The sequence below is a fragment of the Platichthys flesus genome, chromosome 2 (assembly GCF_949316205.1).
Source record: "Platichthys flesus chromosome 2, fPlaFle2.1, whole genome shotgun sequence".
Lineage (NCBI taxonomy): Eukaryota > Metazoa > Chordata > Actinopteri > Pleuronectiformes > Pleuronectidae > Platichthys > Platichthys flesus.
In genome coordinates this window covers 11,986,285-12,103,920 of record NC_084946.1, presented here as the reverse complement: position 1 = coordinate 12,103,920, position 117,636 = coordinate 11,986,285, and the positions used below count along the sequence as shown (strand labels likewise).

The following is a 117,636-nucleotide window of genomic DNA, read 5'->3' as shown; positions in this document are numbered from 1 at the left end:
AGCAGCAGTTGACTGCACAGACAGGAACGTATCTGCAGATACAGTATTTCGGGTAAGTGAAAATCTCCCCGGAAACGTGAGCGGAAAAGACGATTTGCTACGTGTGGTTTTCTCACAGATTTGGCACCAATCAGAACTGTCTGGAGATTCATTCATGTAAAACAACAACATCCAAGAGCACAAACAGGCGGAAACTGTGTTTAAATAGTCACGCAAAGAAATGCTTAGGATGAAAATGGAGAGCATTTTTCCAAACTCGAGGATGAAAATAAACTTTTTATACTAATCTGATTTTAAAGAAAGATTCAGAAAGGTAGGGTTGCAACTGATCGGAGACAGTTCATAAAGATGGACAACACGTCGCCATTTCCTCTTCATATCCAACTCCATGTGGAGCCTCAGTAGCGAGTGACACCAGCTCGGCCAATCGTGAGTCAGTCTCAGCTGTCCATCATGATGTTTTAATGCTTTTTATAGCATTAAACAAATAATTAAAACCAAACTTATCAGCAAAATGTATTATGTTTCCGAACGACCAAATGCTCATTGAACTATAACATGCACTTATTAAACACTTACTCGCTTATCCATGTAGTTATCCAATCAACCAATGATGTAGCAGCAGTTAAAGTTGATATCAGACATCATAACGGTAGAAAAATGTCACCGCGTAGTTGTCGGTTGTAGACATTGTTTATTTGAGATTTTCGTGCCAAAAGGTATGGAAAAACAAAACAAAACAAAAACATCCAGTGAGCGACACCTCTGCAGAAAAGCTTTGTTGGTGAGCGAGGTCAGGGGAGAACGACCGGACTGGTTGCAGCTGACAGACTATGATATCTCAGATAACCACACTCTACAACTGTGGTGGGCAGAAAAGCAGAGGAGTGTCTCAAAATGAACAACGTGTCCAACCCTGAGAACCAGAGGAACAACATGTCCTTCCCTGCAGTCGGCACAGACTCACCAACACGAGACGGCTGAAGACTCGAAACACGTTGCCTGGTCTGAAACATCTTGTGTGTCAACAGCATGAATCCATGTGCCTAACCAGAATCCCATTCTACAACCCCCATAAAGGTCAGGATGGATTAGAAAAGGTGATTCGCACCACGAATGTAACACGGACCAATCTGCGTCACGTCAACATGAAGCAAAATCTCCAAAACAAAATATTTGTAAAAAATCTAGCCAGTATTAGCATGACGTAACTGTGAGTTCAAGACAAAGAGAAGCAGCAAATATTCATATATAAGCATCTGAAAACTCTAATTAGTTGCAGATAAAGTTTCAGTCAACAGAGATGCACTGCAGGGTACGACTAAGAACTCAACATCCATCGTGTTCCAGGGCAGGTATGAAAATGCTGAGCAAACACTGTTGATTTAGATTTTGTATGAAGATGATGACTTTTGCTTTTTCACTCACTAATTCACAATGCAGTGACTTCTATAGAGAGGACTATTTAGTGAGCACTTTCAGACACTATTTGGTAATTGTGTTATTGTCTCAAATGTTTATTTTAAACTTAGTGTCAATTTTTTTTTGGTAAAAAGAAACGATTGATCATGTTAACATTGAGAAAATAAAATTTGTTTCTGCTGCCCTCTCTCCTCGTGTATATCCCCCGCAAGCGCAATGCATGATGGTATATAAGGCTGGGGTCAGTGACCATCGGTTTTACACTGCTTTTCTAGATGCACTGTTGGAAACAATGAGTGCACTATGTAGGGTCAAATAAATACACTAAAGATCGGACATCACTAATGCCAATCTCACTCTATAGTGCTTAGTGGTGATTTTGGACACAGCATCTGTGACTCTAAAGGAAGTTTGATTGTTTGAGCACAGATGGCAGGAGCTGTAGACACAATGATGATCAACTGGCTGCATTTAGATTTATGGGGAAGACTTCAGTAAACCAGTTCAGACACTATGGCCATCGGCGCACATTTGATGACCCTGATTCTCGAGCATTGGTGCGATATGTGAGGTTCTCAGGTGACAGAGAATGCAAGACACGATGAGACCCTGTCAGCAAGAACAGTCTGTTGATATCACACATAGAGTGATATTAGAGGAGAGAGGGAGTGCACACACCCCTCATCATAAAGATTTGTGTACATTTCAGAGGTCAGTGGGGCAAAAACCAGTTTGAGAGAGTAAGGAGATCCGGTGGCTCTGTTATCTAGTGGGGATCATTTTGTTGCTATGGGGATGGATCTCTATCAGGATGACGAGCTCTATCCACATCATAGTTAAGTTACCTTTGCAAAGAAGGTTGTGTTTTTGACTCTCGCCTAAAGCCACCAAAACAGCTTGGGTGGTACATAGGTCAATAAGGAACACATTGAATTTTGGGGTGGATACAGGTTTATTTATTTGTTTATCTCTCTTAACATTGTGTACAATTTGGAACGGCTTGATAAAAAAGTTAAAGGGATTGTTGGTCTGTAGGCATGGGCTCTACTGAGTGCAAGTGTAGTTATAGTATATAGTATATTCTCTTAAAAGATCACAATTTGATAGATCTAAGAACATTATTATGAATCTTTTGAACCCTCATTTGACTCAGTGAATGTGTTTTAAATTCATTTTTAAGATGTTGAGATATCTTCATGTATGAATCCTGAAATGTCTAATAATCAATTTCATCAGTTTGATTCATTCTACCAGCTAACAGATCTTTCATCTGATGTGCCCTCAGCAGACACAACAATCCCGTGCACAGACACGACAAGTCTCAGACACACAGTGCTGCAGCTGTACGCCAGCACACACTAGCTCAGTTAGCTGTTGAACTCACCTCTGCTTATTTCAGGGAGTGTGGCCTTTGTGATTGTCTCCTTCTGTGGAGGAGAATTGCAGCTAAATGGGTCGACAACCCTACTGACCTCATCTGCTGTGTGGTCTGGCTCCCTCCACCACCGAGCTAGCAACTATGGATTAGCTTTCTGCCTCAGATGTAACCCCATCCTTTGGGAAAACACACTGACCAAAGGAAACTCATGTTTGGGGGTCACGACCCATTGTCCTCATGGCAAGTGAGAGGGACTGTGCCGTCAGGCCAGCCCCGGTGTCAGTTTCTCCCCAAACAAACTCAACGAGGAAAAGGAGACCGTGATGTGAAAACACAGAATCGATGCATAAAAAGCAACACATTGACGGATGCTCTTGTAAAACTACAACAGAAGAATGTTTTGACACAACGGAAAAAAATTATATTTCATGAATTTAAAGAATCGGTTTTGCCTCAGTGTCAACATTTCTGATCCAACCTCAAGCGATTTCCGAGAACTTCCACCCCGCCACTATATGACAGCGTGTGGGTTCTGATATACATAAAAGAAACAGTCTGGATTGGATGAGTCCACTTTTCAAGCCCAGCGAATACAAATTCCTCACAATTGGCTGTAATCGATGGGAGTTGGGCACCAAGAGGCTGCGGTGGAGTTGTAACAAACAGCTAAACTGTTCCTTTTTGGAGCGCTGAGAGGAAAAGGAGAGAAAAAGAAGCTGATAAGAAGCAGGTTAGGAGTCCTTGAGGAATACAATGGGATTTGCATCATGTGGAAACACAGAGCGCACAGAGGCTGCTAACAGACCCTAAAGATCAGCGTGAGGAGGAGCAGTAGGAAAGGGGGGGTGCCTTTATCTGCCAGAGCAGTTGAGACAGATCCCAAGGAGAGGAAAATACTGGAAATGTCTTATCAGCCCTGCAAGTGACCACATCGTTTTCCCATTATCTGTTTCAGCAGCTCATTTTTAAGATTGCCCCTCGAAATGTCTGTCATGTGAACGGTGTTTAAAAATCGTCCCTCGAAACGTTTCAATAGTGGAGCTGATATGATACATGAGCCTTTCAGGACCAATGCCAACAGTTTGGTGAACAAAGGTTCCTAAATCTGAAATGTTGTCAACAAATGAGAAGAGAATTTTGCCTGAAAATGTCAACACATTTTACATTTTCTGAGAATACCTAACAAAACAATACATTAAACTAGAACAGTACTCCACCTCAACCAAGGCCCAACAGTCCCCTCATGAATTCACATTTAAATTCACCAGAAATTACACAAACTAAATATCAAACATAACCAATTATTTTCATCAGGATTAATGCCAAGGAATATGTCGCCCACTGTCTCTTATAGGTTTTGGACAACAGTGTGGATGCCTGATGCCAAGGGGTATAGATTAGAATAACTATAACTAAACATATTTTTGTTTTTTCATGTGATTTCTTTAGACGAAGAAAGTAAATCTGAGCATCAAATTTCTATGAATCTCAAGGTGTAAATACTTCATAGTCTAAAACCAAAACATGGAACAAAATATTTCACCTTCACCTTTGCTGTTGAGATCACTGTGGCTGACGTCTTATAGACCATGTGGGTTGGGATGACCTCTTGGAGGAAATTCACTCCAACATGTCAGACGTGATCACACACTCCCAAGAATCCTGGTTGTTGTGTTTCAACCGGGCCGAGTGGCAGGCAGGCCCCGTCTCTCACAGGATGGGGGAGTTTCCTGAAAGGTCACGGTTGTTCCAGCCAGACCAAACACGGACTAATTGCTTTGTTGTTTGTCGGGTCGCTGCCTGTTTTTGTGTTGCACTTTTCCTTTGTTTAGCATTCCCAAGTATATTACCTGAGCCCTTGGCCAAAAGATGGAGGAGAACAGGGGGAGGGAAGTTTGACGAGTGAGAGACAAAGGAGGCTGGGGGGGGGGGGGGGGGGGGGCTGGGCAGTGAAAATATGAAGGCAGCGGGTGCATGGTGGATGCCGTGATTAGGCCGTGAAGGGGCCCCCCGTCTCTCTGCTAAAAATAGCTGGAATAGAAAGGTTCTTGTGGGACGGAGGGAGGACGAGAGGGGACAGGACGAACAGAGGCTGCAGTAATTGGCGAGAGACAAACAGCTGGGGGAGTGTGTGTGTGTGTGTGTGTGTGTGTGTGTGTGTGGGAGGGGGCTCTCCTCCATGCAGCTGTACTCTGTCTTTCAGACTCTAGATCCCTCTCAAATTGTTGCATTGATTTCTGTCTCTCTCTCACACACACACACACATACACACGCACACACACACACACACGCACACACACACGCACACACTCACACTGCAGCAGCAGCAGCAGCAGCAGGAGACTGTAATGGGTCCCCGACAGCCAGAGGCCCGATGAATGAAAGAATGCGCAACATGAGGAAAAGCAACAGCTGTATAGAGGGGAGGGGGTGTACAGGAGGGTGGTGGTGGGGCCGGTGGATTCACAGAAGAGGGACGAGGTACGTCCAGAGGAGACGGTGAAGAAAGAGGAGAGGGGGGGGGGGCGACTTCCTGAGAAGTAAGAGTAAGAGCATGTAGGGAGGGTGGACTGTTCTCTGGAAGTGGAATCGACAAATTTATCGGTTTATGTCAAATGTTGGTCTTACCCCAGAGCGTCCAGGCTGGGACCAGGGGAGGCCCGGCAGATGTTTTGCACAGCTGTTGCAGAACCAATCCGCTGTTGGGTGGATGTGCCTCCGATTAAGTGGTCTCTCTCGCTCTGTAATGAATCAGCCTTGGGAACTTGAATGACCAATGCGAGGATGACAAACTGCAGATCCCTCGTGTGTGTGTCTGTGTGTGTGTGTGTGTGTGCGTGTGGGAGGAGGTGGGAGGTAGTGGAAATAACATGAACTCACCCTGGCTAAGAAGACGCTGGCTGTTTTGGTTTTGGCTCGGCACCACTCTGCGTCGTCATATGTTAAAGCCAGACTATGGAAAAAAAGGTGCCTGACATTGGTGTGTTCCCTCACTACTTATCCCCACACATTTACACTTCATCACTTCAATGAGCTGCTCACCACTTACTCTGAGGCCAACACACACATCTGTACGCTACGTTTCTCCGACTTTGTGTGTGAATGTCTGTATTTGTACATGAGAAAATATCAGAATGCGGTTTATTCTGCCACGCCCATTTTTCGCGAGAACTGCTGCATTTTTGTTTGGCGTACACACTGTGTGTAGCAAGAGACGACACATACAGCCAGGAAACCACAGCACCACATGTGTGACATTAACACAACAATGCGTGCAAACAGAGACACATGCAAACACCCAAAACACTTATGTTTAGATATATCTGTGGAAGTTAGAGGCAATTTAACATTATTTTGTGTGATTCTTTGTGTGGTGTTTGCAGAAATGTTAACACCTGCCACAAGCACACACCTGGATCATGTTTTGAGGCTCCGCTGCTTGTGAAATCCCCTGCTCCTCCTATCTCAAGTGGCGCCGTGGTTTGAGCTCACACTTATCGCAGCATCTACGGTGTGTGTGTGTGTGTGTGTGTGTGTGTGTGTGTGTGTGTGTGTGTGTGTGTGTGTGTGTGTGTGTGTGTGTGTGTGTGTGTGTGTGTGTGTGTGTGTGTGTGTGTGTGTGTGTGTGTGTGTGTGTGTGTGTGTGTGTGTGTGTGTGTGTGTGTGTGTGTGTGTGTGTGTGTGTGTGATCAAAGTTGTGCACGGGCGACATGTCTCTATGCACCTGTTCTCTGGCGGAAATGCCCCCCCCCACACACACACACACTGACATGCACACACAAATCCACATTGGTCACATTTATGTTCTCCTGTCTGTTGAGCACATTCTTACCGTAACTGTGACACTTTCATGTTGGTTTTCTCGTGAAGTCATAAAAAAATGAATACGCTCTTGCCACAAACTAATAGAAGAGGGGCGACTGTGTGGAGGTTTTGTTAAAAACTAAAACAGATCATGCTGAGCAGCACATGTGATGCGCGGTCAGTGCAGAAGCAAAAGAAGAGGATGCAAAGGTGATATCAACAAATTTATGGCACTGCAAACTTTCAAAGGGGTAATCTCTGAGAGAATTTTAGGCCTTAAGTTGCTTTTATTCAAACGTACATTATGTAACCTCTGCGACTTTGGAGGTCTCCCAATGAAAACGATATAAGACCTAGTTTGATGACTTTGTGAGGCAGTGAGGGATCATGGGAATCACCACCTCTGCAGATGAAAATGGACCTGACAGAAGTCAGGCGCAGGTCATGTTTTACGGCTGAGGTCATTAAAGCTATGTTCACCTTACACAGTAAACAGCAATGAAAAATCATGATGCATTATGGGTGAGTGGAAGGAAAAAACAGCGTTTTTCCTTTGTCACACATCACAGTTATAGCAGAGACAGAGAAAGCCCCTGGTAAAGTGGACATGATGCATTTGAACATTTTTGGAAACATTTTGGATTATGTAAGTGGACAAACGGACCACATATATAACAGCGGTCTAGTTGTTTTTGACATGTTATTTAAAAATTGTTACATAATAAATATTTAAAGAATCTGCTCAATAGCTTCTGTGTCATTTTGGTCAAAAATATCAGACGTATGTGGCGCCGCCGGCGACCTAGTTCTGGCAGGCAACTCGAGCTGCGCTGTGCCAATCATGTGACATACATCATGTGACATACATCATGTGGTATTTCCTCACTCTCCACAACCATCTATAATACACACCCACCTCATCAGGTGTTCTAGAGAGACATGTCCCATCGACCCCTCTTGTTTACACTGTTGCTGAAGTATTGCCACCAGTTGCTTCAGGCCCTCCACCCCCCAGCATCCACCTGTAGGCTCCAACGGGGGGGGGTTACAAGTATATGCTCATCACTCCCATCATTCCTTTGTAATCATATGGGGGAGTGATTAAGTCGGAGCCTAGACGCCAAACACTAAACCTGTTGTTGCAAAAAATGTTCGAACGTGAGTTGTCTGACTGAAATATGATCATGTCCTGGTGGAACTGGTGTAAAGAGAGAATATTACTGCAGAGCTTTACATTGATACTAGAATCACTTCAACACTGAATGTTCGGAACGTGTAACATGAGGCTGGCATGTGAGAGTATTTCAGTTTGTGATGACAATTATCAGCTAACTTTGCTTTTCCCCTGCTGGGCACTAAAATGCAGTGAATATTGGACTTAATCAAATCTGATGCTCCAAATGAGTGTTGCTCTGTACCTGCTGTGTGTGTACATTGGCAGCTCTTTGTAAACAAGTCCATTATATCAACTTCACGCGATGACACTGTGTCAGTGTTGTGTTTACAGCTCGTTTCCTTCGCCTGCAATGTGTGTATCTGCTGGTTTGGAGGCTGATCCAGTATCAGCTTCTATCTGGGCAGTTAATGCCAATTTAAGAATTTAAGAGAATCCCTTATTTAAAGTTAAACTGTTCACTTGAACTTCACAAAACACACAGAGAGAGGTGGCGAGAGAAAGAGACAGAGATGGAGAACAGTGGGAGAACGTCCATTCATTGCAGAGCGGAAACCGGAGAGCCCACACTGAGGAGCTTTCCAACTCCATACAGAAAGACCCTCGCTGAACCGGGATCCGAACCAAGACCCATCTCGCAGTGTGGACAGCGCTACCCACTGAACCACCATGCCGCCCAAACAGCATTACAGTCCAAACTGTATAAACTGAATTAAATATTCCCTCAGACAAAGAGGATGAAACCCCATGACAGGCAAATGGTATCGTCAGTAAAAGGACATGATTGTTATTTTCAGCTGTGTTGCATTCCTTCTCCAGTATTTTACTGACAATGTTTTCTTCTATCGTCTTCTGATCGATGTTCTCTCTCTCTCTCTCTCTCGGGGTTGTAAGTAGGGCAGGATGACCGCAGGGCCGAGGAGGAGGTTGACAGGTGTCCCCCTGCCTCCAGCTGTGATCAGACACACTGTGGTCTTTACTGAGAAAATGCCCCCGCAGCAGAAGTGTGAATACATGTCTCCAAGCCAGAGAGCTTCTCGGTTTACACACACACACACACACACACACACACACACACACGCACACACGCACACGCACACACACACACACACACACACACACACACACATACACATACACACACGCACACACTATCTGACTGACAATGAGCAGATGTTTTACGCAATGTATATTTCAGGCATGTAAATACACATCAGCATCACATTGTACACACTCACATGACGCACAAACAATACAAACTGACAGAAACAACCAGAAGCACAAACAGACTTTTAACATGAACCATGTTCTCTATGGTTTATCTGCAGTTCAGGTGACGTGTGGTTCATCAGCAAGCCATAGATGTTGAATACCCAGGAAACCACAGTGCGCTAGACACAATGACATTTAAAAGAAAAAACTCACAGTCGCACACACACACACACAAGCGGCGTATATACGATGCGGGGTGATAACCGTTCTCCCCATATAAGAGGTGATGATCATGGATGTGTGTGTGATGTATATACACTTCTTATACTGGAATCTGAAAACATTCTGATTCATGTCTCAGTTTCGTCACACACTGAACACTTTCTCTCCCTCTCTGTTCAACACAGGGTGCAAGACTGGCTCTGGTTCTGTTATTACAGCGACTATTCCAAACCTGTAGTTATATGAACTGACACCAAACAACAAACAGCAGAAGACACTGATGGGGATAGCATCAAAATGAATGTGATTCTGTCCCCATTAAGTTCTATACTTCCTCCTATACTTAGAAAACCTGTGAGTGTGTCATCATTTTTCCAAAAGGCTTTGCTGTGCATGAAGGGCGTTTTTTTTTATTTAAAAACATCCTACTTCTATTTCTCACAGATGCACACATCTGTGTCTGGTACAACTTGTTCCAATGCGGCAGCTCAGGGTTTCAATTCTTTGCTCAAGGGCACAAGAACTATGGCAGTTTGTTATTTTTTACTGTCAGCTTTCACAGAGGATTGAAAGCAACAGACTTTCATTCACTATTTGCACATTTTACTGCTGTTCGGATGGGAACCTGCAAAACATATGAAAATCACAAAACAGCAATAGGGTTAAGACAAACAGCTACTGTATAAGACACATATTGTCTTGGACAGAGCTCATCATTAATTATGACTTATAAACCTTATAAATACTTGTGTGAACAGAAACTGTTTAATAGACACACATTAGTGACCCTAAAAGGTGAATAACCACAGTTGCCTGCTGTCTGTGTGTGTGTGTGCGTGCGGGGGCAAGGGGGGGTGGGGGGGTGGGGGTCAGGGGTGCCGAATATAAATATAGGGCACGGGAAAACACGGAGGAAATGTCTGGCTGTGAATGTGACTTTGCAGCCATTATTTCCCAAGGAGAACACTTCCTTAAACACACACTCATGCACACACTGCCCTCTTCCTTTTGCCTGGAAAGTACGGAGGGCACAAGAACAACAAGGGAAATTGGAAGAAAAGAAAGCTGAGATGTTTTTCTTTCACCTCATGGAACAATGTTCAGCTCAGGAGAAAGAGGACTAAGAAAAATAACGTCATCCCTGCCGTTTTTTCCTCTTTTCTTTGTCTCGTTCTTATCTAATCTGTAAGGTGTGATCACACTTGATCATGCACTAAATCCCAGCCTGCTCTGCTTCTATTCACAGTGAAGGAGGGGCTTGTGACTCATGAGCATAATCTGTCATAAAACGCCGGCTTGTTGATTTTCTGTAATTGTGTATTTTCATTCCGTCTCCAGCAGCTCTGGGAGTGGAGCCTGAGGGCGAGCAGAGAAACATCCACGGGCCGTGCAGGCGTTCCTCACATTCTGAAGCAGAACCGCACAGTGGGTTCGGCCTTAATGATATTTGGATGACTTGCATAAAGGGCATCCAACATCCAATCTAGTTAAGTGGGCACAGAATCACTAGAAACGAGGAAGAAAAGGTTCCTCTCTCTTTCGCCCATGTGGACTCAATGCATAGCAGGAGCTTCACATTACTGATCCCACTGCGTCCTTCTCTGCTTTGTCGTCTCGTTGCGACTGGCTGTTAAGTTTCAAATAAAACTCTCTGTCTCTGTCTCACACACACACACACTTGTACAAGAGATATGCACACAGAAAACAACACGCCCTTGTTATTACTGGAAAGTCACAACTGGCGTCCCCCTGCAGGCGGCCCTGTGCCAGCTGAACAGTCATATCCCGAGCTGGAGCGCAAAAATAAAACAGTCCGTATAATAATGGCGGGGGCATTCTTAGAAAAACATACAGTTACATTTCGTACAGAGGCGGCGGTCTATCAGCGAGCATGTGCTGCTCAGAGCTGCAGAATCAGTCTCTGATAACGCGAGGGCTCTACCCATACATATTAATACCCTCCATGGACAGAAATATGCCTGTGAGGGCCATCCCATTGTAAATGTACACAAATGTGTGCGTCTATGTGTGTGTGTGTGTGTTTGTGTGTTTGTGTGACTGTATCTGGTACCCATGACCAGCCTCACACAAAAAAAAAAAACACAGTCACACAGTGTCATCAGGAGAAACTGTTCCTGCATGACTCTGGTCACTGAGCACAAAGCTGTGTACCACCAGAGGAACCACAAACAACCAGAGGTGGAATTATGTGCTAAAATTATCTTTGACTATTTTTCTAATCCCGATTAACCATTACTTTCACAATCACAATATTCTGTTTTATTCTATTTTATACTATTTCTATTTTATTTTATAGGTTGTAATTACTTGAGCATTATTAGAAGAGATCCTGTGACTCAAGCATTTCACTGCCAGTGACTGCTTAATGTTATTGTTGTGTATTTGATAATAAAAATCTTGAATCTTGAATCAAACAAAAATGTTAAATCTGACTGATTTTTGGGCTACTTGATTGGGACAAAACAAGCTGTAAGCACAATACTGACATATGCCTTATAAAGTTGTAGCACTGATGTTAACAAACGATTGTCTATTTAACCCGAGTTACATTATCATTCATTTGGAGTCACGTCTCTCTCCCCTGGCATTGACATGGCTACTCCTTTTAGCTCCGTTTTAGCCTCCACCATTTGCAATTGGAAACATCTGTCTCTTTAGCATCTAAATGCTCCGTTGTGTTGTTTGTTATTCAATGTTGATCAGATAGAGTACAGTGTGTTCTTGGAGCTTTTTTCTGTGGCTAACTGCTGTGGCGTTAAATAATGATAACAGTTAAGTTGGAGCTAGAGCAGAAAACACAACTTAGAACTGAAGGAAACCAAAGCCCTGATCCGAAATTGTTGAATATTACTACTAACTAATAAATTAAACCTAAACAACCTAATTTCTAAAATCAAATCTTTTTTTCTTTATATTCTTACATAGCAGTCATTAATATGATACATTGATTTAACAGAAAAACACATATTAGATTTCCTCAGCAGTGATGCTGCACCTGCAGAAAAAAGCTTTTGTCCCCAGATTTAAAATAAAATAGGTTATTGTATGTCAAGCTGAATAAGTGAACTAAATAGCTTGGGCTCAAATCAGTGCCATTTGATTAAAGTAAAGAATAATAGGAGTGGAACGTGGCCTGTTTCTTATTGGGACTGCTCCACATGTGGACGTCCCCAGTTAGGGACAGTTGTTTCATCCTTGAACACCTGAAGGATGCATGAAACTGCCTTTTTGGCACTAACTCTTATTATCTGCAGGAATGTGGGGCCACAGATACTAGGCTGTGGAAAACTACCGGGTGTACGGTTTCTTCTTGCTCTGCTGGGAGATAATGCAGCCAGAGAGCCCTCACCTAAGGGATGTTGCTGCAACCAGAGTCTCTCTTCCCTGCATCTAACCTCTTGCACAAACGGTTCAGCAGACTGCTCGAGCGCAAGCTTATCAGCAGGCAAAAGAAGGTCCTCCGCTTCATCCTTCATACACAGGGCTGACAATTAACTGTCGCACGATGACTGGATTTTTCTGATAACCTTTTATATGTCCCCACCGCACACCGCCACCCGTGCAATCTTGTCCCATGCATGACCAACCGGAGAGATGTGAGCTGAGGTGAGCTCAAATCTCTTCCGACATATTGTACCCATGCCAGATACGTCCTGATATGAGACCGTTGTGTTTCTGTACACACACCACAACGCTGTGGTGAGGGGCCGTGCAGTGCAATCCAGATAAACTGTACATGGCTGACCTCAGTGTTGAATCAGAGAGGTCATCAGGACAATGAGGGTGTACTAGCACATATAATGCGAGACAGCGCCCTCTAGTGGCTCGATGATTTTAAAGGTATAATAATAAAATAAGATGGAGCGTGTGACAGAATATATATAAGTCGTACGTCCCAAAACACAATATGGAAGCCTAGTCCAGAAATAAAGTAATTTGATATGTCAATTCTATTCTCTGAATATCTGTGATTTACACTGTGATGTTAAAATACAGAGTTCATCTCTGCTTATGCTGCTAAGGAGACAAAAACCAAAAACATACCATTACATGGTGATACAGTGAACTGAGAACATCTCAACCTTAGAACCAACAGTGTTTGTTTTCCCTCTTTGCTTCACAATCAATTCCCAATCAGAGGCAAAAACATAATTTTAGAAATGTATTCGCAAATTTATCAAATAAGAAAACTGAAATATATCACATTGATCTAAATACTCTGACTCTTGATATTTGAAATGTAGCTCAGGTTGGTCTGATCATATTTTCTGGATGCACATTGTAATATAATAGTATATCTTATATTGTGTTTTCTGTAATTGTAGTTTCTGCTTTTGTTGTAATTTGGAGCAATGCTACTAAATATTGTGCTTTTAGTAACTTGTTGCACCCTGTATTTTGAACATATAAATCGACTCCCTTGGTCTGAATGAGGTTCTGTCTCATCTTAGGCCATGTTGCACTGAAAACATTGTGATAAGTGTAGTTTGGTTGATCTTTATACTTTCTACCATTTTTTCATGATCAGATAAATCATTTTCAAGCGTTACAGTACCTCTGTGCATTCCGCTACAAATTATATGAAGACTGCAGTCAGCACATTTCATCACTGATGCCCAGCTGTTAGGGTGGATACACGTGGAAAGGATGTAATGCAAATAGTAAATGTTTATTTCTAAAGTATAGGATTTACCTTTAAACATTTGATCATCACGTCTACAAAATAAATCATACTGACTTGAAGATAAAAAGAAAACACACAGAAGCTCACTGCTATATACAACTGTTTATTTTTGATTTGCAAAACATCTGACAAAAATAACATTACATAAACACCAATTTATAATAGAAAAAAGAAGATCTTTGAAGGAAAAAAATGAGACAAAAGATAAATTGCAATTACAATAGAATTTAGGTGACTTTATTTATGATAATTGCAGCCATATCATGCTGACCTATACACAGGCAGTGTATGGCTAGTCGATTCATCAGTATGCATGTGTTACAAACATTACATTAAGTGCTTTTTGTTGGTTCAGGCATTTATTTTAATTGAATGTGGCATGATTTGGATTCACAATGCAGGGTTAGAATTCAATGCCTAATTCAAATGTTACTCTCGTTATTTAAAAAATAAAATCAATACACGTCTGACAGATTACTAAGTTTGAAGCCGACCTCCCACTCAGACAAGCCTCCCATTCAAATTGAGCTTGGGATCATTTGAAGCCAGCTTCATTAAACATCCTCCCCTGCACTAAAAGAGTCATTTTATGGCACACAGCTCTGGGTCGATGTGACCATGGCCACATTGTTTCCGTAGTATTCACTGATTCATAAAACTCTAATTTCATTCAGTGTTTACCTGAAGCAGTTTGACATTAATAGAAAAAAAATAAAGGTTTTATATCAACCAAAGTGAGTAGTTGCTCTGTTAAAACGAAACACGGATCTGAATGGAATTAGTTTTTCACCCTAATAAGCATCACTAAGTTACGTTTTGTAAGTGCGTGTTCTCCAAAAGACACAATCTTCCAATGAGGTTGGTCGCGCCGCTGTCACTGGTGGGAGGGGCGGTAGACCTTTGGATGATTCCCACATCATGTAGTGTCAGATAACACACAACTAGGTGATGCTTGTGATAATAAAAGCAGCATTGCATGGATACTGAGGAGTTCACCTGTCTCCTGATTCCCCCTCGTTTGACCAAACATTGGCAGGGAATGATGAAGGCGTGGGAGCAGACTTTAGGACAGGAGGAGAGGTGAAGAGACAGAGCGGGCCCAGAGGATATAAGAGGCGAGAGGAAGGATCTACAGAGAAGAAGACCACGCTAACAGTACCGAGTGAAGCGCAAACACACCCCTCGTTTCTCCTGCTGCCACTAAGTCTTTCAGGTTGTTCCCTCCACGCAGCCGCATCCTAGTAACTATACGGACATCTAACTTGTCTTTATAGTTCTTAAGGGCAAACAGGAGAGCTTTGCGGAGCAAGTCAACTGCGTAGAGGGGCACAGCAACGAGATCAATGACATCTGTTGCTGAACACTACATAGATATCCCAAAGACGGAGCAGAGGGACAAACATGCAGAGAAGGACGTCACTTCTGGAGCTAATGCAGCCTCATCCTAGCCAGTCTGAGCCCTGTTGGTCAGAGTGCAGGCACTATATTAAAAAAAAAACACTCCTGGTATTTTGTGCGTAAAAAAAAAAGGCAATGTTAAGTCTGAGAAGAAAAAAAATATACAAAAAAAAACAAAAAACAGAATGACTTCATTAGCTGGACTCTCCCAAAATCTGAGATATCTCTGAGGTAATCATTGAAGTATGACTCATTAGACAGCAATAAATACCAACATGAATACAAATATTACAAAAAGTAAAAACAGAGGCAAATGCTTAATACTGAAAAAAATCTGAGCTAAGAGAGGTAGGTATTTTAGGTAGATTATGGTGTACATCCATTGTGGACACTCCTTTTTTGTAAGAACTATATTAACTTGATTCCATTACAATCCCTGTCCTAATGGGAGGAACAAAATAATAAAAAGGAAAAGCTGGGAGATAGCCGAATGATGTCTCTGAACGATATACACGTTTCTAAAGACAGGATTTGTAATGGCAACGGTTCTACAAAAAACATGTCTACTAGCATGATAAACTGTAAAGCTTGCTGGTGATAATGTACCATGAGTTGCTGCAGGCATTGTTACTGTTGTTAAGTTGCCGATTTTGAGGAAATCTCCTCACGGATAGATCCTTCTCATTTGTAGTGTAAATTTCCACTGACATATGGTTTTCCAGGTCCAGTATTTTCACAAACACGATGCAGCGATTCAATTCATGGAGGCTTAGTAGGCGACCAGGGGGAAAAAACAAACAAAGAGGAAAGATGCAGGAATGTACCATATTTAGATTTAACCATGTTTTGGGGGAATTTAATGAGAAAAATGTCAAGTTACATTTTCAGTCTAAAAGGAAACAGGGAATTCCCTTCGTATGACGACGCCTAGAGTCAGAATTCCCCCAGAGCATCACAAATGTACTTTTTACAATCAGCAGCTTTATGATGCATCCTCAACACTCTTTCCTGTTTGGTTTTCACCCCCCCGCCCCCCCCCCCAAAAGAGCAACTCCTCTTTTTTTTTATCCTATCATTATATGGCGGGAACTCTGATCCCACTGTATTAATACACAAATCAACACTGCATCACTATCTCAAAAAAAGAAAGAAAAGGAAGTAGAACATAATCAAACCGATGTCTACATACAAGAAGTATGTACTCAGAGAAAAATCAACATGGAGACTCTTCAAATCTTCAAAAGTCAGTGTTCAGTAACCAAGCACATCATACCCCTCATCAGACTAACATACTAACATACTATACATATGAGTGGTACTGCCTACAGACGCTCGAGACTCGACTCCGCAAAGTTCAATCGCAGCAGGGACATTGTGGGACATGTGTATATACACAAACACACACAATATAGTCCCAGTGATTTTCAGGAAGAAAATCAAACTTATAATGATTTCATCAACATAGAAACCTCCCCCCAAAAAAGCTATCCATGCTATGCAGAGGATCTGTGTAGAACCCAGACTGTCAGTGAATCACAGTGATAGAAGATGATTACTGACAGCCAAGAGTTGGAATAAAGCCCCAGTGACAGAGACTGGACTTAAAAAAAAAACAGAACAGATAAAAGCAACAACTGTCATCTTCTCACAAAGCAGTTGTGAGAACACGTCACGTTGAGCTCGACAACAAAAATACACTGCCACTGTCTGTCTTCCTCTAAGATCACAGAGTTACCCTGGGCTGTGGAGATGTAGGAAGCTCTAGCTCTGACACAGGAAGCCCGCGGGGCCAATCAGAGGAACCGTTTTAACACACGTCTTCTGACACGCAGTAAATACAAGACAAAGAATCCGTTAAGACTTTTGTGTCGTGAGAATTTTTTCTTTTAAACCAGGTTGCTTCACGTAAAAAAAGCAAAAAACCATCTCAACGCTTCTTTGGGGGGAGTTGTCTTCATACGTATATAAAAAAAAAGTAATATCGTCTCATTTTACTTTAGCAGAATCCCATGTGTACGAAGCCGAACATTACTGGCCTCTAAACCTAAAAGAATGGAAATTCTCTCGGCAGTTTGGTTTACAAGCCATTAGATGCTGTCTGATGAAGCATAAGCCAAAGATGACTGACAGCGGAGAGTATAGGCATATGAGTTCATATCATACACAAGCTTATCTTCGGAAAGCCATAGACAAATAGCATGAGTTTTGTAGATTATACAATGAGATTACCCAAGGCTGTGGAGTCATCGGTTGGATGTACTGTAATGCATCAGGTGTATAACTAGCTCAGTGGTCTATATGGCTTATATTAGAGAGCAGCACGGTATGTTTAGCTTGTCCTCTTTCTGAAAAATTAAAATTAGTCATAAACGTCAAAACCCACCACAACACAAATAATAATCTGACTGTGTCAAATACACAAGCAATCCCAGCTGAAGCAATTTGTAGGTCACTCTCACCAAACGACATTATCAAAGTCAAAACAAAGAGCATAGTGTTTAGAACATCAGGATAATGAATCCAAAAAGGGTCAATATTGTATTTGCATATATATTTTAGAAAAAAATTTGCCTTGAGAAATATATGTGTAGCCCTATGTACAGCGACGGACATATTACATACTGTATACATATATGTTGTGATATGTATATCTATATATATATATATATAGATACACATATACTTGGTATTTACACAATGCAACCACTAGAGGGCTGCGCAGCATACATCATCAAACAGGAGGGCCTGGGTGTGAAGGTGCACGCACGCCTCCACCACAGCCAGGCCCCCAGACATTCTAGAAAATCCACTTCCCAGTCAGAAAAGAAAGGGGTGTGATATCTGTGGAGGTCTGAAGCAGCTTCCCAAGCCCTCCGCCCGCCGAGCTCAATGCTTACGGAGGAGGAACAATTCATGGAATTGTTTCTTTTTTAAGGTGAAGTAATTTAGAAAACACAAAGAAAAGCAAACAACTGCCATTACATCTGTAGCTATGCCAAATCAGAGTAAGGTAATGCAGATATATACTGTTTCAACTAAGACAGGCCCTGCATCCCCCCCCCCTCCCCCCGCTTTGGCCTCCGTTTACTATTCCAGTTAGATTTGGCATTTTAGCCCTTTAAAAATCTGTGATAATATAGATGCTGTATATCAATACATATGCTTGAGTAGAAGGTGGTATAACAGTGCTTAGGATACATGTGGCAGCAATTAACTATATACAGGGAAATACACAATTTGAGCCAAAAGGAGAGAGAAGAAGAATGAAAATCAGTTTCAAAAGAGAGAAACAAGCCATTATGTAGGCTTAGTTTGATTGACAGTTAGCAGTGAAAAAGTAACTAACACACTTAGTGGCTAATTCTCACCTCAAAAACCTGGCACCCCAAATTCCTATCAAAACCTGACTAAAATTTCAGTCTACGCTCTGACGGCGGTATAAACCTGTGTAATGACATTTTCCTTCATAGGCTGTGAGGCTAGTCAGACAACCTGCTCTCGCGTCGAGAGGCTGCACGTGTGAAACGACGCGCGGTGCGACACTTTTTTTTTTGTTTTAGGTACTGGAAGCTTTTTTTGAGAAAGTAGTTGACCATACCTTTGGTGAAAGGTGAAAGGCTTGTGTTTGATTTGTATACAGAGTCATTTACATAGGCTGCCTTTTGAGAGAAGCAAATGAAAAACAAAATACAGATATATATTTATACATATATACTTTTTTTTCTTTTGAAAACATCCAAAAATGTCAAAGTAATGTGCAGGCACTGCTTTTGCACCGATAAACTGAAATGTCATCTGTACTGTATCTAAATTGATCCATGTAAAGGTTACTGTTTCACATAGGTGATGTAAATATAAAACAACCCCAGTAAAACCAAGAGGTAGCTCAAATGAATGGCTAGATGAATAACTGAGTTATGTATGTTGTGTTGGTGTGTGCACGGCATGTACACACTAAATGTCCTGGTTTTTTAAGCAGCTGTTTGTTGATTTTTATATACAGAAACAAATACTGTATATAGGCAGAAGTTGTATGTATAGGTTCATTTGTATTATATGAAGGTCCCTTGTTTACGGAGTCTCTTAACACCTGCTCGTTCTCCACACAACCTTGGCCTTTACACCAAGAGAGACTTCTTTAGACATGACACACACACATGAAACCACACACCCCACATGCACACACATACGCACACACTCACACTCCCCCTCCACACCTCCATTTAGTCCACTCAGCACATTCTCAGCTCCCTCCCTCCATTTTTACCCCCAGGGGTCTCGTCTCCAGCTTCCCCTCGGAGGTTTGATCGAGGCGGGCATCTAGGAGACTTCGCTGCCGAACACTTCCAGCACCAGCGGGGTGAGCTGCATGCTGTGCTCAGGCCGGAAGGAGAGCGAGCGGTACTGCTTGGAGTGCTCCTCGTTGAGACTGCGCAGGTCGGCCAGCTTCTGGATCATCTTGGCGTAGAGCAGCCGCCCCGCCGGATGGTGAAGCTGGATGTAGGCCTGCAGGGTTTCTGACAGGCTGTCTTGGAGGGCTTCGATCCGTGCATGATCCTGCACACCTGGGCGGTCTGCAGCAGAGGAAGAGAAAGTCTTGTGAAATTTTATGGTTCAAATAAAATGTTAAATATAACTACCACTCAGTAAAAGAAAAACAGACCCTTAAATTCAATAAAGTTGCACCAAATTTCACAAACTCGTTAATATCATTCCCCTAAGTGTTTTTTTCATCCAGATCAATAAATCATTCTCTGATAAACTGTAGCAAATGTAGAAAAACGTTCTATATCACAATGTTAAAAAAGAAAACAGTTCCTGGAGCCACCCCCTAATGTGGATCCTTCATGGATAGGGTTCTTCACTGATCCTGCAAACAAGTTTCATGGAAATCCATTCAGCTGTTTTTGTGAAATCTTTCTTAAAAACATAAAAACCAACCCAACAACAAACAAGTGGACAGGGGTAGAATTGAAACGCTGAAGTAAAACCAAGGATTTCAATATCCGTGTTGACTGTGCAATAATAATATTAATCCTGGAGTCCAGTAGCAACTTAGATAAAGCTGTATGATCTTTGTGTTTGTATTTCTACCATGCTGGTAAGGTAGCGTGCTATTTTTAGATCAGGCCAAGCACATCTATGTATTGTTAATGACCTGCCTGATATACAGAGAGGGATGCAGATATACACTTGGTTACACATGCTTGCTTGCAGCTTGCATAACAATACATGTTTAATATATACCCTGTGTTTCCTGCAAATGGATACCATACACACAACTATGTGTTCACATAGAAGCTAATACAACGAAACATGAAACCCCTCTCGCAGCTTATGCCCACGTCACTGTGACAGATGGTAAAACTGCTTCATATATTATCGAACCAAAAGGTTTCAGTTGATCTTTAGCAATAAAAAACCCATAATGAACATATTATTCTTCCCTTGGAAAAAAAAAGGAAAGGCACATGTGTTCACTCATGCACAATTCATGACGGCCGTTCCCTCCTCCACACAGTCGGATGCACAGTACCTGGAGAAAGCAAACAGATGGCCATCAGCATCACATGTTCCTCCTCCTGCAGGTTGAGCTTCTTCAGGCCCACCTGGAACTTCACAAGTGGCTCCAGCAGCTCCACAGTGTGGCCCGCTGTGGAGGAAACAACACATCGTTAGTGCCTGCGCAGCGCGTACAACTGGCTCCGCACTGTAACGCAAGAGAAAGGCCCTCCAGGGAATCTTACCCTCCCACTTACTCATTAATATTTCATTAAGCCTCATGGAATCATCTCTGGTGAGGATTTTCCTTTGAACGTGTTCTCAGGTCTCAGGTTTGATGGAAAAATTTGAATAATGATCGATTTATATTAAATTTCTGATGTAGGGTTGCTTTAATGTAAATGAGAGCCACATGAATACTGATCAGAAGTTTTCTTTGATGTTTATCATTAATGTGCCTCCATTTTGTTATGTTATGGCCGGTTATGAAGTGAACCATGAGGCGTTACGAGAACTGACAAGTTTTATTAATTCATATTGAATAATTGGCAGTGGTCATGTACAGTTATAAAATACAAGACAGTGATGCAGTTTAATTTGAAAAAGTTGGGGTTAACTGCACAGATTTTCTAGAAAAATATGTTTAGAGTATTTCACAGAAAAACTTTGATCAGTAGAGGGATGTTCTACATGAAAACACAGTTTTAAAATTAAAACTGCACTTGCACAAGCACTTCCTTATGAAAGTTTGAGGGAAAGGATTCCCATGTGAAAGAGCATAAAATATGTCGTCGTAAAACTTTTTTATTACCGCCCAAGAAACCTCTGTATTAGGATCATGCCTGATGTCATCGACATGTATTTTAGGACAGAGCGTGACAGAGCTGCCTCTCCTTGTCCAGACAGTGGTTGTTTTGTGTCGCAAGCTGTTCAGGAGTGACATTCTTTGGTTAATCCCAGGGTTTCTTGTTCTTCTTGAAAGGCATACAAAAGCCACAACCACTAAGACTTCTGCGGATATGTTTTTTGCAGAAATACTTGCATTAGCATTCTTTGCCTACGGGTGTTTACACAGGCCCACAGGCAGTAACATTATCTGTCCTCTCACGCTAATGATCCTGTCACCTCCTTAACGCCTGGCCGCTTCCTTCGAGCTGTGATCAGAAGCGTTAATGTGTAACATGAGCGTCTTTTCTACAATTATCAGCTGAGCAGAATGAGTGGCCAGGCATGAATGTGCACGGCAATAAACACTGGCATGTCGTCACAACAGCTAAACTGTACACGTGACAGCGTTTCGCACTGACCTTTGGTGACATCACTGATCTGGTATTTAAAGTCAGGTGCACCGCAGCTCCATGACATGTCTTCCAGGCTGAAACTCTGATTTGAGCGCAGCATGATCACCTCGATGGCGCTGGACTTGAGCAGGGCAATCTGGTCTTCTGCAGTCAAGTCCCTGCAGGGAAAGAATTCATCTTTAATGTTGGTGTATCATAAACAAACAGCTCTTAAAACAAACACAATAATCTTGTTTTCATCGTCCGACATGGCAGGAAACTGATACAGCAGCAGGTAAACAACAGCTAGAAAATTCTAACCTGGAACCTGCTCACTCTGCATAAATGTGTCAGTTTATCAGTTGTAGAATTCATTTCAAAGGATTGTGCTCATCAATGTTTTACCCACTACAGGTTCAAGGCCAGTCGCAGACATTGTCAGCTATACGGCGGGCAGAAAGAAAAAAAATCAAAAATCTTTTTTCTGTTTGCTTCCCCCGGTCGTGATGGGCTGGCGTGTACAGATCTCTCATTTGATCAACATCAGTGAAACCGTTGCCGCTTCAAGCATCTTCACTGGCACAGTTAGAATCCAGCGATGTTATGAAATGTCTCTAAATGTTCAGGACGTGAAACTAGTGGATTAGCAGGAGCCATGAGCTGGAACCTGCAGATCTCCAGGGGAGGTCTGTGGTGTTTTTCAGGGCTTTGGGAGCAGATCTTAAGTGGAAGAACATTCCAATGGTAATCCGACCACGTCCATCACTCGCTGCGACTGGGAATGACAACTTTCAGGATATACAGGCCCCGACTCGTTTTACTCTTGACTTTGAGGTGACCCCTGAGACACGGAGCTTTTGTTTCTGTCGACACGCTGAGAGACAGTCATGTTGAAGGGCAACGGTTGCCATGTGTCAGGGAGGAAGGTGGGGAGGCAACAATGAAAAAAAACCTTGGGGCACCTATTGCAATTTTAAGTTAGTAGTCACAAATAACATGTTTGCTTTTTAAGGTATTGCATTATCCTACATATCTCAGACTTTTAAGCAAAGATCACATGCTATCACATGGTCTTAAAAAGTAGGTGATCACCAGATACCAACTTGGCAGTGTACGTGCAAAGCAGGTTACTGTTCAGTACGAGAGAAGGTCAGGCAATCACCTACTAACATACTTTATGGGCCAAATTTCAAGTAAACAACATGACCAGGGCATATTTATAAGCTCGTCCAGTGAAGGAACAAGATGAAAGAACAAATAATGTTATGTCGCATGACACAATGTGTCAGCTATCTGCAATAATAAGTCTATCAGTGATCCATGGCCTTTAGACCACAGCCATCACTGGGACACAATATCGACTAATCAGGCAGAAAAACAAGTCTGTGTACAAAGTCTTCAGCAGACATTTAGGTAAAGAGTAACTCTGAGACATGCAAATAATTAGTGGTCTGAAAGTTCATCACATACATTTGGGCAAAAAAAATTTTTTCACACAACAACAGTTTGTTGCAGGAGCAGCAGTTTTCTGAATACAGCCAAAAAATACCTGATCGAAAGAAAGTTCTCTGCTCAAACAGAAATGCGGAGAATCAAATGTGCAGCCTCTCAGTTTTATGTTGGCTATGAGCAGCAGTAGACTGCTAAATGAAACTGAAAGTCAGGAAATTAGCTTTTAATGCAAACCAGTCAAGAGTAAGACTGAAAACAGAGCTGACAACTCCCATTGATCTATAGTAATACAGAGTAAGTATGTTACCTAACCAACATGTTTTTCTTGCCGACCTATTTTGGGTATGTTGCTGGCCTGTGTGCCTACAAGCAAAACGTCCAGACAAGACATGCTGTTTCTGGGTGACATCAGTTATAAACAACACACATGCATGCAGACACACCTGAACCCAGGGATCATCTTGGCAAATCCTATGACCTTTTGGATGCTGTAGGAGACCAGGTCAGCCAGGTGAGGCAGCATGGAGAAGCTGGAGCCCTCCTCCTCGCTGGAGTCAGGGCTGCTGCCCTGCTCCTGGTACATCATGAGCAGGTTGTTTAAGTTCACTTTGGTGTCTACTGACTCTGCAGCGAGCAGAGTGGAGACCAGGGAGGGAAAATATGAGACAAGAGGAGAGAAGAGAATGTTCACACACCAAGCCCAACAAAGTCATGCTATATTCCTCCAGGAAAACACACAACCACACATGGAGTGCAGAAAGAACAGACGGAAATCATGAATGTAGAGAGGGGCCCTGTTGGCAGACAGGATGATCTGAAAATACGTGAGTGTCAGGTCAGTAGAAGTAGAGATGAAAGCTCAGATTACAGCTCTGGCATCATGTGAAGCAGGCAGAGCGAGATTGGGTTGTTTTGAGTCAATTGTGTGTGCTGAGTGTTGGAAGGAGGCCACGTGACCGTGTCCCTCGCTGTGTTCGCTCCATTAGTGACGGATGCATTAATGAACTGATATTTACTAGTGGTGGGGTCTAGTCAGGTGTCTGCAGGGTACAGGTTATTCACAGGATTTCCACAGGATTCTCAGTAAAGCAACATAACAGATTATAAAAGCCAATATGCAAAGAGCTGAACTGGAACAAAATAGCCGTCATAAGTCGAGTTTTAACCCTTGATTCACTGGAGGAAAACAGTTTTATTATGAGAGTGATCAATCTGTGTTTACTCTTGAGTTTAAAGTGAAGCGCTCACACCGTGTGTCTCTTACCTGGAGAGTGACTGAAGGAGTCAGAGGAGGCATCAGACAGAGAGTGGAGGGACGCGGCTCTGCTGGCGCTACGCGTCACTGGACCCTCACGCACAGGAGGCTAGTCAGACAAGAAATACAGTCACTAAAGCTCTATCTGTATACATATAAACTATATATAATCTAATTGCAGTTTCGTGCAATTTCAAAAAATATGTGCAATATTTGTCATGTCTGTTTACATATCTTATTTATTTATTCGTTCATTATCTGTAATTTCATCCAGGTGCAAACATATCCCAAGGTCCGTTACACCCATATTTATCAATTTATTATTAAACCTATATTATTACTAGTTTTTACTTTACATCTTAGCTTTAATACCCACTCAGGAAACCATAGCATTATAAATAACGTTCCTGAGCAGGATGCTATTAAATTTTCGTTCTACTGTGCACTTGTCTTATGTGTGGTACGATTGACAATAAAGCTATATATTTTGATCTTGAAATAATGGAAAATATTAAGGTGAGGGTGATATTTGAACATTTACATAGTAAAAAAAAGTATCTTCACAATGTCTATTAACACTCAAAGTTGACTGTTCATTGTTGTGATTGTAATTTGAAAGCAGAACCTGCATCTTTTACGAATATCTGCTAGAGAAATGGGATTGAACTGCCCAATTTAAGTGTGGCCGTGTGTGAAATTTGTGCAGATGGAAACTAGAAAATGAATTTCATAACAGAAATGGATTGAGGGACGGCTGGATGGGAGATTTGTGGAAGAGGAGTAAAGGTGATACAGAAATAAATTCTTATTTGAGGAATCATAACATTGAAATGCTGCGAGTATCCCAGACAGGGCACCTCATGATAATGTAAAAATTCAAATAATATCCATAGTGTTATTTTATGGGACATCAGCAGCAATACATTTGTCAATATTTGTCAAATAAAAGTTGCACTGCTGAATCTTACATTAGTGCTTGCCTGAAATCACATGTTTAAGCTTGTGTTTTTGTGTTGATTTATGGCAACAAATGGCAGAAACGCACCCTGAAGCGGCAGAAGTCAGAGTAGGAGTCGTCATATGTTTTGTGGTGTGCCTCCACCAGTGTGGCGATGACCTGACTTTGCTCATCAGTGAGCCGGGGCCGCCGTGCCTCCTTCTCCGCCTCGCGCTGGGCCTCATCATCCTTCCTCCGCTGAATAAGGTCCTTCTTCCTCTGCACTTCCTCATCTGTCAGAATGACTGTGGGGGGGGAATTAGACAGGAAAAATAAACTTTCAGGGAACAAAACGGGATGAAGGAAACTGTTTTGTGTAAGAAGTACAATAATAAAGAAATAGGCACAGGAAAACCAGCAGAATATATAAAAAGAGCGATGATGACAGAATACTGGTGTAGCGTGGATACTGGTTAGACTTTAAAGCTTCTCGGCACATACTTGTCTTTAACATTGTGATGACAGCTATGTCGATGTGGTGCTGGGTGGAGGGGGGTTGTTATTCTCTGGAGGAAGAGAATGGGAGGGGACAGGTCCATATGGAGACCCCGCTGCATCGAACAAATGAACGCATTGTTTTTGTTCTGCCCGCTCCTTGTTGTTCTAGCCACTGAATTAGCTCATAGAGTCGGAGATAGGGAGAGAAGGAGAGAACTGGGTCTCAACAACATGCTCCTGTTTTTGCAACAGCGAGCGCGGATTCTGAACAGTAAGTCGCAGCGTCTGTGCCACTGATCTTGCGATTTTCCCAGAAACACCCAGGGGAAAAAACAGTCGCCTGGAAGCGAGAGGCCGTTGCTTAGAAGTGGCCGGCGGACAATATCCGGATATCAGGAGAAAACAAGAAAGATGGACCTGCTATTTACAGACCATGAAAACAAACAAGGCAGTGTGGAAAGACAGGGCCTCACTGGATTGTACATAACAGCAGGTGTTTAAACTTCAGATGGAGTATACTTACTGTATACAATGTGGGGAGGCTCCGGTAGTTCAAACAGAATGTGTAAACACTCTAATGTGTGCAAAGACCAAGAGACACTGACCCCAGTCCAAAAATTACATAATATTTACAAGCGGGACAATAGGCCCCAAGAAACTGCAAAAAAACTGTTGTGTAAATCGTACTTTTAATCCTAGAGAAGGAAACTAGATTGTAGGTTTAACAAGAAACACAGATGCAAATTAACATAATAAACATACAGAAGGTAAAATAAACATGTAAACTGACTAAGTGGGAGGCAGATCCTGGGTCAGTTCAGGATATAACGTTAGCTCATATTCCGAACCTCCAGTTCACAAGAAAACTACAGGTCCAATTATTCAATCAGAGCAAAGTTTGCAAATGAATCGTGGGATGTATGATAAGAGCCATTAACTGAACCCAACGGGCCAAACAAGGACAGAGGGCATCAATAACTTCACTAATTGAATACATGCAGTAAATCACACGGTGTAAGGTTAAATTGTTCCCCTGAGGAGATGTGGGTCACCTGTCATACTTACACTCTTTCATCATGCCAATGTCCACACAGCGCTTGAGTCGGCATGCCTGGCAGTGGCGCCTGTTGTCCTTGGTGATGGTGCAACTGCCGTTGAATGGACACGTGAATGAGGCCTTGCGCTTCATACTGCGCCTGAGAAAATCATGTAGAGTTTTGAAAAGACACAGAATTGAAGAAAAATAAAACTCTCCTTGAAACAGTGTTGAAAACAGTTCTGTGCATATAATTTGATTTTCACAAAAATCACAACGTCACAGCTTTGACACTGTTTTGCACAAACATAATAGTCACGGTAGAACTGGGTAAATATTTTTAAGCCTGGAAGTGAGAGAAGCAGTGAACATATGGATGAGCGCCAAGGAAACGGTAAATGATGAATCTCGCCAAACAGTGATGCAAAGCACAATGATTTAGTCATTGATGGAAATGTATGTTTGAACATTAGTACACGGATGTGAGCAAGCAAACACACACACACACGCTTGGTGAGAGTTCAAATAAGGGCCAGCTGTGAGACGAGGAAGGAGATTACTAAACATCCGTCTTTTTTATCCTCTCACTTTAAATATCAACTTTTCTGAGAGGAGCAGAAACAAATGGATGAATACATCAGCCGCACACAAGCCGTCAGCATCACGACTTGCTCCAGCTTTGTTTTGGTCTGAATTGGAAACGTGTGTTTCTCAATGAGCAGGTAGAGGCCAAGGCATTAACTTCAGGGCTGAGCTCATTTGTATTCTCTACCTGGTGCCTGAGCGTCAGCATGGACAGCAATGTTGCCAGGTTGTCTGTGTGTGTGTGTGTGTGTGTGTAAAATACATAACCGTGGGTGGCAATCACATTTAATGGCGGTGCGAGTGTGGGGGTGGCCATTATATATGCAAGTTCCAATCACTGTGTTTGTATGCTAACGTGTACATGTGTCAATAAGTCGGTCAATATACACCTTTTTTCATCTGGGTTGTATGAGCTATTGTGCTTTACAGAGTCTACTTAGGGCTTTGCATTGCATCTGGGACTTCACTTTAGCATTTCTTACCTGAAAAAACCCTTGCATCCCTCACAGGTCATGGCGTTAAAGTGGAAGCCGCTGGCTTTGTCCCCGCACACGCCGCAGATACGAGGCATGTTCCTGTCAAACTCCTCGGTGGCCAGAGAGGATGTACTCACAACCGTGGTTTCCATCACTGAACAGATAAGAAAGGGAGAAAGAGGAAAAACATTATTAAATCAGCTCCAGGTTGAAGACATTTTCAGTTACTTTGCCAGCAATAATCACAAAAAAATCATGCTGCCAACCTCTAAGATCTGAAGTAAAATTTGAGGGCAATTTTATTAAGTCATATCCGTTCCATGCTGCATAATGGATTTTAACTATTATGATTGTCAATGTGAAAAACCTTCGCAGAAGTGAGACGCATATCTTTTCATCTGTCTCCATGCCAACCAAACACTGCCCCTTCCTGCAGAACAGATTCCGTCCCGCTCTACCATTTGGAGGTGAACTCTACTCCAGTGTTTTTGTCCAGGAGCAAGGAACCGGAGCCTTATGAATCGAGTGGAAAAACTCTTGTTCCACTCCAAAAAGCTGGATCTGGGTTACAATTGATTACATAGCGCTCCAAGTATCTATTTCACTTAACAGCCTCATGAGAGGGAGGGAAAGAAATGCATGTCACCGCACGGCTAGCATCCTCATAAACAAACAATCACTGTCCTTTTCACAAAGCTCCTTTCTTATTCCTGTCTTTGCTTCCACTGTACAGTCAAAGCAAAGCAAATGATGGAGGCAGGCAGAGAAAGGGGAAGCGAGGACAACTAAACCGATAAAAAAAAACAAAAAAAACTCACAAATCAACAGCCAATACGGTGAGGGCCCATGCAGTTGAATAATTTAAACGAATTTGACAGAGCTTTCTATAATTCATGTGTAATTAATGAAACTCTGTTCTACCTAGAAATCGTGTACACACTCTTGTAAATTCAACAGAATAGATTTGTTCTCTTGTTGCTGTTTTTCTACAGCAGTGACCATCATCAGGACCAGTATGCCTTGAAAACAAAATCTGTTCCTGGCCAAGTCTATTAACGGGATATGTAGTCCTTAATAAAACAAAAGGTCAAAAGAAGAAAGGAAACAAGAGGCTCCAGTCATTGCCTCAGCGCTGCAGGCATCATGGACAGAGGTGGCTCAAGCATCTGCAGCATGTGGACGTCTTGTATAGCAGCACCACATGCTTCAATGCAGAACATCTGATACAACCACCGCTGTGGTACTCTCAAACAGTATGTATGCACGCAACTGGAAGTAGCACCAAGTTGCAGCAAATACTTATGAAGGGAACGGAGCAGATGTGTCCGCCAGACTTCTGATAAACAACAGAGACCTTAAAAGGTCGATGGGAAAACTCTTAAGATCGTTTCGCTTTTACTTTGGGTTCTGGATGCAGTGAGTTATACCATGTGGATTAAAAGCAAAGCAGAGGAGTTAATTTGTCAATATATATAGAAAAAAAACAGATTTAGTTGGTTAAATCGACAGTGTTAAGTGTTTGCACCGCTTGGCAAGCCACAATAAATAAAGGAGATGCACTTCAAACTCAAATAGCACTCAGAAGAATACATTCCTCTGCCAAGTCTGTGCAACTGTCCCCTTAAATTCATTAAAGCAGCATCATATTTCACACAGAAGTATCAGTCCTCTAAACGTGCCTGATTTTCTTTAATCCAGATCCATGAATCATTTTTGAAAAATCAAGAAAATTGGTGAAAAACATCCAATCTCTCAATGTTACAGAAGGTTAAAAAAAAAGAAACTCCTGGGTCCGTTCAGTAGTTTTTGTTTTATCATTACCACAAACAAACGTGCGAACAACCCCCAAGAAACTCTCTTTCGATAAAGAAATATGGAGTCTGTGATGAAGCATGTGTGAGTAGTATGTTGTAAGTGCAAAACCAAACCAAAAGATGACACAAACAAATTATAACACAACCACAAGATAACGTAACGAGAACACAATGCTGGGCAGGTGCTTAAATAATCTTGCGGAACATTGGCAAAGTATTTTATTAAACAATCATTCCTCCTCAGCACCAGCCAATAGAAACACAGCAACAAAACAACATAGCGGAACAGGGACAAGAGCCTGTGGCCTCTATAAATACATTTTAACTGAACTTAACAGAACATGTAAAGCAGCTGCTGCTGCTCTGCACAGCGAATATGCACAAATTGGTAGAAGCCATGTTCTGTTTTACTGTACAAACTGCCTCTAGTGACAGATTAGGTGATGGTATGTCCTGAACTGTCCCATTTTGACCCCAACCGCCCTAGTCTACTATTCTCCTTTCACACATCCCTGGTTTTGAGAGCAGAGGTAAAGTGCATTTGTCGGGTCAAAGGTCTTTAAAAATGGCATACCAGTGGATAATTGCTTTAAGTAATTCCTTGTCCTTATGACAGTGTCACAATAGAGTTTATCCAAAGACAAATCAAGATATGGCCTCAAAGGCTACTTAATATATGATAACCAACTTGCCAGGTTTTAGATTTCAAACACTCGGACCTATATAAAGCTTAGCACCAAAGGGAACAGAGTTGAATTGAACATTTCTAAAACAAACCAATTAATCCCATGAAAATATTGTCCTCTGTGATTTGGGTGTTTACCAAACTTCATCAGTTGCAACTTCTTGAGTATCACGGTTGTTCCAAAAACCTGCTATTGTGGGAAAAACCACTCCCTTGTGCTGTTTCAACATGTGCTCCTAACCTTATCTGCCTTCTGTCTTCCAAGAAAATTATTATTTTGGTGGTTAAGTGGTGAGTGTGGGTGTGAGGGGCTGGCCCACGAACACGGAAATCATGGATCAGGTAATGTGAGATATCCTGAGGAAAATAAAAAGGTCTGGAGGTTGGTTCCATTCTCATGTGCAATGTTAAAACAAGGAGTACTTCAGTGCTGCTGGACATTTTGACTGGTGCCAGACTACCAACCACTAGAGAGCTGTGATCCTACCGAAGCACTTAAAAGTAAAAGTATTTGGGAATTTAACCATTAAATCCTTTAGGCAGGTCTGACACATTAGCCACAAAATACCTAATGCTACCATGTAGTGAAGTGTTACACAATATAATTAGGGACGGCCTTTTAGAAAGCATAACATCTGCTCTCCAACGTGCAGGCGGACTAATCCCAGCAGGCGACCACGCTCATCACTCACTAGGGAGGAGAAAAAACAATCACCTTACTATATCATCAACTGATCAGTGAGGTCGCTCCTCTGTGATTGCATTCAGCCTTGACAGGCCATTACAGTAAATGCAGTCGTATTGAGAGAGCTGTAAATAATGCATCAGGTTATTAGACCAGATCTGTGCTCATTCCGGCCTTGGGCACGCAGAGCCAGGGAGATGGTTTTGAGCTTTTGGGCAGAAAGCCTAAGGACAAAGCAGGGGACTCTGATTTCTAATTTGCTTACCAGGGACAGGCAAACAGAGTATGTTTTTTTTTTACCTTACGACCAGCTAATAGAAGTTGCAATTTATTATTTCAACCTCTTATAAGAAGCATCTATCACAACATGCTTGTATATTATAACTTAACTCATGTAGCAATCACTGCCATGTGTTTTGACTGAGCCATTGTAGCAGGAGGGACGTTATCAACTGCCTTATACTGTATTTGCTTAATAACTTTGATTTTAACAACTTCTGGAGCAACGACTGTCAGATTCCACCGTGTTTGGACTGAAACCCTCAGGTGGTAAACAGGATTTTCCATTGGCTGCAAACATAAGCAGCATCTTACAAACATGATGTTAAGAAGACACTGAGCTCACAGAGATACAGCAAGAAATTAGCTCACTGGATTTTTCGGAGGAAGTATTATTGGAGCATATCATAAGATTGACCTTTTCCACATTTACTTCTCTGGACCAGATTTGTCAAACAACTGCCGACACTTTCAGCATTAATTAGGATTTTTCTTGAATTGAATTAATACTAATCAAAAAAAAAAAAATATATATATATAGCAATCTGATTAATGTTTAATATATCTGAATAATGTTGACGACAAATGACAGATGGCTGCGGATCTATTTTCCAAGAGGGTGTATTTGGTCAATTGGAAAAGAAAGAACCATAATACTTAGTTGTTAATGAGTAAGTTCATAAGATAAGGTTTATCAATGGCACTAAAATAATACAACGTTTAAGTCATATCTCCAAAGTAAAATGCAGGTAGCCGCTATAAAAAATGCTTTTAATAAATTAGTATTAACTTTTATTGTATGACTTTATTTTCTATTAAGATCCCTGATCCTTTATTGAAAAATGTCTTACAGCACAGGAACTACTGGGGTGTAGTTTAAACTACAGGAGAACATGAGGAGCTTTAGGGGAGCAATGATCTTTTTAAAGAACCAATTTTTCCTTAATAAGGGCAATGAAATTTACAAAGTCTGATTATTTGAATACAAAATGTGCACCATTTTTATTATTGCAGCTTTACATGTGTTTAATACCTTAAACCATGTTATTAACACTGTAAATACCTCAATAAAAAAGTCATTATTAATTCTCAATGCAAAAAAAAGCTCTGCACAAGCTATTTTAGCAAAGAAGGACCCAGCATATGATGCTGCTAAAATCCAAAGATGCTCGTCACTGTTGTCATGTCAACTGCCTAATTATGTAACTTTTATTCGCACACATGGTCTATACATTGTTAATCCAGATGCATTTTAAACACTCACCATCGAGACATGTACAGCCTTTATTCACAATGCAAACAAGCCCGGAGTTTTATTTACAGGTAACAATATCAAGGACAATAAGGATGGGAATTTCTTACAGAGTGGTTAATGTTTGAACTTCACAGCTAACTTTCCAATGATACTAAAATCATAATAGTGAGATAAAGAGGAGTAAATGGTAAATGGTTTTGTATTTATATAGCGCTTTGGTAGTCTTGATGACCACTCACTGCGCTTTACAGTACAGTTTTACATTCACCCATTCATTCATACTGTGCATCTTTTCGCAGCACTTTGTTATTCTATGGGGGCCACTCGGGGTTTAGTATCTTGCCCAAGGAAACTTGGGCATGCAGATGGGTCAGACTGGGGATCGAACCGCCTACCTTCAGGTTGGAGGATGACCACTCTACCCCACAGCCACAGCCGCCAAAGTGTGATTATAAACCAGAAACAGAAACATTACCAGAAAATTGAAAGCTGAATGTTTCTACGTAAGATTTGACAATGGTTATGATGTGCATCAACACATTAAAGAATCTGATATTGGGCGTTGAGATTGACTGTAACATTAAGTGTGTTTTAGTCACAATAGATGATCACAGTCAGTGACTGATTCAGGGTTGTATGTACGTTAAAGCAGAGTTACTGGGGGTATTTAAAGTAGTTCATCTCAGCCACATAAATTCTTTGAGTAGGAATAAGTTTCCACAAGCTTAAGGAGACAAACCGCTTGAACATGAACAATTTTTACGAGATCATTAGGGCTGTCAGGTTTGGATTATGTAATATATTATGAAATTCTTGACCTCAGACTTGCAAAATCAATAATTTTTTAAGTCTTCAAGAATGCCTTCAACCACAATAAGAAAATGTGTGTATTTATTTGTGTGTAGGTTGGTTTATGCATGAAGTTCATTTTTAACATGTATTATGTTTTCATTCCACCCTGATTAACACTGTCTATCAGTTTGTGCTAGATAAATTAACTTTATTACTGAAATAAATAAAATAAACTACATTTGTGTTATCATTGCTGATGTAACCATTTTGCAGAAGCACATATTCTCTTGCTTCTGTTATCTTCTCACCACTTTGCTATTGAGAAGGTCATACATGCTTTCAATTACAACTCACTACGCAGCGAGTTTGGATATATTTTCATCCATCGCTCTGTGAATGGCCCGCTTGCTGTTTATAGTCACAGCGAGAAAGGAAATGCCAGCCAACAGGAGTGTGAGTGAGAGGGATGCAGGACAGACTGCAGCCATGGAGGAGTGGGAAGGAGGGAACGCTGGCTGGAGAGATGGAGTAAAACCGATAGGAATATATACATAGATACAGCGAGTAGGGGAGGGGTGACCTCTTTCACAGTGACTTCCTTTGTCACAAAGATACGACAGAATTTTTTTGTGAGTAGAGGTTGCACACAGCAGTGGGCCCGAGTGAGGCCGTCCACACAAACAGTCTGTTTTTGTTATTTTAAAAGCATGGCTAAAAATATGCAACTTCAATACATGTCTCATCTCTGACAGGCCCTCATATTGAAAAGCGTCAGTGGAAAAAGCAATTAGCTTTTCATGTAGTTGTGATTTATTTCTGGCGTCGTTGCCTCACTCCCATTTTTAAATCAAGGAGGCGATTTTGGCATGATACGTTGTTTGTGACCACGTTTTATTGTCACAGTGAAAATTGTAATATATTTGATATTTGTACATTTAATCTTAACGTACGTTTTTATTTGTCAGAAACCTTCAGATTCAAGGCTCATCTGTGCCACTTCCAACAAGTGGGGGTGGCACAAATGGGCGGGCCACGTGAAACAACACCGCACCCCCCTGATCACCCAATAAATAAGTACAGGACAGTTAATCATTGTTTTTTATGGTTTGTTGTGGAGGATAAACAAAATCTAACTATTTGATGACTAGCAAATGTTCTCCTTTCTGTAATCTAATGATTGTCCGCATTCAGCAATAACATTTCGGTTGTAGGGAAAAACACCCAATGTGATTTCGAAAAGCACAAGCTGACATCTTTAAATGTCATGTATTGTTCAACCCCGTCAAATATTAAAAGATATTCAATTACAGTAACATTAGGCAGAAAAACCTCATAAGAAAAAAAAATTAACTAGGAAATGTTTCGCATTTTTGACTTAACTATTGATTCTGACTCATTTTCAATTGATTGAGTCATTCATTCGAGGCTAATCATTTCAATAGCAATAAAAGAGACAATTATTTACTGAATGAAAATAAGAATTAATCACTTAGTGTAAAATAATCCCTTTCGGAATCAGTCAGTTACAAAAGAAATAACCATTGGACGATAAAGAGATGAAAAGGAGAAGCAGATGAGACGACTGGCATTTGGCAAAGCGAGACACACGGCAGCGGTGGTTGATGAGCAAGAGATGAGGCCTGCTGTAATTATGTGTACCACCACAAACTGACTGCAGCTTGTCATTTTAACTGGGTGGTGAAAGCTGCAAAATAAAGACATTACCCAAATTTCAGTGGCAGAGTTTGGCAAAGAGGTTAGGGAGTTTCCCCTTCTTTTACCTCAACACATGAGCTGAGAAAGAACACATGCTACTTAGCATGCAGCGGAGCAGTGACTCATCTTTTCCTCTTTGATTTATTCACATCATGACATGCACGTGTCTCATAATCCCAGGACTGACGTTATAGTCGGTCCCCGGTTGGATTTAAAGACGTAACATTGTTGTCAAAAGTGTCAAAGCTTAAGAGTTGATAGGTCATCAAGTCTGAAGATAAATGGTGTGTTGGTGCTGTTGGTGGTCTTGACATAATTAATAATAATGTCTGAAAAACCACTTAGCTTGTCATATGAAAGAATGTCTTAAAAAAACAGAATATAACCTACAATATACAAAACAGGAGATGTTCCAATACCAATCCTCCCATTTTGATACCTGAAAGATTTGAAATTAATGCATTAGAAAAAATAACTAATTTAATGTTTCATTCAGCTGTATGCTACTAACCCTAAAGTGTGGGTTGCTATCATTGTTGTATAGCATGTATAGGCTCAGGTTTAACACTTTGAAAAACAAATGCATATAGAGAATGAAGACCAGTGATTTATGGGAAAAGAAAATGTGCAGTTTTATCTGGGAGAAACTAATATACATTATAGACATGGAATCGGATAAGTCGCCCTACCCAGCATTTTCTGCAGTATTGGAGGCATTTCCGAGCATCTAATAAAAAGTCTGGTGATTAACACGTGTCCACAATGGATGCCTCTAACTGGCCCCTTCTAATTAACCAATATTGTATATAAATTGAATGAAGTCTTGACTATAGATGATGTGAACCTGACAAACTGAGTTAAGTGCTTATGTGAGAATTAGTTGAGATGTTGCATGAATAAATCTGTGTTTCTGCAGCATTGACAGTATCAACAGGTCATTTGTGCTTCTCTAAGATATTCATAAAGACAGACCGTGGCAGAAGTCCAGTGCCACTCATAAGGTCACTTATTACCCTCTGTTCTACTCTCATTTTCATTTCCAGCTGCAACCAAGTATGTTCTTATCCAACAGGATAGTGGCCATTGTATTTTTTTTTTGCCATCAGGTGCCCTATTACCTCTAAAGGAGACATAAATGAGACCTCAGCCGTGAAAAGATTTGGAAGGCGGCCCAGATGTTAGATTAACTTTCATCAAAGTCAATATCAAGCGATTATAAAAACCCACCCTCCACTGAGGCCCACCATCCAACAAACCTAATTAAGTGGTGCCATTAGTGCTCGGGCGCTGAAATGAAATGTGATTGAGGACAGGGCAAGATAAAACAAAGTGGGTAAAGAGGTGGATCTAGACAGCGCTTCAAGTAGTGATCATTTTAACTGCACACAGACGTGCAGAAGAGAGAAGGGAAAGCGTGAAATAAAAAACCTCTGGCATCACGTCCCAAGAATGTCAGCAATGGGCTTACAGACCACATCCCAACACATAAGAGTCAGAGTCTGAATCACATCCAGACCTATAACAACACTGGAAGAAAGAGAGGGATCGCTGTGGAACGCCTAAGTGAGAGAAGGAGGCCCTCTCTGACAGTCCAATGAGCACCCTCCATCAATATCACATGACGCAATCCCACAAATGGTTCTGAAATTGTTCCATGCTGCCAAAGGTTTCTCTTAAAGGAAAAAAAAAAAGAGAGAAGGAGAGCGAGAGGGAGAGCGAGAGAGAGAGAGGGACGGGGAGACGTTTTGGAGAGAGTTGGGAGGGAAAAGGGGAGAAAACATAAGACGATGTGTTTTACTGCATACCTCGGCCCGGGTCACTACGAGTACAGAAGAGACATAAAACAAATCAGATCTGGAATGACCCGGGCTGCACAGAGAACTGGGCTACAATAGAAATACATGCTTCTATACATTCACACATATAGAAGCACATCTTAGCCCGAAACAGAGGCAGAGGTGGGGGTAAAAGGGAAACCTTTTAAAAGTAGAAGGAAGATGTGGTTGAGGAAGAAAAAGGACGATCAAAGCAAACAAGATCTGAGATGAGTGAGAGGAGAAGTTTAATTAAAATCTGCTTTGTGTTAAACACAAAACAGACAATACATGCGAAAAACAGATAGAGGGGATGGAACAATGGACAAAAAGAGACAATGTGGGCCCAACAACAACAAAGACAACAAACTGAGTCTGTAATGCAGCTAAACAAGTGGCTGAGCAGACTAGTCCAGTCCTGTCCCTTCGCTTCCCTCTCTCTCTCTCATTCACCCTCCTGCAGCCTCCACGGGTCTATTGCATGCTCTTTCCCTATGATCACAGGGAGCATATTACAGAAGCAGTAATAGCACATGACAAGGTGACCTGTGCCCCACACAGGATGGGCTAAACTGGGGTGGGGGGGGGTCCCATGTCCCGTGTCCAACCCTATGGTCTCGGCCCCGCTCTCCCCCCCTGCCCAGGCCCCAGCGCTGGCCTGCAAGGGGAGCGAGAGAGGCAGTGACGGCAACCTGCCCCCTTATGCTGGGCCCCTTGCTGGACTCTGGAGAGGGGAAAGAGACGAGGCAGGGAGAGGCCCACTCAAACACACACTCACCAAAAGTCCTGTTGATATCTATGCTGAATTTGACGGAGAAAGTACATTCTCAAGCAACACAGAGCGGTGCACACTGAAAGCCCAGTGTGGACAGTCCCCGGACACACGACAGACATGTGGGTGAGGTGGATGCAAATGCACCTAACCCAAAAACCAAAGTTATATAATCTCCAATAATTGCTAGAGCCATTCCAGGATATACAGGACAATAGTGACGTTTGCATTTCTAAGAAATACCAAACTTTTTAAGGCAGAAAATATGCACTTGTGCTTTCAAGTTCACACATAATCAATTTTTTACACAGATATCATTACTGCATAAAAGGGAAGAAAAAAACACAAACACACCCACTGTCCTGGGTATCAAACAGTGACATACATTTTGCTTTCCCAGATGAATTTTTCTGCATTAGTCGCGCTCCATATACAAACAAACATTACCTGTGTGATGTGTTTGGCTTCGATACCATCAACCACAGGAGGTAAATGAGGACCAAAAAACATTAGGGGGAACTTAACACTTCATTAGTCTAAAAAAGCAGCTGAACATATGTGGTAAAACAGCATGCCTGCACAAACGTACATACAAGTGGGTCTTTACAGTAAAGTACAGCAGCCTCTTTCTTTCTATAGGGTTGCATGTGAGAGGAAGCAACCAATTACTGCAGTCACGAAAGGGGGTAGGGGGCCGGGTACTTCACTGTATAGGAGACATAATGGACTGTACCATCACCACAGCACACAGCTCCATAAACAAGTTGCCATGGTTATAGTCAATAAAGACCAACCAAGCTCATTTCGTATAGTTTCCCCATCGCATGTTCATAAACAAATTACCTGGAAAATTAGTCAAACGCATGCCTGGCCTTCATGTGAACATAGTCTCTGGCCCCTTCTCAAATAATGCAGGTTCTAGGAATTTGTTTATATATTTATACTACTTGCTGTCAACTGTATTCCGATAATTTAAGGGATAAGCAGCAGAGAGGGAAAAGCTGGAGCCTGTTTAAATTTCAGCCATGAGAGAGACAGGGCCCTTGTAGTAATTAATGATGTCATCATCAGCCCATGGCTCCGGTCAACGTGACTAGGAAGTGCGTGGTTAAGGTGTATAAATAAAAATACTTTTAACTATCTCTACCATCAAATAATCTAGTATTTGTATATAGAAAAATATAACTATTCGACTAACACATTTCACTGTATATGCATATACTTATATAAAACTAATTCTCCAAGCCATGCAACTGTGTGAGTAAGTGAAAGTGACTCCATACATGCTCAGATAACTGTAATTGCAGGAAATCAGTGAGTTACAGTCTGTTGTAAAAAAAAAAACAAAAAAAAACAGGTGAGGTTGTAGTACTACGCATGAATTAGGGGGATGGCTTTTTTTAAAGCTATATTATACTTGATTAAGTTGGGCTAAAAACACAATATACTTAAATCAATTGCATTCAATATATGTATACACATTTTTCAGCTCTGCAGACAAAAACTTTAACAAACGTATTCTCGTGCGTGTCGCAGTAACCTGTAAGTGCGTCACCAACCCTTTTTTTTTTTAATGGAGTATTTACAGTTGCTCGTACATGTACTCCTCGTGTTTCTTTTCTCGTGCGTGAAGGCAGAGACTGGATGCAACACAACCTGAGTGACACACACGTGAATTCCGCCATCCTACACATCCCGTGCGTGATAGTGTCTGACCTGAAAACAACAGGTTGTGGCCGCACAAACACTGGTTATCCTCGCACACGAGAGCAACACAACAAAGTGCACATTGGCAGATGTTGGGGGGGGAGAAGAAGAAAAACATCTCACCTGCGGTTCTCGCATGCCCTCGTACAACAGGTGAGACTCGAAAACCTCTGTTCACTTTAGCCCAAGTTGTTAGTCCTGTTCAGCACAACAGAGAGAACAGGCATGTCGCAAGTCAGTGAGTGAGCGAGTGGGCCTTTACCCTAGTACCTGACCTGCTGCAGCTCTGTTTACGTAACTCTCAACTATTTTCACAGCGACACACACAAACACACTCAGTGCTAATCACCACGCTGCAGTCAGACAAGGATCTGGAGATTTAAATTACAGTTTGGTTCTCCTAAACCTCCCTCTTCACAGCGACCATTGCAATAACTCCAGATTGGACTTTCGCATTTGTCCCGTGCTCGCGAGTTCCATACCTCAGCTCAACTTTTCCCCATCAACACCGAGTTGCATGTAATCCTCTTTAGTCGTCGTCCGCCGTCGTCTTCATTCTCTGGCAAAGTGTGTCCGCTCCATGTTGTCGTCTGGGCCAGCTCTGGGACCTCAGCTTTTCAGCTTTTCTTTTCTTGTGGGGCCAGTGAGAGGACGCTGTTGTACCCGGAAAGAAAAAAAAAACTCAAGAAATGTGACTTGTGGCGGAGAAAGCGTCAGAGTCGTCCGCCCTTTCCAGACGCTGGCTCCCGCAGCAGCAGCAGCAGCAACAGCGGCAGCGCTGGTAGTAGCTAACGTTAGCGTGGCTGCTTTAACCCTAAAACGCGGCCCCAAGTTCAAGCAGCTCTGCTCACCGCCCTGCGGAACCGCGGGCTACGCACGTCCGACCGAGGCGCTGTTGGACGCGGCCGTCTGTCAGCGGCGGGCGAACGCCAACATGGAGGAACACTCAATCACACCTACGGTTTGTCCGACGAGCAATATCCCTCCTTCTTCAGGACCCAAATAGATGGCCATTACTTTCTTTGTTATGCACCGCCCCTTTCTGAGGACCTCTACGGGAAAAGAGGGATTTCCCCCCCAGCCCCTTCGCTGGCCAATCGCGGGCGAGCTCGGCCTGTCCCCCGCGTCACAATTGGTGACATTTCCGCCCAGCGCGGCCCCGATTGGCCGGCCTGCGTGCTCGTAAGGCAAGGCGACGCCCCTCTCGTACAGGGGTGTGTCGTGACGTCAGAGGTAACGAAGAGGTAAACAACTTTGACCGCGTGAGGTTTAAAGCAACACCCGTTTATCCCCCGGATCTCTGAAGCAACGGGAGGCGGTTTGTGTTGGGGGGGGGGGGGGGGGGGGTCACCCTGCGAACACCATCCGCACGATGTGGCGGCTCATTGCGGGGGGAGACTGTGCCAGTGACCCGCTGTTCTCTCACGCACCAGAGCGTCTTTGTTCCGCAGACACTGGGAGCAGAATTTACAAAAAACAAGAATAAACCACAACATCATCGATGGTGCGCAGTGGCAGCAGCAGTGGGAGCTGAGCGGTGGCCTAGATTGCTAATTCAATGCATTTGCCTCCATTATTCCTTTGACGCTCCGCTGATGTGTGCAGTGAGGCGGGTGTATCAGAGGGGTGTGTCCGCTCTGCAGTACAGTGGTAGGCTGAGAGGCGATGCCGCTGCATGGCGATGTTGCCATACATTTGCAATGCATGAGGAAACATGGCGTGTGTGTGAGCTATAAATAGTTGATTAAACAGTTCCACCACTACAGCATAATACTGACACGACGCACCATCCTCCTTGATGAAAATATGCATATTTCCTTGCATCCACCCATTTAAGGCGATTACTTATAGCACTTTGTAGTTTTGCTTTATTTTTTAAGAAATTGTTTTTTCTTAATTCTTGTTATTCTGGGTTTGTACCTTCGGGGTTGAATGCACTTATTGTAAGAGCTTTGGATAACAGCGTCAGCTAAATGAAAAATATGAATGAAAAGTATTCAAGTGCTGCTTCCGGTTATACATGTGCTCTTATAGGAGCTCTGCCATGTGCTGGAAATGGTGATGTGAGTTGTGCTGGGGCCGTCGGAGGGAGAGAAGTGGGGTGAAGGTCAGGGGTGTGTCTATAATGTAAACACAGTAAAAGGCTACAGATATGAAGGGGAGAGAGGAAAGAGAGAGCAGGGCCCCATCCGGTCCCATGTATCCTCTTCCAACTAATAGGTATCCAGGCCTGCTGTAGGCTGAAAACATGAGGTACAACTGAACACATTGTACAGAGAAAACAAGGTCTGCAAATTCTTTAGAATTTGCTGTAGTATAACGTAACTGGTGTTCTAACACTACACATTTATTCCTCGCGTTAACCTGGCCTATTCACATGTTTTTAGATAGCTTTCATAAATACATTTTGCAGTACGAATGAATTCCCCCATTTTATCTAAAAAACACATATTTAAAATGTCCTCACAACATTACAGAATACATGGTCAAGCTATAGTCACTTGTTTCTGGTCAAATGTGGAACCGGAGCTGTGCTTTCTCACATGTTATTCATCTTCTGCATGGATCTAAACAGTCATCACAAGGAGCTGCAGAGAGTACTAATAGTATATCTGAGCTTGGAAAGTATTTTGAATGTCTTGTGCTATAACATAAAATGTAATTTCTGACGTTTACATGGCCTATTTACATCTTTCTTTCTTTCTTGCATATAAAAGGATTGCTTTTGTTCACAGTTTTACTATTGTACTTTTTCTATCTTATCTGTTTATTCTGTCTTGATATAATCTTAACCCCTAGTATGTTCTTATAGTCATTACAGTGCTGGGGCTGCTGTAAGTTCTACACTGCTTCTGCTTTTACAATCCCTGCCAGCGCTCCCTTAGCTCCTTCAAAACTTTGCACAACATACATTCCCCAAATATTCCAGCTCATTCCACATTAGACAATTATACAATTTGTACCCACGCTGTGGCTAAACGTTACAAACCGCTCAACAATTAAGGTCACACCATAAAAACCCAGCCTGCACGTACAAATTTCTCTGTCTGCTACAAAAGTTAAGTCTATGTCCCGGTTTAAATTCTGTCTCAAGCTCAGAATCAACGTATCCCGAGCCCTTAAGCACCTTAGACATGTGTCATAATCTTATTAACTGTTGATTCATGTACAGTAACTGGTAGTAAAGTGTGTGGGTGTTAGGTGCATGCTCATGGAGAGTTGATCCTTGTCCTGTGGCTTGGGCGCTCTCCAAGTCTGGCACTTGTGCTGGATCAAGCTGTTCTGCAAACAGGGATTTATTTGGCTCCACAACACCCATGTCAGACATGTATCCGGGCCCAGCCATTTTGTGTCCTCAGACGCTCCGGCCCTTCCCACCTGAGCTGGCTTGCTGTTGGGAAACAGGAAGGAGAGTGGAAATATTTGACCTACTTAAACTGCACAAACTAGTATTCATGGCGCTGGTGCAGAAATGTAAATACCTTGAATGAAAGATCTCATGCTGACACATGTCTTAAGGACAGCTTGATTTGTCTTAAGTCTATTTCACAGTGTGAATGGTCCAAACGGGACAGGTGAACCTCACATATTAACATGCACATCCAAGCAGTAATTTGGATGCAGATTTAAAAGACATCCATTTAAAGTGGAGCACTGGGCACAATAATCCATCTAAATTAATTATTGTTACTTAAAATAATGAGTAAAAAGCATTTGTTGATGCAATGTTCTGTGAAGAGTGAGATTACACATGCGAGTATTGTGAAAAATACTGTATCAAATACTGTTGTAGGATGTAGGATGTATGCCTGAATATGACGACATGAAGTAAATTAACAGAGGGACAGTCTTGGCAGTGTGTGAGCCACAGAGGGACGTCATATGTATCCATGTGCCGCCACGATGAACCAAACATGTCCTTCACGTGTTACAGAAATCAGCCAGTAGTACTCACTGTGTCCAGCGCTCTAGTGACCAGAGCCCTCAGGTGCACCTCCACCCCCCCCCCCCATCTCTTACCATATCCTGAGAGCATGAGGGCTGATCAGCGGGCAGATGTCCTGATGTGTACACTCAAACCTCGCCTGCTCCACTTTGTAATGTTTCACTGCAATACCACACGCATTCCTGCTGCTCTGAAGAAACCAAGGATATCCTGCTGAAGGGACGACTGGTCGGTTCCACTCACATCTGTCATCATGAGCTCAGCCTTCAGGCTGCTGGTCAAAACCTACACAGACTCACTTCCTCCAGGCCAAACCACATTGTCTGTAGATTGAATGGAGCAATTTGATCAGCTGTGGATGCCATCTTCTAAACCCCAACAATCCTGTTGATTACTGAGTTGATCTTAAATCCATCATGCTCAGGGACCATGTCTGAACATGTGCAACTGAACCCTGCGCTCGCTGACAGGCAGACTGCTGGTGGTGAAGACAGGCATTTCTGTCACTCTTTTTCTCAGCACTGCGGACACCCAGGCCCACGCCAGTACCCCCCCCCCCCCCCCACCACCCTGCTCACACTTAGCAGTGAACCATCACATTCTCACTGTCATCAGTTTGACAACGACAATACACCACAGACACTGAATCTTCATAGAAATCATAGGCAAAAATGATTCCTGAAACATCATCCGCAGAAGATTTATCTATCAGTATTTCTTTATTTCAATAATTCAGACATAAGCACAGGATAGCAAGTATTGTTATGTCACATTGAATATACCAGTTTCTGTTAAAAAATAACAAGTTTTCTGTTGAAAAAATATCATATTAATCATAAATAGTAGTTTTAATCATGCAAACATGTAACCTGGTCTCACGTGGAGCTGGAGCCCTTTAACATGTCGCCAGGAGGTGAACGAGATGATTGTAGACTTAGGGAAGCAGGCGACGAGGTGGAAGTGCCCTGAAACTCATCAATATACCTTAAGTGGATCCTGTCAGCAGTTTCCAGTTCCTCTGGGTCAGCGATAGGGGGTAATGTTAATACAGAAATCCAGCACGGCTCCACAGATCCTCAGCAGCATCCACATGTGCTGCATCGAGATTATCAGTAGCAGCTGCATCACCGTGTGGCGTCCGGGCTGCACCGCCCTGGACCGTAAAGCTGTGCAGCAGGTGATCCAGACAGCATAGGTTCTCACAGGCAATAAACGGGATGTTTACCACAGGAGACACTCGAGAGAGGCCCACAAAATCATGCAGGACCCACTCGTCCTGCCACGTCAAACCCTGTAGTCTTATAACATCTGGGTAAACATGAACATCATACTGTTTCCAGCTGTCGGCAGGTTCAGGACCGTGTCGTCTCAAAGCCATCAGCATATGTCCCTCACTCACTCGTATCCTTTGTTTACTGTCTCCTACTGTCCTGAACTGTCCTTTTGGTTTATTTTTTCCCCTTTCAACAATGATTACAATTTTTAAAGCTTGTTAGCTTGTTTAATTTTTAATTATGTTGCTGGTACAGACATAACTGCAGCAATTTAAGTATTGAACAGAACTGTAATCTTCATCAAAATGAAATATCCATGTAAAATTGAAGAACCTCCAAAAGGTTATTAAGCAATTCTGTAAATGTTCTCGAGTTTAACCCTGGTCCTAAGGTCTAAGTTATGAAGTGTCATTTGATAAAATAAATTATTCTCAAATAAAGCAGAACAAAATTGTTATGCAGTAGGTATGTTAGGGGTATGTTTTAAATTAAATGGTTCAAATAAACACAACATATTTGGTTTTAAATACTTATGGTAGTGATACGATTAATACTGTGGGAGTTGTTGCTCAAATAAACAGTTTTCTCTTCTTGTCTTCAAAGTTTTATGTTGCAGAAAATATAGAGCATTGTTGAAATTCCTTTGACTTCTTTAAATATTGACTCCAGAGACCAGTGGTTATTTTTATTTTTTGTTCATAATTCCTCAGCAGATAGCCAAGACGGAGTGGACGCTGTTCCTGGACTCCTACTGTTTTTAAACTCTGTACAGCACAACAATAACACAACTTATTGAAACCAGATATCGGATGTGCAACAGGATCAGCTGTCAGATTTAATGATGCATAGAGACCGACAGTGATATTTCATTCACACACACAGAAATATTAAACCGTCACACCAGTCTCCGCTGGGAGCTGCAACGTGGAGACCTGACTCACTGTACTAGGACCAGCGTGGGCCATCGGAGTTCCTCTAGTTCCCCCTTCTGGGAGGATGAGGGACACCAATCATGCCTTAAGTGGAGCACACCAGCTTTAACAACACCACACAGATAAATATTGCAGTGTGATACAGTTTTCAAAATGGCACAGAGGAAGTCAGCCATGAATCACTGAGGGCCTGCCAATGAATGCAATGCAACCGGAGGAGCCAGTCCCAAGCGATTACATATTTGTGCAAACTTGCAAGAATGGTAATGTGGCCTTTGATTAAAAATTTCAAAATAGATTTTATACTAAATGGAGGAAACATCATTCCAAACCCCAAGGAGGTTATTTCCACTTGTTTCCATCTGTTTGTTTGTATATTTGTTTGTTTGTTAGCCAGATTACGCAAAGGATGAGCCAAGAGAGATCACATTATATTTTGGCATTAATCCAGACAAAGAGGCTTATAACTTTTTTTAACATGACGAGATATAGCTTTTTAATGTTTTTATTCACACTGCCTTACCCAGGGAATAATACATACAAAAGGGTTAGGATTGGTTGCAAGATAAATAGGTCTGATTTGTAAAATGTTTTTAACCTTAGTTGATTGCTCCATACATTTGTGATTGTAGACATTAATTGTGTGTGCAGTATATGTGTGTTTCCCCAGTCCTCTCCGGCAGTGAGTTCAAAATCTCCTCAAGCAGAGTCGTTCTAGAGGTGAACCCAACATCACTGGGGTTTAAGTTATCTCACAAAGCACAGTATCACTTCAGACGTCTAAGGTTTTTATAATAGATCAAACACAAAAGAGATCATGGGTTTGCAGGTAGTTCCATATGTTCAACCAAATATAGTGATTTTCTCATTTACTAAAAGTAAATGTTCAACTGAATACTGTTCTGGTCAGAATGATGCATTGTTTCTTTTTCATTTAAGCCCTGGATTTGGATGAACTGCATCATGTAAACACAAAAGACAAAAATAATTTAACTATAATAGAGTTAATAAAGTAAAAAATCTCAAAGACCTCAGTGAGGTCAGGGGCGAGCATTTATTCTTGGTCTTGAGGTCCCTGTACGCACAGTACCATTTTCCACCCATCTGTATCCTCACTTCTTGTGTGGGAGTCGGCATTGTGCATTAACTCCTGCACACAGAAGAATTTCTGATTTCTCTACAGCAGACCAGGTGAACGACTACATGACCACGCCTGTGACCTGGCATGCAGCGCTTTTAAAGGAGTGTCAGAAGGAATCAGGTTGACATGGTGGCTTTTTTCTCTGCCGATAATATACAGGGTGAGACTATTAAAAAAACTTAGATCTGCCCCATGCAGGGGCAGCGGTTGGAGTGATGCCACGTGAATCCACAAAGGCAGCATCTCTCTGGATGCTTGCCTGTAACGCCTGGGTGTGCCACAGGGGGGCGCTGCACGAGTTTTGGCCGTGTACAGGCTCGTCACTGGCAGGAAGAAGAAGAAGGAAAGGATGAACGCTGGATGATGTTTGGGAAAGTTCAGTCACTACGAGTCTTTTCTGCGATGGCAGGAGTCTCGGCTGAGACTTCGACTTGTGTGTTTGACTACAGAAGTCTCCTGTCTTCCCACAGGTGGTCGACTTTCTGTACAAGTAGGTGGATGTGTGCGTTAAAAACGAGCCGAGTCTGGTTCCGCGCTGTGACGCCGCTTCTGTCGCGCTACGTTTCGTTATCTGGGTCGGCTTTAGTTAGTTAGCTGACTAATATTGCCGAAACACGGTTAGGTAAAGCTTCATAATCCTGAATTCCACCAAACATGTTGTAATAGAGCGAATGCGTAACACACATCTTCAGGGTGTTGAAAGTACATATTTCTTGAAGTTGAGGATGCACTACACGTGGTCCCATGGTGTAATGGTTAGCACTCTGGACTTTGAATCCAGCGATCCGAGTTCAAATCTCGGTGGGACCTCACCCTTTTGATCTTCTCGATCTGTGCATTTTCAGACATTGGTTTAAATGCACGATACTCTGGTCTCCTCCATTTCTTCAAAGCTGGTGTGAAAGCTGACACTGCAGTTTTTTTTGTTATTCTGAATTTATTTAGGTTTCAGTCGCTTACAGCTCCTGCAAACATGCGTCAACCGATTTTAAACATTGAGGCCTCAAAATGTTCTGCTCGTTTGGTACATTTCTGTTGTAATTTTTCTTCTATCAATTCCTCAGACTTTTTGAAATGCCCAGTCCTATTTGGTCACAACATGTCATTTCAATGTGATTTAACAAACCATTTCAGAACTCCGCATGACAGCTGATTTTCTTTTTACATATTTGATATTGTAAGAATGGGGGGAAATGTCATGATCGACAGCTGAGACTGACTCAGACCTGGTTAACATGGCTTCACCCCCTGATCCCTATTGCGCAGATTCTGGCTCCAAAGTAACATACTCAACTCAAAATGGCAGCATGGGTATCTGAGGTATTTAGGCTTCGTTTCTGGATATTGGGAGAAAGTGGAGAAACGTCCTCCATCTTTATTTAGTCAATAAGGTCAAAACAAAAAGGAAATGGTTACCAACCAGTTGCAAATAAGCACTGAAATATTTGACACAAAGCTATTAAATGATGAAGCACACATTTGTAACTGATGTCCTTTTATTGCTTTAATTTTCTTTTCAAATATGACAGCCTACACCATCCCCCCCCCCACCCACCCCTGAGGCCATAAATATATTACTTCTATTACATAAAAATCCATTATGAAAACATTGTGCTGAAGTCATTTATATAGTGTGTCAGTTTATAGAAAATGCAATAACTCATCAACAAAAAGACATTGATAAAAAACATCCCCTGCTTCCATGGCATTTTTAGTGTTACAAAGTAAAGGGGTTTTGTAGAAAATATTCAATATAAATATTAAAGTCCTGTCCATGACTTTTTTTAATTAACTAATTCTGTGTTCAGGCTAACCTCCCTTTTACTTTCTCATGTGGTTGGTAACCACACTGCATTTAGTTATATCATCTACCTGTCTGGTTTAAATTGTAGGTAGGTTCAGCTTAATAAACGGTCTGATGGTATAAAAGTGTACCGTTATTATTTTCAGTTTTTTTACACAAAATCTTTCATTTAATCACTTTCTTAACCTGTCTCACCCTGCATGAGGAGCAGAATTGCTATTGCCCCACTTTTCATTTAAAACATGACCCTCACATTCTAATCATCTCTCAAGCTTTGAATGTTTATTTAGAGAAACTTAAACACTAAGGACATTGTGGCAAATGGATTGTTGTGCAGTTTGTTGTACATCATATAAACAGTTTGTAACATGAAAAAAAAGGTCAGGTGTTTGAATCTCATTTGGCAAATATTACAAAAATGTTGGCTTTGGCTTATCAAACGATTCCTCTGTAGACTGGCATATAATCTCTTTAGTATGTCTCCCACATCCCCACTAGTCCAGCTTGTCAGATTCCTCTACTCTCTCATCTCCGCAGCTGAGGTCCCAGCATGACTTTGTTGATAAAGTTGACGATGGCGACAGCTGGCTGCTCGGGGTCCATCTCTGCAAACAGGTGACAGACGTTTTCTGTGGAACTGCCCGTCCGCCTGGCCACAAAGCCGAACATCCTGCAGAGAACAAGCAGACGAGTTGGAGAGTAAAGAGATGTTGGAGAGTAAAAGGTATTTGACACTGAAAAAAACCCCAGAGTAGAATATCAGATTGTTGTGAGTAATCGCCATGCAAAGTAGCACAATTTATAGCTGATATCACACAACCAAGAAGAACACACAGAGACACAAGCACTTACTTGCTTGATGTGCTATCAGAATTAGTCCACCTGAAGCACGGGCACCCAACAAGACATAGAGACAAAATGCAGGAAGACATGAATAACAAGGACAAGGAGACTCTTTTATCAAACTAAGCAACAACTGGCACTTCTCATACTCATTCCCTTCTCAGAGTAAACGAAAACAGACGAGCAGATAACAGACGGAGCTTATATTTATAAAATATAAGTCAATACAAGATGAATGCTGCAGCAGCAGAAACCAAACGTTTATTACAAAGATAATCAGCAGCAACATGTTCAAGCACAGGTTTGTTTTTTATTCGACTCAAAAGGGTTAGTTTTTTACCTCTTGTCTTGGGGGTCAAGGCTGCTGAAAGTGACAGTGTTGATTGGGTAGTGTCTCCTGAAGAACAGTCTGCCAACAACGATAACAAACATTATAGCTCATCTGTGTGTGGGTTTAGTTTTATGAACACTATCTGATAGGTTTTCTGTCAAACTGTGTCCTGCACCAGAAACTTGATGCAATGACAAAAAAACCTGTTTAAATGTCAGGTAGATACTGGCTCACAAGTAGGATGGGGTAACAAAAAACAATATCAATATAATTTTCACTGATTGCAATATGAAAAAAGTATAATATATATAGGATATTATGCGTATAAGATAAGATAAGCCACGATAATATGAGCTTTATTGATCCTATGATGGGGAAATTCACTCGTTACAGCTACAGCCACATTTATCCTGACATTTATCGATATCGACTGATATGAACATTTTTATCTTGATATCATTTTTAACCAGCACCACTACCAAGCAAGGCTGTTGTGTCTGAGATGCACCTTCTTTTGCTGTCTGTCAGAGTGATCCCCTGAGAGGACACTTTAAAGTGGACCACCGTCGCCACTGGACGCAGGCTCAGAGCCAAAGTGCACTTGGTTGCCTTGGAAACTGCCTCCGGCCCAGTCAGTGATTCGGTTTCCACTGAGTTCAGGTAAAGCACGTTGCAGCCTGGGTTAACAAGCAGATTTGAAAACTTATATAAGTCACATAAACATACAGTACAGTGTGTTTGTTATACTGGTCAGTGCTACATAAATATGAGGCCTCAGCGGTCTCTGTTGGTCAAATGAAAGAACTGCAACCACCACTCAACATGTGATTCAGCATCTGTCGAAGTTCATCCAACAACAGAATCACCAAAACCTAAACAAGCTCATGTAATACCTGCTCCTTGTTTGAGGAGGTCGGCTGCTGTCCTGGTGTTTGTGGCACTCTGCGTCTCTTGAAGTTCCCCGACCAGATCTGAAACATCAGAGTCTGTTAGATAACAGCACTGTCTCAATTATTGAGGATCCAGACTGTAGATAATGTAACAACCTACTAGGCTTTGAAAGGAAGTCATTTATATGTTCTCTTGTAGTAAATGTATCTGAAAAGATCTGAAATTTGATTTTGATTGTAAAAGCAATGTATAGATGAGACTGATTGGACCTCTTTCTGGGATGCGGAGGGCACAGGGTAGAGAGATGGGTGTAATTGAATGCTGGTACACCATGGCAGATAAACTTCCTGCAAAAGAAAAAGTCAAAGACAGAAAATACGTCACAAAATATATATTTTGTATGCATGTATATAGTACTGAGTAGAAATAGGTAAAGAATAGAAAATAAGGGTCTGGGAAGGAAGTAACGTTTTTCTAGTTCTTACTGGTGAAGACTCTCGGTGTCAGTATCTCATACAGAACTAAATATGTGAAACGCATTATGGCAGTAAGCGTCTACCACATAACTGACCGAAGTAAGACTCGTTCTGACAGCCCTTGATCTTCACTCCTCGTGGCCCAGTCTCGATGAGGAAATGTCTCACCAGCTGTTCCAGAGGATCCCCTGGGTGAGAGGAGAGAGGCAGAGATGATGAAAAGATAAGGCTAACGTGTCTTTAGGATGCATGATTCTGTTTGCAATAGAAGCCAGTGACAACATAAACCATATTGCCACTGCTTTTGTTTTTCATTTCATGCAGGAACAGATAAAGAGACGTACATGAAATGGTTTGATCCATCAGTAACATTTGCTGTTTGATTGCATGAGAATAATGAATATATTTTGGTAACTATGTCTTACATAGGAGGCAAATAAACAAGGTAACATTAATTTGTCCCCCATTTGTTATGATTCATGTGAAAATGTTGTTGGGAAAACCATAGGCACTTAGAGAACTGAATGTGTGAATGTGATTTGTTGCCGCTTGATTGAATTTCAGGAAACCTATTAGGCCTCGGTGGAGGTATGAGCCTTTTACCGAGTGCCTTCCTAGTACTAACAATACATTCTTACCTTTGCTGCCATTGATGTTGGCATTAGGCGGGGGGGTGGCCACTTTGAGGGCCAGACCATAAGCCCCCTGGAAGGAGTTACTGTCTCTGATAAGAAAGGTTCCTGGTTCCTTGTCCTTCAACACAGCTATAGCTATGGTAGAGAGCACAGGTTAGAAGGAGGGGTGGTGTAAAATAACTCTCCAGTAATTACAGAAGACTGGATTACATGGTAATGATAAATACAACCATTCATTTTCTCAACAATCCTCACCTTGGTCTCTGGAGATGCCTGGTTTGTACCAGTACTTGGAACTATCCTGGACAAACTTAGCATTAACCCTGATGTCTGCCTCGTCCTTGTAACTACACTGTGCAGACCCTCGTCTCTGCTGTCCCTCAGCGGAGGAGAAACTCACATGGTGTGTTGGGGAAGGAGCTGAGGAGAGTCTCAGAAGAGAGTTGTGTGTGTTCAGGGACCCTGCAGAGGAGGAGAGGCGTTTCTTCTCCGGGAGTGGTGGCTGGATGGCGGGGATAGTGACTGCAGTGTACCCCGTGTACGGGACATGGGGGACATTCAGTATTGGATAGTAATAGGACGCTAAGGGAAATGTGGGTGTGTTATAACCGTCAGGCACAGGTGATGGAGGTTTGTTGTCAGCTGAGCTGTCTCTGTCTGGAGTAAGTCTATGGCCCATGTCTGTCGCAATTGGGGAGTGCTGGGGAGAAGACTGCAGCTCTGGTGAGCCAATAAGAGAATTTGGGGAAGTGGTGGAGGGGCTAGAACTGAGACTGGCAGACGGGTTCACAGCTACACTATCGGATGGAGTATCGCTGGGAAGAGCAGCACCATTGAGTTGCATTTGGACTGGAGTGATGATGACAGCAGTGTAACTTGAAGTATTTGACTTGGTAGATCCCTGGGTGCTTCCTGTGATCTTGGCTGCACCATCAGAACTTGCTATCGGCTCAATTGACGACTCTGATGAGAGTATAGATATGCTAGAAGTTTGTGTTTCTGTTGGTGTTGTGCTTGTTTTGTTAATATTTGTGTTGGGTTCTTGCTCTGCGGGGGTTTCTTGGCTTTGAGGAGGGCTGTCAGCTGTTACACTGGGGACAAACCATGAGAAAATTAGATAATTAACCGCATATATGGATAAATGTCATTTTAAGTATGAGTAGGAATCCAAAAAGGAGGTATAACCCACCTGTCTTCAGTGTGTGTGGGGCTGCTGCTACCAATTATTGTGTAGTCATGATCAGAGTCCTGTCCAGGGGTGCTTGATGGGCCAGTAGAGTCTGATTTACCCTCTGAATCCTGGGAGACGTCATCCTCTGCATCTGTTTTTGCCTTTTCCACTTTGAGAAGCGAGATGAAGTAAGATGATTTTATCAGTAATAACAAAACAATCAGCAAAACGTGTGAAATAAGAATTTAAATAAAGCAATTCTCACTGTATCCCTCATTCACCTTCAGCACGCTGCTGTTCTCTGGACTTGGACTGCATCTCAGGCAGCCTGCCTCTCCCAGGAGACGGGCTTTTAGCAGGTAGAGGCGAGGCCGATCCAGAGTGGTATCCCGAGACGTAACCCCGGCTCTCGTGGCTCTCAGCTGGGGATGACTGATGAGAGCAGGGGCAGGAGTGGCGGGGTGGAGGAGGGGTGTGGTACCCACTGCTGGCTCCATCCCGCACGTCCACCAGAGACTGGGGACCGTGGTAGGTCTGGTGTGGTGCGTGGCCAAATCTCGGCTGCTCCTGGTTTGGACCCTGATCCAAAGTGGAGTGGCAGACCCGGAACACAGGGGTGGGTGATTTGCTCTGCCAAAACTCTGAATCTCTCACCACCTCCCATGGATTTTCGTTTTCCCACAGCGTAGGCACCTCTCTTGTTTGTTGTACCCCTGCTCCTTGGGACCAGTGCGGGCTCTGTATTTGGTTTAGGTGAAACGGGTGGAATGTTCTGACTGAGTCGGACTGGTGCTCTCGCCTGCTGGAGCACTCTCGACAGAGGCAACCAGAGGACGGTGTTTGAGAGCTGAAGAACATTTCCCTGTAAGGGCTGGAGGGCAGTGACTGATGGGACAGATGAGTAGACGGGCTGTGGTTGGAATAATGGAAGAAGTGACACTCCTCCGCATGGCAGAGTCTGTTGCTGGGAGGGAGGGAGTTGCTGTGTGGGTGTGTGTGGTCAGGGGGAGAATAAGGGTAGTAGGGCCTGTGGAGACAGGGCAGGGGTGGGGGCGGAGGTGGTGGTGGATGTTCCCATGGTAAGTCTGGTAACAGATGGGCACTGTGGCGATGGCAGAGTTCCATATGAGCTAAATTTGTGGGAGGGGACACAGATTTGGTTGGTAAAGCAGGCAGCGTTTGACTCTTTGGATGAGTCTTAATGCTGTTGCAATGTCCGAGGCAATGACCATTAGAAAGGCAGGGCCCTCTCTCCCTCTCCCACCCCAAATCGCCACACTTTGGTTTTCCACGACCATAACAAGAGTGCTCTCGCCTCAAACCTCCTGAACTTACAGGCTCTCCGTCATCTAAAATAGCCGTCTCCCTGTCCTTTTCTTTCCCTCGCGTCTTCTCTCTTGCTCTGTCTTCCCCATGTCCACTCCTCGATGCACATTCAGTGTTTTCTCTTTCAGGGCTGTTTGTGGATGGAGAGGCATCTTGCAGATGATCAGTGGGTGGTGAAGAGCGACTGGAGTTACTGGTGTAGCTGGGAGGCGGGGGCTGGCTGGGAGTTTGGGGCTTCACTGTTGGGCTACTGCTGAGGCATCCGTTGGTAGACGCTGGTGAAGCAGGGCCGGGCCCACGTCTCTTCCTCACCTGTGCGTACAGACTGCCGTCCAGAGGACCCTTTGTATGACAGATATCTGGGTGAAAGGAGAAGGGAGTGTGAGAAAATGCATAAACCTGTGGGTTGGGTTAAGAGTCAGGCAAGCTGTTACTATGGTTAAGGTTAGAGGTCATAGTGTGTGTGTGTGTGTGTGTATATGTGTGTGTGTGAGTATGTGTGTGTTTCTTACTCTCCATGCTGTCCTGGTGATGCAGGTTGAAGTTCTCATAAGAATCCCATCTGACCACAGGGTCTGAGGTCTTATAGTCCACTTTGATAGAGGCATCATTCTGACGGCATTCTCGACCTTGAAAAACAAACGTAATGATGTGACGCACATGAAGATCAAATAAAGAAAGCAATCAGGAGCTTAAAATGCAACACAAGATGCAGTGTGAGAGAAGCAAAATTATAATATTCACCTTTCATTTTTTCTGGCCCATTAGAGAAGATGAAGTCGACTGTGGCATCGGGAGGGAACCTGTCATCTATAAACAGACGAATATACAGGCAGACTAAAATACCCAGAACAGAGAGAGTGCTACAATGATAAGACAGGACATGAGTCAAGTAAACAGAGCACGGCGCTTCAAAGAAACGCACCAGCCCAGATTTATTTTTACTTTCATGCGTGAGTGTGGGTAATATCATTTATACATTGACAGCACAGATCCCTTTGAGCAACTGTCAGGAGGCTGCTGCTTACTGAGCCGGGTTCAAGAATTTGTCTCATGTGATGTTACAGTCATTTGCTGTTTGTTTCAAAATGCCCCACAGTGGATTTAAGTGGCTCTTGAATTGTATTGATATCTTAACAGCAGAAATGTACATATTTCCAATTGTTCATTACTATGTTTAGATTCCATATCAATAGTACACTGTAGTATAATGTATTCTACTTCAATGATATAATGCTACAGTTAACTATAGAGGCCATATTTTCATAGCTACTCAACCCATTTCCACAAAACTTGCAGGAAGAAGGGTTAATGGGCCAAGGAAGAACTTATTCACTGATTTCCCAGAGAATATTTCATTGATCATGATGGGAAATTGGATATAGTTAGGGGACTGATGTCTATGAGTTTGTGGAATTCTGTGCCTATCTAAATAAACTTCTGGATCTAGCAGATAGGGTTTGGTAGGGCGATATGCTTTCTCAGGATCTTAATGTTGATAATCCTTGGTGCCGATCTGGACAAAGGTGAAGAATCAGGAATTGTGCCATTCTAGTTGATGACTAAACTTTTCTCTCTAATCTCTCCTGTGATTCCTTCACGTCTGTCCAAACCGAAACTGACTTCTCAGTCCCTGCATTTCCAAATCATCCTCTATTTTATACCTGTGCAGGCCACGTCCAGTTCAGTCTTGCCAAACCACAGCTGGGCTCCGTGCACGGTGCAGGTGTGAAACTGGACTCTGAAGAGCACCTCCCTCTCTGCTGCTTGACTCCGCCGGTGATAGCACTTCACCTGCAGAGAAGGAGGCATGTGTGAGTAACAGAGCTATAAGTGTGATATTACCTCATCATCTTTGAAAATAATCAAGCATGTTATAAAGTTCTAAAAGTGTATTACAGACCGGACAAAGAAATGTATGTAAAACTGAATGCAATAAGCAGGTATTGGGTAATAGCAGTAGATGTACTGCAGTTTATAGGATGTGCGTATATACCTAAGATTAGAATCAAAGTAAGATTTCTAATTAGAGACAAACAGTTCACAAGAGGCTTTTTTCTCACCATAATGTCTCCCTTTAATAACAGTGCAGGCTCCATAGTCACACACAGCTTCCTCGCCCTGGAGCTCTGAGGATCACTGCACACACACACACAGTGTTAAAAAACACAGCCACAGAACCATATATAAATCCAGTCAAAAACATGTCTCAGTCGAGTAAAACACTGGCAAACAACATTCACTTTAACATAAGCACAGACCAGCCTACACCTAAACACAGACACCGGCCTGTATAGACAGCATCTGTCAAAGGGACAGAGGGAGGGAAAGACGTCTGCCCACAGAACATGAACCTAAAACCCAGGGGTACAACCCGCAACTGACCATGTACTTACTAGACGCCTGAGGTGTAGACCAGCTGTAGAGACTGATAGATCTTCAGGAATGGAAAGAACCCTACAGAGAAAATTAAGATGAGATTCTTTTGCCTTTGACATTGTTAAACACCTTCTGTTCACACAAGCCTTAGTTCGTATAACACCGACCTCCTCTGGTCTGGAAGTTTGGTAACGAGGGAATGATGATCTGGTGGAGGAACAGAGCACTGCTGTTCATTTTGATGGTGCCTGACAGCAGGCCGCTAAAGTAGTAGATGTACCTGAAAATACATGAGGTGAAGAAACAAATGTGATGACAGCAGCTTCGCAAGAAGTGGTGTATGGAGGAGAAGGAGGAGGAAATATGTCCGACCTGTTCTGAGAGGGCTGTAGCGAGGAGGACACTTTGTCTTCGCAGAACTTCCTCATGGCCAGTGTGGTGAGAGCCTGGTCCGCTCTGTGGATCCCAAACACACACGTATTAATGAATCTTATACAGATTTGTGTTAGAAAAAAGATACAATGTACAAGGTTGGGATTGATCGGATGGTGGATAATTGATTTTTACACGTGTCTTATCACATTAGTAATAATAGAGATTACCCAGCGGATATCTTGCTGTAGTGCATGTAGGCCGACACAATCACCCCCGTCTTCCCTTTGTTTCCCTGTCAGAACACAGATCAGGATAACTATGATGTTGTTTTTTTTCCTCCACTTTAACAGCAAACTAAGTTGATGAGGATTCAGGCTGTATAAACCTTGCAGTGGAGGACCACTACATTACTGGGGTCAGAGGTCAGCCAAGTCTCCATTGCCTTACAGACGGCACAGATCCTGTCCAAGGGTGGGGCGTGAAGATCAGGCCAGCCGTAGTCCTGCACCTATGAAGAAGCAGAGGAAAATACAGTGAGTTTGTTAAACTCGTCAATACGAAGTGATCTCATAGTTTATGCATCTCATTAGTGTCTCAGTAACATGTTATCTTTTCATACAGATTTCTAAATATGTACCTTTTGGTTTAGTTTGGTGATGTCATGTCTCTTTTCTGAAAAATTCAGTAGCTGAAAAAGGCAGATATATGTTAGATTTCAGAAGATATCACACATAAAACTTCTCAAATGTAACAATCTGAATTTTTACCCTTAAAAACTCTTAAAAACATTACAATATTAAGTGTTTGAATATGTTTACATAGGTCTTGTTTCCGTTGCAGCCATTATTACATTTAATCCTTAAACGATGCAAACCACTTCAGTTTGATTACTGACCAGAAACTTGTCTTGGTGCTTGGATTTCAGCATAGAGGCCACTTCCTGGAGGTTCCTGCGGTAGCGCTGTTCCTCCAGGTCTGGCAGGAAGAAGACGGAGATGATCCTCTCTGTGATGTAGGTGAGGTCAAAGTCGTAGTGGCGCTCCATCACATGCTCCATCACTTGCTCCACACTTTTACTCCTGGACATTGAGAGAAGTTGTGCTTTCAGTGCAGCCAAAACATCCATTAGGAGATAAGATTGTTAAGCTCTGGGTCCATAATGTTGATTTTACTTCTATTTTTCACATATCAAATATAATTTACTTTCGTTTTGTTGATTTGTCTTACCTCGGTAAGGAGCCTCTTTTCTTCTGGGATGTAGATTTAGTGGAACCTCTCTGAGAAACAAATGTTAAAGAGTAACTATGCTGCAGTTATTGATCACTGTATTGATCACTTTATAAATTACCATTGATTTAAACTACTTTCTAACAAGTGCATGTACACATTTACCAGATCTGATGTTGCGGTGCAGGTGGGAGACACCTGAAAGGAAGACAGGAGAATATGATTAGTTTTTCCAGCAGCCACACAAACCTATGCACACACATACAGACACACAAACACACACTGGGACTGAACCAACACACGCCAGGTCATGTGTTTGGTTTAATGCTCTTGGTCCATCTCCAGCAGCCCAAATTAAGAAATGGAGGGACAGAGGGAGGGATGAAGAGCTGATGGAGAGGATGGTGAGATCCGTTCCTACTCTCCTCCTGCAGCTGGAGCTGTCAGCACTGATTCTCATTCCACATGTCACATTATTTCAGACACAGACACACACAAAATTCTCCCTTCACACACTGTGGAACAACCAGCTGGTTTGAAATGTGTTGACCAGACATTAGAAAAGCCGAAGTCCTCAGAATAAAGTGAGATACTCAATAAAAATGATTGATTGTGTTTTTTTCTTTCTTTGTCTCGTAAAGAAGATTGAGTTGGGAGAGATTGATCGAGTTTACTGGAGGACGACTCGACATGTGGCGTGCAGTTCTTCTTCTCTGCTGGTGAGCCAACAGCCAAAACCACAGACACACGTAAACAGAGAGAGAGAGAGAGGTCATGCAAACAGACTACAGCCAATATGCTACAAATAGACCTGATCAGGTTTCTGTGGCTTCCTCTGCTCTTGATTGTTTGTCATGAGGATAATTGAGCTATAGTGATGTGTGGGGAGAAAGTGATATGTCAGTCGGGGCATGTGTTACTTTTTCGTGCTCATTTGTTGGTGTCACAAGGTAAAGTCAGTAATTTCTGATGAAAACATCAAGCTTACCAGTACAACAAAAAAAATTAAGGAAATGAGCCAAGAAATGGTTTCAAACATTCCGTATTACGGCACAGTTACATGTATATGTGCGCTGGCTGTAAACCTTGGCAGGTGACATCTTGTTAACCTTTGACCTTTGAACCATCCCACAAGGATGACTGACAGCTGAGCTGCCCTCCTTGGCTGAGTGCTGGCCCGTGCTGACAGGTGTCAGACAACAGGTTAACAAGTCAAATGCCTGACAATCACAATGATCTATGACTGAAAAGCCCCCAGGACAACAACAGCAGTCAGGTAGTTATGTACTGTGGTAAAGAAAAGACAAATTTTATACCTTCTTCCATTCAGATCTTCTATTAGATTAAATCACTACTTTGTAAACTGTCCCAGCTCTGACACTCAGAATAACTATCAAAATAGAATGTAATAAACTTAAATGCAGCTCAAAGTGATTCCCAAGTTTTTCGGTTCCATCTCCAGCAGAATTTAATTTTGGGGTTGTTTTATTTCCTCTGACAGTTGAGGTTGATTTTTTTTTTTTGGACTGTGTTCAGTGGGTACAGAACGTCATCATGCCAACATCAGGACAAAACTGAGTCAACCAATAATTCATTAATTTTAAAACCATGCTGTTTAACACATACCATTTCTTTCTGTAAAGATACAGAATAGGACATATGCATCTTCAATTTACTGTAAGCAAGATCACACAAAAACATCTCGACAGATTATCCTGAAGCTCTGGAAAGGTGTTATGAGTTAGCAAAGAATCCATTAAGTATTGGTGTGGATCAAGAATTTTGTATCACTCTCTTTAACACTGCGAGATTTCCCAGGAATTAATTAACTGATCTAGATCAATACAGTCAGGCACATTTAAGGAAGTTGTATTTATATTTATAAACGTGTGTGCAGCTTGATTAAAGGCGACTTTTGGGCCTTGTGAGAGATATTCTAGTTTAGCACTTGTTTTAGTGCTGTGTATTCCCAAAAACTAGACACAATGAAGCTGTCTTTGTTATAGAACACACAGAGTTGGTGATACATGAAATGGAGAGAGGGGGCCACAGTAAAGGGACATTAACAGACACGTGATCTACATAGGAATGAGTTAAAGGAGGAGTGCAGAGAAAAGGACAAGCTGTAATTGGTTACAACACAGCAACATATGCTGCAGATGGAAGTGGACTGGATGCCTGGTGTGTTCAGTGATTGGGCTCGCCTTGTTCCTCAAGTGCACTTGTCATTCCTCCTTTTCGTTCCTTGTCTGTGGAATAAATGTGAAACTGCAGAAGCAGCCACTGGACTTTGCTCTGCAAGAAGACAGCTGTTGCTTGCTACATGATAACCTGGTTCAAGAAGAACAAGGGAAAGCAACTAAACAGCCCAGACAACTTGTCTTCAGTCAGTCCCTGAAGCAGGAATATGAAGCCACTGTCACCAGACAGTTAGCTTAGCTTAGCATAAAGTGTGTGTGTGTGTGTGTGTGTGCGTGTGTGTGTGTGTGTCTGTGCGCGCGCCAAACTGGGATACAAACAGGGAATCTTCTTATCTGATCGGGCCAAGCTAATTTGACACGAATCTGCTCTCAGCCTTTAGACTTCTTCCTTGAGAGGTTCCTAGCTGTCAGTCCCTTCCACAACACATCGACTGTGACACAGGTCTCAAACGTTCTCTGTGCTTCATCTTGAATCCTTGAATCACTCCTTTCCCAGGGAGAGGAAATCCAACACGGAGCTTTGCCGGAGTAAGTTACGAGGAAGCAGAATATAAATGTGAGAATTAGAGACACAGGCGTAGTCGGTGTGCCATCATAGAAGAACTGACTTTCATTCTGACACTATGTCACGCAGTGGAGAGGGAGAAGTGAGTAAGCTTTTCCATTTCAACCTGGAAAGTACAAAATTAACTATGGCTTGTTCGAAGTTCCATAGTCTCATAAAAAGACACTGATCCACTGAAGTCCACTGAAAGCTAAATAAAACTCTTCACTTATTTTTGCGTAGGCTTTTTATTTTAACCAGGGCAGCAGAGGACAAATTTAGAAGTTTTTTTTTATTTTGGAAAGAGTGAAGGTCCCTCCATTTCTTGTTCCATTATCGCTCTACCTCACAACCTTCTCTCCTCATCTCTGAAGCCTTGTTTCACCATCTTCTACCCCCTACTGCTGCCACTCCCCTCCACTTCCTCCTCTCCTACTACTTGACACCCTCTCCCTCACTTGACTCTCAGCGCCTGTGGACAGGGTAAAGATTTCCTGCCCTGAGATACAAGTATTTGCTCCCCTTGGATAAACAACATCTGATGACAAACAAGCCCTTGATAAGCACCACCCAGAGCTGGGGCAAGTTGCTGTGTAACTGGCCTGGAGAGAAGGAGAGAAGGGGAACAAGAGGAAGCACAGACAAAGGTCTAAAAGCAACAGACAAATTGTCTGGGGAGCCGAGACAGACAGAGCTTAGAAGTAAAAGGGAAGACAGGAAGAGGAAAGAGGAGAGGCAAGCAGAGAGAAAGTGAGAGCGGACGCTGGATGGGAGAGAGATGTCAACAGCTGAACATGCCTGCTGACCACTGACACAGAGCAGAGAGATTTCACTGAGCTATTTTGATAAAGCTCCTTATTTTAGACCAAACGTCTCTCGGAACACTCAAGGGCTCATTTTGTATAATTGTCCATCAGTCATCTCACAAATCCACTTTCTGCCTTTACTGCAGCAGCAGCAGCTCGACAACAGCAGGACAATATGTGTGTGTGTGTGTGTGTTTGTGTGAGTGTGTGTATGTGTGTGTGCATAGTCGTTGTAATACTTCATTACCAAAAAAAAGGACAATAAAGCAGTTAAATTAAATCAACCATGATAGTTATCTGCATCATGCCAGCAGTGGTTATAAAAGGAAACAACAATGTGACACTAATAAGTCACCACCTTAATCAGGTTAAACAGATGTTCAGCTGACGGGATTGTCTGTCCACATCTACCTCAAACGCAGTCCTAGTGTGTTGTTTTGTATTAATCTCTCTATTGACTCTGTTTTTACCTTCCTATTGATCTGCAAGGAGCTAGGACAACACGTTCCCCGTGGAGCAACACAAACAACAGAGAAGGTTGCAAAACATGACTCGCTCAGGGCACCTGATAAAGGAGGAGAAACCTCACAACTTCTGGATAGGAATTGGTGAATTTTTATTAGCAAAAAGTGTCTTGCAACTTTGCAGTAAAGTTCGTTTATCTGCCTTTCCAGCTTCAGTAGCACTTCAGGACAACCTGACAACATTAATATATAAATATGTAGTATACGCATTAACGTGCGCATACAAGCACATGCTCCTTATAGCATCATAATCAATTCATAGATCAGCATGAAACATTAGCAGAACAGCTGGTGTATATGAGCAGGGAACTGTTACCATCTGTTCTTCAGTACACAACATCAACATCCATCAGATGATGATGATAGGAGAGCTCAGCTGAGTGTGTCGGCAGTGCAGCCATTTGTCTCTGTCAGGTGCCCTTTTGGACAGAGATGATATGCACTACATACAACACAGATGGTGTATACACAGCGTTGGAATAGACCCAGTGAATAGATGCTGCAGGAAATTGCATTGTGACATCACATCATTCAATCTAACCTCAAAATATATCATATTACCAGGGATGTACAGCATATAGTATGGTATAGAGCTGGGTTGTTGGTTGGCTACCGTTTCTATAATCTGCTGACCTGGACCTAGAGACGAATATCTCATTAAAAAGTAAATCTTCCGAATTCACTCTGTCTCATGAAAAATTAAAATCTGTTTTTTTTTTTGTAGGTCACAGCAGGAGTCTGCACTTCATTTTCTGCACTTGCCTTAATCACATCACACTCAATGAAATCCTTTTTCTTGGCAAATCAAGAGCACCCTGGCCACAGCTTTAATGGAATCATTTGCACAATCACATGCTGCGTTATCGAATCAAACACTGTGGAAAGGGGTTTAAGGACGTTAGATTGCAAGTCAGAAGAAAATTAAAAGTCACAACTGACATGCTGAGTACATAGGAATGAAGTAAACCAAATAAATAGAGCACAGAGCGTGTGTTTACCTCTGAACAAGCAGCTTCAGTCTGTCCCTCTGCCTCTGAGTAGTCCTGTTCACTGACTATCACACACCACCTCCCTCTCTCTCTCTCTCGCTTTCTTACAAACTCTGCTCGATCCCTCTCACGACTCACTTTACCACCCTCCCTCTCTCATGATAACACACACACATAAACACACACACAAACACTGAGCCGGCAGCGCATGCAGCGCATAACTTTCCCCTCTCGCTCTGCCCGTGTCATACGCACAGAGACGTTAAAGCCAGAGTACTTTGCCTCGCACATGTGCAGCACAGCACAGACGTCAATACCCCGCATGCAGACACCGGGCAGCCCTGCACAGTCACAGGGCGCTGATGTCCACTGACCTTTTCAGTGGCCCGAGGCAGAGCGCGAGATGACAAGAGGCAGAATAAAAGTGGCAGCGGGGTAGCGTTGGATGGAGAGATAGTGTTGAGAGGACAAGAGGAATAGAGAGAGATGATGCACAAGGGATGCAAAAAAGAAATTTGGAACTTTAGTAGTGATTGTTATGGAGATGGCAGACACACTGATGAAAGAAATGTTTGAACAGAAGAAAAAGGTGGGAGAGGGAGGGAGGAATTTTGAGACATTGGAAAACGAATCAATACAGAGATTAAAGACGAAGATGATGACAAGAGGAATAAGAAAGAGAGCAATACGTTGACATTTTATGAAGCACATAGAAAAACTGAAATAGCATGACATGAAGCCTTGCAGCCATTATTATTCATACATACCCCCGAAATGGACTGATTACACACACACACACACACACATAAACACAGAATGCCTTCCCAGCTGCTTCTCACTTATTTGTGTCCTCCGACTGATCACCCACTGGAAGGCATCTATGGCACTCTTGTTATTTTCTATATTTACCCGGTCAGACTTCCCCCATGCAGATTGATCATCATCCCGTGTGACAATGTCCACTCGAATCCAAGGCCTCTGCAGCCAGCGAGTTGTTTTGGGCCGTATCGCTGTGGTGACCGGGGGGGACGAGGATGAAAAAAATAATAATCCTCTTTTAATGCATGCTGCTAAGGCACAGCAGCTGGTAGGGCCCAATCATACACCATAACGGTGTGTGCGTGTGTGTTTGTGAGTGGAAGAGGAGGAGGCAGGAACACCAAGCCCCCCCCCCCCTCCTGCTCCTCATAAATCCTGCAGGATTGGATCTGACCTGATGAGCCAAATAATAAAGGCAATGGCCTCTGCGTGACACAGAGCAAGTGTGCAGTGTGTGTGTTTTTTGCTGTTGGACAGTGCATTTACAGCAAGGTCATGACCTCAGTCAGTGTTGTGTGATGCTGAGCTACTCTGAGCAAGGTCACATGAGAGCGGAGGCTGCCAATGCTCTGACATAAGCAGATGTGGACAGAGAGAGAGAGAGAGAGAGAGGGAGAGGGAGAGGGAGGGATCGTCTCTATTGCACAGTGCAATGACAGAGAGTCCCCTCCTGGTGCAAAAACAACAAAGATTAAGCACCTTTAATAAAATCCAATCTTTTGACATGGACACAGTCTGAACTATCAGGGCAACTGTCTGTGGAGAAAACTGTATCTCTGCCTCCTTCACCTCAGGTTTAAACTTATGATATTCTTTCATTTTGCTGCAATATGGTGATGTGAAACAATCGCTCTTGAAATCTTGGAATTTTATCAAATTTTCCTTTAGGGTCATAAAATCATTTTTGCTTATCATTTGCTTTTCAAATGTATTTATATTTCAAATTAACTCATCATCAACTCCCTACTACTTGCTTACTTACAATTGTACTGGATTTGGCTGCAACGCTGTTTACCTCTCAAACTCAAAACATGGACCCCCTGCATCTGCATAGTGAGTGAATGAGTGAATTCTCCTTTTCTGTGAACTATACCTTTAAGGGGGCGGATGCCTTATTTTTTGCCCTTTAGCATTGAGAACAGTTTTAATTTCTTGTGAATTTCTTGAGAAATAATTCATGGATCTTAATGAAAAAGCTAATTTAGGGACTGATGTCTGTGTGTGTGAGATTTGGTGCAGCTCGATTGAATTAAGGTGGCGTGTTGGGTAGCGGCAGTGGCATACGCTCTGCTGAGCGCCATTCTGGTTGATCTCCGATCAGATCACAATGTCCCCAAATTGTTGACCTATTCCTTCCAACCTGCATTTACAAAACATTGTCCTCACTAATCCCTGCCAGCTGTATTCAGGACTGAGAGCTCACCTTAGAATACTCCTCACGCACAATGCTAATGAGAAGTTGTGTGTTATTTAAAATATAGGATATTTTAATAAGAAAAAAACGCATCTAATCCAGCTGCACACTTCATACATCGACTACCTGGGTGCTTGAGGATACTTTGGAGTTGGGGGTGGGGGGGGGGGGTCCTGCTATACCCTGTTAGCACATGACTGAATTAATCATAGTGACCTGGCTGGTTGTTGTTCAGGGGGGAGGCCTTCTCCAACCAGACATCTAGGTCAGTGCACATGGCTTACTGCGCCATGGCTCCCATCACATTAACAACCCAGCCCAACAACCTCGGTCACAGGAGCACAGTCTCCTCAGGTCAGAGGGACATGAATATAACGCTTACCTTTGCTTCACAAGTCTTGTGAACTGCAGCCTTGCAATCTGCAAAGAGAAGGGAGAGAGACGACAAATGTGATTTGACATCAGGAGGACCTGAGGCCTATGACTGTGTGTATGGGTGCTTGCTGTTTCGTGCTCTGGGTCTGCCACCTGACCCAACTGAGTTGTCCCACTCACCCTTGCAGAAAGACCCCGGGTTGTCGATGTTCTGCTTGCACACATCACAGACACGTCTCCTCTTGAAGCTCTTCTCTGTGAAGTCATGGCACCCAGCTTTGGCGAGCTGCAGACACACAGGAGATTGAAATCTGATCATTCACACGCAGCATGAAAACAGGGATTCCAGAGGTGAAGACATTGAATGCTACTGCCAAAGGAAGTCAGAAGAAGGTTTTTAGATGGATCAAAACCCATCAGTCTCTGCATGTCTTTAAAATGTCATGCAATATTTTCTTTGTTTTAGCCATTTTCTTGTCGCTTTCTAAGGCATGTGATCTCAGTGTTGATCCAAACGAAGCACTGGACGCCCACAGTCCCCTGCGTGGCTGCTGCCTGTGTAGATACACTCTGGCTCAGTGACACTGAGGCAGCGTGATCACTGGTGTCCTACGCCTGCTGTTATTTCAGTTAACTCCACTTAAATACCTGGTGGCATGCTACAATATAGTTCATAAATCATACATGAGCTTTTTGTGGGCAAAGCAAGAAAAGAGCCAAAGGTAAATTTGAAACACAAACTTACTCGGTCAACGGTTTCTATGTCTCAAATTGGAAAGTAAGCACACTGACTGTAGACACACACACACACACACATGGATTCGTCTTTTTATAAACCAATACTCAATTCCTCCAGTGAAACCAGAGTAAAGAAATAGGACAATGTTTATATAAAGTTATGCTTATCCCAAAGTGACGCCTTCAGAGCTGCAGTCCACCATTACATCTTTTGCGGCCGAGAGGGCGAGTGGAAACATCAAGTGGGAGGTGGTGTCTGGACTGACTGGTGTGTGTGTGTATGTGTAAGGGGGTGTGTGTGTGTGTGGGGGGTGAGTCAATGGAAGAGAGGTGGAGTGCCACAAACAACATACCTGCTCACGCTGCTGTTTCTTTTTCCTGTTTTCTTTTCGTGACTTAATGCATTTCTCCGGCCTTTAAAAAAACATGTTTTCAGCTCTGGCCCTTTTTTTGCATTTTCCAATCCCTGAGCTTTTCCAAACAGGAGCAGCATTGAATGTTACTCTGAGAGGTGAGGGTGCCTGTTCACCACCTTTTATACACTTTCACAACCAAACACTCACTGACTCTCTGACATCTCTCTCATTTCTCCATCTTGAATGGTGAGTGGAAGAAAACATACACTCAATGTGATGTATTATGAAACAGCCCTGTCTCTCAAGTGGAGCGTATACAGTCTTAATCCTTTATTAATGGGAATGTATAATGTATAATTATGTTTTATGTTGCCCTACCTTGAGTTTATCGTGGTTACATAATATGACCATAATGCGGTGGCTTGGCTCCGACTACAACACACAACAAAACCCAACAGACTTTGTTGACTTGCTTTGTTAAAAACAGTTCATGTTTTTTCCAATAACATTCAATTTATATTTATGTTTGTTTAATCTACTTATAGTTGTACTTTTTTTTTATTTTTTTAACTTTGGGGAGCTATCATATCATCCATCTTTATAAAGCGTACAGTCTATGAGTTTTATGTGCACATTAATGTGTAGGCTGCAGGTGAGGTAGAGAACTTAAGTCTTTTTTATACATGTTGGTGAGCTGTTGGTTTGATAACAGTTAGCAACTAAGCAAGGTAACATATTTTCCAAAATGTCAAACATGTTCTTTAAAATGGAGACAATAGTGACAGTACAAAGGTGGTAGAGTATGATGAGAATAATATCATAAACCATACTTTGATTCTTAAGACGTAAAGAATATTCAAATACTCAATGTTTAAAGTTGAATAAGGGTATGACTTTGTCTATTTGGGTCCGGCAGGGTGTTTCAAATAGTTCAGTTTTTAATGAGTTAAGTTGTGCGTTTATTTTTTGTAATTTTAATGTCGCAATAACCACAAAAACCCCCTCAGTTGTAAAAACTGTGTTTATTTTGGTCACTGACCTGGAGTGACATTCCCATGATGTTGTAGCTATTGATCTTCGAATCAAACCAGCAGAGTAACAAGCCACTGGTCTATTGACAGGTCCTCTGCTGATATGATTGATGGCTGCTGCTATAAACTGAGGCACCCACTTCATTTGATGAATCTGTGATTGTGTTTGTGTTAGAGAGAGAGAGAGTGAAGGGATTTTAAGGAGAGAATTGATGAACCTGACAAAAAGGGGTCAACCAAGGGGAGGAGTGGATCATCAGCCCAACTCACCAGTAAAATTTCAAATGTTATTACATAAGTCATGGAGGGGGAATCGATTCAACTTATGTAATGTTATACAGAGCCGCTGTCCCTTTATAATCCTGACCAGAGTTCAACTGCAGGACAGTCACAACACTGAGAGGTTAGTTAGATCCCACTCATTGTAAAGAATCACTTCTACATCCGGAACAATAAAGCAGCATGAAGTAATGCAATGACTTAGGAGAGAGAGACCAAGGAGAGACAGATGTTGATGTTTAAAATTCCATTTATACAAACCATCCGTGCATCCATCCATCCATCGAATATCTATGCATTAGACTATGAGAGGAAGCCTTACTACGTGGAGCAAATGCACAGACACATGGGAAGAATATCCAGTCCACATGTGAACATTCAAACCATGACAAATGTACATTTGAGTTTTAAAAAAAACCCATAGAACTTAGGTATAGTCACAGTTTTTTGGCATGTCACTATTCAATATTGTGTCGTTTTTCCATGTTCTGGCAGAGTAAAATAAAATCCTCAGTAATATGTCTTTAATAAGTGGCAACTCACTAACACATCCTCTTCATTTACGGCTCATCATTTATGGAGCAGTCCATCTCTATACTCTCTCAAGAGACAAACATCTCAGACAGAAAATGTAACTTTTACTTTTTGGACAAAAAACTTATTTTATGAACTCCACAGTCAGTCCTCAAGATGTTTTATCTTGTAATGCCAGTGTGTTAGTTTGAAGTTGAAATCTTTTGAGAAAGCAGAATGAGTCAAGGGCACCTCTCAGTGGTGAAGCAGTATCAGTGCAGCTCAGGCTCAGGCTCACTAACAGTCAGAACGTATCCGTGCAGATCCTCTTGGTTTCATATTCATTTCTACTGATTCTACTTAAAATATCGTTACTTAAAGAAAACACAAACCTAATTAGATTCTTTGACTTAATTTCCTTAACTTTGAAAACGTAGTTATTAATAGTTGCCTATTATATTCACATTTCACTTTCAACTTGTGTGAGAGCGTTTTCACTTGTATAAACATGGACTCTCTTTCCTATAGTGATTGCTCATAGGTGATAAAAAGAAGGGAATTTCTTGTGTTCTACAAAAAATCAGTACATTAATGACTAACCACAAAATGTGAAGGAGATTTTCGGGTAATTGTCTGTCAAATGAAGAAAAATGAGACGAAAGAGAGTGATTACATTTAAAACCGACACAGATGACATGACTCATGTGTTGTGCGTGTGTTGTTTTTTTTTTTAAGTAGTGGTGTACTGACACTTTTTTTCCAGTGGTTCTTTTCCTCCACTTCTCACTGAGTCGATCCGTGGACAGTGGAGGAGCAGAGGGAGAGAAAACAACAGCAAAACACAAAACATACCACAGGGGAAATAAACAGCTGAATATTCTCAATGAGAAACATTTATGTTGATAATGATAGCATTAGGTTGTCGTTAGATAAACCTGACACTTTGAATCAGTTGTTGAGGATTCTGGACTTTGTAGAAGAAAGTTCAGGGGATCAGGACGTTGTGTCCACCAGCGTTCATGTAGGTTCAGCAGCAGTTTGGTTGAGTGGACGCTCGGTCTCCCGTGACTATCAGCAGGGTTGCAGCATTGCATTGCAGCATTACAGGAACCCCACCCTACCCAGAGTTTTTGCAGCCAAAGTCTGTGTCATTCTCCAAGCATCTCTGACCACTGCAGAGAGCCCGCAGCTCTTCTCACATGGAGACGAGGAGAGGGTCGGACACCAGTGTAGAAGAATAATGGCGTTCTTTATGACTGTGGCTGCACGCGCTGTTTATTAGGTTGAGAGCAGCCGCAGAGGCGGTTTGAGGGTGTTACTCCAAAACAACTCGTATAAACTGATACAGAGCATTTAGAAAAACTATGTGATATAATTACAGTTAGGTGATCCTGATTATTAGTGTTATTACCATGATGATGCACCAAACATACACAAATCATAAATGTAATGGTTCACTGTGCTAATGCCTTGAAATGGTTCAAATATACAGCTGCAACACACATACAGCCACACACACACACACACGCACACACACACACACACACTGTAAATCAACACAGGGTACATGCCTCGTCGGTTTTTTTCAATGACACCTCACAAGTGATGACATGCTGGAGAGCAGGAGTCACAAACTCTAGCTCTTTGTGACACACACACACGTACACACACACAACCTCACACATGATCTGGCTAGGAAGGGACGGGAGCAGGTGGCAGGCCAGGGGTATGTTCCAGTTCTGGCAGGGTATTTATAACCTGCATAAGCAGAGACTGTCACCTCCAAACCCTCGTGAAAATGCTGAGAATAGGTGCGGGAATGACTGTGTGTGTGTGTGTGTGTGTGTGTGTGTGTGTGTGTTTGTGTGTGTGTGTGTGTGTGTGTGTGTGTGTGTGTGAGAGAGAGAGAGAGAGAGAGAGAGAGAGATTATAAACAAGATATAGAAAGAAGAACGCCTGGACAGTTCACATGTATGACACATTTCATTCCTCTTCACTGCAGAGTCCACCCTTTCAGTTGGGACCATTCTGTCATAGTTTGGCAAAGACACACACACACAAACACTAACTTGCATATACACACACACTAACTTGCATATACACACACACAATTAGTACTTCGGGGGATTTGAAGCCACTTGTGATCTGTGTAATGTTTTTGTTCCACCAAGATGGAACATATGACCCTTAGGAGTTCTTTTGCTCTTTGTTTTACAACTTTGACATACAGCATTTCCATGTGTGATTTAGTTTGGCATATGAGAATGCACACATTCTGTTGCGTACCACTTAAACCTCAGCCGCTTTTTATTTTAGACTCTACAAACGTCCTCCAGGGGCTTTACATGTGAAGCAATGCGGCTTGCTCCTAAATCCATGCATGTTCCTAAATAGAGGCAGCAGACTGGGCGACGGCGGGTCGAAACCGGACAGTAACTTAAACCACTTCCTCTTGAACCTTGACTCCTCAGGGACATGATTAACTGCTATCAAGTAGACAGTCGGCCGCTGCGGTGGGAATGTGTTTTTTTCCAACCCCTCTCATTGCTCATCATTCGTTTGTATGACACATTTCTTGCTGAATATTCACACTTGCTCATATCCAAACATTAGCCGCTCATGCAAACCATGTTCGCTGTGCAGGTGTAAAAGGGACCCACAAACACGTTCACACTTCGGTATGCGAGCATGATATGCTTCTGTTCTAAAACACAGAGGACATATTGGAGACAGAACCAATTTGGATCTAATTTGGTAATTTTCTGGATTCTTTTGGTTGACTTCTATGACTCGTACGTGATGAGTGTCGCATCAAATAATTCAACCAAGTCCAGCTCCTCCTCCTGAGTCAAATATGTCCAAACATCCTGGCGCATAGATGTGGTCAAATGGTCCAAGTTTGAAGATTCTTAATTGCCATTGTACAGCTGCAGACAACAGCCCAACAAAAAATGAACTTTACGAGTCAAAGCCAAACTTTTATCTCCAAAATATAAAAGATGATCATGAGCGGCACATGACCTCCAGCAGTGTTAACCAGCATGTTTACATTAAACCAGAGAGCAGGCGTTCACTAACCTCAGCCAGTTGGAGGATTTCAGGATGTACTCCAGGCTCTGCCGTCACAGGGATTCCTCCTGTGTCACCACCAGGCCCATGTGTCTTCATCTGGCCAGTGCCCGGGCTGCTGTGAATGCACCCCATACTTCCAGCGGCCACCTACTTCTCTTCTCAACCTTGTATCCTTGATTTCCTCAGCTCTGATGTGCTTTTGGCCCCAGAAGGTTCGCTCCTCTCCTCCGATCCCACTCCACGTCGTGAAGGGGCCCCTTATGTTGTCAGTGTCTTCTCCAGCATGTTCCCTTCTTCCCCTAGTGACTCCTCGCCACCACCCCCTGCCCTTCTATCTGACAACCCGTCCTGCCTTGAAATCCACTCCAGATAACCCCCCCCCCAGCCCACACGACACCACCAGGACGTGAAACCCAGCACAGACCCTTACCTCCTCACGCACCCTCTCCTCTTACACTCTCCCCCTGTCCCTTTGCTCCCTGGCTTCCCTCACTCTGAAAGCATGCAAGCACACACTCCCCACCTCCCCTCTGTCACCCTCGCCAATACCTCCTTCCCTCCTCTCCAGCCTCTACAGACCCTCAAAAGTCTTGCACGCCGCTCTCTCCTGCTCCGCACTTACAGACCCTCCAGTCTTCCCCTCTCTCTCCTGCTCCATCAGTCTCCCCTTGCTGTCTCTCCATGGGGGAGAAGGGGGCAGCTGTTTTGGCTTGCTGATGTCAGGCCCTTCCCTCTCCCTTGGCTTCACTTCAGCCCCTTCTCACTCTCCTCTTACGCACGGGGGAGTAATCAGATAGAGCCTCTTTCACACACTGAAATTCTCTAGACTCTTGACATGAGAATGACTTGATAGTTTTGATCTCACTTTTCCGGTCTCCTCCCGCCCCTCATCTTGTTTTGTTTTGTTTTTTTATAGTTAACATTCGAGAAAATAGGCCCAAGGTTGAGCCTTTCTTTTGTCAATCAGGATCTCTTATATCACCACATCTGTCCCCGATGTGAAAATCCCAGATGTAATGAACTCCACAGCCGTGACTGATAGGACACATGACACCATCATTAACGTCCTGTCTTTATTCCCTCAGTTGCACGCTGCTGAAATGAAAACAATGATGGGCTCTGTGCTTAAATCTTACATCCTCGCTTCCCTCGTCAAATTCCTTTATACAGTTCTCTCTCTCTCTCTCTCTCTCTCTCTTTCTGTGTGACACATAACTGTATTTCCTCAAACTGGGTTCACCAGACAAAATGCTGCTTTAAGCTGCAGGGTTTTTTAGGGTTGTGAGGGGAAAATCTCCCAACAATAAGCTCTTTCTGAAGCCATGTTTTTGGCCCCCAGTTAGACGATACAAAGCAGCCTTTGGTTTAAATAAAGTGAGACCAATGCTAGCTAAATGAGGTGACAAACCATCGATATGCGGCCGTAACTGAGACTTTTAGCTAAATCAAACCTACCTCTGTGAGAGCGCTCCAGAGTTCTGCAGACGAGTGTAGATGTCCATAATGCACACACACACACACTGATGACATTACAGTGACTTACATTGATTTTATTGGGGCCTAATCTGACCCCAGCAATGAATTTGTGCATTAACCTTAAATTTAACATGAACCTAAATCTAACCTTAAAAACATGTCCTCATCCTTAAAACTAATAATTGACATTATGAGGACTTTCTTCTTGTCCATATGAGGAAGACAAGTCCCCACAATGTTCCTGTGTAAAAAGATTTAGGTCCCTACAACATGAGTAATACCTGGACCACCCCCCCCCCCCCCCCCCCACACACACACACTGGCCTACTGTACTGATTTCACAGGTATATAACCTGTACAGTACTATGACAGATTTTCCTAAGACATCATGTCGGGCTCTAAAGAACAGGCCCTCCCACTCGGGTTGGGAATTGAAGGACCCTCCTGTGTGAATCAGCTGCTCATTCATGTTAACAGGGGTGGGTCAGTGGGGGGTGAAACACACCAAAACTCCAGGATTCCGCCGTTTTATTCACTGAGACAGTTTGTTACCTTGTAGTGACGCAAAAAGACTTTGATCCAAAGATCGGCTCAAATGCAGGACCCTGCTGTGTAGAGACAAAACGTTGGGACAGTTTCCTGTGTGCATGCTCGCTGCTCGACTCCAGGGCGGCCGATGACTGTTGGTCCATCAGCTGCTTTGTTTCAGACTGAAATATCACAACAACTATTCATGGTTTTTCAATGAATTTCTCTGAAGAGCTTCATGGTTCCCAGACGATGAACCCGTCTGACTCTGGTCATCCCAATTGTTCCTTTAGTTTAGTGAGTATGTGCTTTCTTGAATCACATCAGGTTGTTGTCCATGTCATCAGACTTCATGTACAAACACATTGAGCCTTTTTGAACAAGCTAGTAGAAAGAACCTTGAAAACATTAAAACTCGTCCTAACATGAGGACATTAGCTTCTGATTTTTAGTTTTTCTTATTTCCCTTACCCAATATTTTCTCTAAGATTGGGTGAATCAAGGTGGTGGACTTAACATAAAGATGCTCATTCCAGTCACACATGATAAAATTATGCTGAACTATTTGTTTTTAGCTCTGTGATAGTTGTGATTAGGGCTGAGCATTATGACCAATAAATGTCAAAATAAAAAATTTCATATCAGTCAATTTCAGTAATTACCATGGAAAACGTCAAAATATGACTTTCTAAACTTTGAAAGTCTGGTATTTGCTCCTGAGTGAAGGCTGTGGTTTTAATCTCTTTATGAGCAGAGAATGAAAAGTTGACAGACAGCAAAACATTTTACAAAACTGCGGTAGGTCAATGTAGTGTAACATTTTAATGTTGACTCGTATTTAAAAATCCTGTTGTTTTATTGCCCTGCCCTATGTTGATTTAAATCAAAAGTCTTGTAGATGTGAGTGTATAAACTTTATATAACCTTATGAAATTAAGTCCCAGTTCACAAGGGTGGTTGATGCATAAAGCTGATGGTCACTTCTTCTGACTCACACACCTTCTATCTCCTGAAAAGCCCCAAGAGTTAATATATATTTATTGGGTCTAATTGTTCCATGACACATTATATTGATGGTCACTTCTGATACATTGTCCAAAAAAACACACACACCTGCCGCAGCTCAATGTTCCTTTAACTATCAGTCTCTACTTTGCTGATGTCTGCTGTTCAGAGGTCCTCAGGAGTCTTATTCTGCAGTGTGTGTGTGTGTGTGTGTGTGTGTGTGTGTGTGTGTGTGTGTGTGTGTGTGTGTGTGTGTGTGTGTGTGTGTGTGTGTGGTGGAGCTCAGCAGGATCCTGACCAGCTGTCACCAGGAGCCAGGCCCTCAGCAGGAGGCTGCGACTGAAGAAACACTGAGGTAATGTTCTGCCCTGCCAGACCACACCAGGAGAACAATTAGCAGAGGAAGATACTTTGTTTTTCTTTCTGATAAAGCAACTCGCCACACTCTGACTGACTAAATCTAAAATGGCGTACTGTCACAAACAGTGTGTAAGGCCTCAGCAGGTGAGGAGTTCAGTCTGGCCTGTCTGTGAACATTTAACTAGTACAGACAATCACAAAATGTACTTCAAAGTCCTCTAAATTCGTTTTTGGCCTATGGCTAAAAAAAACACGTACTATTTTAATGTGTAATGACTCCCGATTCATTGCAAATTGGAAGAGAAGTTGACATAATCTCATGGGAACCCCCACAGACCAGACTTTCTCCAAATATTTGGTTTTCTTCACTCTAGGAAGAGCGAGAGATTTTGACAGCTGCAGAGAATCTTTAAGGCGGCAGATGAGATGAGATCATGATGAGCATTTAATGAATATGATTATTTCATCAGGAGGTGGAGAGAAATAGACACATCAGAACTGACGGCACTTGAGGATCATGTTGCCGCTGCTTATCTTTCACCGTCGACACGAAGATCAGTCCAGCAGAACTGCCTATAAATTACACTCCTCTCTTCTAATGATCTGTCAATCAGTTCTGCTCGAAAGAAGAAATTCAATCAATGCTTTGCAGAATGGTGGATACATGACTCATGAAAGCCTTTTAATTAGTGATCAGGTCTCACATTCGTGCCTGTTAGTAGTGGAAGACAGGATTCGCTTGATTATTTTCATGAATTAATTTGTTAGATTAAAGGAATGAATAAAAAGGCTTGATGATGAATCGTTAGACATTTAATCTACAGGGAATATGACAGAAAAAAAAAAAAAAAAAGAGGTTCCACTTCATGAAGCTACATCTTTGTCTTGTGCTCCGACCTGTAACCTACAAATGCACAAATTCATTGATTTCTCTCATTTTTTCCATTTATTTATTACAATTAATTCAATGCTATTTATCATTTTCCATGTGTCAGCTATTCCTTTTTTCGATTTTAAAACAAGTCCAGTATGTGACTAATCTTTAGAACCTGAAAAGTCCTGAAGATGGGGCGGGGGGGGGGGGGGGTTCAAAGCAGAGGACAAGTTTGTAGGAGGAGAGGAAGGAAGGGTGGAGGAAGTGAGGTCTTCCCAGGAGATTTATCATCATAAACTATGTGAGATTAATTTTGATCTGCATTCATCTGTTTCTCCTCTTTCTTGCTTTTTCGGGAGGCGTCGTCATTGACGCCCTCTATTCAATGTCCTCGGCGTCGTCTCCGTCCATTAGCAAAGCGGCGTACTTACTGGCTGAGCTGAATTTCTGAAAGAAAAACAGACAAAGAACCTGGATCAGAACAGTATGTTTGTTGAACAGATGTGGCAAATACAGAGCATGTTATGTTCTTGAGGAGCATGAAAAAACGTTATGGTGGCGCCCAACTAAATTGATTGTTGGGGATCGCTGCATATTCCGATTAGGTTGTAAATAAGTTGGAAATTTAGATATTGAAATTTTTTTAGATGTCATTATCAAAGCCTTATGAAAAAAGGGTTGATACTCTACAGTGCAACTATAAACTATTGAAAATCACTAAATAAACCCCAAATATACAGAACTTCAATTAAGAATGTTTGTTAAAGGTCCAGTGTGTATGATTTAAGAGAAAGGGATCTTTTGGCAGAAATTGAATATAAAATAATCTTAGTGATGTTTACACTAGTAATCTAAATTGTACAAATTGTTGTTTCTTTAGCCTATAATGGGCCCTTAATATTTAAATACGGAGCGGGTCCTCTATGGGAGCAATCATGTTTTTTTCTGGAAAAACTTGAAACTAAACACCTTTTGAGTTTGTATGACAAATGAAGGCTACCAAAGGTCTCCCTCATGTTTGGAAGGGGGGATGAGGGGTATTCAGCTGCAACATGAAACTCCACCACTAGATGTCACAACACGCTACACACTGAACCTTTAAATAAGCTGCAAACATAAATGCACATCTTTTCTGCATCGCTTCTAATGTAAAATTAAAGTTTTTATATCAGCAAAAACAAATGCAGATACTGATGTCGGTAAAAGGCTCATCTCGGCGGATTTTTATCCAGAATTGATAAATCAGGTCGGCTCTACATTAGGGTAAATGATTTTATGAGGGTGGGCTTCTTCTCTAGTTCACAAGAGGATCTTTCTTCTAAAATCTACAGTGTAAAAGGGAGAGACTCAAGGCATCGTGGACACTCTACACTGAGGGTGGAAGGTGGGGGGGGAGGAGGGTATTTCAGACAGATTTTTGGTGTCACTCGGTTAAGGACTTACAGGGGTTGGGGTTTCTTCGTATTTCTTTGGCTCTGGAGGTGGTCTGGAGTCTCGGTCTCTTCTGTTATCCTTTCTACAATCAGAACGAACACTAACGTTAAAATTAATTGGATGGGCCAGACACAGGAAAGATTTCCCTTTCTGAGAATCCTCAATCCAGCAGTTAAAAAAAAAGACTACGCTTATTTTCATGATCTTAACATTGTCATGACGAAGGGCAAAATTCTGAAATGTTGACCTTACTGCTGAGGTTTCCTGCACTACACCATGGGGATTGTAACTATTTGGTGTAAAAAGGGAAAACATTAAACATGCTTATGTCCTTGTTTCCCTAATGACCACAATACCAGGAACAATTCATGCATCAGGAGTTACAGAACTGAGCAAAGGCCACTCTTTAACAGATGCCTAGTGAATATCCTCCCTGCCTTCAGTGATCTGAAGTTGCCAAGCTTTGAATGGCTGACCTGTCTGCCTCCTTTCTTCGGTCTCTGTTTGGCCCCTGTCCAAGGCCCCGCCCTGCAGGCCCCCCTTTTGCCAGCGGGGGCCCCCGGTCCCGACGCACACCGCCAGCCTTGTTCTCATCTTAAAGGAGAAGCCAGACATGTAAGTAAAGGGAAGTTGTTGGACTTGATACAGTCGACTACCCTCACAACACACCGCAGTCAAAAGCCACTGGGTTGGATTCAAAAGCTGTTAGTCACTGATGAGAAGTGCACCACTGCTTGAATGCAAGCTGAGTCTCTGCAACAGAGTAAGACTCATAAATTTGAAACTGGCTCACGCTATAACAGAGATTTCCAAACTATTAGTTCAAGTAAGACCAGTTCTGATACAGCAATGCAGAAAATGGATCTCATGCATAATTTTAGACCAGATATTGTTTATTGTAAGTCAGAATTATGGTAGATTTGCATATGCTGCATATTTAGTATCATACTCATCACTTCAGATTTTCCCATGATAACAGACTAATGTTTGGCACATTTTAGCGCTTTACACTGAGGTGGAAGATGATCCTGTGACCTGCTCTTTACTCAATTATGACAGTTGGTTATCAGTGTGAAAGGTAATTATAACAGCTGCTCTTACACCTGATGTAGAGAAGCTTGACTTTGTGAAAAAAAAGACTAAAAATCTCTGACGCAACTTATCACTCGAAATGTATAATAATGATTGAGGCTGTTAAATATTCAACCGTCAGGTTAGATTCCTGTCACCTCCTCTGGACCAGAGGAGTTTTAAACCACCTTCATGTCTGCGTTTCAGGGTGAATGATCATGAAAAGAAGTGAGTGAGAAAGGGTCCTTATGAGATAAAAATTCAATCTGGTGCAGCCACACTCAACTGGAGCAAAGTCCTCAATCATCAAGGAAAAGAAACAAGGACACTGTGTAGATTGTGGACAACAGTCCCAAATGCAATTTTATATATGGGCAATCAGATGTTTAAAAAAAAAAATTACACTTTCAGATACAATCTACACAGGTTGAGTAGAGAACTTTTAGGTTAGCGGTGGAGCTTTAGAAATAGCGGTGCCAGTTTTTGCGCATGCCAAAACATTTGTTTAATATCTCAAAAACGATTGTATGGGCTGCTGTGTCATTTGTCACTGAGCCAAAGGTCAAACATTTCCACTCATCCAACACTTCATGACAGAACGACGCTAAAATCAATGATAGACTTCCCATCAGCTCTAAAATCAGATGTTTAATATGCTCACATTACAATGTCACCATACTACACATTGTTAGCATGAAAACATCAACAGCCGAGGACATGCATGCTGTCATGAGGTTTATATCTCAAAGAACTGCAGAGGCTAATGAGAAGAGTCTGAGATGTCCTAAAAAGGCCACCGTACACAGAATATACTGTTTTGATAAACATAACATGGCTTTTCCACTGGTGTCAAATTGTTTTGCTTAATTGGTGGTAAGAATAAAAAAAACAGCAATGTTGTGTGATGCCCCTTACATTATCGCAGGCTGACATATAGTCTTGTTCAAATTTAAAGTCCCATTATCTCATAGCTTTGCAAATGTATGCAAGTGTTTGTGTTTACAGAAATGTCTTCCCTCCTCAGCTTCCTGTGTTTTTGTTGAGTCCTTTTATAGTTGCACTGTCTCTTGGTTGTTCAATTGCATTCAAGCTTAATGTGGGGTTTGGTTAGGGTGAAATTCCAATGTGCCTAGCACTCATCAGTCGTCCTTACCCTTTCCAGATTCTCTTTCATCCGCAGAACTTGAGGAGCTTTAGAAAGAAAGAAGACAATCAGAAATAGAAATTAGGACACCGATAGCCTGTGACAGAAAATGTGTGAGGGTGGAAATGTTGTGCTTTTTGGATAAAAGTTTCTGTTCCCAACTATATTCTCACCTGAGCTTGGGAGGAGTTGATCCACTTGGGGAGACAGGAGAGACTGGAGGTCGGCCTTCCCCCTCACTAGAGCCTGTGTTGACGACACCTCTCTTGGCCCAGGCGTTCTCCTTGGGAGGAGGTGCAGGCATCACCTTCAGGGGCTCCTTGGAGGAGCTTGTAGAGGGGGGGTGTGAGGGTGGCACGGGGGAGGAGGGTTCACCTTCTCTCCCACTGAAAACTTCATTCTCGCCAGAGCGATCATTATCTCCACACCGAGACCCTGATAAAAGAAAAAAAGGGACACAATTTTAAGTCGGGCAGAGAGAATAACTCTAAAGTTGAAAACAGAACACAATCATGTGCAATTGCAGTCTCTACCTGTTTACAAGTGAAATACAGATATCTAAAAGTAAGCTATATAGAAATTTAAATTTAGAGTAATCTTACCCCTTCCAGAAGTGCTTCCTGGCTGTGAAGACTCACTTGCTGTGCGAGATCGCTCAGTATGAGATTCCTCATTGCGCCAGCTTGGGTCTCTGAAAACAATGACAAAGCAAGTTTAGAAAAAAAGCAGAACGAAAGATATCTCCAATTTCTTTTTTATGCACTTTGATTTTACATCCATCCATGTCAGTCCCTGACCTGTCTCGCATCTTTCTGTCGGGTCCCCGGCCTCTGTCATCCTCCAGCTGCCTCTGCAGACGTTCTTCCTCCTTCTTCAGCCTCTCCTCTACCTCCCTTTCCTTAGCAGCTGTGTCAACAGGCTTGGCAGCACCAAAGATGGATGAGGACCTGCTGCCGGAGCTTGGAGCAGCAGCAGGGGAAGGACCGCCACCTCCACCACCACCAGCAGCAGCAGCAGCAGCCTCCTCGAGCACACTGCGGGGCTTAAGGTTCAGCTTGGGTCTCTGCACAGGAGCTAGAGTGAGCATAGCACAGGATTATTATAGTTTTTATTTTCAAGAATATATTAATTGGATTTGTGGAAACTATAATGCTAATGCAAAGACGAAAACTGAACTCTCACCTCTGTCGTCCTGCCTCTCCTCCCGTTTCTCATACTTGTCATCACGGCTGCCATAACGATCCTTGTCCCCATAACGATCACCGCTACCCCGATTGTCATCATAGTCACGGCGGAAGCCGGTGCCAAAGGCACGACGACTACCTCCACTACCAGAGTCAAAACCTGACAGGATGGAAAGGATACAAGGAACTTGAAAGACGAGAACAGGAAATGCTGCCAAATGCGTGATCAAGATTGCAGCTAAACAATCCGGAGGTCGTGTAAATCAATTATTCCATTAGGGTGGGAATGTATTTTTTTTAACTCTTTTACATAATTCTTTAGATTTAAGAAAAAAACAGCAACCAAAGAAATGCACGACTACTCACCACCTCTGTCGTAGTCTCTGCGGTCCCTGTCGTCATAACGATCCCGGTAGCGGTCTCTTCCTCCTTCGAAACGATCACCGTCACGCCGTGGTCCATCTCTGAAACGATCCGACTCGTAACGGTCCCGTGATCCTGCAAAAGAATAGATAGAAGAAAAAAAATGAATCACATGTCCTTTTCCAGTAAAATGCCAATGACTCATGGCCTGACGTAATATATCTACAATCTGGTTTGACTGGAATTGACAAATAAGTCCTTTCTATCCGAAACTGCATATACATAACAATTATTAGAAATGAAAAAAGCTAAGAAGTTAAAGCACAAACTAAACCATTTCCAACTCACTCTCTCCAAAGGCATCACTCTTTGGAGGTCCAAAGCCATCATCTCTCTTGGGGGGTCCAAAGCCATCGTCCCTCTTGCGGGGTCCAAAGGAATCATCTCTCTTGGGGGGTCCATCATCATCAGAACTTGGCCGAGCTCTCCAGTCACTGTCCGTCTTATCGGGACCCATGTCTTCCATCCGTCCACCCCTGTCTCGGCCTCCCATACCACTGTCTCTCTCTGCAGTACGAAAAGGTGACATCAAGTTTAGTTATAGAATATGTAGGTTGAAGGATGTACTTGATCAATTACACCAAAGAGGAGCCCTGCAGCATCTAAAGGACAGAAGGCCACAAAAATATAAGTTAGCATGTACCTTTATCATTCGACTGGTCTGCAATATCCACACGAATCCTTCGGTTCCCCAAGTTCTGTTGAACAGATAAAGGAAGCAAATAGTTTTTCGATTCTTTGATTACACGTTTATGCAAAAGAAAGACAGACTCATCTTAAAGTTAAATAATAAATGATGAAACTATACAATTGTAATGCGATACAGCAAAAAAATACAATAAGATTTCATTGTGCAATTCAATTATGGGAAACTTGTACAGACATGAAAATAGTAAAATCATTTGAAATAATTTTTTGCTGCATCATCTCACCTCCTCATTTAGACTGAGGGCTCTCAAGAGGGAATCCACATCGTCAAATTCAGCATAACCAAAGCCCTTCAGCCTCTCTGGGTTACTGGGCTCTCGAGGCAGACGCACTGCACTGATCTGAAGATGAAGACAGAATAAGAAAACAGAATGTGCTGATCTGGACTCAGCACTGTACAGTTCACTGCTACATATCCAGGATATCTTAAAAGCACTATGAGGATACAAAATCTGGAAGAAATGGGCTGATTTAGGGATGGAGGACATTCTAGAGTACTGTGTTCACTTTCTGAATTTCCCATAGATAAGTGGTCAGGTCATTTTAGATCAGAGGAGCTTAGTTATTAAGTCACAAAGTTTTAAGCAATATGTCCTACTGAGATTTGATGAGCCATCTGCAGACGAGATAGAAGTAATATAGGTGATATTTTATCTAAAAACTGCATGTTTTATGACTACTCACTGTTTTGCTGTTGCTAAAAAAGGACACTGATCAGCCTTGCCTTTGGAGGCTCTGTTACCTGTGAAACAAATTGTTTTCTTTTACATTACAGGTGCTATGTGGCGCATAAGAGACTAACTGAAAATGTCTCTTGCGTTTTCCTGACTGTGCTGCTTTGCAAAACAAAGAGAAGCAGTAACTGTTTCCAAGTGCTATCTGTTATAGCCTGCACATTGCATGTGCTTGTTACACCTACTGCCAAGCCGCGGAAGAAATCTTTGATCGACTCTTCGGAGACTTCATAGGGCAGGTTGCCCAGGAAGGCTGTGTACGGCGGGCTACGGGGCAGTCGAGACCGGTCGACGTTGGGTTCACGGGCTGAGCGAGGTGCTGTAGGCAGGACGGAGCGGTCAATTGCCGATGCCCGGTATGACTCCTCCTCTGTGTGCCACGAAGTCGAAACTGGAGAGAAAAAACGTCAAAAACATACCAGTGTCACACACGGCATAACAAGCAAATAAATCTCTCCTTAAATATTTGAGAATCACAACAAAAGAAACATGTAGGATGCAAGCAAGTCCCACAAGAAACCCCAGAAAGCAAAAGTGAAAAACTAAAATCACTGAATGTCAAAAAACTAATACGAGATTTATAGTATGGGGTTTTTGGTGATGTAACTTATAGGCAACCCATATATAACATCAAAGTGCCATCCCATATCAGCACTAAAATATTGTTAGACTCAAGTTTAACATTGGAAAAAACAGAGCCGCAGACGGGAAAGTCACTTGAATCAGTCTTCATCAACATGTATATCAGGTAGTGGTGGACATGAAACACAAGTATCACCCTTATATCAGCAGAGACTATGATGTGTTGTCATACCTAAACTGAAATTGTGGAGTTTAGCCATTTGCACTGCATTCCCCTCTAATCCACCTGACATCTTTTTTTACTGCTCTACCCTTAAGGGCAAACAGACACTTGTTTTCTTCTTCCTTCAGTCAAATGTTAAACTATATAGATTGACAGCAAAAACCAGCATGTGTATTTCACTCACCATCTCCTTCCAGGTCGTCAGTCTCATCAGCCCAGCTAGTCGACTTTGCCGGGTAGCTAGGCGGTGCAGGGTTGCTATTGCCTCCGCTGTTGTCCTCTGCCAGGAAGTCAGTCAGAGTGAGGGTCTTCCCCTTCTTATTCTTCTTCTTAGCTAGGGATAATGAACAAATAGATCATGGTCAACCATGATGACCGAAACATGCCAAGTCATGGATTTTTTTATGATCGCTTCACTGTCTTGTATTAGATGCTGTGTCAAGCAACTGTGATTATTTATTTAAAGATGCAATCGGAAAAACAATAAGGCAGTGGAATACAACACAAAAAGTCTTAGTTCAAAAAGACGTGTGTGTGGACTGTTGTTGACAGCTCCAGCTTGACAACAAACAAGATGTAGTCCAGCCAAGCCAGATAAGGAGACTGCAGAGTGTATGCGATGACAAAAACACTTATTCCTCTACTGGAAAGTACAACACACAAGGAGTGGTCTGCACATTCAACTGACAGCGTGCAGGTGTTCCGAGAAGGCTCATCTCTGTTCAGCTTCAGGAGGGAAGTTGTGTTATCTTATAACTACAAGGATGAGTTCTAAAGATTAATCCTGTATAAATTGCACAGCATTCCTCATGGTGTGTATTTGAATGATAAACTTTTGTTAGGTGCCCCCCCACCACACAGCTCATAAACCAGCCCTAGTTTATTTTATTCTGAGGCAGAGAAGGAGGCGAGCTATACAGATGGCTGTGAGCTTTATTCTGAAAATCCAAGCTGTCAGGGCATTTTATACACGTCGTTAAAACCTGCACGCACACAGGGAGCAGCACAAAGTGTTCGTGAGAAAATAATGCTAAGTCATTGCTTACATTAAACACAGGCCTAGCTGCCCGGCCTAGACTGCGAGCTGATGAACGAAAAACAAGCCCGGTTTAGCGTCCTTCTTGGCGATACGCTAACATGCAGCATTAGCGCGCTGTAAGCTGCGTAACGTTAACTTTAGGCAGTTGCAGTTAAAGCAACATTGGATGCTAGCTTAATGTTTGGGCCAACCATACTGGTTGTTTGCTTGCTGTGTACGCAGGTCGCCTTTGTCTGTATGCGGGCTTAGCCAGCAAATGACTGCTGACGGGGGAAGTATCCCTGCTTAGCTAGCTAGGTTTTAGGGCCTAGTAGCGCACGATGCATCGCCAGGCTCCAAGTGCGCCATCAGCGGGGCTACAATGGGCCGACCGGCCGGAAAGGAGGGAGAGCTCGGAGTTGTTGAACTACCATGGGAAGTGTTTAGGAGGCGACCCAAACCGGGCCCAGGTGCCACATTTCAACCGCCACAGACGCAAGGAGAGCCGGGGCTGCACACGTGGGGAGACTCCTCGGGCAGCCCGGAGTGCTCGGCTCGACCCCTCCTCCACAGAACGCGCCTGCGCCCGGTGCCTTTCTGCTGTGAGCGCCACGGCGAGTTCCGCCACAGACACACAATGTGCCAGTTCTGCACGCACTACCAAACATTTCATAACGTGTCACACGCCTTACAATATGCCCTACATTACATGCTAACGTATGCTAACACCGCGGTAACGTTAGCCCCCGGGAAGAACAGCAAATAAGGAGTCGGTTTAAATGTTCGGAATGTGCTAGTCGTTTCGTCCCTTCCTCCGGCAGCCACTATCCTTACCGGGCCCCAAAACAACCAGCAAACCTATTTACACGAGCTGGACACCGACACGGTTCGACAAGGCGATGTCTTAACAACCTCTAAACGTAAAATGTTTTAATACATCGGCGTATAAACCGATGAAATCCCCACCGGCCACCAACATCGTTCACCCACATAAACCTCACCTGACGCCGCCATGTTGGAGAGCGAGTTCGTAGTAATTCCCGGATGAAGGCGTCAGAGGTTTATTATCGGGAGCGCGCATCGTGAACAGCGGGGCCTGTCTGTCTCCTCCCTTGTTTGCTCACTGACCCACATCTGCCCAGTGGCTCTGCTGTTTCATAACTTTACTTCATATCTCTCACTGTTGTTCCTCTTTTCTTCTCTAATGTCTTTTAGAATATTTTCATCGCATCCAAAAAAAGGTTTGGATCGATACATCTAGATTCTCTATTTCTTCCCTGTCCCTGAATTTATCGATGCCTGTGTCTTTTACCACCTCTGGATTATATTTGCATCTCCTTTCTTGTTTCCCTCCTAGCCCTACTCCCTTATTCGATTGAAATTTAGCCACAGTCACACTTATCTAACAGGCACATGTACCATATTTGAAATGCCCCTCCCTCATGTTCTGTGTAGTGATACTCTTCCATGAAACTGATCAAATTAGATCTTCCATCTCAGGTCTTCTTCAACCTGTGTTCTCCTCCCAGTTCACTGACCTTGTCTCTTATATAAATCCCACCTCTTGCTCATCAGATAGTTTACCATCTCAACTCCTTCAGTAGGTAGTAAAATATATGATTATAGCCATGAGTAGCAGCAGTTTATTAAATTATGCTGTCTCTCTTACCTTTGAACATGCAATGGTGCAACCTCTTCCAAGAATACAAGAATAATTATAGGAAAGTGCACCTCAACATCTGTACCCATAAAATGTGGTAGACCTCAAGGCTCCATTTGAGGCCCAGTTTAATGATAATTTGATGGCTCTATTTTTCAGAATCATATAAGCAGAGGACCCATAGGTTTATTAGGGCACTTTAAGCTTACAATTACTTACAATCGGTTAAAAATCTCCTTAACTGATCAGGCATCAATACTCCCCTTAAACCTTTGACCCTAGTCCATGGGTGTGTACAGACAATTTATCAGTCAGCATTAAAAAATACTTTTTATTTCTGATATTACTTCACTGTTACTCAGGAATATCTTTTTCTCTTTCAGTTATACTACTACACATCATCTTCCACTCCATATACTAAGGATTGTTATTTTAGAACGTAATCAATGTCGCGCCTGCATGTGCAGGATCCATTCACACGAGAACAATCAGTAACGGCACAGCAACTGCAACAGCAGATATGCATCCAGGGGAAAGTTAATATTGCCCTCTTTTATGGGACATTTGCAAAAATTATAAGAGACAAATAGAGTTGTAATATTTCAGGACTGTAACTCATTTTTGGAAGTTCCCCATGCTTTCTTGTAGTTGAACAAATTGAGGCAGCTTTAAGCATACTGGAAGTGTACATGAAAGACTACAACAGTCTATCATTTGTAATAACATGTCTTTTTAAAGATGTGGATCTTCTGTCAACATAAATGAATTACCCATCTCGTTCAAACTTTGGTTTTCAAGTATTGGATGCTATGGTAGTGCATTAAGTATGACAAAAACTTATAAAGAAACATAACATGCACATTCTTTCATTATGTACAAATACACAAGAATCATGGCTGTGGGTCAACGAGTGGTTTTATTTTATTTTACTGACTAGTGGCAGGCAGCGGATGCTCATGTAACAGCTCTGCATGTTTCATTGTGGTGTGGAAGAATGCCTTTATTCAGATTTACACAAGTCATTCACGATTTTCCACTGCATGTGATCTTGGTTAAAAAATTGCTTCATTTGATTGGATCAGCAGGTCATTTTTTTTTCTCCATTATTTATAATTGTGGGTCACTTTGATTTCATCGTTGGGGTGGACCCAGATCCTTGGTTCCAAATTAGAATGTGCCCGCCAGCTCGTCCAGTGCATCCTGGAGCCTGTGCCAAACAAAAAGGACAAATTTCACTTTCAAAATGTTCATGTTGAATTTGTCATGTGGCAGTCTGCCTCACTTTATGATGTTGTTATACGTGACCATGCAAACTGATAACAAGTGACTTTAGTATTCACCTCCACCACCATCACCACTTTGCCTCGATCAGTTTTTTTCTTCTGCCCCACTTTTTACTCTTACTTGAAGTCTCCACCATCCAGCAGCGTCTTGTAAGTCTCAATCTCTGCCTCCAGTTTCATCTTCATGTTCAGGAGCGCCTCATAGTCCTGGGTCTGTTGCTGAATGTTTGCACGCAAGTTAGTCAGCTCCTCTTCCAGGCGAATAATAAAGCCATTGTACTTCTCCATTTCCATGTTGTTTCGTTGCTCTGTGTTGCGTAGTGTGTCCTCTAGGGAGGATTTCTGATAAAGGATAAAAGAGAAAGTTTTTGGCAAGCAAGTCTAATGGGGAGAACATGGGAAAGTTGACACAAATTTTTTTTAACAATTGGAAATGGTGATATGTAGACCTGAGTATATTTAAGGGAAGATAGTAATTGAAGCAAGAATTTAGATAAAATTAGAAGATTTGATTATTTGCAAATAAGTAAAGACAGAATATAATCGTAAAAAATGCTTACTAAGCTCTGTTGGGATGCAAGTTCAATTTCAAGGGTCTGTAACTGTCTGGATAAGTCCCCCATCTCCATCTGGGCCCCCTGGAGAGCTTCTGTGTTCTGTGATACCTGCACCTGTACATCTGAAATCTGACAAAGAGACAGGAAAATGAGTTAACCCCCAAAAATGATTTCACGAAATTCGCACAATTGCCCTTTCAACATCACATTACCTGATTTTCATGCCATAGTTTGAGGTCCTCCGCATTCTTCAGAGCAATCTTCTCGTAGTTGGACCTCACGTCCTCCATTAACTGGGACAGGTCTTGACCTTTAGGAGCGTCTACGTCCACTTGCACGCCGGAATGGGAGATCTGACTCCTCATCTCCATCACCTCCTAGACAGGGGAGGGCAGAAAAAGAGAAATGAACAAATTCGTTTTAAGACCTCTGGCTCTATCCAAGTGTGCTAATGATCATATTAACTCACATTGTCATGGTTCTTCTTCAGGAAAAGGAGCTCCTCCTTCACAGCTTCAATCTCACTCTCGATGTTCATCCTGGTCATGTTGGTGTCATCAATGACTTTCTTTAGGCCACCAATGTCAGCCTCCACAGACTGGCGGATTCCCATCTCATTGTCAAACCTATGGGAGTGTGCAGACACAAACTGTATTAGAGACACAACCAGCTTTTGTTCACACTGCACTGTGTGGTGCAATGTTGCATAGAGCCACAGCTGAGTAGATACAGCCCTGCTATTGTAGAAACCTCATTCTACCAGACATTATAGATACTACACCAAATGAACTGTACAAAATCTGCATGGACTTCTAGTGTAACTCTGTTTGTACAGGATGTAGAGATTCAGCTTTCATTTGTAATTCATATAAAACAACATAGACCATATGGAAATTGAATATAAAACAACTTACTTTACTTTGAAGTCGTCGGCAGCAAGACGGGCATTGTCCATCTGGAGCACAAAACGAGCATTCTCCGATATTTTGTCAAAGATCTGCGCAAAAAAAGAAATTTGGACAAAAGGATCTTTATGTGGTACCATTTTTCTAATGTAACTGGTTAGAAAGAATCCCATTTGTAACAAAGAACAACTTTGCTCACTTTATATTATGAAATCTCCCCTTTTTTCACTCAGCTAAAGAATTGAACATATGATTTGAATCAGTATTTCCATTATGTAACAAAAGCAGCCCCCAGATTCAGGTTTCACATCAGGGCCGCAGCCTGATTTAATCCATCGTGTATCATAGAGTGAGAAAAAAAGAGGAACCACAAACTGAAGAACAGGAAAAAGGGGATCTTCTCTTGCCAACCCTGAATCTGGTTTGTTTTAGCATTGTTGGAAAGAAGGGTTTCCTGTCTGACGAGTCATAAAGAGAATTTTTCTTCTCTCAAATTTCCACCCAGCTTCACATTTCTCTTTGTATACATGTGTTTACGTGTGGCAAATTCGTTGTGCATGGGCGTTTTTCTGAGTTTGTGATTTTTTGATGGTATCCTGAATCAGAGGAAATGGGAGATACAAGTCCCTTTATGTATCGAGACAAAGTGCCAACATCAGTGTGTCAGTCTGTAACACTGAAGAAGTGGGGGTCTGGAGAAGAATGTGACATTTGACTCTGCTGACTAGAGCTGATTGTTATACAACCAGTGGACATGCATTCATTTATGTGCACATACACATACACACACACTCCCACTGGTAGTCCCAGAGCCTTTGTGTGCGTGTGCGTTTGTCATTACCACACATCTGTTTCACATTGAGAGCCTCCTACACCAGAGCATGCTTCCAGAATCCCTCTTTACAAGTATGGGACCTTTTTGAAATGCCTTTGTCTGGTGTAGGTAGTTTGGGAGCTTTCCAGTCTGTATGACCCTCGTGCTGGTGATTCATCAGAGGAAGTTCTGGCTGGTTTGTGGCACGAATGAGTTTTTACAGGGGGGGAGGGTGAAAAGCTTGGCAACCACACCCTTCATTCTGTTGCCTGAAATTTGATCATCTACAAAAGAAAACCGTGAGTCTCACTGTAAACGGCCCCCATCTTGGTTTTCCAACTTCAGTCTTCAGATAAATCATTAACACACTGATGTTATTTACTGGCATGAGTGCTGTCACATGCCCTCATTGATTAATCTCAGACACACTAATCTTCACTTATCTAGTTGTCTGTCTGAACTAGCTTTGACAAAGATTTTCACTCAACATTTTTTAGATAAGACCTCCTACTCAACCTCCGCCTGTTCATTTTATTGATCATTCATCATTTCCATGCTCACCTGTTGTCGCAGGTCTTCGATGATGGGTTCATACTTGGAGTAGTCTTTGATTTGGGGTCCTCCCTTCTCCAGGGCGTCCCTGATCTTCATCTCCAGCTCCTGGTTGGCCTGCTCCAGGTTCCTCACCGTCTCCAGGTAATTGGCCAGGCGATCGTTGAGGTTTTGCATGGCCCCCTTCTCGTTGCCCTGTATCCCAGCACCACCTCCACTTGCCATGGATGCACCAGAACCACCAAAACCTGCACCCGAACCTCCACCCATTCTGTTGCTCAGCTTGAAGGCGCTCGAAGAAGAGGTTACTGGTCCAGCAGAACGCAGTGAAGCTGCTGAGCCATAGGAGATGCGGGTGCCTTGTCCACCAGCACCACCATAAAGGCTAGCGCTGCTGTACTGGGGAGAAGAGCGGGTCATGGAGATGTGGGGAGAAGATCTAGTCGTGCGGATTGATTTGAAGCTCATTTTGGAGAAGTTGAGGCGCCTCAGGGAATGAAGTGAAAAATGAGATGTGGAAGCTCGCTGCTGGCCGGCTCAGAAAGTGACGCTGGCAGTGGGAAGTGGGGAACTTTATACTCCTGCTTCTCCCTCAATCACAGCTGGTCTCTCAGACCCTGCCCACTTCAACTTCGGCCCAGTCTTCCTGTCCTGCTCCCCCTCCCTGCTCTCATTCACTCACATGTTCCCCTTTTTTTCTCCAACATACGCAGTGTTTTTCGTCTCCAAGGAGACGTTTGAGGCATTTATCCGTTGTGGAAGCACTTAAAACAATCTCATTCAAACAACCAGAGCAAATCAGTTTAACTGGCTGAACTTTAGCGATCACATAAACAGCAGTTCACAGCAAAGGAAAGAAAGCCATGGCAGACATGTTGTCCAGCATAAAATACACACTTTGTTGAAAAGAGAAGCTCGAAAAAGATTAAAACAAAATGTTAAATGCTAGAAGAGTCTTTGCAAATTGTGGCTTACTTTGCAAGCATGCAACCAAATTCCTTTGGTTTGCCCATAAAAGGCATGATGCCCACCACTTGCTGCATAGTTTTCAAGGTTGTGGTCACATCGTTCCAAAATAGAGATATTTTGCCAGCCTTCGTATCTAGACTAAACTAAAAGCAAGATACAGCAGCTACAGCACAGATTCTTTTAAAACAGAGTGCATGGACTTATTTCTCCTTCTGGTCTATTCTTTTAAAGTGTAAAATCATCAAGGAAACATTATCTTCAGCATTATATTGAACTCTTTGTCAGAATTACAGCAATCAAATTTCAACTCAGTCGACAGGGTGTACCGTATTTAACAATGAAACCTGCAGCCTTCAAAGAAAAACCAGGCTTCAACTTCACCCAAAGGGTAGATTGTTAACTGATACCTGAATCAGAAAACAATCGTTAGGAAAGAAAAGCTGCCCTCATTCACACCACACGACCGAACACGTCACTTCTATTGAGGAGTTTGCACAATTAACTTAAAGCGTTATCTTTGGTGCCCATGAGAACTAGGTTAGATATTTAAGTATGAAAAGATGTTTTCTCTTTTTGTGGATGCTTTGTAAACAACATCACAAAAAAACAGTTAAAGCAGGAGAAATTATTTAATTTCCCATAATTATTTTCAAAGAAAAGATGTAAACAATTGTATTATTGTTAAATGATGAATTTCCCTGTGTAGTGGCTGGTAGAAAAGACAACGGGGGCCCACCTGGTATTAACATATAGCGTTTGTGATCCGATCACAAGTGGAACGCTCTGAGTGTGCGTGTTCACACTTGAAATGTGGCCGCTTGTATCGTTCTCGGATTTCAGAACGGATCCCACCTCTGTTTCGGCTGTATGTGGTCCTGCGCCGTGTCCCTGTTGTCCTCTCGTCTCTCCTCTAGCTCCACCCTGTTCAAACCAGTCATTAATGAGGTGCACCTGGCCATGGAATTGAGGTTCTAAAATAATACTGTCAGGATCGAAAGGGAGGCTTCCAGTATGGGGACTTCTGGTTCTGCTGAGCCTAAATCCCAAGGCTCGGCTGTTTTTAAAGTCCTTCTTTTGTTGATTGGTGTCAGTAGTGGTCACTGATCTTGCAAGTTTGCCCCATAGGGCCACATAATCGTGGGGCTTAACACCTCCTTGCGCCATACAACCAAAACACGTCCATCATTCTTGTTCACGACGACCAAGTTATGTTGTTTTTACCCAGTCGGAGTAAACATCATATCTTTCTGCGCTGTGAAAGGTTTTACCAATTAAAAAAAAAAAAAATATATATATATATATATATATATTGATCATTATGTGGTGAGCAGTGTAATTTTGTTGCAGTGCTCAAAAAACAAATCAATGAGGAGAGAATTTTGGGCTCATAGTGACACTGCAGCGGGACATGGGACGACAACTGAGTAGGTGGTCCTTCCTTCATGCGGCCCAGCACTCATTCACCTTGCTAAATGACCTGGACCACCTTCGAATGTCCTGAGTGCTTACGCTCCTTTAGTTAGAGCTGTCCACTTGAGATTGCATTAGAAAAATCCCAGGGCCAGAGACAGCAACGCTTATAATTGATTATCTATGTTGCATTCTTCACTGTTAGCTAAGGCTGATGCTGGTTGTTTGCATGTGATAGGAACCTGATGAATCATCATTTCCAAACATCTCTGTTTGGGCCACTCCAGACTCAAACACAACACAGATCTTTCAAACTTATAATGGGCCAGTATAAACAGAGGGGGGACGGCTGTAAACAGTACGGAGTCCCATAGTAAAGTTATTTATTCCCTTATGATCCCGCTTATTGACCCTATAGTGGAAACCATAATTTCAAAATAAACTCAGATGGGGCTGTTCAATTGTCGGTATTAGCTGCAAATTTGCATGGCATCTACCCAAATTCCCAACTTGATCCTTTTCAGAGTTGTATTTTGTTTTGTTATATAACCACGTGCATTGGGATATTAAAGGCAAATGAGAAGAAAGGGGAAATAAGTGATTTGCCTCGGTGTGCTGTGTTCTGACCATGGAAAGGTTTATCTGAGGCTGAAGTTGAGGTCAGAGAGGATTTCCATGCTGGCCCCCAGAGAACTGGACAATAAAACCAAATGAACCAGCCCCCAGGAGGGAAACGCTACAAGTCTCCAACACCCTCCTGAACTCCAGTACAATCCGTAGTTCTCTCCTCTCCTGATCTTACCTCATCCTCATGGTTGATCAAGTTTCACTGTTTCTCACCTCACTTTGCATTTATTCACCAATGTCTTTCAGTAATACTCAATGCTCAGCATACGGGAGGTCACAAGAAGCAGAGGGACCGCCAATGAGTCTGTCATGTGATGAGGACAGGCAGAAGAAGAGGAACCATGAATTAAATCAGCGTGAGTCATGCCTCATGACAGTCCTGTTTGTTTGAACGTTGTGTTGGCAACATTTTGGACCTCGCCCACAACGACCTGAAAAAAAGGGAAACATACAAAAAGAAAGAGGTACTTAACTTGAATAATACATATTACATATTTATGACATATGTACTAGCCTTTCAATGTAAGGGATTTTTTTATTCACATCATGTGTGCATATAAAGATTGTAATGATTCCATACTATTTTTTATTTTCCACAAATACAATCTTAACCACAGACATCTTCCCCAGATAAGAGAAGACAAAAGTAGTGGTACAGAGGAGAAGCTTGAGTCTGTGAGTCATAGATACACACAGCAGGAAGCTGCTGGGAACTACCACAGGAGTTTATGTGCCTCACAAATCTTGGACAGCTGTCCGATTATCACTGCTCTCAGCCTGCTGCGACCTTAAATGAACCTCCCTCCCCTTCCTCATTCTCCAGCTTCACTGCAGACTGAGAGCTCTCACACACTTGTATGCAAAGCTACAAATGTCTCTTTGCAAAGATGCATATTCATACTTGTTTGCACCCTGACAGACGCAGGAAGGAATGTGGATGTGAGTGTAAGTGTGATGCATTCATAATCATTTCCTTATGTCCTTCCCTCCTGTCTTCACTCCCTCATTGATTTACCCAACATCACTGAAAGCCAATTTGTTAAACTTTTATATGAATCTATTTATATGAATCTATTTTCAAGTTTAATAGCTTAAAGTGAAAGGGTCACATATCAGAGGTTAGCGAAATGTGTCAACTAAGAGACCTTTTCTCTCTGGGATGTCATGTCCATTTCTAGCACCAAGTTAATTCACATGAAGACTTAATGGTGCAGTGAGTCAGGAACACTGCAGAATAACCTATACTCTAATTTCTTCATGTGGAGACGAGATTCATTTAAATTCAGGAAGTAAATCCTTCAGTGCAGGACACACTTTTTAGGTATCTGGATACACTATGAGTCAAATTCCTCTTTTTTTTTAAATATTAAATGTACATGTGCAAATGTCTCGGGGGAAAAGCAAACAATAGGAAAAGAGAGAGAACATCGCTCAGATGAACAGTTCAGGGATCCCCAGACTTTGTATCCCCTGGGGACCTTGGACTTCTGTGGCAAATATCCAACCAGTCCGTCAAATAGCTTTCAAGAGATTTCTCCCCAAAGCACTATCATTTACTACAGAGGAAAGAAACGGGGGATCCCCACAGTCAGAAGTTGAAAAACTTGCATAAAAACGTTTGAGTCCTGCTGGTCTAATGGATGATTAAGTCACCTGTTTTACCACTAGGTGGCTGTGGTAGGCTGTTTAAAATGTAGCACTTACTTTGCACCTCCATAACAGTAAAGCTGTCTTTTGGTGCATGTATGAAAATTATCCTTTCTTTGTCAGTTTCTGTTTAGAGGGATATATCTTTATAATCTGAATTATCTCAGTTTTCTTAATTCAGTCCGCAGTTTCAAATCTGCTCCCATTTTTTTATCCACAGCCAGATACTTCATCGGGAAATGTCTTTTCACTGTTACACTTTCCATTGTTTTGTAACCTCTCACAGCAGATCAAACCTAAATTACAGTAAAGTAGCAGTAGTGGCGATGAAAGCTAAAAATCTACTTTCAGCAAGAGTATAGAGTTCATCAAACAGGATGAGCCAGGCTGCAATTTTTTATATAATGCATATTTTAGACCACACCTAGTTAAGCCTACAAGAATGCTAGTAGCATGTATAAAATGGAATTGGCACCTTTTTGTGAAAAAAGAGAAGCTGAAGAGCTGCATGTGGAGCAGTGACTTCCTGAACCCTGCCCTCAGATTCTCATGTGGACCATGATTGTCTATACAATACTTCAAGATACTTCAGTCCAGACCAAAGTGGTGGACCGACAGACTGAGCAAGCTTGTCACATTTCCAAAAAGACTCAAGTTTAATGAAGTCGATTAGCTGATGTTCTGTTAGACACTTTATTTCTATGTGTGTACTATATGTGATACCACTCCTGTGCAGTTTCTAGGGCTGCTCAACAATCACTTCCATCTTCCAGTCAGTAGAGGGTGTGAATCTCAAAGCAAACAAACGTGCCCTGTGAGATGCATGTTGCAGTCGGCTCACAGCTGCAGTTTCTAACCACGCCTTGCACTCTTTTCTCAGAGTTAACTGCTTTTATTTTGTGTAACACAGTGCTCTAAGTGTAGACTTCATTCATGTGTTGTGGAGGTTATCAGTTTGCACAAGCATCACTTAGTGCACCAGGAGGTCATTTATATAGCTGATATATCTGATAGCTTTAAAGGTAGGTAGGTAGATAGACAGGTTTGTTGGTAGGTAGGTCATAAAGTAGGCAGGTAGGAAGGAAAGTAGGCAGGTAGGCAGGTGGATGGGTCAGAAGGTGGGTAGGCAAGTAGGTTTGTAGCACTCTTTTCCCAAATTTGTTAACTTTACCTATACCTGTGGAAAACTGTTGCCCTAAACCATTTAAGTTTTTACTCCAAGTATAACTAAACAGGTTAAGTTGTATTAACATTAAACGTTAATTAATGCAGAGCATATATTAAATTTTACATTAAACATCTTCACTCAAAATCATTAGTGAATATAAATTATTTCTTAGTTGAATTAAATTATCATTTTAAATTTAAGCGAGATTTTGAAATGCATATAAGTCTTGAAAGTTGCCCATCAAAACTTTGCCCTCAATGATCTTTATTGAGGCTGAACTGAGATGCAGGGAAGATCCCAGCACAGCACCCTCATGCTCAACAAGGAGCATCCTAATGTCAATATGGTTGGATGAGTCATCATTTTCAGAGTCCTTAGATAAGAAGATAATCCCAAGAGCACAGTGGCATCTCCCATTAAATTAATATCACAAATGTTAGCAATATAGCCCAAAAAGTAGTTGTACTTGTGTAAATATCGAACAGTTTGAGCTCAACAATAGAAGACCTATCCAGCCTCAGTGGACTGGGTTACTAAGAGAAGGGGAATATTTTGGCCACGATCTTTGCATGAAAAGTGGCACAATATCTTATTCTCTTAATTGTATAGTTTAAACTATGCCCATATGGTTCATCATTATGCCTTTATAATAATTTTAGATACGCTTGGATCAATTCAGTTACTTACGAGAAGTAGAAGTGAAGAAGTCTGTCGGGGTTGTCACCAATAATGGATATCCGCTCATCTTTTACAGAGTAAAATGACACAAGTTAGATAGCTGTAATGACAAAGAAAATGAATTGTTTCAATTTGGATTCGATTGCACAATTACGAAAGTAGAACTTTTCGGTAAACTTTGTCATGACACTGTGATGGTCCCTGCGCCCCCTTGAGGTACGATCTGGGAGTGAACTGCCTGTCTGTTCTGCAGGTGGCTGATTGATATGATCTGGAGCACCTGTGGCCCTTTGTGTGAAGGTTACATAAGCTCCGCCTGCCGACTCAGCTCCTCTCAGCTCCTCTCCCCGGGCACTTCATGCTCTATTTGGGATCTGTTCTTTTAGGTTGTCTTCACGTTTTCGTTACAGCCGCAGAACATTTGCAGCCACACCCTTCACTCACGCCCTACCTGCACCTCTGACATTACTGCCTTCCACATTTCATATGTTAACTCTTGACTTGGCATGTTAAATTGGGTTGATATGGTTGATAAATAAAATATACTGTACTTTAACTAGTATACTGATGTGTCTACCTTGTTGAGGCGGCCACTTGAGCCGGGTAATGTTAGGCTGTGAAACAATGCGAGTGCATGATGGGTATGCACCAACCTTGTTCTCTTGTGAGAAATGTGAATAGCTTGCCCAACGTTCCCTCATTTGGATCAATATATTGTGTTATTTTAACTGTCGGCAGCCATCTCCGAGCCCACAGAAAATGTATTGTTTGAGTCAGCTTTACACAGGCTCCATTTTGTGTTGATGCTTGCGAACTCACACAGATCCGATGCAGTCAAGTACCCCTGTCGGACACAACAGCCACGGGCACCTCAAATGGGATGTGCCCTAACTTGTTACCAGGCAGACATCAAATAATCCCCTCCCCTCCCTTACATAAAAGCAACATGTTAGGTAACCTCTGCCTAACATGCTCATTAATTAGTAAGTATGTTACAGCTGAATAATGCAAAAAAAAACAATTTTTTCAGTAATGACATAATGTTTTGTATTGCAGAATAATTAATTAAAAGTTTATTTAAAATGAATCCGGGTTCAGGAGGTAGGTGGGTACATACGTAGGTAGATAGGTGGTAGGTGGGCACATGAGTAGGTGGATGGGTGGCTAGGTAGGTAGGTATATTGGTTGAGAGGTAAGGCAGAAGGTAGGTCTTTGCTAATTGTCCCATCTCATATCCTCTAACAACTAATCTTGCCTCCACCCCTCTTCTCCAGCTTGTAGCATGTATGTGTGTCTCTCAGCACATTCCAAACGTGATGTGTCATATAGCAGCTTCATACAAACCAAAACATCCCCGGCCTCTTAAGAGACTGAAGGCTGGTGGGTGATGTTTTTGCAAATGACCCCCCTCACACTCCTCATGCACAAATAATGATGAGTTGCCTCATGTGGAGTAAAAGCGCCTTTAACCATGTTTCAACCATCAAAGAAGAATGAATGCAGCTCTGTTCAAAAGTAAGTCTGAGAGAGTGAGTTACTGAGACTACAAATCTGGCCAACCTGGACTTATATGGTTGCTTCCAAGTTTAGCACAGCAGCATCATTGTGAAGAGTCACGTCACTGCTTGAGGCAAATCAAGAAAATATGCATTTTTGGATTGGTATAAACAGTGCATGTACCTGTCAGGTTTTTTAAATCAAATTTAGTTGCCATGCAGCAGGGAACCCCTGGGATTTGGGTCATTTCATTAGCTGGTAGTTTTTTCCCCAAAACCATTTAGAACTTGGAAAAGAAAAGACTAGAGGTGTTGTGTGAAAACGTTGGAGCCTGAGGAGCCAAGTGGGTGGGTCTCTGGTACAATCCAACCAATAGCCATGACACTGCTCAGAAAAGATCATTAGTCATGAATCTGTCAATTGTGTCAAGCCAAGGCCGAATCATGATTTCCACAATTTGAGATGATTGTTGAGGTACATGTTTCTTTCACAAATTATCTATCTATCTATCTATCTATCTATCTATCTATCTATCTATCTATCTATCTATCTATCTATCTATCTATCTATCTATCTATCTATCTATCTATCTATCTATCTATCTATCTATCTATCTATCTATCTATCTATCTATCTATCTATGCAGCAATGCAGCTATCTATCTTATCTTGTGCAGTCTGAGTATTTTGCTTCATGGGTACGTATCAGTACTTTTATGGCTGTGTAAAACTACTCTTAGCGTCCAATGGAAAATATAAAAGACAAACCCTGTTTGCTCTTTACTCGGCTGATACCGCAGGAATGTTCATCAATAATCTGTGTGTGTGTGTTTGTGTGTTAGCAGGGTTTGGTCTGCTGATCATAGATCTGGCAAACTGCAAAAGGCAGTATTTTTTTTCTTCCCTTGAAGTCAAAGCTGTAAAGGTCCAATTTACCAGTTTTTGCTTTTTTTAAAAGCTTGTAAAGATAAATAGATAGTGAAATGTATTCAGTGAGTAAAATTGGTTCTCCTATATTTATGAGACTGACAGTCCCTGCCCACAAACACGTTAAGACCGTCCCACAGGGGAACTGCAATTTACTTTGCAATATATCACATCTGTGAGAACTGTAGCAAAGGAGAGGAGAAGGTCATAAAATCATCTGCTTGTTCATTATACCTCAGGTTTGACTTGCTGTGTGTGCATGTGCCGAGTCTATGTTTTTGTACAACGTGGAGGTACTTTGTTTGTCTCCCTGTTTAAAGTAGAGTGTGTGTCATTATGATATAAAGCATGGAAAATAAAGTTTGCCAAACAGGGTTAATGTGGACAAAACTCAGAGCTTTCCAGTATTTCTGCAGGGGTTTTATAGAAACTGGCACGGTGACTATTATGTAATCCCTTTTTTTTCTTCCACCATGGTTTGTGCACTGTAAATGTGTAACGTGATGCAATTTTCTTCCCTGACAATCCCTCACCCCCCCATCCTTCACTCCCCTGCCGAGAAAGGCAGCCAATGGCACCTCAGCAGGGTCCCTCCCCTGCTCTGATATATAGCACATTGAGTACCAGGGAGGTTCTATCTGCCTGGCTGTCCTTTTCTCAGCAGAGTCTCTCACCAACCCAGTGCTACAGACTCCCTCTTTAACAATGTCCGTCAGAGCCATGAAGACCACTACTTACTCTACTGCGTCTTCTCACAGGGGCCCATCTCAAGGCTTCAGCAGCCGGTCCTACTCTGGCTATGGTGGTGCCAGGCAGAGCAATGCTGTCCGCAGCTCCTACGGGGGAGTGGGCAGCTGTGGTGCCAGTGTGGGTGCCGGGGGGTTTAAGATGGCCGGTGGGTATGTTGCTGGAGGTGCTTCTCAAAGAGGTGGTGGGGTAGAGTTTGGTTACATGGGGTTTGGTGGAGGTATGGGAGGTGGCATGGCCAATGAGCTGATGGCCCCCATCACATCAGTGACTGTGAACAAGAGCCTGCTGGCGCCCCTGAACCTGGAGATTGACCCCAACATCCAGGCTGTCCGCACCCAGGAGAAGGAGCAGATCAAGGGCCTCAACAACCGCTTCGCCTCCTTCATTGACAAGGTCAGTCCATATTATAGATCAGTGCCACTCTACCAGAAGTCTTTTATATCAATGCCACATAAGGGAAACTGCAACAACCAGCACATATGCCTGATGCTTTGTTCTCTACTCACAAACAACTATCAAGCTCAGAGTAAAAAATAACTCAGGAAATGAATGCACTGCAAGCCAAAATAGCTCAAGGTAAAAGATGGACAAAATTCACAATGAGGATCTTGTTGAGACAATCCCTAATAAAAACCGTACATTCAGTCCACTAGCTGCACTGAGATTTCATGTAGGAGCGTGACTACTGAAATGTATTATCCTCCTAATATGTTAAGATCGTTGGACCCAGATAAGCGGATCAACCTGTCTACACAGTACATGCACGGCTGATTTGAGGAGCAGAAGGATTTTTGCCCTGAAGGAAAACTGTGCAGCCACATGTGAGCAATAATCTGCAAAAGAGAGGTTCAGAAAGTAGACAAAGGACAGATGTATTCTTGAACTTTATGTCATGAATCCACTCTTACACTCTGGAATTGTATTTTTGTAATATGTTTTGGGAGTTTTTGAAGTGGATGGTCACAAACTGTACAAACCGTTACAGAAGAAGAGAGGGAGTGGCAGGATGCAGGTTTACATAAGACAAGCGTGGTACATTCACAGAAGAGTACATCAGTGCAGCAAAATAATAATCTGCCAAAAAAAAAATGTTTTCAATCCGAATAAGACCTGCTTCATTGGGCTGTCACAGCCAAGAAATTAATTTTCAAGAAATCCATTTTCTTGACTGAAGCATAAATCCTTTTTATACACCCACCATCAGACAGAGATTGCAGAGTTGTCAGAAACATCTTATTCAAGGAGAGACAGCAGCTAGCCTGTTCTCTCATTGAGATTAATCCGATTCTTCTGTTATCTGTCATGGTTACTCATAAACCATTTCTATTGTTTAGGGGGCTACCAGCAGTGATGCAAGTTAACCTGCAAATCAATCACAGCGAGGGGAACTTCTCATTCTTAAAACAAAGTTCTCTGCCACTCCTCAACACACATGTCTTATTGGTATGACACATGCACACACAGAACTGCATGTCTCTCGTCATGTTTGCCGAGTGGAAGCGGAACCCAACCCAGGGTCAGGGTGCTGAAAAGGAAATGCGTAAAGGGGCGGGCCGTGTCACAATTGGGAAACAGTGCCACATTGTGTTGAAACACAGAAGTATGGGTCAGAATTCGGTGAGCAATTATTGATGTGACATCCAGAGGTTGCTGTAGGTCGGAGAAGTTCAGTCAGCTTTCTTCTAGTTTTCTTGTTTCTTTGTCCATGTCTCTAGGCAAACAAAATGAGGCTATTAGTATTTTCTGAGTCACTCCTGCCCTCTTTGCACTCAGTGACACCCTCCAACCTATTTAAAGTACACGGTGTTGAAGTCTTTATGTGAAAATAAGAAATATTTATTCAGTATCTGTATCCATTCTTTATTGATGAGACTGCTGAGGTCCATGTCGTCAAACAAATATGAAACTTTGAGAATGTCAACGAAGCAAAGTTACAGAGGTGCTCATTTGCCTTTTTCTATCCTCTTCACACACCTCTCTCTTTGCAGGTGCGTTTCTTGGAGCAGCAGAACAAAATGCTGGAGACCAAGTGGAAACTTCTGCAGGAACAGACCACGTCTCGCTCCAACATCGACACCATGTTCGAAGCTTACATCGCCAACCTGCGCAAGCAGCTCGACAACATGGGTCATGAAAAAGTCAAGCTGGAATCTGACCTGCATCACATGAAGGACCTAGTCGAGGACTTCAAAACCAAGTGAGTGGAGATGAATCTGAACCAAACATCTAATTTGAAGTAAATGGAAATAACCTGTCTATAGCCTGACCGACAGATTTAGACTAATACAACTTAAATATTCAGCCGTTATAAATTTGAAAGGATATTTTGATCTTCAGTAGGTTCTTTTACACAAACATGAACTAAAAAACACCTACCCCACTGATACAAACTTGACAATGTAAAATTGAACTTTTCTGTGCTCTCTGGTGGAAAAAACTATGTAATGAAGATACAGTTTCTAAGTTTCTCAAACCTAATTTCCCATTTGTCTGCTGGAATTTAATCTTAATTACTGGTTTGCTTATAGACAGATACTGATATATTTGCAATAAAAAGGTAATGCCAGTCTAACACTAAAGCATTGTTTGGTTTGAATATTTGAGTCAGTGTAGATGCCCCATTCATGCATTCTACTGTCTTGATATCTATGTTAACCAAGGGTTATATTCAAATTCAAGAAAAGGTACTTTCTGATGCCTTGACTTTTGTAATAATAAAAAAGACAGACATTAATGAAAAAAAAAAAATCTGTTTTCCAGGTATGAAGATGAGATTAACAAGCGCAATGAATGTGAGAACAACTTTGTCCTCATGAAAAAGGTCTGTTCTGATTCTTGATCTTGAAATAATATTATTCTTCTTTGAGCACGATGAGCCCACACAATGGCAACTTTCCTCTCAGTGTCGTGTTTCTTTCCTCGGCAGGAAACAGATGCAGCCTACGTGATTAAGACGGACCTGGAAGCCCAACTGGACGGGCTCTCTGATAAGATTGACTTCTTGAGGCAGATCTACAACGCAGTAATAACTTACACTTACTTTGATTCTTAAAATCCTCCAAAATATGTCTTTGCATGTCTGTTCATCTTCGGTACATGTTTTCCTATATTAGGAAATCAGTGAGCTCCAGGGCCAGATCAAGGACACATCCGTTGTGGTCGAGATGGACAACAGCCGTTACCTTGACATGGACGCCATTGTCGCTGAGGTGCGCGCCCAGTATGAGGATATCGCAAACCGCAGCAGAGCAGAAGCTGAGTCGTGGTACCAGACCAAGGTAAGACCTGATCCCCACTACCACAGCATGCTGTTGATCAATCTGGCTGCTGTAGACAGCCCTCTTGTCTCTTCTTCTTCAGCCCCCTTGGCAAAAACTTACTGCAACTTTTTTTCTCATTTCTCGAAAGTCTCATGTGAACAGAAACTAAACTAAAAGATACCCAAGTTATAATGATGCCTTTTCATGTGTTAGCCTGACTTGTTCCTTTCTGTACCAGTACACAGAGATGCAGCACTCAGCCAGCAAACATGGTGACGACGTGAAGTCAACAAAGGCGGAGATCGCTGAAATTAACCGCAGGATAATGAGGCTCCAGTCTGAAATTGAAATGGTTAAAGCACAAGTGAGGAACGCAGATTTCAGTTTCATATATTTCTACATGTTTCACAGTAAAGGGGCTTTGTTAGATAACTTTTGTCATTTCTGAATATGTTAGAAAAACCTCTCCTAATATAGACATTACATCCAACTTCAATTTTTCCATCTCTTAGAGAATCAATTTGGAAGCTCAGATCACAGAGGCCGAGGAGCGTGGTGAGCTGGCAGTGAAGGATGCTAAACTCCGCATGAGAGAGCTGGAGGAGGCTCTGCAGAGAGCCAAGCAGGACATGACCAATCAGGTCCGCCAGTACCAGGAACTGATGAATGTGAAGCTGGCCCTGGACATTGAGATCGCCACCTACAGGAAGCTGCTGGAAGGAGAGGAGGACAGGTAAGACGTCTCGGTCAGAGAAAGTCATGAAAACGGCATCTTTTAGTTTTCACTTTGTCTCATGGTATTTTGCTTCTTCTTGCTCTATTTGTCTCCACAGGTTAGCAACAGGAATCAAGATCAATGTAGCAAAACAGACATGTAAGTTGTGTTTCACAGATGTTTTTGCCATTTTATAGAATAAAAACTTATGAAAAACGGAGAAAAGAAGACTGTGATGTGACATCCAAGTGTAAAGAGGAGTGTGTTAGAAGGAAATCAAAAAGAGCTATGGTGCATTCGAAGGGCAAGTCCAGTTTATGGGAGTAAACATAATGTACATGTAATGTGTCAGTAACATTAGAAAAACTTTGCCTTTGCTGATACAAACATATATAAAATTAGTTCTAATGTGCAGACAATTACATTTAAATATCAACTCTATTGGCACCTTTTTTTAATGTCCATGCTAATCTTGACCTTTTGCAGCTGTGAACTACAGTGCCTACGGCCAAGAGAGCTACCGCACCCCAGTCTACACCAGCAGCTCCTTTGGAGGAGTCAAAGCCAGCAGCTCCTTTGGAGGAGTCAATGCCAGCAGCTCCTTTGGAGGAGTCAATGCCAGCAGCTCCTTTGGAGGAGTCAATGCCAGCAGCTCCTTTGGAGGAGTCAAAGCCAGCAGCGGTTCCATCACTTCCCTGGAGGGAGGAGCGGTGAAGAGCACCACGATCACCAAGACAGAAACCGTGGTGATCAAGACAGAGGTGGAGGAGAAGAAGACAGAGGTGGAGGAGAAGAAGACAGAGGTGGAGGAGAAGAAGGAGGAGCAGGCGGTGATCGAGGAGCCGGCTACAGTGGAGCAGGAGGAGCAGGAACATGTGGAGGACGAGCCCGAGGCTGAGCCTGAAGCTGTAGCTGAGGCTGAGGCTGTGGCTGTGGCTGAGGCTGTGGCTGTAGCTGAGGCTGTGGCTGTAGCTGAGGCTGTGGCTGAGGCTGAGGCTGATGAGTGATGAGCTCTGGTTTACAGTTTTTGTCCTTGGTTGTTATGAATAAACACTGCTTTTTCTTCCAGTTTTTTAATTGTAGATTCACCAAAGTGCCTTCACTCAATACACAGACACAACTTTCTGTCAGATGATGAAGGGATGATAACTGATGATATTTTATTCTGGTCTCTGGAAACTTGTGAAGGCTGAGAAATTCTGTATGTGTGCGTTTTATTATTGTAACTGTGGTCTTGCTGCACCATACATGTTTAGCCAACAGGTGGCAGTGCTGTATGTGTTTTCCTCTGCTGTTTCCTTTAATGTTTGATGAACAGGTAGCACTGTAAAAACTGTTATTCAAATTAAATTAAATTTAATTTGAGCACTTTGGAGTAAAATAAAACATTACCATGCTAAACTCCTAAAATTTCTGTATCCAAACAGTAACATTCAAATCAAATTCTCTTCATGACTTTTTTACTTAGAAATACTTTAGTAGTTTTTCAGTGTGCTGCTGCTGCAACACCTGGGGTCCTGTTTGGTCAACAATAAATCTTCTTAAAAAAGTATTTTACATTGTGGTCTTCTGTATTTTGAAGTTAAATTTCCACGAACATTGAAATATTTCAAGTACTTAAACACTTAATGAGGAAATGTGCATCAGCCCATTTGCAGAAAAATATTAAAAGGATACATTCAAAGATCATTATCAGCCTGAGATAATTTTTCATGTGGGTTTTCTACTAGGTCAACACACATATCCGCATGAAAATAGATTTTACTTTTAAAATAGTTGTAAAAAGAAAGTGAACTTAATGGAAAGATGATTTTCCACTCATCAATGTTTGCTCTGGATCACCCGACAAGTCTCATGCTTCCTCAATCTATAGGTACATGCTCCAGGATTTTCTCTTGAACAGCCTGACATAATTCAAAGGTCATGCATTCTTACAAAATGTCAGGACATTTTGTTTTCTTAAGCACACACAAAACAAACCAATCCAACTTTTAGTTAAATCCAACAAGGCTAAGAACTGTATGGAGGAGTTTGTGTAAGAAACCAATGAGGAATATGTGATTTATAGAGTTATTTCATGTTAAGCTTTCTTTAGGGGCCCTTTCTGCCCTGGAGGAACAGGTTTGAACATGTATAATGGGCGGTGGTGCCGCACCCATGGTCGTGCAAGGGCTTGTAAAGTCATAGACAGAAACCTGCAGAAATTCTGCCCAACGTTCGTTGCTTTCAACAGATGTCTGGCGGCTGACGTTCACCTGAGCTTGACTCGGTGATGATCACCTATATGACATATATATATGATTAACATATTCTGTTAATAACCATAGAAGTGTTCTTGACAATAGGTGATCTGTGGTGACAGTGAAGCTGAAAACCTTGCCTATGCTATCAGCTTGCACAACATTTCTGTACAGGTTGAGCAGTAAAAGCTGTGGTGACCTACTCTGCTTTGACGGAATTACAAATATTACTGCATAAAAAAAAACACACATATGATCATTTGTCCTTTTGAGAACGTTAGCTTAGCGAAGCACAAAGACTGGAGAGGGAGCAACAGCTAGCATGGCCCTGTCCGAAAGTTAACATCTCTCAAGCTCAGTAATTGACACGTTCAACATCTAGTTCTATCCACACATTAACTAAATTTAAGAAAAGAAATTCACCAGCGTTATCAGAGTAACTTTAACTTGGCTTGGATTAGTAACATTTAAAGGAAAAATCCATCAAAAATGTTAATGGTTAAAATGTTTTATTTTGTATTATTGTGTTAGCATGTCAATGTTGCAGCAGCTGTGTCAATTTATAGGTCATCATATTGTTTAGGTTCTTCTGCAAAACCATTACAGCCATCAGATATATCCATTATCCATTATTTCAGCCCAGTCCAAAATCCTCTCCCTTGGCCCGACCCCTAGTTATGAAGTCCCCTTCGCTGTAGTGTCACCCTCTAAACGGAGCCACAACAGACAGGGCTAGAAAATCTTCACCTAGGAACTGGGACACCGCTCGTTACATCATCAGCAGCCAACGTTATTTAATACAGTGACAAACAATATCATACAATAGAACATTATTATATCAACAACAGTTATCAACCAACATTATAATAGTGACACGCTTGACAACTGCAGGGCAGACAGGACGGATGGATCAGTACACAGACAGTGTGTTATTTTATTATTTATTATTTTATTTCAAAGTAACTTTATTTCTGTGCTAGAAGCTCCTTCCCCTGAAAACTTCATAGTCGTTAATCTCACTCAGATTGCTTATGTTTACATGCTTGTTTTGACATTTGATTGTTTGTGTTGCTGTGGACCGTGCTCAGCTGCTGGTACTGTAACGCAGACATTTCCTTGCTGCCAGTAGGTCAGCTGTTTATAATAGTTGCACATTCACTCATCATAACAGTGCAGGTGTTCATTCACTGACAGTCTTCCAGTCTGCACAGAGGAGGCTCTGCAGCTGACACCGAACCAGGATCTCTTTGGCTCTGCTGAATGAATGAGAACCATTGAGCCCTGATCTTGCTTTAACATGAAGCACTGATAATGCTGCAGGCCTTTATGTTGAAAAACTTAAAAAGGCAAAAAATACGTCATATTATGTTGTGCTATTTCTACTATAAATTGTATTGATTATATAAAGACACTTGCCTTACCTAACAAATAAATGCTGTAGGGGAAAAGCTTACATATATTTGAGTGCACGGAGTGAGGACATGTTGAAAAGAGTAGAACAAATTAATGTACTTGGCTGCATTCCTGTTTGATTGATTGATTGATGGGAGGCCACATGAACCCTTAGTCAACATTTGAAATCCCAGGGTCCACAATGTATCTTGCCGTGAGTTTCAACTTAAAGTTATGTAATATACACAATAAGCCTCTGTCTAATATAGTATGGTTGACTTCCCATTGGCGTTCTGCAGAGTAAAGATGTTCACACTTCAATGAGAAAAAGAAAATCTAGCAATGCTCTTGCCTCAGTCTTCTGCCTGCAGGCGAATGCGGTAACACTGCACCTGTCCTTGTGTGAACGTGCGTCTGTGTGTGTGTGTGTGTGCGCGTGGGTGAATGCGTGTGTGTATGTCTCTGTGTATGTGCGAGTGTAGATGTGTGTGTGTGCATGCGTGTGTGCATGTCTGTCAGTGTGCACGTGCACGTGTGCGCAGGCCACAGGTTATGATCATAGTTACTTGGAAGACTCTTCAGCACTAATAAATTACATGTCAAACAATGCTTTTGGTTTGTTGGTGCAGCCTTGTGTGTGTGTGGCCACATTGAACACTGAGCTGGAAGTGAGCCAGATCAGGAGCTCATGGGATAGAAACTTTTGTTTCAACTGCGTACAGTAACAAATGTCAATCCTATCCTCAAGTTATTCTTCATTCAACTTCACTGCCAATAAAGAGACACATTCACTTGCATAAACTATTAGTGTTTGTTGTCCCACCAGGTATTCAGGCAATCATGTAAACTGTCTGATTTAATAGCCTCTGAACACTAAATCTACACCAGCGGCAACACGTTTATTCACTGCATCAATTTGTCTAATCCAGGATTTGTCTATACAGGGCTTGATATATAAACTGTAAAAGACTGACAAGTGTTTTCACACCATGAAAAAGAAAAATACTTTTCTCTCTCAACTTGATAAACTGGTCTGAATTCCTCTGCTGGGTTAGAGCGAAGGTGACCGATTGCTGGAGGATTAAAATCAGTGGAGTATTTTTCATTGTGATTCCTGCTAAAGGTGTGCCCATTTTTCTGTAGTAAAACCAACAAAAACAACAGATGTTGCTTTCTGGAAATGTCATTCTCTTCAGATTGTGCTGCACGACAATCATATCTCATTTGAAAATAAAGAAAGAAATAGAAAAAAACATATAAATGATTAGAATTCTTTAAATGAATAGTATATTAACATTTGAGGGTTATAGCTAATATAAAACCATCTTGAAATGCTTAAAAGCTTTGAGGAAAATATGCTTTATAAAAGTAAAGTTCATGGCAAAATTGTTATGTTAGATGACATTGATTGTACAGATGTACCCGATAAAAAGTGCAGATCCAAAGCTGTCACCGAGTTCACAGTTTGCAGAAAACTTTAAATTGCGAGTACAATTTAAATTTTTTTTTAAATTGTACTCGCAACACCCTGAGAGGTACAGCCTCTTTCAGAATAAAGGCCACATGATGAGTACTGTCCCACTAGGGTGGTGTAGAACCGTTCTGAAAAATTATTTTAGTAGAGACAAAATCCAAAATGTTGGTGTCCTGGTGACTGTCCATGGTCACTATAAAAGGAAATCTGTAATTCAGAAAAAGGATCCATCTGTTGAAGCAACTCTAGGTAATTTTTAGCAAGCAGCAGCGCCCTCTACCGCCACATGTGGTGATTCATTCTGTTGGCCTGTGAGTGATTTAGTGGCTTTCATGTTTATCAGGAGCTCTGATGCTGAGGATAGTACACATGAGCTTACACTGCAACTAATAAACCAAACTCTATTTAGAGGTCTACATATACTTGAAGTTTGCTTGCTGAGTATTGGAGATAAATCTAGATTTTAATGACTGTTCGATCTTGTTAACTGATCTACACTGTATCATTTCTCTTAAACTTGCTGAGCCTGATTCTGCTGTGTCTAACAGTCTGTTACAAACCTCTCACAGGAGATCCTCTCTGCTCACTAAAGTTAAATCGAGCAACACAAGATTTTCAGGGTGAGGAGTGAGAATCATAGCAGCACCATTCTCCTAAATCCAAAAATGTATCTTAAGGAAGTTATTTTAAGGTTAACAAATACAGTGTTGCTTTAATCCCTATCTCGTACAGTTTTGTCTAAACTGAGTATGTTTACGCGATCAAAAGCAAAAGCAAAATTAAAATCTAAAATCAAATTCAATCATTGGACTAAGAAAGTTAGAGATCTGTCTTGACTGGACCACCCCTTCTCAAATATGTCATATACATCATGTTTTGTGATCTTATTCTATCTGTAAGATGACTTCTAAAGTACTTTCAAGAGCATCTTCCATCCTCAATTATTCATAAAACACATAAAACATTAAAGAGCATGTGATGTAATAGTCAGCATAGGAAGACTCCATCACACAATAGTATCTGTTCTTCTTTGTTTTTGCATTGGTCAAATCAGAAACAAAACCCTACCTGGAAGGGAACGTATCAATGTGTTTTATTAGTGAGGCTTAGGAGCCATTCAAATACAAAACACTGGAATATGTAGTGCAGCTGATAAAGTAGCAAAAGGAATGTCAAAGTCAATAGATGCTCTATGGCAACAAGAGCAATACAATAGGCAATAGATGTGAAAAGTAAAAACAGGTCAGAAAGACATCCAGTATCACTTGAAAATGTGCAACTATCGGGTCATTCATCGGCCCCACCGAAGTACCACATCAAGTAAGGCAGGTCCTACAGGTCCCCCTGTTTCTACGACCTGTCAGTGGGGTTACCTGGTTTAGTAAGGCTATCTGTCTGTCTCCTCTCAAACTGACTTCAGCCCCTACAGGGTATCTCCTGAGGGAAGGTGTGGAAAGACGTTTTGTTGAATATACTGCATATCTCGGGGGCAGCCAGCAGCTTGGGTAAGCTGTCAGCTGGTCCTGTTTGGTTCCAGTTTTGCATCTAAGCTATGATCTGACAGGGCGGAGCTGCCCTGAGCACTGGGTGTGTAGCTTGAGGTGGTAGATCGTATCGAACCTCATGGAAGTTACTTGGAATCACAAGAAATTACTATGTTGATTAAATGGATTGATCAACTGTCATTCCTCCGGTATGATAATGCCACAGTGGACAAGTCATATCATATCTTTGCTCTTCATATTTTTTTCCTTTTTAGTCCCTTGTGTCTTAGAAATTAGATGTTTGTTGTATTGCAGCATACATGTTTCCTTGGTGTCTTTTGTCACGGTGTCTTTGCAATGTCAAATATTTTCTCTGTTCAATTTTATGGCAACAGAAAACGCTCTCTCAACAAAAGCTGTTGTGTTAAAATGACAGCAGGTGACATTAATAATACACTGAGAGTGACACTGCAGGGTGCAGCCCAGTCATTGCTGCAGGTAACACGGCCACTGATGTTTACTGGCCTGAACATGCTATGAAAGCTATGCACAGAACTAAACAACTCAGGGTTGTCCATTTTCTGATCTATATATATTTATATCTAAATCACTCAAACACAGAAAATCTTTTACTAGCACCTATTTTTTACACATAATGTCAACCTGTGTCAACCTGAAGGTTTTCATGTAAAAACTGACAGATTTATCTTTACACAATTCCATGATTCTTTTAGACTTATACCAAGTTGTAATTAAGAAATTGTTTTAAAAATGTACCAAGAAATTACACCCAGTATTTTGTGTATTCACTTTCCCTCCACTAAGCACAACGTACTTGATTTTGAACCAACAATATGCTCAACAGCTTTCAAAAATTAGGTTTCTGTAGATAGAAGGATGATTATTTTGTTACCTCCACCTAGGCCCATATCTTTACATCCTTTTAGTTTTTCAACCATTTGTCTGTTTGTCTGATTGTCAGCAGGGTTATCTTGGAATTAATAAAGGTATTTCCACAGAATTTGGTGGCAAACTTGAAGGCACGGTTCAGTGGGCTTTTAGATAAGGCGTCATGATTCAACATGACTCATGTCTTTTACACCTCTCTGCTTGCTGTTATTCTACAGTATGAGTTTCTACACGTTTGACGATCTGCTCTTTCATACCTTCTTTGGGTAAAGTGTCACACTGTGGAGACTGGAGTGCTGATAAGTTGGACTGTCCTGGCCTCCTGTAGGTAGAATGTGGTTTACAAGCATAAATCAATCATTTTCTACAATCAAATGTGGAACTGTGGATGTGTGCAAGGTGTAAAAGGGTGGAGTGACATGTACTCACTTTTCTTTACCTGTTCAAACATGCAAGTATGTGCCAGGGAGTCTGCTCTTAGAGGCTTCAATTATTTCCCCCCATTCTTTTTCCGTTTATATCGTCTCATCTACACCACGTTTCATCAACTTAATATTTATGACACAACTTATCAAGGCAGTTTTAATGATCCGACCAAACACACAAACACACACACACACACACACACACACACACACACACACACACACACTCACTCACACACACACACACAGGGATTTATATAGGTGGTGAGTAAATGTAATGACATGATAGTGGTTGCTATGCACAGCAGCAACAATAACAGACGGTTGTAACACATAGTCAGAATGGATTGTAGGAATATAATTGGCGATGTGATAACACGAAACAGGCATATTTAAACAGATATTTTTTTTGTGATACTTTTTTATATAATTTGTTCTATCACAAAAAGTCCTACTCTAAAGCAAAGATATACAAAAAAACACCTTAAATACATTCAACCTGACGTGTATTGGCTTTATGACAACGGCATTGTGTACATGCTTCCAAATAAGATGTCAAACATCCATATTACTGCACATCTGACATAATCTGCCAAATCATCACCCTGTCAGGCATGTTTCTCTCCCAGATCTAATGGCAGGACCGGCCACAAGATTCAACAGGTCTGACACTCGCTGTAGGAGCAGCTGTGATATATGAGCAGTCACAACTGATTTGTAGACAGATTCTCAGTTCGTTTTAAGAGCTACATCTGAATAAACGACTGATTTCTATTCAAACAGGTGATGTATGACAAGGCATGAGTGCACGACTGTGTGCTGCACCGAGTCACAGTGGAGGCGCTGTGGTGCTGAGCCCTCTGATTGACTGGATGGGTGGTGTCCCAGGAATGTGTTCACCGCCAGCAGAACACACAGACCTGCTGAGACAAATGCCTCTGTGTAATCTAGACAGTCCAGCACTAATGTAAAGTTTGTTTCCATGGTCGAACTAGACTACGCAGGTTTTTGGACCAAAAGGAGCTGCAGTGGGCTTAGTATTGGTGGGGGTGGAGGGTGGTACCTGAGCAGAGCATGCAGTCAGACGTGACGTATAAATTCCACTGCTCAGATCTCACGTACTTGTCAACTGCACATCAACACGGGCGTCGCCCCTTTTCGCCAGAATCTCTCGAATCTCATTGTCTTTCCAAGGTGACATATTTGTGGGCTTCTTCTACTTGTTTGTTTCCTCTTTTTTAACCTTGAGATTTTATTTTTGTCTTACGTTTTAGCATCATGCGTTAGAAACACTTGCTCACTTTACAGACTTGCTCCTGATGTAGGGCTCAATCTATCCTTTTCTGGAGGATTTATTAGGAGGTTGAGGGAACATTTCCTTAAAAAAATGTCTAGAGCTTACAAACTTGGACATCTGCTTTCTCACACACAGCCCCTCACTATATTTGAGAAGAGCACTCAATGGTTCTAACAATAATCCAGTCAACATTGCAGCTCACCGAGCTGTACCACTGCCACCATTACAACCTGCCCATAAAATCCACAGGTTTTATCACAGAAATCTGTTTGCTCACATTCTTTTGGTGAGCTGTGAAACTGACTCATATTAATCCTCTTGTCAGCACAGAGAAAACTGGGGTTGCCCAACGTTGCACGGCTGTTTGAGAAACAGAAAACAAACTCAAGAAACCAGACAATCACAGACATAGTACATGACCTCATCTATAAGCAGGTGTTTTCAAACTCCCACTCACGCAGGAACACCTCTTGGTTGCTAGGGTTTTATTTCAGCCAGACCACTTTCATGAACTTCCCTGTCTGAGCGTGAGTCATCCCGTCAGACGGCAGTTTCTGCGAGCGTTCCCATGCCTAACCACAATCACAGCGAGGCGGCGAGTATGTGTGTATGGGCTAGTGGCGAGGTGCTAAAGTCCAGAATTGTAAAGTAATATATCCTCGTGCTTTTTAAACAAACAGTGCGAATGTGTATGGGAGTGTGTTGACTCAGTAGAAGCAGTGCTTACAGTACTCCAAAATGCAGAGGTGCTTATTCTAGTGGGACATGTAGAGTTTCATTTGATTGTTATGTTAACTAATCCCATTCATCTACACATCCACTGCAGGTTAGCCACATTCTCTTCACTTGGCCCCCACACAGTGTTTCCATGCAACATTTGCAGCCACTGTGTTGTAAGGGTGTGTACCTTTTGCTAGGCCTAGATCAAAATGCAATCCAACTCCACTCCCTCGCGATGAACACTCCCACAACCTAGCCAGGATGCCAGAACAAGCACGGAGGGGTGTGTTTGTGTGTCAAAAGGCTTCAGATTCTTCTCTTTTGTGTGCATGTCCACGATGAATAGTCAGGTTATACTCAGTCGGATATGATGACTTTGGACTTTATGACCTTTCTGAATTAAGCTGTAACGCAGCGTGAGGGGGAAAAAAGCTTGATGTACACTGAACAGAAATATTGAACAGACATGTCGGACATGCAGAAACCCGATCTTCCTCCACCTCAGAGCTGCGTGTCCCTGCGAGTTAAAGTGACCATTCAACAGGGAGACTCAGAAATAAAACGCTCTACACTGACATAATGCTGGATCAATAAAGGATTTAATGCATATTTCAGTCTGCAAGTATATAACTATTGTACCACAGCAACACTGTAAAAGTTATCCTTAGTGGCAAAGCACCGATACACAATGAGGCCAGTTTAACCAGTCACTCTGCTGGTTGAAGGAATTCCTCACATTCCATGAATCCTCATGACAATGTGTCTCTACGATTAAACATGATTAAACAATACTTATCTCCGTCAAGGAGGTTAAGTTTCAACCCTGTCCATTTGTTTGTCTGTTAGTTAGCAAGATTACATAAAAACAACTGAATAGATTTCCACAGAACAAGGTGGAAGGGTGTGGTGTGGGCCAGGGAGGAACCTGTTAAATATTGGTGCAGATTCAGTTTTGTTTTTCTCACTACATTGCTGTGTAATTCTTTCTTTTTAATTATGATTTTAGTTGATTCTTTGAGAAATACAGCAACCTCAAGCAGAGCAGTTATGGTAATGTGTACGTATAAAACAGTAAAATAAAGGGTGTACAGCATGATGGAAGTATAAAAACAAACAAACCCTAAAATGTATATATGCAATGAGTTCGTAAATTTACAAAATGTTTCATATTTAGGGAACTGATTTCAGACTGTTAGATCAGTTTGATTGCAGTTAAGGGAACTGTCGTGCCTTGGTGGAGGTATGTGCTCTACTGAGTGTCATTGTACTTATTATTATATAGTAGCATTAACTCAAAAATATGGCAGGCATAGTCATACTTAATATAATACTCTATTATATACTTCAGTTATTTGAAGGTAGTGCATTTTCATGGGATTCTCTTGAAAGCAGAGGAAAGTTCCTACACCTCCTAGTAACTAAAAAACATGTTAAGTGCAGTGGTTGTCTTTTTCGCAATAAGACATGGGTACTAAAGCATCTCTGAAATTCAACTGTTTTTGATGGTCTTAGATTTAAATATTATCCTCTGTTTTATCTCTAAGTGAGAGTTGGTGTCACATGTTGATGACTATCACACCTTCACGGTCTGGGTCTTCTTCTGACAAGAATGTGCTCCACCCCAAACACAGTGCACATCAGATATGAAGGTGACTTGACCGACATAGACTTAGAAGATTTGCAGCAACTCGGTTCTTCTAAAATCATGCAAGGGTACATATGATGCTTGTTGTTATAGGTACGTAGTATTGGGTGTAGTAGTAGTACCACTGCCCTTGTTTAAAACAGTAGTTGAAATAGCTGGATAATAATTACTGCCCAGTCCTGTTTGACCTGATTTACGTGTGTGTGTCTGGAACTGTTCTGCAGGATTCAGAGTCCAGAGGCAAAGCTTCAAAAACTTCAAAAACAGAAAAAGAAAGTGAAGACAAAGCACCTAAGGCAACAGACAGGTGGAAATTGAAATGCCTGACAAGTGGAATCCAGAAGCTTTTGGGTGTGTAGTTACTGATTAACTGGAGTGTGACTCGAGTCGCATACTTCTGTCTAAACTTGATCAGAGTCACTGAGACCGAACCGAGCGTCTCTCAGAACCCCAGCCCGGTGTGGCTCATGCGGGCAGCAGCACTTGGATTGTGTCACAGTGTCACAGAGTTGATGTTGCCATAGTAACAGATTATCTTGATTAGACATGTGGGCACATGACAAACATGGCACAACATCTCCACTCCACACTTCAACAATCAGTGTGTCTCTCAAAGACTAAAGAAAGATGTAAAAGTCCATGAACACACAAAAGCTACCCAGCAAGTTAGGTGATAGATTTGGCAGCGCACACTGTTTCTTTTACATTGAAACTGTGCATTGACAACATCTACAGTGTGTCTTATGGACAGGTGTCGAAGGATACCCGGAGCTAGAGGGTGAAAGATTTGTGTCTGGTTATGTAACACATAACAATATTCAGGTGTTGCCAAGAAGCAGAACAGAAACACTATTCACTGCAGCACCACAAGTGTAAATTTTCATAATCTTATGTTGAGCAGAAGTCCAACAGTTTGACCTTTGACCTGAACTGTCTTTCAAAATGATCTTCTACCCTTCACCATTGTCATTCGTCTGTACCCGGTCAGACCCGAACCTGCAGCTGCTGCACGAGGACTCAACCCACAATGTTTGAGTCCTCGTGCAGAACAGTGCCTGTAGTTTCGGTACCACCAACCGCTGAAAAGTGCAGTAATCTTTTTAATGAGGGGTTTATGCACTGTGACTCCACTATATCACCTCCCTCTGTTTGATATCAACAGACTGTTCTTGCTGGCACTGTCTTATCACGCCCTGCGTTGACATTCTCAGTCACCTGAGAATCTCACATATCGCACTAATGCTCGAGAATCAGAGTCATCAAATGTGCGCTGACGACCACAAATTCTGACCCTATTCACTGGCGTCCTCCCCATCAATCTCAGAGCAGATGCCACTTTAATCACCACTCAAATTAAAACTCCAGCCGTGACCTGGAATCTGTGCCCACACAAGCGTCCCTCTTTTCCCTCACAGGCTTTTTCATACTTCTCTACTCCTTAATTATGTTTTTATCCTTTAACTTGTCAATCATATATATGAGACAAACACGAGCTGCAGACTTCATTTAGTCTCTGAGTCAACAGACTGAGAATGACTTTCACTCAAGCAGGAAACTCCTTCCTTGTAATGCTAAACAAGTCTGAAGAATTTCGGTTTTCT

The 117,636-nt window shown here is 42.2% G+C and overlaps 5 protein-coding genes, 1 long non-coding RNA gene and 1 other non-coding gene across 14 annotated transcripts; 3 read left to right on the top strand and 4 right to left on the bottom strand.

The window, feature by feature from the left end:
- Positions 1-14,004: 14,004 nt before the first annotated feature.
- LOC133963479 (vitamin D3 receptor B-like) lies at positions 14,005-40,882 on the bottom strand. Of its 2 annotated transcripts, XM_062398257.1 has the most exons (10): positions 40,338-40,882; positions 39,979-40,053; positions 28,343-28,490; positions 27,305-27,435; positions 25,850-26,046; positions 24,814-24,913; positions 23,993-24,173; positions 22,125-22,276; positions 20,852-20,968; positions 14,005-19,889 (listed from the first exon to the last, which is right to left on the bottom strand). In XM_062398257.1, exons 3-10 carry the CDS (start codon positions 28,486-28,488, stop codon positions 19,636-19,638), a joined length of 1,278 nt encoding a protein of 425 aa, XP_062254241.1. In that variant the 5' UTR covers positions 28,489-28,490; positions 39,979-40,053; positions 40,338-40,882; the 3' UTR covers positions 14,005-19,635. The 2 variants fall into 2 exon arrangements, with proteins under 2 accessions (XP_062254241.1, XP_062254242.1); XM_062398258.1 differs by lacking the exon at positions 39,979-40,053.
- Positions 40,883-47,501: 6,619 nt separating this feature from the next.
- LOC133963436 (uncharacterized) lies at positions 47,502-59,991 on the top strand. The gene is made up of 7 exons (XR_009922943.1): positions 47,502-47,638; positions 49,490-49,676; positions 56,298-56,439; positions 57,730-57,912; positions 58,305-58,395; positions 59,248-59,325; positions 59,742-59,991. It is a non-coding gene; the product is annotated as an uncharacterized LOC133963436 (long non-coding RNA).
- On the top strand, positions 47,887-47,958 carry trnaq-uug (transfer RNA glutamine (anticodon UUG)). The gene has a single exon. It is a non-coding gene; the product is annotated as a tRNA-Gln (tRNA).
- On the bottom strand, positions 48,706-72,585 carry LOC133963400 (tensin-2-like). Of its 3 annotated transcripts, XM_062398251.1 has the most exons (27): positions 72,274-72,585; positions 66,459-66,564; positions 66,286-66,323; positions 58,772-58,804; positions 58,607-58,656; positions 58,275-58,458; positions 58,017-58,067; positions 57,765-57,887; positions 57,607-57,671; positions 57,377-57,460; positions 57,172-57,284; positions 57,022-57,082; positions 56,689-56,764; positions 56,290-56,419; positions 55,370-55,435; positions 55,138-55,254; positions 53,581-54,984; positions 53,318-53,468; positions 52,384-53,219; positions 52,132-52,263; positions 51,589-51,681; positions 51,287-51,364; positions 51,020-51,097; positions 50,635-50,803; positions 50,136-50,204; positions 49,805-49,834; positions 48,706-49,622 (listed from the first exon to the last, which is right to left on the bottom strand). In XM_062398251.1, the coding sequence occupies exons 1-27, from the start codon at positions 72,397-72,399 to the stop codon at positions 49,478-49,480; spliced, it is 4,608 nt and encodes a 1,535-aa protein (XP_062254235.1). In that variant the 5' UTR covers positions 72,400-72,585; the 3' UTR covers positions 48,706-49,477. The 3 variants fall into 3 exon arrangements, with proteins under 3 accessions (XP_062254235.1, XP_062254236.1, XP_062254237.1); XM_062398252.1 differs by lacking the exon at positions 49,805-49,834; XM_062398253.1 differs by lacking the exons at positions 66,286-66,323; positions 66,459-66,564; positions 72,274-72,585 and adding an exon at positions 63,680-63,780.
- Positions 72,586-76,431: 3,846 nt separating this feature from the next.
- On the bottom strand, positions 76,432-86,133 carry LOC133963333 (eukaryotic translation initiation factor 4B-like). 4 transcript variants are annotated; one of them, XM_062398245.1, is made up of 15 exons: positions 86,033-86,133; positions 84,198-84,347; positions 83,394-83,599; positions 82,699-82,815; positions 82,410-82,464; positions 82,055-82,273; positions 81,710-81,841; positions 81,342-81,503; positions 80,957-81,233; positions 80,762-80,850; positions 80,333-80,594; positions 80,169-80,206; positions 78,421-78,538; positions 77,954-78,026; positions 76,432-76,957 (listed from the first exon to the last, which is right to left on the bottom strand). In XM_062398245.1, the coding sequence occupies exons 1-15, from the start codon at positions 86,043-86,045 to the stop codon at positions 76,889-76,891; spliced, it is 1,980 nt and encodes a 659-aa protein (XP_062254229.1). In that variant the 5' UTR covers positions 86,046-86,133; the 3' UTR covers positions 76,432-76,888. The 4 variants fall into 4 exon arrangements, with proteins under 4 accessions (XP_062254229.1, XP_062254230.1, XP_062254231.1 ...); XM_062398246.1 differs by lacking the exon at positions 77,954-78,026; XM_062398247.1 differs by lacking the exon at positions 78,421-78,538.
- A 1,455-nt stretch (positions 86,134-87,588) lies between these two features.
- On the bottom strand, positions 87,589-91,354 carry LOC133963379 (keratin, type I cytoskeletal 18-like). 2 transcript variants are annotated; one of them, XR_009922897.1, is made up of 7 exons: positions 90,812-91,354; positions 89,446-89,528; positions 89,001-89,157; positions 88,744-88,908; positions 88,535-88,660; positions 88,032-88,316; positions 87,589-87,898 (listed from the first exon to the last, which is right to left on the bottom strand). XR_009922897.1 is itself a non-coding variant. In XM_062398250.1 (7 exons), exons 1-7 carry the CDS (start codon positions 91,268-91,270, stop codon positions 87,859-87,861), a joined length of 1,251 nt encoding a protein of 416 aa, XP_062254234.1. In that variant the 5' UTR covers positions 91,271-91,354; the 3' UTR covers positions 87,589-87,858. The 2 variants fall into 2 exon arrangements, 1 of the variants encoding a protein (XP_062254234.1); XM_062398250.1 differs by having other exon boundaries at positions 88,096-88,316.
- A 9,022-nt stretch (positions 91,355-100,376) lies between these two features.
- Positions 100,377-106,002, top strand: LOC133963285 (keratin, type II cytoskeletal 8-like). The gene is made up of 9 exons (XM_062398243.1): positions 100,377-100,867; positions 102,463-102,671; positions 103,235-103,295; positions 103,401-103,496; positions 103,588-103,752; positions 103,973-104,098; positions 104,247-104,467; positions 104,568-104,608; positions 104,936-106,002. Exons 1-9 carry the CDS (start codon positions 100,430-100,432, stop codon positions 105,454-105,456), a joined length of 1,878 nt encoding a protein of 625 aa, XP_062254227.1. The 5' UTR covers positions 100,377-100,429; the 3' UTR covers positions 105,457-106,002.
- Positions 106,003-117,636: the final 11,634 nt, after the last annotated feature.

Bases quoted from the DNA above. Each gene is read 5' to 3' on its own strand.
- LOC133963479 (XM_062398257.1), bottom strand. From the start codon at position 28,488: ATGGAAACCACGGTTGTGAGTACATCCTCTCTGGCCACCGAGGAGTTT. The intron at 26,047-27,304 runs GTAAGTATGACA...CCCCCCCCACAG, and splicing joins CATTGGCATGATGAAAGAGT to TCATTCTGACAGATGAGGAA. The intron at 24,174-24,813 runs GTAAGAGACACA...TGCTCGCTGCAG, and splicing joins CTCCTTCAGTCACTCTCCAG to AGTCAGTAGACACCAAAGTG.
- LOC133963400 (XM_062398251.1), bottom strand. From the start codon at position 72,399: ATGGGGTGCATTCACAGCAGCCCGGGCACTGGCCAGATGAAGACACAT. The intron at 58,459-58,606 runs GTAAGACAAATC...CTCAATGTCCAG, and splicing joins AAAAGAGGCTCCTTACCGAG to GAGTAAAAGTGTGGAGCAAG. The intron at 54,985-55,137 runs GTAAGAAACACA...CCTTTCACCCAG, and splicing joins TCACCAGGACAGCATGGAGA to ATATCTGTCATACAAAGGGT.
- LOC133963333 (XM_062398245.1), bottom strand. The intron at 83,600-84,197 runs GTGAGTGAAATA...TTTTCTCTCCAG, and splicing joins TGACGACCTGGAAGGAGATG to TTTCGACTTCGTGGCACACA. The intron at 80,595-80,761 runs GTAAGATTACTC...TTCTTTTATCAG, and splicing joins AGGAAGCACTTCTGGAAGGG to GGTCTCGGTGTGGAGATAAT.
- LOC133963379 (XM_062398250.1), bottom strand. From the start codon at position 91,270: ATGAGCTTCAAATCAATCCGCACGACTAGATCTTCTCCCCACATCTCC. The intron at 89,529-90,811 runs GTGAGCATGGAA...TTTTTTGCGCAG, and splicing joins TCGAAGACCTGCGACAACAG to ATCTTTGACAAAATATCGGA. The intron at 88,661-88,743 runs GTAATGTGATGT...TCTCTTTGTCAG, and splicing joins AACTATGGCATGAAAATCAG to ATTTCAGATGTACAGGTGCA.
- LOC133963285 (XM_062398243.1), top strand. From the start codon at position 100,430: ATGTCCGTCAGAGCCATGAAGACCACTACTTACTCTACTGCGTCTTCT. The intron at 100,868-102,462 runs GTCAGTCCATAT...CTCTCTTTGCAG, and splicing joins TCGCCTCCTTCATTGACAAG to GTGCGTTTCTTGGAGCAGCA. The intron at 104,609-104,935 runs GTAAGTTGTGTT...GACCTTTTGCAG, and splicing joins CAATGTAGCAAAACAGACAT to CTGTGAACTACAGTGCCTAC.